Source organism: Myodes glareolus, chromosome X, assembly GCF_982192425.1.
Source record: "Myodes glareolus chromosome X, mMyoGla1.1, whole genome shotgun sequence".
Classification (NCBI taxonomy): Eukaryota; Metazoa; Chordata; class Mammalia; order Rodentia; family Cricetidae; genus Myodes; species Myodes glareolus.
Window position 1 is genome coordinate 125,949,563 of NC_142053.1, and position 114,279 is coordinate 126,063,841.

General features: G+C 42.9%; 3 protein-coding genes and 1 pseudogene across 6 annotated transcripts; 1 reads left to right on the forward strand and 3 right to left on the reverse strand.

The window, feature by feature from the left end:
- Positions 1 to 5,551: 5,551 nt before the first annotated feature.
- Positions 5,552 to 50,052, reverse strand: Smc1a (structural maintenance of chromosomes 1A). 2 transcript variants are annotated; one of them, XM_048441632.3, is made up of 25 exons: positions 49,864 to 50,052; positions 41,729 to 41,917; positions 41,509 to 41,621; positions 38,551 to 38,754; positions 38,224 to 38,462; positions 36,793 to 37,051; positions 36,562 to 36,702; positions 35,136 to 35,218; positions 34,781 to 34,988; positions 31,528 to 31,713; positions 31,212 to 31,391; positions 30,966 to 31,112; positions 30,737 to 30,874; positions 29,883 to 29,999; positions 29,671 to 29,777; positions 23,745 to 23,886; positions 18,969 to 19,114; positions 18,723 to 18,876; positions 17,736 to 17,846; positions 8,635 to 8,791; positions 8,073 to 8,227; positions 7,803 to 7,954; positions 6,497 to 6,566; positions 6,166 to 6,276; positions 5,552 to 5,821 (listed from the first exon to the last, which is right to left on the reverse strand). In XM_048441632.3, the coding sequence occupies exons 1-25, from the start codon at positions 49,970 to 49,972 to the stop codon at positions 5,738 to 5,740; spliced, it is 3,702 nt and encodes a 1,233-aa protein (XP_048297589.1). In that variant the 5' UTR covers positions 49,973 to 50,052; the 3' UTR covers positions 5,552 to 5,737. The 2 variants fall into 2 exon arrangements, with proteins under 2 accessions (XP_048297589.1, XP_048297590.1); XM_048441633.3 differs by lacking the exons at positions 41,509 to 41,621; positions 41,729 to 41,917 and having other exon boundaries at positions 49,864 to 50,021.
- A 101-nt stretch (positions 50,053 to 50,153) lies between these two features.
- On the forward strand, positions 50,154 to 62,880 carry Ribc1 (RIB43A domain with coiled-coils 1). Of its 3 annotated transcripts, none has more exons than XM_085684632.2 (8): positions 50,155 to 50,323; positions 50,623 to 50,712; positions 57,933 to 58,049; positions 59,687 to 59,768; positions 59,951 to 60,292; positions 61,612 to 61,730; positions 62,124 to 62,518; positions 62,631 to 62,880. In XM_085684632.2, the coding sequence occupies exons 3-8, from the start codon at positions 57,933 to 57,935 to the stop codon at positions 62,710 to 62,712; spliced, it is 1,137 nt and encodes a 378-aa protein (XP_085540758.1). In that variant the 5' UTR covers positions 50,155 to 50,323; positions 50,623 to 50,712; the 3' UTR covers positions 62,713 to 62,880. The 3 variants fall into 3 exon arrangements, with proteins under 3 accessions (XP_048297594.1, XP_085540758.1, XP_048297592.1); XM_048441635.3 differs by having other exon boundaries at positions 50,156 to 50,323; positions 50,626 to 50,712; XM_048441637.3 differs by lacking the exon at positions 50,623 to 50,712 and having other exon boundaries at positions 50,154 to 50,323.
- Positions 62,881 to 63,015: 135 nt separating this feature from the next.
- Positions 63,016 to 65,444, reverse strand: Hsd17b10 (hydroxysteroid 17-beta dehydrogenase 10). The gene is made up of 6 exons (XM_048441640.3): positions 65,338 to 65,444; positions 64,813 to 64,977; positions 63,920 to 64,084; positions 63,665 to 63,793; positions 63,478 to 63,586; positions 63,016 to 63,316 (listed from the first exon to the last, which is right to left on the reverse strand). Exons 1-6 carry the CDS (start codon positions 65,362 to 65,364, stop codon positions 63,126 to 63,128), a joined length of 786 nt encoding a protein of 261 aa, XP_048297597.1. The 5' UTR covers positions 65,365 to 65,444; the 3' UTR covers positions 63,016 to 63,125.
- Positions 65,445 to 89,638: 24,194 nt separating this feature from the next.
- LOC148117480 (proteasome subunit beta type-1 pseudogene) lies at positions 89,639 to 90,461 on the reverse strand (annotated as a pseudogene).
- Positions 90,462 to 114,279: the final 23,818 nt, after the last annotated feature.

Sequence of the window (114,279 nt, forward strand, 5' to 3'; positions counted from 1 at the left end):
CTTTCCGGCTGTATTTATTCTCCTCCTACTGCTACTGACTAACTTCTCTCTGCTCCCCTGTCTCTAGCCCATGGCTTTCACTGCCTCACCTCTCCTAGGACTTTCTGTTCATGCTGCTTTGTGGATTTTGGGCCTTTGACTTCTATGAATCCATGGGCTCTCTTCGTTCACTTGTTGGTGCCCCCCCCCCCACTGCTCCTCCTGTCCCATTGCTTTGTAGCACATGGTTCAAGTCACCAGGTCGCTCGCTCCTCCTGCAGTGTCATCACCTCTCTGCCTCATGGATCATGTATATGTACCCAAGCCTTCTGCTGCTTCATGAGTTTTACATAATCAATGTGTCTTGTGGCTTCTGCTATATCATGGCTACTATTGTTTTATGGCTACTGCATCCTTTAGGCCCTCGGTGCCTTGCTGCTTGATGGCCAGCCCTATGAACTCATGATACAAATATCTCACAACTTACAATTTTTGAAAAGATTTTTTTGTTATGTATGTGTTGAGTGCCTGCATGTATATATGTGCGCCATGTGTGTACCTGGTGTCCACAGAGGCCAGAAGAGGGCATCCCCGGAAACTAGAGTTACATGGGTACTGGGAACCAAACCGGGGTCCTTTTCAAGAGCAGCCAGTGCTCTTCACTGCTGAGTCAGCTCTCCAGCCCTAGATTTATGACTTTTATGACTTCTACAGTTTTGCTGTTGCCGTGTAGCTTCCAGCCTCGGTGAATTCTAATTGTCCCCTTATTTTGAATACCACAGATTCAACTTCCCTGAAATATCTATTTTATATCTATATACCATTAGATATGCCACCCACATAAGATGGGATCCCCACAAGATGGAATCCTTACTCCAGTCCACTTAGTAGGCTGCTAAGCAGTCTAGAGATTTGCTATCTTGGTTCTGATAATATCCTAATCTAGTCATCTGCATTCATTGCCTGTGAAGTCACATGGTACCGAGTGTGGCAACTTACATAGAGAAACCCCTTAGAAGGAGTAAGGCAAGTTTCTTTTTGATGGTAGTATAATTGGCAAGCATTGTTCGTCCTGCATATACATCATCTTTCAAAGCTCAACCTAAGTCCCACCTTCCTTACCATTTCTACCTCTCCTGACTAGAACCTGGGGTCCATTTGTGGCTCCAATACTTCCTAGTAGTAGGACCTTTGGGAAATTAATTTCTCTTCAAGGATCTTAGGAATTATCAGTCTCTTGTATAGGTTATGTATACTGGGCATCTATTTATATGCTATTGGATAGTGATACATCTTACCTGGGGGGAAAACCCTCAGAATATTTTATGGGATTAAAGAGGGAGTTGGAGTCCTGGCTTGGAGGTACACAGGAGGTGCTCAGCCACAATTGATTGTACTGGATGGGGAGATCAGTGACTGGGGGATGCAGGGAACTATACAGTCCACAGAACGCTTAGCTTGAGGGAGGAGTTCTAGGTGCTGAGGAAGCTAAAAGAGGATTCTGATTCAGAGATAGCTGAGGACCCCACAGCTGGGATAGAGTAGAAACATGGCTATTCATATAGCTCTGCAGTCACCAACCACACCAAAATTAATCAAAGTACATCCTTTGGAAACTAATGTGTCTGGATGTTCTGCCTGCATGTATGTCCACGCACCACATGCATCTCTGATGCTCACAGAGGCTGCAAGTGGGCATTGGTCCCTGAAACTGGAATTAGACAGTTTGCAGTATTATGTGGGTATTGCAAATCAAATCTTCATCCTCTGGAAGAGCAGCCAGTGCTCTTAGCTGCTAAGGCCCTCAATTCATCTTAGTTCGTACCTGGTCACATTCAATCCATCCCCACTGTACTTGTCCATAGTAAACAGACTGGCCTTTTCACAGTTCCTAATCTTCATTCTCTTCATAAATGCACTCATTCATGCATTCATCCACTTGAAATCTTATCAGGTGATTCTGTATCAGTCCCTGAGCTTTCTGCAGGGAATATGCCAGTAAACAAGCTATCTCCAGGCCCGCCCTGGTGGTTTGGCGCATTTGCTTGAGACAAAGTAAGAAACCATTCGTGAGATACTGGCTGAAAAGGACATTGCAACCACAGGTGCATAGAACATGAACACAAGTCATTGCCACCCAAGCTATCTTGTCTCTTTGGCTCTGGAGTATCTTCTACTTAGAGCTGGTTTCATAGCTCCCCCGCTCTCCCATGATCTTTAAGGTACGGTTCCTAAGTCTACAGGACCTTAGTCATCTGGTGAGTAAGCACTTAAGGCTGAGGGCTTACCCCACATGCTAAAATGGAAGGTTTGGAAGTTGAAACCCATGGATGGCCTGTTTCTTGGGTACAAGCAAATATGGGAACTGTAATGTCCCCTAAGCCCAAATTCTAACCAAATACATAAAACTCATTGTTTGGTGGCCTGGAGAGATGGCAAAGCAGTTAAGAGCACTGTCTGCTCTTTCAGAGGACCCAGGTTTGATTTCCAGCATCCACATGATGGCTCATAACTCTAGGGGGTCAGATGTCCTTTTTTGGTTTCTGTGGGCACGTACATGGTACATAGGCAAATAAAACACACACATAAGATAAAAATGAACGTTAAACATTCTTTTAAAAATCATTTTGCTCCTGTTTTGTTTCTGATTACCTTTAGCATCTCTTGCTGCTTTTCCCCACCCCTGTAATCCGTATGCTTCAGTGATCCTTAATTCCTGGGTTTGCCCTCCAGATCTTCATACATACCATTGTCACCGCCTGGAGTTTCCTTCTACTGGAACTAGTGAATTCCTATTCAAGTTTCCATTCAGGTATCACCTCCTGGGCTGGAAAATGTGGTCTTTGGATTTCTCCTAACATCCTTCCTATGCTTCTGACAGAGCTGATTACCCACGGTGCTTATGACTTGGCTTCCAAGTAGACAGTGACTTAACCACTCAAAGGCAGGATAAATATTTGACTCATCTTTATATTCTAGGTGTGCAATACTAAGATTTCCAGAATGAAATGTCTGACTAAAAGAAGATACTAGTGTGGAAAGCACTCAACTCCTTAGATGGAGTCAACCTAGTTCCTTCTCCTTGGGTTCAGCTTCCTTAGAAACACCCCATGCTGTCCATCAGAAAGCAGTGAGCAAGAAGAAAGGAGATCTAAGTGGAAGTCTAGGCTCTATCACTAATCCATTTGAATCTCACCTCCCTGATCCTGAGGACTTTGAAGCACTTGTGTTCCAGTGTGCCAGAGCCATGTCTAAGGCGTCTCACCTAACCCTCTCTATCCCACAACGGAAAGGGCTAGTTATCTGGATTATTATTCACACCTACTGAATCCTATTTCCAGAGGTGGAACCAGAGCAATTTACTTTTGAAAAGTTCCACATCCTTTGGAACATGGGGGTGTGGAAGGTAACTGCTGATTTTCATTACGAACCCTTCTGTACTATTTTAATTTTTACCTGTGTATATATTGCTTTTATCTTTTAAAAAAGGGGGGTGGAGTTCACAAGTGATTCTGATGTATAGCCAAGGTTGCTAACCACCTCTGCAATGGAAAAAGCACTGGAATGAATTAAAGGAAAACAAACTTGGGTTCAAGTTCAGTGTTATCCAGGGCATTTAACCCTTTGTATGTGGGCATCAGTTTCCTCTTTAAGGCACAGAGAATAGCAACTTTAAGAATTCTTTAAGAATCTGGGATGAGCAGGGTGGTGGTGGCGCACGCCTTTAATCCCAGCACTCAGGAGGCAGAGGCAGGCAGATCTCTGTTGAGTTCGAGGCCAGTCTGGACTATAGAGTGAGTTCCAGGACAGCCAAGGCTACACAATAAAACTGTCTCAAAAACAACAACAACAATAAAGGAAACTGAGGCTCATAAGTAACTTATCCAAGTTTCTATAGCTGGGACTAGAACTGAGTCTGGTCCTCAAACTGTGCCTGCATTTGCCAAATGATGGCACATGGGACAATGATGGTATACGTCTTTAATTAAACATAAGCTTGTTTAGTCATGCCTTCTAATATATATTAGAAAAATAAATAGCACATCAAACCTGCAATTTCATGTGTTTTTTGTGTATGCTTGTATGTATGTATGGCATACATGGAGGTCAGAGAACTTGTAGGGAGCTAGGTCTTCTCTTTCACCATGTGGGTCCCAGGGATCCAACTCAGGACATCAGACTTGGAAGCAGGTACCTTTACCCACCAAATCATCTCATTAACCCACAGTATAATTTCTGAAAATGAGAATGGATCCATCCACTCCCTGCAAAATTAGAAATTCTGGGTGACACTATGGTGGAGCCAGTGTCCCACACAGTGAGTACAATTGAGCAACCAGTCCCAATGAAACCTTCCCTCCTTGAGACAGGGTAATAGATTACCTTTGAACTTTCACTCCCCTTGCCTCAGATTCCCAAGTGCTGGTTTAAAGGCTGGAGTCACTGGGGCTGGAGAGATAGGTCAGTGGTTAAGAGCCCTTACTGCTCTTCCATAGGACCTAAGTTCAGTTCCCAGTAGCCATGTTGGGCAGCTGATTAACTGCCTGTAACTCCAGCTCCAGCGGATCTGATGCACATGTGTTATGCACACAGTATACACATAAATAAAAATAATCCAAATAAGCCTAAAAAAAAGGGCACGTGCAACAACGTCCAGTCTGACTCAATTTCCAAAAGTAAACAAAAAAAAGCAATACAGAGATTTAGGATAAATCAAATGGGATGACCTCTGTGACTGAGCAAATGTTAAAGTCATCACACCAGGCTTTATTTCCTCAGCAGTCCCAACAGCTAATGAGGTTAGTTCCTGCCCAGATCTTAAACACGCTAGGCTGACAAGTGGCGTACTAGGGCTTAGTTCCTGACAGCCCAGCTTGGGGCCCAAGCACAGTTATCATGTGTGATTGAAACTACTGGCTTCCTCAGGCTCTCTATTAATCAGATAAGCCCTATCTACGCCCTGGCCCTTTCCCGATAACCAAAGCATCCAACACCTCCCAGAGGTGGTGGTGCCTTCTATCCCTTTACATCGAGGGTCAGAAGCCCTTCCAGGCCCAGGAAGCGCCGACATCATTAAATTCTATGAGATAGGTAAATGTTAGCCCCATGTTACAAATGAGGGAACCAAGGCAAAGAAAGGTCAAATGATTTGCTCCAGCAACAATTAGTTAAGTGTTGTAAAAAAGTAGAACCATCATCTACTCTTAGTCCCTTACTAAACCTTACTAATCTGTCAAGGTCTGGCACAAACGTGAGCTTTCCCACAAAGCATGGAAGTGATAATTCTCCTGTCAAGGAACTTGTGGTATTTAACTAACCAGAGTAACTGGTTACCTTACCATTTCCTTACCATTAAGAGATGTTCACGGATTCAATTCAGTATTTTATACACAGACCCAGACAAATAAAGGGTGTTCATTCTGTGTCAGACGAATACACAAATGAATGAGCACACGAAACAGTGAATGAGGGCAGTTCAGTGACTACCCAGAACTCCTATGAGGTCCCAGGTACTTTTGTCCAGTTGGTGTGCTGTCACCCTGTGCTCCCTTGAAATAAAATTCAGTTATGCTTTTTTAAGTTTGGTATCCAATATTTATTTTGCAAACAAATCCACATGCACACAGGCAAGGACACATGTCCACATACATAAGGGAGCATAGTGAATCAGAGAATTCATGATAATGGGTGATGAGAGAGATTCAGGAAACGCACAGAAGGCCAGTTCTGAGATCCAGACAAGAGGGTAGAATTCCTGCTACTGTTCGTTGGGGTTGGGGTTGGCATCTGGGTACTTGGTAAGGTCGAAGGTCAGGACTTTGCTGATCACACAGTCCCCTTGCTGAAGGAGGAAAAAAAATATCAGGAGAGAATTAAGAAAGGTATACAGCCTGGAACCAGGGGCTGAAAAACTGCCTCCCTATGTATTTGCTTAAAGGCCAGGCAATGGTTCTTTCTGGGTATGGAGAAAGGATTCATTCCTATGTTCCTTCTTTCTTTGCCTACCTCTAAACTTTCCTCTTGTCTTTACTGCCTGGCTAAAGATTCAGGGCATGGCTCCAAAAAGCCTACATGGCTGCTCAGGACCTGATTACCTCCACTCCCTCACCCTCCCACTGCTGCTCTCTTCCTGCCTTGGAAAGTTGGGCAGGAAGAGGGCTGGCTCCTGAGTCCAGCCCACCCTACCTCAGGATAGACTCCAATGAGGCTCTCAGCCTTGGTGTAGAATTCCTCCTTGAGAGAGATGACAATGGCCTGGAAGTTGCAAGTTGACTGTTCCTTGATGTAATTTGCCACCTGTGGGAGGGGTATTCAGCAGAGCTTAAGACCTAACACTTCCATTTTCCAGTCAAAGTAAGGACACTAAGAAAAGGCTATTGCTTATCAAAACAAGGATGACCCAGTCTTCCAGGCACATAGAATAGATGAATAGCTAGAGCACAGTCAGGAATTGATCTCTGAAACCCAGTCCCAATATGGGAGCTTCCCGCCCAGACCTCACCTTTATTGCACTCACCTTGCCAATGTTGGTGTTATCCAAGGCAGCATCAATTTCATCCAGGACAAAGAAGGGGGCTGGCTTATAGCTGAAAGGGAATGAATAGGTGAGCTAATACTAAGTAAAGAGGGTAGCAACAAGAGCAGGCAATCCCATCGCCAGAATAGGGCAATTGCATTCAGAGACCAAATAACCCAACTCTTAAAATTACAGTGGCCTAAGCCCCTGAATTCCCTCCTCCATATCTGGTTCTGTGTGCCACTGTCCCCCTAGGACCATGAAAAACAGGGCCCTTTTCAGGAACTTCCAGGTTAGCTGGGAAGACAACTGTCTCCAATAAGCAAGCTATTTGTGGGTCTCCTATATCCCAATATATCACACTCTGACATTCCTCTTTACCTCCATACATACAACAGCAGGTTCAGCCTAGAATGTTTGTTGGGTTCCTTAGCAAACTTTTCTTTTAAAAAAATATTTTATGTGTATAAGTACTTTTCTTGAATGTATATGTGTGTACCATGTGCAAACCTAATGTCTACAAAAATCACAAGAGGGCACTGGATCCCCTGAAACTAAAGTTATGGATGGTTCTGAGTCAACATATGGGTGTTGGAAACCAAACCTAGCTCCTCTACAAGAGCACAAGTCCTCTTCCTAACCACAGAGCCACCTCTCCTGCCCTCAAAGACTACTCATTTTTTTCTTACCTACCTTTAAAACCTTCCTTGGCCCACCCACACACTATAAGTTAGGTGTCCCTCCTGTGTATACACGCCACCTACACTACTGTCTGTTTATGTGTCTGGCTTCCTCTAGTCTCTGAGCTCCTTAGGCCATAGATCACATCAGACTCACCTGTCCCCAAGCTCCCGATAGGGTCTGGTACAGAGTAGCACTCAAGAAATGCTCACAAAGTGATGCTGTATACTCAAACGCTAAGTTCTAGGGGGTCATATTTAAGTACTACTGGCCTGGGATGGGGAAGTATCAAGGTATGCCAGACATCAAAGATGGCATAGAGGAAGGGGAGGAGAATGAAGAGGTACGTCAAGCTAGATATGTACAGAAAGTGCTTATTAGCCAGAAACCATGTGAGGAAAAGCCTAGAAGTAGAACTAAATACATGCAGGAACCAGGAGGCTAGGTTGAGTGGGTAAGGATAGATGGGGAAGACAAGTCCAAAAAAACTAAGTGCTATAGTAGATAGACAGGGAATCCCAAAACACCTTCACCTATGTAGATCTCTGCATATCCTTTGACCCCAGAGTCTCTGGTTGCCTCAGCTCTGCCTCTTCACCAACTGCTCTATGGGGCAGAGCCTTACCTGTGGATGGCAAAAAGCAAGGCCAGAGCTGCAACTGTCTTCTCCCCGCCTGACAAATTGTCCATAGGCCGGAAGCGTTTGCCAGGAGCTACACAATTGTAGTTGATGCCATCCAAATAGGGCTCTTCAGGATTCTCGGGGCCCAGGAATGCCTAGGGAATGACAGAGGGGATGAGAACCTGGATATGTGCATGGGCATGGTGATGGGAAGAGGGAAGAACAACTGAGAAAGAATGGTAGGAGCTGGTTGCATAAGGGGCTTCAGTCTACCTGGGCACTGCTGTTTCGGGACAGAGCCTTATAGATCTCATCAATGTTGGTAGCCACAGATTCAAAGCAAGCATTGAATCGGTCAAAGCGCTCCTTCTTAATCTGTTCAAAAGCCTGCTTGGCCTTCTTTGCTCGCTTTCGTGCTGCCTCAAACTCTGTCAGAAAAAAGAAGAGCAAATGATGATCGCTCAGAGCCCTGGGTTCTGCCAGGGTTGGGAACCACACCGTGCCAAGAATCACCTGTAAATGAAATTTCTAGGGACAACCTACAACGAGAGAGAAATGCCTGAAGAAAGCCCCACAGGGATCAGAATCCAGTGAGCTGGCCATTGCAACAGTCTAATCCTAGAGCCACAAAAGCATGGATTCCTCCATGAGCTATATCAGCTATCTTAGCACCATCATTTGCTCCCCAGAAAGCGAGTAGATAATCCCCACTGTTTAGGGTCCCCAGCAATTTTGAATATAAAAGTATGTGGAAACAGAAGCTGGTGTGCTATCACAGCACGCCGTTATCACACCTTCCGTCCTCTGCTCCCATCGAAAGCCCAGCGGTTCTTACCATCTGAGGTCTCCTGGAACTTGTCTCGGACACTCTCCAGCTTTTCCATGGCCTTCATGTTGGGGGCAGCAATCCGCTGAAGCACACTCTGCTGCTCATTCAGCTTTTGCTGCAGTGTGTTCATCTCTTGCTTGATTTCCTCCTCCGCCTGTGCATCCTGTAACCCCACACCCAGCAACAGTAAGGAGCACCCGACCCAAGTCTAGACCACCTGAGAGATGACTAGAGCTTGGGGACCTGCTCCTATGTAGGAGGCAAGCTCTTCTCCAGCTTGGCGTCTTTCACAAAATCTAGCTTGAAGTAACTGTTCTGTCACTGGAAATTCTAAGTGAATGTGGCTTTCTCACCTTTAGTTCTTCCTCCAGATCTTGCCAACCTATCTGTCTCTGGAGGAACAGCTGCTAGTAGCCCTCTGTGGCTTAGCCTGAGCCATGAGTCAGCACCATCCCAGGGTGACCTGAAACTCCTCACAGACTGCTCTGGCCTCCACTTACAGTTCCATGATAACTAAGGCAACTCATGCTTTCCTCTTAAATCATTGTATCTGAGCAAATTCCACTCCATTTTGGTTGGGGACCCCTTACAGCTACTGTAAATGCATGTTTGAATTTGTGCCTCACTGCCACTTTTAGTTAATAACTACTTTAACTGAATAGCCACCAAGAGCTGTTCCTGTATTCACAGAATTCAAGGCACTAACAGAGAACACAGCTAAGTAAATAATCAGAATGGTGCAGGATTAATGTAAAGACAGTGACAAGCAGTGTTGAATCAGCACACAAGAAGAGAACCTGATTCAGACTCTGCGGTCAGGGAAAGCATCTGGGCGTGTGTGTAAGTTAAAGCCTACAGGATGAACAGGAGAAGATGAAAGAGCAGACATGGTTTTGTATACAGCTGAGAACATCACAGTCAAAAGCTAGAGAGGAGGTGCCTCATTGGTTATTCACTGAATTAAAAGCAATTCAGGAATAATCAACTTTAGAAGTTACCCCCCTTTAAAGAACCAATATGGCACTATTAACAATTTGTGTGCAGACATAATCATGCTTGTGCACTCACAGAAGCATGCTGGGGAGGCACAAAGAAAGAGAAGCTAGATAGACAAGCAAAGGACAGATTATAAAAGGCTGTACAAAACATACACTTTTATCTCAAAGGAGACCAATGTGATTTAGAGAGCAAGAAGGACATGAATTTATTTACATTTTTGGAAACTCTTTTGAAAACAGAAGAGTTCTGGTATACCTGGAGGCTAGAAGACAGCATTAACTCTCCTGGAACTAAAGTTACAGATAGCTGTGAGCCGTCACATGGGTGTGAGGAACTAAACTTGGATCTACTGTAGTATGGTAAATGCTCTTAATTTTTAAGCTATGTCTCTAGTTCCAAAACTTATATTCCAGTAAGCTATTAAACCTAAAAAACAAAAATCTAAATGAAGTTAATTTCTAATTATGTACAATGAGACTGACACAGTAATTAACCACAGAGACAAGCCCAGGACCAAGTGGACTCAACAATAAGTTTAATCAAACTTATTATTTTTAGGGGGAGGATAGGGTCTCACTAGATAGTCCTGGCTGTCCTGGAACTCACTGTGTAGACTACACTGTCCTCAAACTCACAGAGATACACTAGCCTCTGCCTCCCAAGAGCTGGGATTAAAGGCATGAGTCGCCATACCTGGCAAACTTTAAAGGAAAATCTAATGTCAATACTTGTTAAACTGTTCCATGAACTAGAAAGGGAAGAAACATTAGCAATTTCATCCTTTGAAGCCAACCAGCACTACCATAATGCCAAAATCAGGTAAAGATGATGACAAAAGAAAACTATAGCTCCAATGTCCCCGGCGAACACAGACACAGAAATTTTCAGGAAAATACTTACAAACTAAATTCAAGAACGTATCAGGATCACACATCATGACCGAGTAGGTTTCATCCCAAGGATGCAAGGCTAGTTCAACATATGCAATCATGAACTAACAATAACTATGGCTACCCGTACAGAGCCACACAAGACAGTCCTCGACAATAATCAGTGATAGAAGAGAAAGGTGTTTGGTTGCTCACGGGGCCATGACCCTTACTGCTTATTGAGCTTCTGAAAGAGGTAAAATCATTTTCTTCAGTTATGTACCCAGTGCTGAGACCACCAAGCTCCAGCCAGTTCCAGCAAGTAGCTCCAATCTGTTCATTTGGACAGCCCCAGTTACTCACCAAGTCACAAAACAAGTAGACATGAACACAAGAAAAAGACTTGTACTGAAGTGGGGTGGGTAGACAGTGGCAGTAAAGAGATGAGAGAGGGTGTGTGTGGTAAGTATGCATTATATACATGTGTGAAATTGTCAAATAACATTTAATTAATGAAATACTAATAACTAAAACACGCAAACCAATAAATGTAACAATGTAATCGTCTTAGATTTACTTTTAAGGTAATTTACTAATTCTTTGAGAATTTCATGTATGCATACAATGTATTTTGATCATAATTTGCCCCACTCTTCACCTTACTCCTTCTAGATCAATGGTTCTCAACCTAAGACTATCAGAAACACAGATATTTACACTATAGTTCATAACAGTAGCAAAATTACAGTTAGGAAATAGCAAAGAAAATAATTTTTATGGTTGGGCAACACCATATGACGAACTAACTGGGTCGAAGTATTAGGAAGGTTGAGAACCACTATCCTAGATCCATTCTCCTCCTTCATCCCTCAATTTCCTGTCATTTTTCATAAATTTATTCAAAATTTTTTCTTACAATATATTTTGTTCATATTCTTTACCCTCCCCCAACTTCTTTCTACCTAGCCAACTTCATGTTCTTTCTCTCTCAAAAATAAAAAAGCAAATCTTAAAAAAAGAAAAGAAAAGAAAAGAAAAAAAGAAAAGAAACAAAACATCACCAAATCCCACTGAGCCCAGTATGTTCTGTCCATATACTAATGAGTGTGAGACCATCCACTGGAACATGGTCCACCTTTCAAATTTATGTTTCCTTAAAGAAACTAACTTTCTCCCTCAGAATTTACCAACCACTAACAGCTCTTTAGCTAGATGTGGGGGCTCCTGTGCCTTTTATACTGGAATGTACTTTTTGCTTTTTAACTATGTGTATGAACTTGTGTATGGTTTATACACATGAATGCTGGGTACCCAGTGGAGGAGAGAGCTGTCAGATCCCCTGGAGCTGGCATTACAGGTGTTCCATTGAGCAGCCTGAAATGGGTGCTAGGACTCAAACTCAGGCCCTCCGCAAGAGTGATGCAGGCTCGTAACTGCTGTGTCATCTCTCTAGCTGACCATGCTAGAATGCTGATTACATTGTGGTCCAGAAGAACCACAGTTGCTGTGTATGCTTGTGCACACGTGAGTGCAGGAAATTATGGGCTTGTGAGCCACTCGACATAGGTGCTGGAAACCAAACTTTGGTCCTCTGCAAGAACAGTAAGAACTCTTAATTGCTGAGCCATTCTTCTAGTCATATAAATAATCTTAAGGACAAATACATGATTATTTCTACATAGATATAGAAAAGACATTTAACACAGTTCAATATGCCTTCAAGGTAAAAGTCTTGAAAAAATTAGAAAAAAATGGAACATACCTTAAAGCAATAAATGTTGTATGTGACAAACCTATGGCCAACATTATAAAATAGAGAAAAACTGAAAATATTTTCTCTAAATTTTGGAATGAGATAAAGAACTCAACTCTATACTCTTATCCAATACTGTGCTCAAAGTCTTGCTAGAACAATAAGGTGAGAGAAAGCCATAAAAAAGCATAAAAATAGGAAACAAAGAAGTGAAATTACTCATATTCACAGACATGATTCTGTTCTTGACCATATACAATCTACCAGAAAACTCTTACATTAAATAAACACTTTCAGTAAAGTTGTAAGATATAAAATCAATATACAAAAGTTAGTAGCTCTCATATATACCAACAACAAACTTCCCGAGAGAGAAATTAGGAAAAACAACCCATACATAATAGCTTCCCCAAAAATAAAGTACCTAGGGATAAAGATGCAATGAAAACTTTAAGGCACGTAAAAAACAGAAGAAGATACCAAATGACAGAGAGAGACCTTCCATCCTCCTGGACTAGCAGAATTTATGTTGTAAAAATGGCTTTTATTACCAAAAGTAATATACAGATTCGATGCAATTACCATTAAAATTCCAACAACATTCTTCACAGGACTAGAAAAAAATTTAAAAATTAATGCAAAAACACAAAAGACCACATACAGTCAAAGCAATCCCAAGTAGAAAGAACACTGTTGAAGGTATTATAATATCTGACTTAAAATTGTATCACACCCCTAGTTAGGAGCTTTTGGCAGTTGATAGCTGCTAGGAGAGAAAGAGCCAGTTTTCTCCAAGGGGATGACCCCTAGCAGCCTGATCACACTGTAGTAAAAGGCCACAGGTCCAAGAATACTGAGGTAGCACTGACTTTATTTGATGGGTTTATAAAAAAGGAAGAGGAAGAAGAAGATGACACCAAGTTGGCCGAGTAGGGAAGGATGGCTGGATCTGAGAAGACTGAGGAGAGAGGGTGAATATGATCAAAATACATGGCATGGAATTTTCAAACAAGGAAAAATATGATCACAGAGCGAAGAAAACAACTTAGTTATGGCACAAAAGAGTAAGACCAAAAGAGTAAGACAAGAGACCCAGAAACAAACTCACAGCTATGGCCACCTAAATTTTGACAAAAGCATCAAGAATATATCTTTTACCCTAAACAAAAAACCAAATCAAAATGGATGAAAGACTTACTTTCAAACCTTCAATTCTGAAAATGTTACAGGTAGATATAAAGAATACATTTGAAGTTACAGGTATAAACAAGAACTTTCTGAATAGGACTGAAACAGCACTGAAAATAGTCCCAAGAACCAATAAATGGGACATGAAATTAAAAAACAGATTCTGCTTAACAAGAGAAAGCATGAGCAGAACAAACAGCCTACACACTGGGAGAAAACCTTTGCCAGTTAAGCCTCAGACAGGGGACTGATATCTAGAATATATAAAGAATTACAAAGAGTAAAACACCCAAGTCACAAAACTGTCAATCATAAAAGGGTTAATGTAATAAGCAGACAGTTCTCAAAAGAAGAAACACAAATGACTAATAAATATTTCAAAAGGCCCAGCAAGATGGTTCAGTGGGTAGGGTACTTGTCACCAAGCCTGAGTTCAAACTCCAAAATCCACAAGGTGAAAGGCGAGAACTGACTTTAGGAGGTTGTCCTTTGACCTCCACATGTGTGTCATATACCATGTAAGTACATATATATTAAATGTTCACTACTGTTAGTCAGCAGGAATGCAAATTAAAACTACTTTGAAATTCCATCTCACCCTTAGTCAAAATGATTATGATCAAGAAAGCAATAAATGCTGGTGAGGCTATGAGAAAAGAACAGATTTTACTCAGTGCTACTAGGAGTGGAAATATTGCCATTAAAGAAATCAATATGGTCCCTCAAAAAATTAAAGATAGCTGGGCATGGAGGGGTATACTTTTAATTCCAGGACTTGGGCAGCAGAGGATCTCTGTGAGTTTGAGGCCAGCTTGGTCTACAAGAGCTAGTTCTAGGGCAAAGCCACAGAGAAACTCTGTCTTGAAAAACCAAAACAACAACAACAACAAAAAGGTATTGAGAAAGGAAGCATGGGGGAAGGTAACAACATGTGACATGAAAGTGGAAAGAAGTTTACTGAGGGTGGAGAGAGCAGAAATGGGGAGAAAGAGCGGAAAAACAACCAATTTTGTAGAAAACTGCCATAATAGTTAAAAAAAAACCTACACTGAAAAGTTACAGCCATGTTGAACAACAATTTATGGAAAGAAAGAAAATAGAATCCCATTTGAAGATCTCTACATACTGCTGAGGAACAGTCTGTAGAACAGGCTTTTAAGCGAAAATTAAAAGTATATAATAGTTTACGATTATCTAAAAGAAGGTGAGACTATGAATGCAATTGCATGCAAACGTATTTGCATTTTAAAACCACAACAAAGAGGCAATAAAAAACTAATTAAAAAGTGACCTACTGATGAAGAGAAGGGGACAAAAATAGAAGCCAGAATTTTCTTCATGTACCCAGTTTTATTCTTTTCATTTTAGAACCGTGTGATCCTGCATAGTTATGTTAGGTAAAAAAATTATTGGGGTACAAGATGTTCAGAAGATGATAAAGCACCACTCTAATGATTACTTGCTAATTAATGACAAAGACAAAAGTGTATGCTCAGCAATGAGTAACCTGGCAACGGACACTTTTAACTTTGGGACTAAACTCAGCATCACTAGTTAGTAATGGACAAATCCTGATAGGATGTACCTCATGGTGAAATACAATATAAAACACAATACCTCTGCATCCTGACTGCGAGAATTATAGGTGTGAGACCTCACATGTAGCCCTAGAGTTGAACTATCTTACCATCTGTATTTTCTTCACAAGGCTCAGGAAAAAAAGAAAAAAAGTATGTATGTAGAGTGAAAGTCAAGGAGAGAAGCAAAATGAGAGAAACCAAGTATGATAAATTGAGTCAGTGAGTTGGCTCAGACTGACAACCTAAGTTTGATCCCTGGGACTTACATGGGGGCAGGAGAGAATGGACTCCATAAAGCTGTGTTTTGACTTCACACTCATGATGTGGTACTCACACAGACATCACATACATACATAGGCTAGGAAACAAGATTTTTCAGTGAGAATAATTAGAGACATAGACTTAAGGACAGTGATGTTAAACTGAAAATTTCAATCTTAATTAGAAGTACCAATGTGACTCCTGCAATAATTTTATTTTTTCTTCAAATCTACTTAAGAGTTATAGAAGCACCAAGCAGTCAGCGGTCTTGAGCACTCCGGTGTCCAGACAGTAGTTACTAAGTAGTAGCATTTCCCACTGAATAAAAGAGTCAAGAACTTCTCAGGGAAATAGCTCATTCCTGGTCTGGGGTAAGAAGTATAGAGGTTGAGCCTACACATATCAGGAACTAAGAAAGATGAACAGACTACAAAGGGTTAATGCCAAGATGATGCAGAAGCCAACCTAAATGCATTCCCACTGGCTGCAGACAGAGCACCAAGCATAAGCACAACAGACTGAACAAACCATATGTACTTACACTCACACTCGCAATGATAGAAGACAGCTGGGGGGACAAGTGCCGAGACTGTCAAGAAGGCAGTTCCTAACTATGTGACCTGATAATGAAAGGAGAGTCAAGCTGCCTTTCCTACAGATTACCAAGTGGGGAGAGGAAAGCACTCTATGTATTTTCGCTAAGAAAAAAAGAAATTAAAGAATTAGATGGCCATTTTACAATGGGGTCCAACAAAGTGTGGACTTCATAAAAAGTCCCATAAATGAGACCCTATAGACTTCCTGCAGAAACAATACTGCCTCTGGGTAGCAAAATATCCTACCCTACCATTGAGAAGCAATGCTGCAAACAATAAGGATTTTTGGAAAACAAAAACATATACCATTACCACACCTAAAAATATTAACAGTAATTCTAACATCAAACGTTGGTATTGAAATTCTTGTTCTATAAATTATTTCTTAAAGGTTTAGATATTTCTCTGGAGGTTCATCCTCAAAGTGTCTTCTCCATCTTGTCTCTGCAATGGGCTCAAAGCTAGAGGCACACATTCTGATTGGTTGACTGGTTTCTCACTCTGCACCAGTGTCTATTTTGTTCTTTTCTTTGCTCTACTAGGGACTGAACTAAGGGCACTGTGTGACTGGTAAGTACTGTACCACTGAGTAATATCCCTTGCCCTCTCTGCCCTTTGAAATTTCCCATCCAGTTACTAATGAGACTGAGGTTTAAAAAAAAAAAACTGCTTAAGCGCAGGAGTTTGAGGCCAGCCTAAGCAAAAGAAGAGACTCTGTCTCAAACAAAACATAATGAATGAATGAAAGAATGAATGAATAAAAACCCTAACTAAGACAGACAGGGACTAGGACAAAACTGAACAAACCCTTCCTTCTCTTTCCAACTTGTTTTTGGCTACTATTTCATTACAGCAATAGAAAAAAGCAAATAAAAACTTGAATCCTGACTTGGACACAGAGAATGCAAAAACATTTACTGAATATTAGAAAAAAACAATGCTATTTTATTGTATATGATGGTATAGTATATTTTCTTATGAGCCCTCATATTCTGTAGATACACGATGAGGTATCAAATTTGCTTTAAAACAGTCCCATGGTGGAGGTTATAAAAAACAAGATTGGCCAGATGTCACTAACTGCTGAAGATGGGTGATTGGTGCCTGGTATTCATCATACCATTTTCCTTACTTCTAGGAATATTTGAAGTTATCCATAAATTAAAAAAAATCAGATTTCCCTGGACATAACAATGAAGAATAGGCTACAAAGCAAAAATATTTTGAAGACTAGTTCCTATAGGAACCTGTGTGAAGAGAAAGTGGCCTGCACTGGAGAGATGGTGCAGCAACAATAAGCAAGCAAATAACACAGAATACTCATCATCTTTAGAAGGCTAAATTGATAGAACTTGGTAAATTAGTCAATCATGCAGAGTAAGTGGTGGGAAGAGTCAAGAATGAAGCTCAGATTTTTGTTTCTGAGCATGTGAGAGGTACTGAAGGGGACGTCTGGGGAAGAAAGCTGGAGTTTGAGGTAAGCTGTGGGACTAAGTGCAGAGATGCCAGCAGAGGTGTAGACAGCAAAGGAGATAATCACAATGATAAGGGAGAGCAGTACCTGGAGCAGAGCCCCAAGGAGCACCTAAGGTCTACCTGTTTACTGCAGTTTTCTTTTAGTTCTGTGTGTACCTGGTCTTAGGCTAGTACATACATACACACATACACACACACACACATACACACACATACACATACATGCATACAAGTAGGGCAACTGAGGGTGCAAGAGGCTCCCAACTCAGTCATCCTTAACCAGATCTTTCTTTTTTAGCCACAGACTTCATATGCCCCAGATAGGTAAACGTTTCTTAGGACAGCTGAGAAAATGCCAATGCCTCCCAGCCACAAGAGTTCTTACCTTCAGATCCTCACACAGGTCACCGTAGTCAATTTCGATGAGGGCCTCTCGAGCATAGATGCTGGATGTTCTCTGGGAACCACTCACTGACTCCTCTCCCTGAGAGCTACCCTGCAATGTTGAGATGGAGGGAGAGGCAGATGAAGCAGACTGACCATCTGTATCCCTTTCGAGAATAGGGGTTCCTTTGAAGCTTTCAATATCTTTGAGAAAGCACCTTCCTAGATGACAGAGGCAGGGGCAGGGGCCAACAGGAAGGTTCAAATTGAAAACTGGGCTCTATAGCTCACCAAGTTTCTTCATTTCTAATGTGAGGACAATGGCCAGCTAACAGAGCTATAGTTATGATTAGGAATGATTATGTCATGGCCTATCAGTGTCTGGAATACCAGTGTTCAAAACTTCTACTGAATTAAACTGAAAGGCTAAAGGCTATCTGAGAAGAGCTCCTTGGTTAACAATTCTCCACTCCTCACTACTATCTTTCATTTCCAATAGATAAAATGCCACAGTTCCTCTGATTTTTTTTTCCCTACACCTAAACTTCCTTACCTCTGCATTGATGATGTCCCCTATCCAACCCTCTTCTGGCCAACCTCCCTCACTGCAGCTAAACTAAGTCTCCTCAGGTTCCCCAGTTTCCCGAATCTTCCTCTGCTCTTGACTTAAGTTCCTTAGTTCTCACTCCTACCAATGTTCAGTATTTGATAAAGCTATGAGCTTGAGATCTTAAGATTAATCAATCACTTTATTATCTTTCTGACCACTCACTAGCTTGAGGCTCTCCTCTCAAGTCAATGTTCCTCTCATAACAAAGCCTGACTTCACTACCTTCATCTTGAGACATCTCTTTTGCATCCATCTTTACATCCCTCCCAACTCTTTGCCTGTGCTTCTATCTGGTGCCTACCCTTCGCAGCCATTTTTCCTTTTCCGTCACTGGTAAGTCGCTCACAGATCACTCCCACCATCCACCATAATACTCACTTCTTCCTGACTAATATCATCCATGGTGCCCTTTGACAGCGGCAATTTGATGTCCTGCATCTTACAGGCCTGTAGCAGGTTGTGGCGGTCACTGCGTTTCTGTTCAAGCTTGGTCTCAATGGCTGTCACCTCCTTCTGTAAATGAGTCATTTCCCTAAAAAGGTCCAATTAGTGATATTAAGATCCAAATTTGGAAGGATGTCTGCTTTCCCTACTTCCACCCCGCCCAAGCTGGAATCCACTCACTTATTGGCACCCCCAAGCTTCTTGCGAATCTCTTCCATCTCATGGTTCTTGTCATTCACTTCTGACTTTTTGGCCAGGTGCTGATTCTTAAGGTCTTGTAGCTGAGCCATGGTCTCATCTATTATCTTCATGTGTCTTTGCTCCTCCTGGTCTCAGCAGGGGAATAAGGCAAGAAGTGAAGATTCACTTTGGAACTTTCTCCTTTTGTGTCACCCTTCCCAATAGACAGTTTCTTGGAGTTGTGTGTCAATGATCTCTGCTTTCACACAACCCCTCAGACTTCTTTTATCTTTTCCTAAATCATCTGGTGGCCTTGCCCAACTACAGTTATGTAAATTGTCTACTATAGAAGAGTTTAAAGTATGGAAAAATAAAGGGAAAGAATGGAGGACTCACCCCCAATCCCGCCAGCCAGAAAGAAACAGCTAACATTCCAGCATATTGCCTCCCTTTATAAACAACTTTAGGGTTGAAATTACATTTTATCTTTGTATCATAATCAATGATTTCTTCTTTTTTGTTTTGGTTTTGAGACAGGGTTTCTCTGTGTATCCCTGGCTGTCCTGGAACTCACTCTGTAGGTCAGGCTGGCCTTATATGCTACAAGTTTATATCAAGTGTCTTCCACAATCTATTTTTTTTTAAGATTTGTTTTATTTTTAATTATGTTTATGTGTGTTGAGCATGTTCATAGGAGTTCAGGTGTTCAAGGAGGCCAAAGTAACTGAATGTCTTATAGCTTAAGTTACAGACATTTGGGGGGTCATGTAACCTGAGTTACATGCTGAGAACCAAACTCAGGTCCTATAAAAATATGCACTTTTTTTTTTTGGTTTTTTCGAGAAAGGGTTTCTCTACATACCCTTTGCTGTCCTAGAACTCACTTTGTAAATCAGGCTGGTCTCAAACTCAAAGATCCACCTGCCTCTGCCTCCTGAGGGCTGGGATTAAAGGTGTGTGCTGCCACACCAGACCAGTATTCATTCTTAACTGCCAAACCATCTCTCAAGCCCTTCTACCTTATTTTTTAAGACAAAGTCTCTCACCAAACCTGGAACTCTATCTCATTGCTAGATAGATAGATTGGCTATCTAGCAAATCCAAGGATCCTCTTTGTCTCTGTCTCCCCAGCACTGGGATTACAGAAGTGGAGCACCATACTCAGGTTTTTATGTAAGTACTGGGGAGCTGAACTCATGTGTGCGGAGCCAGCTTTTTATCAAATAGATCACCTCCCCAGTCCTCAACATTTGTATATTTAAATTTATACAAGCAATATAGTGCATTTTTTGAATAGACACTAACCTGGGATTACCACTAGAAAGCACTAGGGTTAAGAGTAATCAATAAAGCAAGAATTACAGTCTTACTTAAAATGTTCTGGTTTAAAATGTTTAAAACATTTTTTCCTTATCTGCGTGATTGTATGTATCACATGTGTATAGGTACCCTCAGAGGTCAGAAGAGAGTATCAGACCTCCCTAGAGCTAAAGCTAGACAGTTGTAAGACACCTAATGTAGCTGCTAACACAGAACCTAGGTCAAGTGGGAGAGCAGTACACATTCGTAACTGCTGGGTCATCTCCTCAACCTACATTTTAATTTTTTTCAAAGAAAATTCTTTTTCTTTCTTTTCTTCTCCCCTTTAATCTTTAAAAAAACCATATAAAGGGAAACATGCTGGGCTGATGACATGGCTAGGTTGGTAGAGTGTTTGCCTCATAGGACCAAAGCCAAGGATTTGATCCCTAGCACTGCACAAAACTGAGTGATGCTACATGTCCATAATCCCAACATGTGGAGGATATGTATTGAGTTTGAGGTCAGCATAGGTACATGAGACCTTGTCACACAAAAAAGAAGAAAAAGAAAATACAACTGGAATTTAATCCTCAAATAACTTATAAAAATAATAAACACAGAGAACACTAAAGCAAATTATAGCAACACAATAACTGATCAATTTTGTGGATGTGAGTTCTTTGACATTCTTCTATATACAAATTTTTATATTCATGGAGTCAATGGGATATCAGCATTTGGCAAAAAGCTGTACTATGCTAGGTGTGGAGATGCGTACCTTTAGTATTAGCACTCAGGAAGCAGAGACAATTGGATCTCTGTGAGTTTGAGGCCAGCGTGGTCTACACAGAGTTCCAACCATCCAGGGATACATAGTGAGACTGTTTTTTTGTTTGTTTGTTGTTTAAAATGTACTGAATGTTTAGATATTTTTGTCATTCCTAAATCATAAAGTGTAGCAACTACTTAGACTGAATTAGATATAATACAGAGATGATTTAAAGCATTCAAGAGGATGTGCATGTTTTACAGACAAACAATGCAGCATTTTATACAAGGAACTGGCATTCTAGTGCTGGGGGTGGGGTAGAGGTTCCTAGAAACAATCTCCGGTGAGTATCAAGCGAAGGCTGTACTATTCTGACATCTTTCTGCTAACCAACAATTATTCAAAATGAAGTAAAAAGTCACATAACTACACTATCTTGGAGCATCCAAATGCAAATTTAGTCCTGTCCATTATTTTACTACCTAATCTGCAAGTATATGTAAGATTGCAGTAACACTATTCTAGATCACCAAGGGTTAATGAAGAAAATACACAAGCAACAAATACAGGCAGATACAGAAGTCAAGTGGTAGTTCAAACCAAGAGAACCAAATCACCTCAGGAAGAAATGCTATAAGGAACAAGGGTTTCACAGTAATTTAAAGAGAAAGAATATAAGGAAAGTCATCACAAAAACCACAGTGATACAGGCATGCCAAACAGCATGATTGCGACAGACACTAGCATAGTCATACCATGAGATGGCTGTGTGTCAGTAAAACATCATCTGTTGCACTCAGTTTATGTGGCTAATCTGAATTTAGGGTCAGGACACTTGGAGCTATGCCTCTAATGGTACTTGCCAGCCTGTTCTTTCACTGCTGTTTCCTGCTCGTCACCTTCTTTGTGGGCTCCCGGAAATCCTTAAACCCCCACCAGCATGTTCCAGGCTAAGTCTGAGAAAGCTGTTGAGGGTATTTATTATACATTTCAAGAGGAAGCGAGCAGATGATGAAATGCTGTTCACCTGCAGCCACTAGAAACAAGTGGCTGTGGGCAACAGAAATACAGAACAACTCAGGTCCATTAGACCTCAAAAGCAAGGCTAAGTGGAATTAGTAGAACTGCTAAGGAAAATGCATAAAAGCTTCTGTTGACAAAGAGTTAAAAAAATGAATATTAAGAGATTAGATTTGGTTGCTAGACAGGCATTTAACCTGTACTAATTCAATTTCTTGTTTTTATCAAATACAGGATGTCTGAAATAATGGAACTATCTTACAGCTCACTCAGCTGGTTGGTGAGACCATATACTGATCAAAAATACGAAAATAATCAGGTTTTTAGGACAGAATTCTAACAGATTAAAGACTGAAACGATTACTGACCTTCTCTAAGTCATTTTTCTCTAACACCTATTAGAAGTACAAGTTATCCTTTTCAAAATCCAAATTTTATTCATTTTGCTAGTATTTGATTTGTAAGTTTGTCTTGGCTTTTGGTTAGGCATCACAAACACATACTTTTTTTGCGATAGGGTCTCTCTACATAGCCCTGATTGTCCTAGAACTTACTAGTTAGACCAGGCTGGCCTTGAACTCAGAGAGTCCTCCCACTTCCGCCTGGGGTTAAAGGCATGTGCCACTACACAAACACTCATTTTTATATTTAAGTAATAACAGGATTTAAGCAGCTCTGGCTATCTTGAAAAACACTTTTGATTTAAATGAGATCGGTATGTTACTAAAGTTTAAAGACCACTAAATTATGTAAGTACATAATGCCACATAATTTTCTAAATTCCTACTTTCTAAGGGGCATTGGGTAGTCTCCAACTTGGAACTATGAATAATGTTTATAATAAACATCAATGTGTTTGCACAAAGCTTTCTCAGCACTCTGGATTACTACCTCGGGTATTACTGAGAGGTCATAAACACACTGTGAAACTTTTTGATAGATGGTGAAATGTTATATAAGACTACTGGTCTCCTGCGCCATATGAGGTACTGAGAAGTGTTTTGGTTTTGTTTTTAATTTTTGGACAGTGTGAGGCTAGAGAGATGACTCAGTGATTAAGGGAATGTACTGATCTTCAGTTCTCAGCACCGACATCAGGCAACTCAAAACACTATCTGTAATTCCAACTCCAAGGGGATCCAACATCTCTAACCTCTGGGGAACCAACACACACATGTGCACATAACCACATAAAGGCATATACATGCAATGTAAAATAAAAACTTTTAGATTATATGGAGTAGGAGAGAGATGGCTCAGCAGTTAAGAGGGCATACTGCTGTTAGAGAAGACCCAAGTTTAATTCCCAGCTCCCACATTAGGCAGCTCACAACTGCTTGTAATTCCAGTTCTAGGGTATCTGAGGCCTCTAGCCTCCATGAGCACCTCTTGTACATATACCCAACACAGACAAAAAAAAAAAAACCACAAACCTTTAAATGACAGAATATAAAGTATACCCAATGCTGCTTTAATTTGTATTTCTTTGATTCCCAGAAAAAAACTACATTATTTATGCTTGTGAACTACTACCTTTTGGAATGTTTGTTTTACATACTCATCTCTCCCCATTAAAGTCTTGGTGTTCTTCATTAAATGAAAAATGTATAAATTATAGGTATTTACTTGTGTGCATCATATCTACTCCAATTTTCCCCTTGTCTTTTTTCTTTCTCCTTCCTTACCTTCTTAAGTTTTTCTATCTCATTTTCATCCTTTTTCACGGTCTGCTCCCACATGTGTACTTTATCCTGGTCTTCCTTAAGCTGGTTCTTCTCAAAATCCAATTGGATGCCCAAGCGAGTCTTTTGATTCTCAAATTCCAAGCTATAGAAAGAAAAAGGAACTAGACTCAGCACTCAGGGCCTCTCAGTTACTACCCAGTCTCAGTTGCCATGGCTCCATCCACTCACAAGTACACCAAATTGTGTCCACAGAAGCTGGAACTCTATTATAAGACAGAGAAATCTAAGCCAAAGTCCATCTATCCCTCTTTAAACACTGGAGAATCCAGCACCTTCCCAATTTACTAGAAGACATGAAAAAGAAAAAAAAAACAAGCTTCATCTAAAACCATCAGTTATGAGTTTGATTTGTCAAGCTTCTATGTACTTTATGTAGATTATCTCTATTTCTCTACTCAACAACTCCCATAACTAGGAATTAATGCCCTTACTTTTACACAGCAAACAGGCTAAGGGGTTAAAAAAAAAAAAAAAACTTTGCCTAAGGCCGCAAAGCTAACAGCTAAGCAAATATCACAAATGGACTGAAATCCAAGTCTAACATCAGAACCTATGGTCTTTCCTCTACATCTACTATAGAGCTAGTATCCCAATTCTTCCACCTGGACGGAGTGCAATCTCAGTTATATTCTCTATATTTCTCATCTGTAGATTTTCTTATTGAGTTAATTATGTATAAAGGAACCACTCAGTATACTTTAGCTACCATCATCAATATGAAAAATACTGGCTATAATCAGCTCATTTTTACCCAACAGTTTCTATTCTTTCTAGCATCCTAAGCTCTGCTGCAAGATTTAAGAAGCTAAGGGGCAGAGCTTTGGTAGTATAAGACAAAGGAAACACTGAATTACTGCTATTTTGCTAATGTCCTTTCCCTTACCTTTTCAGAAACTCAAAGTATATTAACAGCATATAGACACTAGCAGTCAAGCAGGGCTAGCTTCCAACTGCCCCACCAACCTTCAATATAGTGTGATAGATGCTGCCAGATGTCATGCTAGCAACTAAACCTATTAGTCACTATAATCCAAATGGAATGTAATTAACTCTACAATTTCGAGGTATGTAATTTTTAGGCCAATCTCCTAAGTATAACTTATAAAGCCCTTGGTGATCTGGCCCCTACTGACCTTTTCACCTCCCCTGCCTTCCTCCTGATCCGGTTTTTATGTTCCAGGCATTCAAAGCTACTTAGTATTCAGAACAAGGCAAAGCATGCAGACATGCTCTGTCACACCTCTAGACATGTTGTTCTCACTGGCTGGAACTCCTTTTTGTCCCTGCTTGGCTGGCTAAATTCTACTCACTTCTCAGATCTCTAATTCATCACTCCTTGTTCTTTTAATGCCTTTCCTCATAGCTCAGAGCAGGTTCTAAGTTTTTGTAACATTCCTTTTTGGATTTCAGATGAGTTGCACTAGTCAAATGTCACAGCTGATAACAGCTTTGTCATTACTCTCTATGCAAGACCCTTTCCTTATCTCCTTTATTCAACCTTTGATTTCTACTCCCATTATCTCCCCTTACTGTGACTACATATCTCAAAGTGAGCTAGGGAGACAGACAGCTCAGTGGTTAAAAGCAATGTGCTCTTTCAGAAGACCTGAGTTTGGTTCTCAGAATCCAAAACAAGAGACCCACAACCACTGGTAATGCCAATTCCAGGGAATCTGACACCATCTTCTGGCTTTTGTGGGTGTTAGCACCCACATGGTATATTCTCATGACAATGGCATATTCTCATTCTCTTCTCTCTTTCTCTCTGGCACTAATATTCTCTCTCTCTCTCTCTCTCTCTCTCTCTCTCTCTCTCTCTCTCATACACACATGGAAAACTCTCTCACACACACAAATAAAAACAAGTCTTTAAAAAAATGCACATCTTTACAAAATGTCACTATTTTAAATGCACATTATCTATCTCATTCATTTTCCTAATCTAAGTTATCCATGTTACTGCTTATAGATCTATTCTTGTTTGAATTGCTCCACTGTACTTCATAGTCTATGTTTATCACATTTAATTTAAACTTTCACCCCAATGGTGGCCATCTATATTGCAATCAACAACTCAATAATACAGATTATGCCTAAATGAACAGCCCTTAAAGGTGTCTCTTTTGATCCTGTAACAAGATTCTCTGGGACATACACCCACAGAGCTAGTAAGTGTGTATGTGTACCTCCATATACTAAAGAAGACATCTTATTTTCAGCAAATACAACTACTATGTTATTTTAACTGGCATTTCTCTGATGTAGAAACCAAACAATTCCTACAGTTTGCAGAGATTCAAACTCTTCTTTCTTTGACCATTTTTTTTAAACTAGGTTTCTTGTTTGTCTTCTTAAAAATCTCCTCTTTATTTACCAACCATACTGTCCTGAAATTTATCATCTATTTTTTTTCCTTAAGAACTCACTCTGTTAGTTCCCTGAGGAAAATACAGCACTAGATTCATTTTTTTATCTTTTGACCCTAGCTTGCCATAGGAAAGCAAAGGATATTTACCATAGAAACAGTGGTACTAAGAGTTGAACCCCAGGGCCTCATACCTGCTATTCTAAAGGCAAGTGCTCCACCACTGAATAACACTTTCAGCACTCTTCTTTTTTTTACTATATCTGGAGGCAGGGTTTTTGTTAAATTCAAGGCTGGCCTTGAATTTGGAAGCTTGAGTAGCTGGGATTGCAGGCATATGCCTGTAGAATCTGCCTCTAGATGAACTCTTAAGTGAGACCCAGGGTCTAGGATGTGATCTCCTTCAATGGTGACTATATCATGCTCATCTGCCTCATCTCCATCTCCCTTACATCTTTCAATACCTAGCACAAGAAAGCCCAATACAAAGCAGATATTCAAAAAGACTTATTAAAGTGAGGTATAATGGTGCACGCCTATGATCCCAGCACTGGGGAGGTTGAGGCAGGAGGATTGCTGAGTTTTAAGCCAGCCTGGGCTATATAGTAAGTACCAGACAAATCAGGGTTCCAAGCAGGACTGAAAAAAAATAAAAGCAAAAAGATTTATTGAATGAATGAATGAGTGCACATATGTCATGAATGAACTAAAATGAGGAGGCCTGTGCTGCAAGGGGAAACCGAAACTTAAAAAAAAAAGTTAAATACAGTATAATATAATATAATATAATATAAAAAGAGAAGCTTGCTTCTTTTCTGGTTATTCTTCCAGACTAGAACTTCTTTTCATTCCTAACCTCCAACACACAAGGATAATGGCAAAACAAAAGGTAGTGTTTAGCCTGGTGATGGTGGTGGCGCACATCTTTAATATCATCAGCACTTGGGAGGCAGAGACAGGCGGATCTCTTGGAGTTCGAGGCCAGTGAGTTCCAGGATAGGCTCCAAAGCTACAGAGAAACCCCGTCTTGAAACCCCCCTCCCAAAAAAAGGTAGTGTTCATTGTTCTTTGTAGGTGCTATTTATGCTGAATAATTCACAAAGATTATTTCATCTAATCCTCCCCACAATGCCAAAAGATAGGCGTAACTGCCTCAATTTATAAAAACTATTGTTCAAGATAATGATCTGAATCCAGGTAAACCAGATTTAAAGCTGGAACTTTCACCTACTATCCTGTCATAATATCTATCTGATTTTTGCTATTCTTTCAGGCCTCCCTACAATAAGTTTGTATGGTCCTAAGAATTGGTCACTGTCCTAAGACACACTACTCTCAAGGATGTCAGGCTGTAGGCATGCATCCTAATATAACAATATTTTTCACTTACCATTTCTTGGCAATTTCATTCTGTCGCTAATTGTCTGTATTCTGTCAATCATGTTTTTAAAAAAAAAAAAAAAACGCTGATTGGCCAGGCAGGAGGTGTAGGCGGGAAAACCAGACAGGAAGTGGAAATGATGCAAGGAGAGCAGGAGAATTCTGGGGAGGAGGAAGTTGATTCCTCCCACTCCTGCCCAGATCACCGAAGCAACAGAATGTGAGCTGCCCCACTGAAAAAGGTACTGAGCCACATGGCTAACATAGATCAGAAAAATGGGTTAATCAAGACGTGAGAGTTGGCCAGTAAGAAGCCTTACCTAATGGGCCAATCAGCATTATAACTTATAGAGATCTCTTGTGTGATTTTTTTCTCTGGGACTAAACAGCTGGGGGGCTGGGCAGGACAGAAACACAAACAAACAGGCCCGGCCCTTTCATGTTACATAATGGCGCCCACGTGGATAACTGCATCCACAGAAAGCCTGAAAAAGCTTGGGAAAAACTGGAGTAAAGCATTTTAGTTTTCAGCCGTAGCAGGAAAAAAGCTGCGCTGTTTTAAAATGCTGGCTTCCTGGGCCGTCCTGTATGGGAAAACTCTGACTCTTTCAAGCAGGCAGTCCAGACTATGGAAACACTGTTGCAGCTTGCTTCCTGGCAAGGACCTTGAAATGCCTTAAGAGCTTTTGAGTGTTTTGAGTGTTGTCTTCTCCATATTCCTTAGCAAATTAAAGACCCATGTGGTCAGAAAAAGAGAGATATACAGTAAAGAGAGATTCAAAGAGTAAGAAAACCTCTAAATGGTTTACAGTGTGTTAAAAATATATGCAGGCTTGAAAAAAAAATGTTTAAAGCCTTAAAATAAAAAAGAAAGAGAATAGTTAGGTGTGGTGGTACACACCTTTAATCCCAGCACTGGGGAGGCAGAGACAGACAGATCTCTGGGAGTTCAAAGATAGCCTGGTCTACAGAGGGAGTTCTAGGACAAAGATATGCAGAGAACCTGTCTCAAAAAGCCAAAAGTTAAGAGTAAAAATAAAAGAAATAGAGGTTAAAATAAAGCCACACAAAGATGGAAAATATACGGAGAATCTTGATACTGTTTGTTATTATGCTCTCTTTAAATTGTTTAAATGCTGAGGAAGGAGAAATAGCTGCTAAAAGATACTTGCTTATAAATGCTGCAAAATTAATCCAAGATAGGTATTTTGAAAATACCTTGGCTTCAGAATTGAAGTCAAAAGGTATGTTACTTTGGAGAAGAGATTTTGCTTTTGTTTCCACAGAAAATGAGAGGCTCTGGATTTATTCAGAGTTAAGAAAAATCATCTTTGACCAAGGGAGACCACCTGAGCAATCTCCGGTAGGAACAGATGGCCAAGATGTCTGAGTTCTTCATCCAGAATAGGTTCAAGACCGCTGCCTGAGATGATCAAGACTCACAGGATACTTCAGTCAGGACTTGATCATAACTCTAAATTTTCTTTAGGTCCCCATAAGATTATCAGCACCCCCAACCAGCAGGAAGTAGCCTGGAATACTACGCCCACACTCCCAAAAACTGGGCTATGGATATTTACCTTTGTTTGTTTGTTTGTTTTTAAAAAAAAGAGGGGGAAATGGTGCGGGAGAATTGTCTGTATTCTGTCAATGATGTTTTAAATAAAACGCTAATTGGCCAGGCAGGAGGTGTAGGCGGGAAAACCAGACAGGAAGTGGAAATGATGAAAGGAGAGCAGGAGAATTCTGGGGAGGAGGAAGTTGATTCCTCCCACTCCTGCCCAGAACACTGAAGCAGCAGGATGTGAGCTGCCCCACTGAAAAAGGTACTGAGCCACATGGCTAAAATAGATCAGAAAAATGGGTTAGTCAAGATGTGAGAGTTAGCTAATAAGTAGCCAGACCTAATGGGCCAATCAGCTTTATAACTTACAGAAATCTCTGTGTGGTTGATTTTCTCTGGGGCCTGCCGGCTGGGGGGCAAAGCAGGACAGGACAGAAAACCCCAACAAACAAGCAGACCTCTTCATGTTACAATCACTGTCCTAAGACACACGACTCTCAAGGATGTCAGACTGTAGGCATGCATCCTAATATCTTATAACAATATTTTTCACTTACCGTTTCTTGGCAATTTCATTCTGTCGCTTCACCTTTTCTTCCTCAAATTCTCGGATGTTACGCACACCAATCTCCCGACAAAACTCTTCAAACACCTCATCTTCCACCTGAGGGAAAAGTCAGGGAGGGAAGTGGTATTATTGATTATAGTCCTACTTCCAAACTTAGTCTTGTCCTGATAAACATGCTGCCATGGCCCACCGTCTACCAACCTGGTTCATCTTTTCCTTCAAGTCTTTCATTTCCCTTTCTCGGCTCTGAATGATTCTCTTGATATCATTAATGCGAGGCCCGAAGTTGGCTAGCTCACTCTCCAGCTTGGACTTTTCCTACAGAGGTTGGAAGATAAGAGACTAGAACCTGTGTCTAAAGCTTCCTTACCAGTACCAGTTCCATGGTCAGCAACCACTGAGAAAGCTTGACTTAGCACGAATATCCCAGTTAAGTTCCAAAACCTTTATTTCATACGGCTGGGCGCACCATAAACATCATTAGTTTAAGGTCCACAATCCCTTATTGATAATCCCTGGGCCAAATATATTTTAGAAGTTAGACTGTTTTTCACAAGAAAGTGAATCTAAGTATTATGTAACACCTCTAATTTGCGTAAACTGGGAAAATGTAGAATTACCAAACACACTTATATATCTAGAACCCCAACCTACAGACACTGAAATTCTTGTAACTCACTCTCAATTGGTTTTTAGAGTTCTAATATTTATTGAATGAACTGTGTTAATAACAGCACCTAACATTTATTGAGTGCCTAATGTTCTAAGAATTTTACAGATATTAACTCGTTCCATCTTTGCAATAATCATACAAAATAGACAGTAATTTCCATTTGGTAGATGAAGATGGGAAAACTGACAAAGAGAAGTTAAGTTGCTTAATGAAATAAATACAGCTGACAGAAGATCTGGAGCCCCCACCCCCACCCCATCCCAGTGTCTGATTCTCTGCTATGCTATCCTGAACAGAACAGAAGGAAAGTGGATAGATAGTTCTTCACCCTCAGTGCAACCTAGGATGGCCTTGGAGAACAGGGCTGAAGGCCAGGCCCTACCTGGAGATTCAGGGCAAGATGTCTTGTTTTGGTCTGTTCTAGGTCACTCTGTGAGTACTTCAGCCTCATTTGTAGTCCATGGGCCTGAGACTGCACCTGACGCAGTTCTGCCTCTTTCCGTTTTGCCTTCATCTGCTCCTAAAGAGGACAAGAAAAAGGGCCACATGAGAAGTGGACAACCTGAGCTCAGGAACCCTACTCCTAAGGATCAGCGTTACTTGTCACTTACTTTCAGCTCCTCTGTCAAGCGTTCTTTTTTTTCTTTCAGCTTGTCTACTGCTTTCTCATCCCAGCGCCGTGCCTTTGCCTTGAGATCACTGGCTCCACCAGAGATAACTCCTGACTTCTGGAAAAGGGTTCCATCCAGTGCCACTGTCTATAAACAACAGGGAGAGAAGAGGCAGAGGAGATAGTGAAAACAGCAATTTCCAGTACTGTGGCTGTCCAACTCCAACTTGGGAAAAAGGGGCCATACCTTGTGGCGTTGGTGTCCTCCAAAGGCAATGCGTCGGGCATCCTCCACATTGTCACAAACAAGGGCATTGCCACAAGCATACTGCAAAGCTTTTTTGATATGAGGTGGTTCATAGCGAATCACATCAATCACTAGCTTGGCCCCCTTCAGCTCCCGGAGTTTCTCATCTGTTGGTTTCACCTGTGTGAAGAATCTTATGAAGCAATAGAATACATAAAACCAAGGTGAGGGGCCCCAACACTGCCTTGACACACTCTCTCTCCTCTCTCTCTCTCTCTCTCTCTCACACACACACACACACACACACAAGCCTTACTTCCAGGTAGTCAAGAGGCAAGAAGGTCTCAGGCTCTCCACGCTGTTCCTTGATATACTGAATACAATCCCGACCAGTCTTCTCTGAGTCTACAATAATAGCATCCATGTTCTTTCCTAAAACCTTGGTCACAGCAATCTGGTATTTCTTTTGTGTAGGCTGGCAGAGGTCAATGAGGCGACCATACTGAGTAAAAGAAGGAGGGGAAAATGAAGCATAAGGCTTGGGAAGCCCAATTACAGTTCACAAAGAATGGCAAGATAAAAATCTGTATAAGGAACAATGACTGCACTATACTGCTTATTTGTGAAGTCAGTCCTCTATTTTTACACCTGTATAGTACCATGAAAATGGGAATGAATTGAGGGGAGGCACTTGTTAGACTTGTATGGCTGTAAGCTATTTAGACCAGCATAGCAGTCCCTTTCAAAGACAGAAGTTTGATTAAAAGGAGGATTAAGGACTGAATAAACATGTTAAATGATGGAAGACCCAATTAACAACCCAAAAGCAGCTCAGAGAAAGAAATCACATTGTCTCTAGGATCAATTACATCAGAGGCTTAAAAGGTGAAGCTACAGATTTTCTGAGACTGCTTTTGGAATCAGACAAGATTGCCCGAAAGGCCACAAGCCTTTACAGTCTCATCCTAGAAGACATTTTTGAATATGATACTAGCTAATTTTTCTGTTGTTGAAACATGGTCTCGTTATTTATCTGGAACTAACCTAAATGTCCCTATGTAGCCCAGGTTGAAGCCAAACTCATGACCCTCCTATCTCTGCCTCCCAACTGCTGATATTAAAGATATGCAACATGGCACCTAGCTTTACACTGGTTACTTATTAACTGATAACTGCATGAGATTATAGTAACATAATCCAGTATATCTTTTAAAGTTTTTAATAATTCCTTTTCATTTTTAATGTGCATTGGTGTTTTGCCTATATGTATGCCTATGTGAGGGTGTCAGATCCCCTAGAACTGGAGTTACAAACAGTTGTGAGCTGCCATGTGGGCACTGAAAATTGAATCAGGGTCCTCTGGAAAAACAGTCAGTGATCTTAACTGCAGAGTCATCTCTTCAGCCAACTTTTGACTTATGGTTATTTTGATGTAAAAGATTTGTGTTCAAAGACCAAGGGAAGACTATAACATTATGAAATATACATTTAGCCATAAACTGAGGTTCCTGATACAGTTCCAAAAACTAAGATCGTAATGAGTTGACAGATCACTGATTACTCCTAGGTAACTTTCCTGTGAGAGCTAATCATTACAGAAACCAAGGCAGGATTAGATGACTGGGCCTTCTAGTCCCCTGTCCCACACCTAACAGGAAACTATGACTAAAAGCTGGGTTGATCGTCAACAGCCAATAATTTCATCTATTGTGTTTATGAACCAAACTCCCCATAAAAACTCAAAAGCACTGGAAAGTGGTAACGCACAAATTTAAGCCCAGCACTCGGGAGGCAGAGGCAGGCAGATCTCTTTGAGTTCGAGGCCAGTCTGGTCTATAAGCTCTAGTTCCAGGACAAGCTCCAAAGCTACAGAGAAACCCTGTCTCGAAAAACAAAACAAAACAAACAAACAAAAAAGAAACTCAAAAGCTCGGGACTGGAGAAATGCATCAGCTATTAGAGTGCTTGCTGCTCTTGCAGAGAACCTGAGCTCAGTTCCTAGGATTCATGTCAGATGGCTTACAACTACCTGTAACTCCAGCTCCAAAGGATCTTATGGCCTCCTTGGGCACGCTCACTCACAAGTATATACCCACAAATGCAAACAAACACACAGCACCTCCACACACCAATAGACTAGTTGTGTGTACTATAATCCAGTTCTGACGCATATCTGGAGGTAGCATCAGATAGATATCACATGTTAAGGACTCAGTCCATTAGATGGCCTTTCACTTCAGATTACAATTATAAGCCTGTGGTTTTGACCATCCAACTGAAAATTAAGTTTCTATGTACTACTCCATTGGCTAATTTGCTAGAGTTTCTCATGGTTTTCAAGGAAACACATTTACTCTTTGTCTGTGCGTGTGGTGTACATACATACACAAAGACAAAACAATCATACACAGAAATCCTTTTTTTAAAAAAAGGTAAAACCCAACACAAGACCCTGTCTCAAACAAGTTGGATCCATTCCTGCTGTGGCACATATACTCACAAACACACATACACATTAACTTTATTTTTATTATTTGCAATTATGTGTGTGTGTGTTTGTATGTATGTGCATATGCCCTCAAAGGCCAGAAGCACCAGATCCCCTGGAACTGCAGTTATAAGCAGTTGTAAGTCATCTGATATGTTAGGTCCTCTGAAAGGGCAGCAACTGCTCTTAATCATTAATCATCAAAATTTTTAAAATTGAAAAGTCAGGATAAATTGAGCATGAACAGCAGTTCTCTCACAAACTTTGCTTCTTTTCTTTTTTTTAATTTATTTTTTATTTTATATGTATGTGTTTTGTCTACACATATGTGTGTATGTGTGACTAGTGGCCACATAGTCCAGAAGAAGGTGTTGAATTCTCTGGGACTGAAGTCACAGAGATTGTGAATTACCACATGGGTGCTGGAAACCAAGTTCAGGTCCTATGGAAAAGTAGACAATGGTCTTAACTCTGAACCACCTCTCCAGCCCAAGCTATGCTTGTTTGAATAGTATATTTTAGCTGAGTTTCCGTTTTCCCAGATATAAAAGTAGGACTAGCTATCCTGTCTTCATAGTGTTCAACAGCAATCTTCTTCCCACCGGCACTGCCCCCCAGAAGGAAGGCCTTTCTCAGCTTTATAGAAGTAAACACCTGAAGAAGTCTCAGAAAAACAGCTGCAGAAATAAGAGATTCTTAACCGTTGAGCTGTCCGAAAACTGTGCCAAAAGCTCCAAGACTGTCACTTTTTTGAGTTGTCACCTGCCACTGGAGTGGGCTTTTGGGTGACACGGGTGCTGGCTTTTTTTTTTTTTTGAGTCATTCCTGCTCTTTTAAGTTACCCCTCACTCATACTCCTGTTAGTAACCCCAGTAAAACCCCAGTAAAAAGTCATTAATTAGCTCACTATGTTAGACTTTAGAGAAACCATTACTTAGTTCTGTCATGGGTTTCCTGAGGTGAGTAGGTATGTGTGTATCATGTCTCCCCAGAGAAAGTCTATCATATAACACAGGGTGACTGACAGAAGGTTGACAGGAAATCTGAATACATGCTCAGAAAGAGGACCCTCCAGTCTTACCACGGAACCAGGGTAGAGACGCTTGATGCTTTCCATTATTTCTGCTTTTCGCTGCTGGCGACTGCTCTCCTGACGGTCAATGCGCGCATCCCCCAATTGCTCCATCACCTGGTTCAGCTCCTTATTGATCTCATCAATACGACGCTTGGCCATCTCCACTTCCTCTGTCAATTCTCCTTCTAGCTTCTTCTGTTCCTCTAGGGACTGCCTGCAAAGAAAGAAAATCAAGAGTTAGCCTGTCTGGTGAGATACTATTTGTGACTGAAGGACTCTGGTAGACCTGCTTGAAGAGGAGCAAGATAAGCATAAAAGAGATGTGGAAGGAGAAGAGGAGAAGTATTGCAGAGTCACATACTTGCTAGTGGTAATGTATTCTTCTAGCTTCTCGATCCGTTTCTGATTCTCTTCAATTTCGCGGAGTTTTTGCTTGATCTTGGCCTGGGCAATAAATACATTCCATTACTAGATGGTGAGTCAGTTAACCCAAGCCCATGTTAAGGCTTATACCCTTATTGACCTCACTCATCCAAAATTCCAATAGTCCAACACAATCTGTCACTAATGCAGGAGGCTTCCCCCCAAAAAGCAGAGGGGCTAAGGACATTAAAAGAAAATCCACAGAATCAATTAACCTAGATTCATAGGAGCTGACAGAATCTGAACCAACAACCAGGAAGCCTGCATGGGACTGACCTAGACCCTCTGCATATATGTTATGGTTGTATAGCTTGGTGTTCTTGTGGGACTAGTAGTGGGAGCAGGGGCTGTCTCTGACTCTGACCGACTTTGGGGACCCTATTCCCCATCCTGGGTTGCCTTGCCCAGCCTTAATACATGGGGATGTACATAGTGTTACTGCAACTTGATATGCCTTGCTTTGTTGATATCAATGGGAGACTGTCCCTTTCTGAACAGAAATGGAGGAGGAGTGTATTGAAAGGGAGGGCAGAGGGAAGGTAAGGGAGGAATGGGAGGAGAGGAGGGAAGAACAATAGTCAGGATATAAAATAAATAAACTTATAACTTTAAAAAAAGCAGAAACATATATAAAGTCCAGTCCACTGATGGATAGGGCTTCCAAGGGTTCTAAAACCTCTCAAAGGTGTTATACACAGTCCAGGTTTCCTCATCAATCTAACACTCAAAGTAAAGCTTCACAGACCTCTCTAACCCTGCAGTCTCATCTGTAAGATATAGGTAATTTCCACTTCACAGAGTACACAGTAAGTACTTAATACACGGTATGCATTAATATTAATGCCTACAATGTTCTCTTAAATATCTAAAGTAAGTGTTAGCTGAATGCCTACATCATTATAGGCTCTTGGGATAACATAAGAACTTTCTATCGTTATTACTAATATTAGAGAGGCAGTAAGCGAAGTATATTTGGTAATAGTGTGAGCTTTAGAGCCAGCCTGCCCAGATTCATATCCTAAGCCTGTACCTAAGTAATTATGGGATTACTATTATTATTAAGCAGATTACTTCACCACTGTGATGCAGTTTCCTCGTTTGGAAGGTGAGGATAATAGCAACTATCCCCTAAAGGCAATCATAAATGAAGAATATACATAAAGCATAGTGTTTAACACACAGTAGCTGCCTGACAGATAAAAACTTCTGTTGTTACTGAAACTATTATTATTTCTTTATCTAGGGATTATCACCACTAATCTTTTTGCTTGTTGTTGATTCTGGGAATTGAATTCAGGGTAAATATGCTAAGCACACTGCTGCTGAGCTACACCCCCATGCCTCATCCTTTAATTTTTGCCTACCTCTGTCTCTACTTTCTTCCGCTCTTCCAGATCTAGACGGTCCTGGTCAGCTTTCTGATCTCTATTAAACTTCTCCAGCTCCTGGGCCAAAGTGGCTGCTCTCTTGCTAGCTTCTTCTTTCAGTCGGTGATATTTCTTTACCTGTGTTATGAACAGGAAAATAGGACAGCTTACTCAGTCAACATATGTTAAGTTACTGAGCTTTTTACCTGCAACCCTTTCAAGACTTACCTGATTCTCCTCTAGGGTCAAGTCTCTGCCCTGACTCTGACTCTCTTCCTCCATCCGTTCTTCAAACTCCTGCCGGGCCTTCTCCACGGACAACATCTCTTTCTCTAGTTCATCCATGTCACCCTTACGTTTCTTGTAATGCTTCTGAGCATTTTGCAGAGACTTCTTGGCTGCCTCAAGCTTCTTGATTTTGTGGGAGGTATTCTCTTTGGCTTTGATGTACTGAGGACGTTTCTGATTCAACTCTGAGTCCTTTTCCCTTTTGCCAGAGGGGAAAAAAAAGACAATCAGCCCTGCAGAAGGTAGGCTCCCAGGCTTTTCATACCAAAAGAGGGGCCTCGGTATTCCCAGCTAACCTCATGGAGACACTGTAAAGAAAAAGGGCCTAATGCCTTAGAGATCCTCAAAAACCAACAGCTGGAAGGTGGTGGCGCACGCCTTTAAACCCAGCACTCAAGAGGCAGAGGTTGGCAAATTTCTGAGTTTGAGGACAGCATGGTCTAGAGAAAAAGTTTCAGGAAAACCAGACCTCTTACACAGAGAAACCCTGTCTCGAATAAACCAACCAACCAACCAACCAACCAAACAACAACAAAAGAAAAACCCAGGAGGATGCAGTTTGAGTATTTCTTGGAACCTACCATCATCCTGCCATTCTAGTCATGTCAAAAGACGAAATTACCATCCCTGTTTCAACCCTTGCAACTTTGGGGTTCTTCATGACAACAGATTTCACTGAATCCTGATAAATGTCAAACACTGTCCCATAAGGTCGAAGCAAACCCTAAGACAGGTCTCTCATTAAAAACTTCACAAAAAGTCTGTTTACTGAATTGCCTTCATCTGATCGAATCACTTCTCATCCGATTCCTTTAAGCTCCTAGATATAGTGCTTGTCTCAAAGGTTGGCTCTCTTGGTCATCTAATAGATACAGTGCTTGTCTTAAAGGATGGCCCTCTTGCTCATCTAACAGCTGCACTTCCCACTGCTTCCTCTTACATGCTAACTTGTCGACCCAGAAGCCACTTCTTTTATTCTTTTTTAATTACTTGTATCACAAACACAAGCCAGCACACACAGCACACACATTAGTATATGTAAGTATATATGTACCCACATGCAGAGATCAGAAGACAACTTGTAGAACTCAGTCCTCTCCTCCACCATATGGATCCCAGTGCTTTAACTCAGGTCACTAGGCTTGGCCTCAAGAACCTTTACCCAATGAGCTATGTCAAACCTGAGCTACCTTACTGTCCCAAGCCTGAATTCTTAATATTCTATTGTATTAACTGAAAGCCAAGAAATGGGCCTGGGTCAAGGGGGAAAAAACAAATTAGTACAAATACTAGACTCTGAGCTCAAAGGATCCAAAGAGATAGCACAATTGCTAGTTTCCCACAGGTTCCAGGCCTGGGCATGCCTCTTACTTGATCTCCTTCTCAATCTGCTGCTGCTCCCGCATCATTTTGCCCAGTTCTTTCTTCTTCTCCTTCAGCTCATCCTCTACCTTGTCCATCCGCTTCTTGTCCTTCTCAATCTCCTTGTTCTTAGAGGCCAGTTCCTTGTTGAGCTTCTCGATCTCTACTTCATTATGGTACAGCTTAAAGAGCTGCAACTGCACCTGGGCTCGTACCACCTCATCCTTCAGGCGCTGGTAGCGGTCCGCCTATGCAAACAGGAATAGGGATGGGGGATCAGTAAGGCACTGCCTTTATCTTGGTCCCTTAGATCTAAGAGGCAGCCAGGCCACCAACCTCTTCCTTCTCTTGTTTGGCTTCCTTGCGTTCAGCTGCAATATTTTTCTTGCGATGATAATTAAACTGTGTGTCCTCTTCAGCCTTCACCATTTCTTTCTTCCGCTTGTCATACTCCTGTGCTAGTTCCCCAGAGCGACTTATTTCTTCAAATAAAGCTGTCCTCTCCTTAGGGTTCTTCATGGCAATAGACTCCACTGCACCCTAACAAAGGACAAAACACTGCCCCATTTAGACCTCTGCTGGCTCAATTCACCCTGCCCACTTCAGAAGTTTATCAACCCTCTTCTTCTCAACTAGTGCCATATTTTAAGAGCTTTTCTGAGGATAGGGGACAGAATAAATACTGAGGATTAAAGGTCAGTATCTACTTCATCGGTGAGCTATATTCCCTGTCCTTTGTTTACTTTTTTTATTGTGAGACAGGGTCTCACTAAGCTGTCTAGGCTGGGTTTGAACTTCCTCTGTAGTCCAGGCAAACCTTGAACTTAAAATCCTCTTGCTTTATGTGGCGGTATGGGCCTGTGCCACCAGGTTAGCCATATCGGGATTTAATGCCATATTCTCTGCCTCTGAACACAAAGAGACAAACACAAAGGTAACACAGTGGTATATTATGTGCAATGACTAAAGCAGCCCAGAACATTCAAGCTTGAGAGGCAAAAACCTTAAGTAGGGAACTCTATTTGGGAAGACCTTACACAGGTGACATCTATACTGACTTTGGAATATATGGAAAAACTAACCAAGAAAAGAGGAAAGCAGGCTGGGGAACATAACATATTCCCAAGTGGTGCTGATACCACTGGTCTAGGAACTATAACTTAAGAACAACCATTCTAAGACAAGAAGGAAGGAATCACTGAACTGCTTTACAGAAAGACAGAGAAGACAGACTTCTTTCCTTATCCAGCTAAGGGGGAAACTGAAAGAGGCCAGAATGGAATTAGGAAGCCCACTAAAGAATGTGCTATGACACATGAACTTGGAGATAAAGCAGGCCTAGGTGGGACAGGAAAGGTCAAAAAAACAGCAAATAACCAATAATGACTTAAAAACACCCAAAGGGGGTTGAATAGGTTGCTCAACAGTTAAGAGCACTAGTGGTTCTTCCTTCCAGAGGATCCAGGTTTGATTTCTAGCACCCACATGTAGGCTCACAACTATCTGTAACTCTAGTTCCAGGGAATCCAACACACTCTTCCACGCACAGTGCATACACTGTGCACGTACACACGCACAAGCAAAACACTCATACACATAAAACAAAAATATTTTTTAAATGCCCACAGTCTGGGCATGGTGGCACATGCCTTTAATCCCTGGACTCAGGAGGCCAGCCAGGGCTACACAGTAAGACCCTATCTTTAAAAAGAAAAAAGAAAAAGAAAGCCCACAGAGGAGAACCAACTACGGTCACATTGCTAAAGTAATACATTTCCAGTTGCCTTCTAAATACTCTTCTATATGCCCAGAGATTAAGTTCAAGTTTTACATCTCATCAAAGAAGCTTCTTGTTTTCTAACCAAGACAATCAGAGAGATCCATAATTGGTCAAAATGCAGAAAATAAATGACCAGAGTGCCCAGCCCCAAATGTATCATCTATAAGACAGCCCCTACATCTATGGTTCAGGGAACATCTCAGGAGAGGGGGCAGAAAGATTACAGGAGTCTGAGGGCCAGGATGACTGCTGCATAACAGTTTCTTCCTGACAGGACAAAGATGGTGTTCCCAAGAACTCTCAACAATATGGTTGTCGGCACAAGACCTGTGAAGACTACTACATCAATGGACACACCAATATGGATGGGGGAAACTTTCTTATTTTCTTTCTTTCTTTCTTTCTTTCTTTCTTTCTTTCTTTCTTCCTTCCTTCCTTCCTTTCTTTATTAAAATTTTCCACCTCCTCCCCTCCTCCCATTTCCCTCCCACTCCCCCTCCCTCTCCAGTCCTAAGAGCAGTCAGGGTTCCCTGCCCCATGAGAAGTCCAAGGTCCTCCCCACTCCATCCAGGTCTAGAAAGGTGAGCATCCAAACAAACCAGGCTCCCACAAAGCCAGTCCGTGCAGTAAAATCAAAACCCAGTGCCATTGTCCTTGGCTTCTCAGTCAGCTGGGGGAAACTTTCAAACACTGAAATATGTTAAGAGAAGGTGAACCAATTTCTACACTGCCTACCTCATCCCCACAGGAACAAGACCTCAGCCCTAAAAACATCACAAATAAGAGCAAATAACTAATAAAACAAATATAGGGGCTAGAAAAATGGAGTACTTGTTCTTGCAGGGGACTCTTATTTAGTTCCCACCACCACCCACAAGGTGGCACACAAACATCTGTAACTCCAGTTACAGGGGGTCTGATGCTGCCTTCTGGCCTGTGGGTACCAGGCACACCACACATGTGCGCATACATACATACATAAAGCAAAACATTCATCCATATAAAATAAAAATCTTTTTTAAAAAATCTATAGATGCCAGGCGGTGGTGGCGCACACCTTTAATCCCAGCACTCCAGAGGCAGAGGCAGGTGGATCTCTGTGAGGTCAAGGACAGCCTGGTCTACAAAAGCTAGTACCATGACAGGCTCCAAAGCCACAGAGAAACCCTATCTCGGAGAAAAAAAAAAAAACTATAGACAGATAGACAGAGAGACAGACAGACAGACAGAAGAGGTCATAAATTCCAGAGGAGGTGGTTAGAGAGATACAGGAGTTGGAGAGAGGAAATATGGAAACTATGCAAATACAGCATATAAAATCTCCAAATAAAAATTTAAGGATAAAAAATAAAAGTAATTTGCTGAGCACAGTGGTGCACACCTTTAATCCTATTATTCAGAAAGCAGAAGCAGGCAGCTCTTTTTGAGTTCAAGGCCTGCTTGGTCTACATAGTGAGTTCCAGGACAGCCAGGATTATACAATGAGACACTGTCTTAAAAAAAAAATAGCCCACCTGGAAGACAAGAAAGTTACGAGCTTTGATCAGAATACCCAACTTCTCTAACTCTTCACTGTATTCATGCAGCTGGACAACTTTGTTGTTGATCTTGTATTCAGAAGAGCCCCCTACAAGACAATGAATGAGTTAGTAAGGGACAGGTAGTCCTCCCCTCCTAGCAATGAGTCTATCTGCTTCCTTGAACTCAAAGAGTCTTCTGATCAGCCTTACTCACCTACAATGACACGGGCAAAAGTGCGGTCCTCAGCACCCTCCTCAGAGTAGACCATGCTCACAAAGGCTCGGTTAGCAGCTGGCTTGCCCACAGGAGCTCCATGTATCAGGTCCCGCAGAGTCTTTACCCGCAAGTTGCTGGTTTTCTCACCAAGCACAAAGCTGATAGCATCCATGAGATTTGACTTACCTAAGAGAGAAGGGGATGAAGCAGAAGAGGGACCATTAGGAAGATGGGAAGGGGAAAAGAAATAAAGGGCATTGAGAATAGAAATGTGTTCTTTTCTATTCTATTTTCTAATATCAGACTAATGGAAAGCAGAAAATAAACTGTTGTCAGAAAACTGGGTCAATGATTTAGGAAAAATAGTTCTTTTGCAGTTAAGTAAATTACTTATAGGAGCCAGACACTAAAACCCCATATAAAGAAACCAGTATTCATAGAATGGATTGTTCTACAACCTTTACTATGATAACGTAGACACATACTATTTTTACCTTGTAAACCCAGTAGCTTGACCTCAACCATTCAAAAATAAAAGCAGGCTGGACTGAGGGGGCAAGACAGAAGAGTTCTAGAGATCTGTTGCACAAAAAAGTGTGACTGTTAAAATGTAACACTGTTAAACTGTACATTAAAAGTGGTTAAATTAGCTGGGTGGTAGTGTTACATGCCTTTAAATCCCAGCACTTGGAGGCAGAGGCAGGCACTATGAGTTCAAGGCCAGCCTGGTCTACAAAGTGAGTTCCAGGACAGCCAGGGCTGTCACAGAGAGAATAAAAACTGTCTCAAAACAAACAAACAAACAAACAAAGGCTAATTTGGTAAATTTTTAAAAGGGCATGTTCCAGTTATAATACATTATGAAGCACACAACATTAGTTATTTAATATCTTGCCAAAAGATATTCAACCTAATAAGTTAAGTTATTATAATCACACTCAAACTTCTAGGAAATATAGCAAATAAAGGAATCTGGTAAACAATACAAGAAAACCTTAAGATAAAAATAAATTGTGGGGGGCTGGAGAGATGGCTCAGAGGTTAAGAGCATTGCCTGCTCCTTCCAAAGACCCTGAGTTCAATTCCCAGCAACCACATGGTGGCTCACAACCATCTGTAATGAGGTCTGGTGCCCTCTTCTGGCTTTCAGGAATACATGCAGACAGAATATTGTATACATAATAAATATTTAAAAAAAATAAAAAAATAAATTGTGGGGCTAGGTGCAATGATACATTCTTTAAACTCCAGAACTTGGGAAGAAGAGGCAGGCAGATCTCTCTTGAGTTCCAGGCCAGCCTTGTCTACATAGCAAATTCTAGGCCAGTCAGAGCTACATAGGAAGACCTTGTCTCAAGCAATAACATCAACAAATCAAAACAACCCCCCAAAGACTAGAAAGACTAAAAGCAAAACAGGTGTAGTAGCATGCTTCTAACCCTAACCCACCTTCAGGGGACTAAAGCAGGAAAATTAAAGATTAAGAGTTCAAAGTTGGCTCAATGCTCTTCCAGAATGCCCAGGTTTGGCTCTCAGCACCCACAAGACAGCTCACAATCATCTGAAACTCTAGGTTTCAGGGGATAAAACACCCTCTTCTGGTCTCTACTAGCGCCAAGCACATAAGGTGTACAGACTTACAAGCAAGAAAAACACACATAAGAGTTCAAGGTCAAGGCCAGCACTCAAGAGGCAGAAGAAGGCAGATCCCTGAGTTGAAGGCCAGTCTGGTCTACAAAGCAAGTTCTAGGACAGCTAGAGAAACCTTGTCTTGAAAAAAACAAGAATTCAAGATCACCCTTAGCTTTATGAGTTAAAATAAAACAAGACTATGGGATGTTCCACAACACAAAGGGCCTGCTCTTTTAAAAAAAAACTCGCTATCTGTATCAGGAGTGGAGGTAGGGCTTTACTAGCACACACAAGACCCTGGGTTCCATCCCCATTACTAACTAAAGGCAATGTCTAAAATGAAAGGAGCTGAGAGAACCATTCTAGAATATAGGACATTACCGAGATATATTCAAATAAAACAAGGATGTTACTATAGGTTAATCTTTTATTTCATTTTAGGAAAAAATTTCTACACAGTCCAAGTTGGCTTTACAGTCACAAGCTTCTTGCCTCAGCCTCCCACATACTAGGATTACAAGTGTGTGACATCCCACCCAACTTGAGAGCATGAACTATGATTGGACTCATTCAAAAAAAGAAACATGAACATTTTGGGAAGCAATCAGGGAAGCTTGAATATATATATTAGATAAACTGAGCAACTATAGAAGCTTGAAGCTTAAAGAAAAAACTGGATAAATGATGACACACAAAAAATTTCCTTTGTTGTAATAATGAAATAATGATAAGACAGGATAATGATTTTATATGGTGCTAAAGCAATTAAAGAAGAAATGCTAAGTCTTTATTTTCAAATGTTTAAGTGGGCACATGAGAGAGAGAGAGACAGACAGACAGACAGAGACAGAAAGAGACAGAGACTGACTCTGTATATTGACCAGACTGGCCTGGAACTCATAGAGATTCACCTGCCTCAGCCTCCAGAGTGCTGGGATTAAAGGTGTGCACCACCACACCCTGCTACCACATATATGTTTGTCAATGTTCATATTACAAAACTTAGAAAGAAGCAAAGGAATAAGAAAAGCTATGAACAAGCCGTTGAGACGGCTCCACAGATTAAGGCACTAGCCACCAAGCCTGATAACTGAAGTTGATCCCCAGGACGCACATGGAGGGAAGAGAACTGACTCCTGCAAAGCTGTCCTGAGCCCTACACAAGTACCAAGCTTGCCACACAAGCATAAGGACCTGAGTTGGGATTCTTAGCATCCACTTAAAAAGCTGGGTGTGTTGGTGTATGCTCATCACCTAGCATTGAAAGTGGAGACAAAATACTGAGCCTGATGAGGTCCAGGCCAATAAAAGATCCTATCTCAAAAAATAAGCTGGAGTTGCCAGGTGGTGGTGGCGCACACCATTAATCCCAGCACTCAGGAGATAGAGGCAGGTGGATTTCTGAGTTCAAGGCCAGCCTGGTCTACAGAGCAAGGCCCAAAACAGCCAGGACTGTTACGCAGAGAAACCCTGTCTTGAAATAGATAGATAGATAGATAGATAGATAGATAGATAGATAGATAGATAGATAGATAGATAGATAGGTACTGGGGTGGGAGGAGGTGGGGGGAAGAGGAGAGGGGGAGAGAGAAGGGAGAAGGGGAGGGTTGGGGAAAGCTTGGGGGAATGGGATGGTTGAGATGGAGGAAGGACAGATATGAGAGCAGGGAAGAAGATATCTTAATTAAGGGAGGCATTTGGGGGTTGGCAAACTCTAGAGGGGTTCCCAGGTGTCCACGGGGATATCCCCAGCTAGGACCCTGGGCAGTGGAGGAGAGGGTTCCTGAACTGGCCTTGTCCTGTAGTCAGACTGATGACTATCTTGAATATCACCATAGAACCTTTGCCCAGTGAAGGATGGAGATAGAGACAGAGACCCACAATGGAGCACTGGACTGAGCTCCCAAGGTCCAGTTGAAGAGCAGAAGGAGGAAGAATATGAGCAAGGAAGTCAGGACCATGAGGGATTGGTCCACCCACTGAGACAGTGTGCCTGATCTAATGGGAGCTCACCAAATCCAGCTGGAATGGGACTGAACAAGCATATGATCAAACCGGACTCTGTGAATGTGGCTGACAATGGGGGCAGACTGAGAAGCCAATGATAATGGCACTGGGATTTATTTGTTTCTACTGCATGTACTGGCTTTTTTGGGATCGTAGTCTATTTGGATGCACACCTTCCTAAGCCTGGATGGAGGGAGGAGGGCCTTGGACTTCCCACAGGGCAGGATATCCTGCCCTTAGGACTGGAGGGGGAGGGGAGAAGGTTGAATGGGGGAGCGGGAGGGAAGTGGGAGGAGGGGAGGAAGTAGAAATTTTGAAAAAAAAATGAGTTATTGGGGGAAAAAAGGCACTAACATCAATCATACAAACACACACACAATAAATGTCATTTTAAAAAATAATTAAACTAAAACATTAAAGAGGAGCCGGGCGATGGTGGCACATGCCTTTAATCCCAGCACTCGGGAGGCAGAGGCAGGTGGAGTTTGAGGCCAGCCTGGTCTATAGAGCTGGTTCTAGGACTGGCTCCTTAGCCACTGAGAAACCCTGTCGAGAGAAAGAGAGAGAGAGAGAGAGAGAGAGAGAGAGAGAGAGAGAGAGAGAGAAAAGAAAGAAAGAAAGAAAGAAAGAAAGAAAGAAAAAGAAAAGAAAGAAGTAAAGAAAGAAAACAAAGAAAGCATTAAAGAGTGAAACTTGATATAATTCTGAGTCTGCTCGGATATGTACCACTGAATCATACATTTGGAAAATCTTTTTGTACTTTTTGAAATCACTCAGACCAGTCTCTTGATTAAACGAGGCAAAAAGAGAGAAACTTACCAAAACAAACAAACCTGAGTAGCAGAACCAGTACTAAGTTTTTGATTTTTTGGTACAGGGTTGTACTATGCAGCCCTGGTCCTCACTATGCAGCCCAGGTTGACCTGGAACTCATAGCAATCTTTTTGCCTTAACTGCACAAATACTGAGATTATAGGTGTGTGCCATCACACCTAGCAAGTACCAGGTTCTCAAACTTTTAAAATTTATGTTACCAAAATTATATCATTAGTATACCATTTTTTAACATACTTGGCTTCTTTTAAACATTCAACTTGTGTGTATGTGCAAGCATGTGGAGGTCAGAGGTTGATGGTGGGTGTCTCTTTTTTAAATAACTATTCATCTTATTTTTTGAAACGGGATCTCTCTTGGCCTGGAAGCTCACCAACTGAGCTATATTAGCTGGCCAGCAAGTCCCAGGTATCCTCCAGTCTCCACCTTTCCAGTGCTGGGTTATGGGTATAGAACACCACACCCAGCTTGCTTTCTAAGTGGGTGCTGAGAGTCCAAACTCATGCTCATGTGGCAAGCACTTGACAGACTGAGCCATCTCCGCAGCTTTCTCTTTTGTCTGACAGCATCCCGGACTCTTTTTAATACTTACTAAAATACCAACGCATAATCAGCTATTTTCTTAAAAATACTACATCACATGATTCATACAACTTAGTGATTCATGTTCACATTAATTACCCAATTTAGCTTATCCAAAAGTCTTAGGAAATAGGCATTTCCTCTACTTTAAAAAGGAAGAAACCTCGTCATTCCTCAAGTTAAACGTGCCAGTTCTTTACTTCAGCTGACAGGGTGACAAAGCAGTCTACCTACATCCAGCTTCAAGATCCTTGCTTGTTGTCTTTCATTCTGTTACTTGTTTGCTAAAGACCTTCAAAAATCAGCCTTGTGAGGCCGGGGTTGTGACCCAGCTGAAGTGTGTGCTTATCCAGCAGTTCAAATCCAAATGCTGTATTAAAGCACGTGGACGTGCACGCCTCTCATTCCAGCACTCTGGATGAACTAGAGTTTGACACAAGTATGGAATATGAGATCCTATTTCAACAAATGAACAACAAACATCAAGAACAAGTAAGCGTTCAATAAAGGACAGATCTGCCAAGTGGTGGTGGTGCACGCCTTTAATCCCAGCACTCTGGAGACAGAAGCAGGTGGATCTCACTAAGTTTGAGGTCAGCCTGGTCTACAGATCCAGGGCAGCCAGTGCTATAAAGAGAAATCCTGCCTTGGCCGAATGAATAAATAATAAATAGACGAATGAATGAATGACAGATGTATTGCTCTACAATCTAGACTGTCTCGCCATTGGAGCAGAAGTAGCACATAACATAAACTGGAATTCAGTCTTTCAAGCACCAATTTTCAACCTTTCAGCTTCTTTCATGAGTTTCAAAGATAACACCTCACAACTACTCACAATTCTTCAATGCTGCAAACATTTTTCTAATGTGCAGTGTGAACACTAACAAAACATCTCAAGAAATAGCTTCTTGAGGACATTCATACACTAATGATGAAGATACAAAAACAGGTACTATAAATTTGTGACAGAAAATAAAGTCTGTGCCAGGAGGTGGTGGCGCACACCTTTAATCCCAGGACTTGGGAGGCAGAGGCAGGTGGATCTCCGTGAGTTCACAGCCAGCCTGGACTACAGAGTTCCAGGACAGGTTCCAAAGCTATACGGACAGATGGATGGACAGACGGATGGACGGACAGGTGAGAGGAAGGAAGGAAGGAAGGAAGGAAGGAAGGAAGGAAGGAAGGAAGGAAGGAAGGAAGGAAGGGCGGGCTCTGTGCCAGAGAGAGAGAGAGAGCAATTTACAAAGTGGGAACCAAGATCAAGGAGTGCTTTATAGAGCCAAGCTTTGAAAGATATGGAGAGACAGAAGGCAGGTGTGGTATAACACATTCAGCACTTGGGAGGTGGAGGCAAGACTAAGAGTTTGAAGCCTAAGATACTGTCTCAAAAAAACAGAACAGAGAGGGTAAGAACTCAGGTCAAGGGCTTTTTCAAAATAGCTGGATTATAATTCTAATAATGCTGAGAGGACTGGAATTTAACAAGTGGCACAATATCAAAACTCTAAGAAACTTAGTGGCATTAACTCTCTAGGCCAGTGGTTCTTTTTTCTTCCCAGAGACAGGATTTTTCTGTGTAACAACTCTAACTGTCCTGGAACTAGTTCTGTTGACCAGGCTGGCTTCAAACTCAAAAAGATCCACCTACCTCTGCCTCCCGAGTGCTGGGGTTAAAGGCCTGCAACCACCATCTGGTGCCAGTGGCTCTTAAATCATGTTGGGGAAGGAAGTAACCTGTCATCATCACCCCCATCCCAGGACCCTGGCATTGTCTGGAGATATTTTTGATGGTCACTTCTGAGGAGTGGACGTGCTGTCATTTAGAGGGCAGAAGCCAGGAATCCAGTTAAACACAGGACCAACCCCACTGCAAAGTGTGCTGCTCAAATGCCAGTGTTGGCAAATGTTGCTCTAAGCAAGGAACAAAACATAGGCAAGAGTCCAGGGAAAATATGTGCTATAAGCTACTTTAAGGCAAGACTGGCCTGCCAGGCTAGAAAAAGAGTAAACTCTAGCATCTCTGGAGTGGAGGAACACAGCCAAGATTCCCAATTGACATTTCTAGGGATAGGTAAGAGAAGTTCACGCACTATAAAACATTAAGACATGATATATTGAGATATCAATTAATATATTTTATAAATTATATATGATTAATAATATTACTAAGATATTAAGATGATTCTAAAGATATTAAGATAGTAGGCTTAAGTATGAAAAAATAGGCTTACCTACTACTAAAATCAATATATCGGCTACCAAAGTTAATTTAGCTATCAGCTTAACCCCTTTTCTACAGAGTATGTAGAACAACCTAAATACATCTTGTACTTTATCTTCTATAGTAAGTTTGCTGCGATCACGGACTTGGCTTATTTTCCGCATAAACTTAATCGATAAACCCCGAAACATTCAACAAATGTGGCAAGCAAACAAGTTCAGGTTCATTACGGCTTCCTGACACGAAAGGAACAAATCGAGGCAACAATGTCTTAGGTGCGTAGGGGACGAGGGTCGGAATTGTACTCTGTTGAGCAGAGCACCGGGTCTAAAACTCCAAAGTGCCACAGCAGAAAAGAAAGGAAAAGGAACTGGAGCGTTCCAGTGAGGCGCGCGGGTGCGGAGGGGGGCTGGCTAAAACAGAAAGTATACTACTTGGGATCCGACGCACGGCAGAGATAACGGTCCCAAAGTTTCCCAGAGGTGTCAAATTTAAGACCAGGAAGGTGGAACAATACAGACCGGAAAGGAGCCACCGGCCAAACACTGGAAGCAAGTTCCAGGAACGCCTCTTTTGGCGGGAGGGGTTGTGGGCGGGGCAACGCACAGCTCGGCCCATACCATTCGGGACCGAGGGGTCTGCACAAAACTCGGCCAACTGACATCTGGGAAGGGACTCGAGTTAAGTGCATGGCAGAAGCGGGAGCGAGTTCGAGCTGAATAATGCCAAAAGGAGCAAGGGACATTTGAGGGTTCACACGTCTCAGGTTGCATAGGATAGGTTGTACTACTATGGAGACAGACAGGGGGACCTGACCGGGACACCCACAGGGCCGCAGCCGGATTTATCTCACCAGAGCCATTGGGTCCAATGATGGCGGTGAACCTCTGAAATGGTCCGATAATCTGTCGACCCTTGTACGATTTAAAGTTCTCGATCTCAATCAGTTTCAGAAAACCCATGGCAGCGGCGCTAGCGTAGGAGAGGCCGCGCCTCGCTCCCGGGAACCGAGGTTAGCCCGCGCGGGAAACACCGCGGTGCAAGCCGGGTGTACGGTAAACCTCGCGATAATAGGTACAAGCCAATCAGATTTCCGGCTTCCGGTGCCAGAGAGCAGTCACTTCCTCCTGAAAAAGCGTTTTTTTGTTGATTGGCTCGTGCGCGTGCCGGCAGTTCGGACCCCGCCCCCCCTTTGTAGTTGCTTCGCAACCGTCGAAGCCATAGCGGACTAGGGAAGCTTTAGTTCCCCAGAGGGATCGCTTTGGGGGAGAATCGAAGACAGGCGGGGCCTGAGCCCACGCTTGCTGAGACAGGTCGGAAGTTACAGCTAGGTTATGCCCTCCCGGCTCCCCAGGGCGAGTGGGAGGCGGGCACTCTGCTGTTTTGGAGTCAAGCCGGTCTGGGGGCTCCAGCAAAGGGCTCAGTCGGGAATTAGAAGGCACCCTCGGAGGGGCGGGCGGTTTGGACAAAGAGGACGGATCTTAGGGAGGGCTTAGGTGAGGTTAGAGTGTGAAGGAGGATGAGGGGACTCCTAGACAACGGAAATACGAGTTGGGGAAAGTAGTGTCTGAGATCCTGCCTCTATCGCCCGCCCCTCTCTTAATTCTTCAAGCAGATTCAAAGACTGCCGTCGTAAATCCTAGAGCCAACTTGGACCCAACCCACTTAGGAGCTTCAAAGTTGGAATTGTGTACTGAGAAAGGTATCTTGTGTGAACCCCAGGGGTCCGAATCCTTAAGCCAGTGCCAGCTTTGTCTCCCCCCCCCCCATCCGTTTCTCCCCAGTCCCATTCCCACTGCATCTTATGTCTATGACACCGTCCCTTTATCCCCATCTTTCTCTTCGCTCTTTGTCCTTTGTCTGCCTCCCTCATTGGCGTCTCTGTTTCCCTCCTCTCTCTTCTTTATACCCATTTCTCATTTTCAATCTCTTTTCTTCATCCTTTGATCCACCTTCTATTACCTTATATCTGCTCGTTACTAAATCATGCTCTTAGCAGTCCAGGGTGTCTACTGAGTCATCCCTTTAGCAATCTTATAGTGTGGCAACAGTTTGAATTTATAGACTGGGGTTAGCGCCATTTTCAGAAGGTCGTTTCCACAGCTATTACAGTAAATTTTTTTGTTTTTTGTTTGTTTGTTTGTTTTTCGAGATAGGGTTTCTCTGTAGCTTTGGAGCCTGTCCTGGAAACTAACTCTTGACCAGGATGGCCTCAAACTCAGAGATCCGCCTGCCTCTGCCTCCCAAGTACTGGGATTAAAGGCAACTTTTTTTCTATTCTTTTTTTTTTTTTTGCCAGACAGGGTTTCTCTGTGTAGCTCTGGATGCCCTGGAACTCACTCTGTAGACCAGGCTAGCCTCGAACTCAGAGATCCATCTGCCTCTGCCTCCTGAGTGCAGGAATCAAACAAAGGCATGTGCCACCACCACCCAGCTCTGTAACTATTTTAAGACTTATTTTTTATTTGTGTGTGTGTGTGTTTATGTATGTATGTATGCCACAGACACAGGGCATCAGATTCCTTGGAGCCAGAGTTACAGGTGGTTGTGAACCATCTGATGGGTACTGAGAGATCTCTGATACTCTGGAAGACTGGGAAGTGTTCTTAACCAGCAAGCCATCTCTCCAGTCCTATTCCTGTAGCTGTTTTTAAATAATGTCTAACAGCTAGGAAGAATCCTAAAGAGTCTAGGAAAGTGAGAAAACTCGGTTGATAGAATCTGATATGAAAGCTCTGTTGGAAAAACAGTCACAGTCAACAAGAGGGAATAAAATAACCAAAGGCCGTAATTGCATATAACTTAAAAAATTTTACTATTTAATTTTCAAAGATGAGATGGAGCTTGGGAGAAAATTAAACTGTATCCCTATTTCTAAATATTTACAAAGTGCAGTTTTAAATGGATTAAAAATATGATAAAGAAAAAACTTTAGAATTGTAGAAGAATGTATAGGAGAATATGAATTTAGACTAGGGAAATATTTTGTTTTAGGTGGGGTTTGATTGGTTGGTTTTAATAAATTTTAGTTCTTTTTGTCGAGGAAGTAGGGTCTCTCCACATTGCCCTGGCTGTCCTGAAACTCACTATGAAGACTAGACTGGCCTCAAACACATAAAGATTCACCTGCCTCTGCCTCCCAAATGCTGGGATTAAAGGCGTGCGCCACCACACCTGATCTTTTAAAAATCTTTTTCTACTTTCATATTTGGTACCAATAAATATGGTCCATATCCATCCCCACTCCAACCTCTCTGCCCTCTAAACCCTCATCAGATCCCCCTCTTTTGTAACTCAGAGTCCAATTAGTCCTGCCCATGTGCACATGGTACGTCCTGCAAGAAAACTGACCTTCAGCGAGCATCAACTTCTAATAGGCCTTCAACTAGGGTTGGAGTCTCATGAGTTCCTCACCCACCCAAGCTGGAAGGTTCACTGGGTTGCTCTTATACAGATCTCATCCAGGTAACTGCAGCTGCTGTGAATTCATGAGTGCATGACCCTGTCGTGTCTGAAAGACAGCATCTCATGGTACCCTCCCCATCCTCCAACTCTTTACATCCTTCCCACTTCTTCTAACACAATGTTTCCTGAACTTTGGGCTAGTGGTGATACACATCTCATTTAAAGGTAGGCATTCAACAGTCACTTATTTTCAATAGTATGAACAGTTATAAGTCTCTGCATAAACTTGCCTACAGCAAAAAGAAGCTTCTCTGACCACAGTTGAGAGCAGCACTAATCTATGAATATAAATATATTTGTATTTATATATCTAAAAGGCAGTTAGCAAAATAGTAGTAGTAGTATGGTCTAGAGCCTATGACCTCCCCAGACATGGACTTCTGACCAGCTTTACAGAACTAGGCATGAATTCCCTCTTGTCGATCAGGTCTCAAATCTAATCAGAGTGGTTGGTTACCCTATAATACCCATGCCATTAGTACACCAGTGGATACATCTTACTTGGAAGGTTGGCATTTCATGCTAGGTTCACTGCTGGGTAAGATGTCTTTTTTTGCCCTAGTGGCCTGGGTAGCACCTTCTGGAACTATGAAAACTAGCCAGCATGGAAGACGTTTCCTTGGTCCTGATTGATTTCTCTATGCCCAGCAGCTAAAGTGTATGATGTCTTTAACAGTAGGCTCTTACCATCTAGTTATGGTGAACAACCAAGAGAAATAACAGTAGCCTATGTTTTAGGTGCCTCTGGGACCTCCCTAACAAATAACCTGGCACTGAGATTTATATTTAATAACTCATTTCTTGTGGGAACAGCATTAGCATCCATGATGGTTATTTTTGAAACAGGCCTATGTTGTCCGGGATGACCTCCAATTTTTAACAGTCCTCTTCCCTCAGCCTCCAGCTGCTGGGATTATGAGTTTGAGCTATCACACCTTGCAGCAGACTTCTTAAATAGCTAGAAACACTTCATCCAAAGAAAAAGATGGGTACATGTTATGAAATTTAAGTTTACCAAAATTCACTCTTAGGATGTGAAATGAGGGCTAGAGGAAGGCTCAGTGGTTAGGAGCATTTGCTAGGTGGTGGTGCACTTATTTAATTCCAGCACTGGGGAGGCAGAGGTAAGCGGATCTCTAGTTGAAGGCCATCTTGGTTTACACAATGAGTTCCAGGACAGCCAGGACTACTGAGAAACCCTGTTTTGGGAAAAAAGGAATGATAAATGTTTAAGGAGGTAGATTTACTCTAGTTTAAATGTTACATAGCATATGTATGTATTGAAACATAATAACCAATAAATATGTATAGTTTGATTTTTTTTCGAGACAGGGTTTCTCTTTAGCTTTGGAGCCTGTCCTGGAATTTGCTCTGTAGACCAGGCTGGCCTCAAACGCACAGAGATCCGCCTGCCTCTGTCTCCCGAGTGCTGGAATTAAAGGCGTGTGCCACCACCACCCAGTGTATAATTTTGTTTTATATACCTATAGAAAATAAAATTTTAAATGCAAAAAATCCCTAAAATGAACATAAGATGAATGGACACTTCACAAATCAATAAGCAAGTGGTCAAACACATGTGAAACCTCATTAATAATAAAGATAATTGCTATTAAAGTCAATAATTATGAACTGATGAGATGGCTTATGAGGGTAAAGCATTTCCAGCCAGGCTTGACCTGAGTTTGATCTCTGGGTCCCACATGATGGGAGGGGAAAGTCAGTTCCTGCAAGTTGTCCTCAGACGTCCACAAGTGCACTGTGGTATAACTGCACAAACACATCAACATACAAACACCATTACTGTTTTGTAACCATAACTGTTTCATGGGCTTTTGTTCTGTGAGTGTGTGTGGAAGTCAGAGGACAACATAGAGGAGTGAGTTCTCTTCCACCATGTGAATCCAAGAGGTAGAATCCATAAGGTCTGATTACAAGCACCTTTACCCACTGTTCCATCTCATTGGCCCCTTTGTGATTTTAATATTGTATTTTATTTAACCCAATGTATCTCACTTGACTACTCAACAGTTACACAGGGCTGGTGGCTTTAGATAAAGTCTATCTTCCACTAAATATTGGTTAAGACACTACATTAGTTTCATATTACTGCTACAACAAATCATCCCAAACTTAATAAACTAATAAAAACTTATTTTCATACAGTTCTGGAAAGCAGAAGTCCAGATTAGGTCTCAGTGGACTAAAATCAAGATGGTAATTGGGTTTAATTTATTCCAGAGAAACTGAACTGACTTCTCTGTGGGTCCTAGGGATCTGAACGCAGGTCCTCATGCTTGCATAGCAAGTACTTTACCCATTGAGTCCTCTCCCCAGCCCTGGATGCATTCTTTAACCCAGACTTTACTACTTTTCCCTTGTCTTTCTAGGTGTGAGACCACCCTTTAATGATGAGACATTTATCCAGCCCACCCTCTTCTTAAAATATCCCTGCTCAAATCAATAGCCATGTCTTTTTGGTTAACCTCAGTGGTCTCCACATTGGCCTTCTAGCTTCTTCAGTATTGTTTTCTGTTGCCCACTCATCACACAGACATGCAGCTTTTCTGAAATAAAATTTCCCCTTTATTACTTATCTAGTCAGATAATTGGTCCATGTTTCTTCATATGACACATAAGTGGTGGAGATGGGGAGTTGCAAACAACAATAATATTTCTCCTCATACCAGGGTCTCTTTTGGAGACAATTTAAAGACAAGCTTTATTACATTTATTTTATTTAGTGAGGGGAGGGGAGTGTGGGCATGCACATGTGGAGAGCAGAGGGCAGCCTGTAGGAGTTGGTTCTCTTTCTACCATGTAGGTTTCAGGCATCAAACTCAGGTCAGCAGGCTTGTTGACAAGTAGTACCCCCTGAACCATCTCACCGGCCCTTAAGACATTTTCTTGAGACTAGTTCTTACTCTGTATTTGAAGAGAACCTTGAACTTTGAACTTCCGATCCTCCTGTCTCCATCTCCCCAAAGTGCTGAGATAATAGGCATGCACTACTCAATCCGGGTTTATGTGGTACTGTGGATTGTACCCAGGGCTTCACGTATGCTAGACAAGCACATTACCAAGTGACCCACTCTCCCAGGCCCATTACTACAGGCTTTTAAGAGCCAGTCCCAACACACCTTTTCAATTTGTCTCATGCCACCGTCTCCCATGGTTACAGTGCTCCAGGCAATCTGGCCTCTCTTCAAGTACTCCAACTCTTCCTATTTCTATAACTTCCAATAGCCATTTTGTAACTGTGAAATAGTTGACACAACAAGAAAAATATATATAGCCCATATGTAAGTTTGGAAGTCTGACAAAATAGCAATCAATGAACCAACTCCTTAACTTAAAGTAGGTGTAATTGTAATCTTAGTACTTGAAAGACTGGTGAAGTATTACGACTTCAAGCCAGCCTGGGTGACAGTGAAATCCTGGTATAAAACAATCCCCTCAACATACAGAAATTACTGGTCCCATTGAAATGTCTTGTCTCTTTTCAAACTACTCCCTATACTGCAAAATCTACTATTGTTCTATATGTAATATTTTGTGTGTGTGTGTGAATTCATGAATAACATATTGGGGTTTTTTGTTTGTTTGTTTTTCGAGACAGGGTTTCTCTGTAGCTTTGGAGCCTGTCCTGGAACTCGCTCTGTAGACCAGGCTGGCCTCGAACTCAGAGATCTACCTGTCTCTGCTTTCCGAGTGCTGGGATTAAAGGTCTGTGCCACCACTGCCCGGTCAATGAATAACATTTTTTTTAAGTTTTCCTGTTTATATTTTGAGACAGTCTTGCTATGTAACCCAGGCTGACGACAAACTCATGATCTTCCTGCCCTGGCCTTTTGAGAGCTAACAAAGGGAGTTGAACCTTATCCTTTTTTTATCAATTAAATTCATTCACTTATTTTACATTATCTTTTAGATACCTGTTTTCGAGCTGCTTACAAAGATTTTATTAGTTCCTTGGGGATTTTGTACAATGTGTTTTGATCATTCTTACCCCTCCCCCAACTCTTCCCAGATCTAGCTCCCTTTCCCTGCCCACCCAACTTTATGTGCTCTTTATTTTCACCCATCATGCCCGGTTTGTGCTGACAATATATTATTGGATGTGTGACCTTCTACTGGAGCATTGTCAACTTAGGAGTGGGGTGCAGATTGTGGTGGCACACACTTCTTTTGGCTTTTAGAGACAAGGTTTCTTAGTGTAACCACCCTGGCTGTCCCAGACCTCAATATGTAAACTAGGCTAGCCTCAAACTCACTAAGATCAGTCTGGGTGGCACACACCTGTATTCCCAGAAATCATGAGGCAGAGGCAGGCAGATCTGAATTCAAGGCCAGCCTGGTCTACTAAGAACAGGACAGCCAGGGCTACACAGAGAAACCCTGTCTTGAAAAACAAAAATAAAGCCAAGTGGTGGTGGCACATACCTTTAATCCCAGCACTTGGTAGGCAGAGACAGGTGGATCTCTGTGAGTTTGAGGCCAACCTGGCCTACAAAGCAAGTTCCAGGACAGCCAGGGTTGTTACACAGAAAAACCCTGTCTCAAAAATAAATAAGTAAAATACAATAAAAAGAGTGGGCTCCAAACAGATGCCCACCTTCCTGGACCTGGGGGGAATGGGGAGGACCTTGGACTTCCCATAGGGTAGGGAACCCTGACTGCTCTTTGGCCTGGAGAAGGAGGGGGAGTGGGAGTGGGGGAAGAGGAGGGAAGTGGGAAGAGGGGAGGAGGTGGAAATTTTTAATAATAATAATAATAATAATAAAAAGAGTGGGCTCTGCACTCTTAAAGAAAACTGACTCTCCTTCCCCAGCAGCTATCAGTTGCCAACAGCTCCTTCACCAGGGTGCCCATTTCCTTTCTACATGCTGGGATTTGGTCTAGCTTGAGCTTGCACAGGGTTTGTGCATGCTGTCCAAATCTCTGTGGGTTCACACCTACAGCTGCCCCTGCTATGTTCAGAGGACACTTTCCCTGGTACTTTCCCTGTATCCATCTACCACCTCTGACTCTTAGTCTTTCCACCCCCTTTTCTGCAATGGTTACTGAGCCTTGGGATGAGGGGATACGATACAGATGTCCCCTCTAGGGGACATTCTGCAGTCTCGTATTCTCTGCATTTGGGCCTGCTTACAAAGGCTTTAAGCTAAGGACTGCAATGAGCTGACTTGCTTTCAGAAAGATCCACTTGGTGGCCATGGCAGAGAGGAGAACTTTAGAGTAACAGGCCATCAAGGTTTCTGGGAATATTGCCTGACTTTAGAGCAAAGCTTGACTTAATGTGGTGATAGCAGAGACTGAGGGCACAGATAGGAAACATCAGAAGGTAAACTCAGGGTCATAACTGGGGAGATGTGGTAAGGGAGGAAGAACTAGAGGTACAGTATGGTGAAGGACAGTGCCAGCAGTGATGCGTCATTCCACCTCTCGTTACTCCAGATGTATAAGTTAGACCTCGCACCAGATCCCAAGGAGATAGCAGCCATTGAGGCTAGAAGAAATCGAGAAAAGGAGCGACAATGTCGATTCTTCAATGTGCAGAACCGAATCATGGGGGTGAGTGGGTAATGGAAACCACTTTACAAGACTGGGGTTACTTCCCTCTTACACCTAGAAAAGAATGTAGCAGTGCATTATAGCCCCCTCTGGATTCAAGAAGGCCCTAGGAGTGGAAAGGAAGGAGCTGGGGAGCCAACTTCATATGCCTGGACAGTCTTAGGAAGAGTCAGAATTGTGCAGGGACAAACGATAGGGTGACAGCTGGCTCCTCATTGGTCAACTCTTGGACTGTAACTGGTTCTTGAGAAACAACACGGAGCCACAACAGTGTGTAAAGAATATTTAAGGGATTTCTGCAAGGCTAAATATGACAGTGTTATATTCGTTATTTTTCCTGTTATGACAAAATGCCTGACAATACAAGGAAGGAGGGTTTTGGCTCGATTTGAGTATATAATCCATTATGGGGGGAAGGAGCAGGAAGTGGTTGGCCACTTTGCACCCACAGTTATGAAGCAGAATTCAGTTCACTTTCTCCTTTCTATTCAATACAGGACCCTAATTCATGGTAAGGCAGGTTTCCCCACTTAAAATGATCCAATCTAGAAACTTCCTTATAGACATGTCCAAAGGTTTCTCTCCTAAGTGATTCTAGATGCTAGTATTATTTATTTGGGAGGGGCATGTGGTATATACATGCTACAGTGTGAATGTGCATGTCCAAAGATAACTTGTAAGAGTTGGCCCTCTCCTTTCACCATGTGCTACTCTGGTATCAGACTCTCTCAGGCCTGAACTTTATCCACTGAAGCATCTTACCAGACCATGTTGACAATATTAACCTTCACAGCTGTTTATTCTTCACTAAACTGTATGGTCTTTTGTACTATTTTGAAATGTTTTAAGTGACTTATAATGAAAGAGAAAGTATTGATTGCTTTAATAAAAAAGGACTGCTGAGTAGGTAGACAGAGAACGGATGCAGCCTAATGAGTTAGAAAAGACACCACACTTGTGTTCAAAACCAGGTCTGCTATTATGTATGTGGCTTATGATATGTAATCTATCCTGTCTTCCTCTGTAAAATGAGACCAAAGAAAGCATTGAGATGTCAACTTAAAAAAATCAGAGCATACTACCTGACCATAAGCAAACTGAAATTTGAGTGGTCTGATCTCCTGGTTGCAAGAATTTCCCTGGGATCCACCCTATACCAAGTACTATGTTGGACAGTGGAGGAATATAATGATAGCTAAGGTCTAGCTTCTACCCTGAAACAGCTCACAGCCTAGTGGAGGAGATAATAGAGCATCTGATGTCAATACAATTTGGACAATGGGTCCTAGAATATGGGATAGAACCTTCCTGAGCAAGTCTTGAATGGTACACTGAGGTTGGGGTAAAGGAAGAAAAGGCTTTCCAAATGGAAGAAACAGCAAAGGCTGTGGGTTCAAACTACTAGACTTAATACTAACAGTTCCTGAGACTAATGTGAGGGGGCAGGGAAAGGGGCACAAAGAGATAAAGGCAAAAGCACCAACTAGACCACGATGGTGTTTACAAGATTTGTTCTGGGGTTAGAACGATAAAGTAGGTCCTAAAGAGAAGGGAGTAATTTCTACACAGCATGTTAGAGCATTCAATATACCATGCAGAGACCCTACTCTAATTTAGCCCCTTTCTTTGAGATCCAGGTGGATGTGGAAGCCCTGAACTCCCAGGTGGAGGAACGAAAGCTTCGCGAAGCAATAGAGCGAAGCAATGATATGGCTTATGGTAAACTAAGGCTGGGGCAAAACAAAGGTATAAATGAGAGAGAGTGGGCTGGAGTTGGGCGATTCTGCCTCTGAATAGAGTCTGGGGCTCTGGGAGTGTTAAGATAAGCCAGATGAGGAACAGAGACCAGGTTGACTGGGCTCTGTTCTGGGTGTCTTCATGTCCCTGTCAATCACTCCTAGATACCAAGCATGCACACTACGATCTGGTAGCACAGATGCTCGAGAAGGAAGAGGCAGAACGGGCATGTCGGTTATCCAAGAGAGTGCAGGATTTTCGGGAGCAAAAACAGCAATTAAAGAATGGACATGAATTTGACTTCTGGGATCCAAACCAACTCTATGAGTTTCCAGCCTCTTACTATGACAATGAGCCATACTTTGGCCCATCCAGCATGCAGTACTTCCTTGGAGAGGACCTGGAGAGGGAGTCACGCCTGAGAATGCAGCAGGAGCAGTTCAGATACAGCCTGGAGAAACAGCTGCAGGAGCAACAGGCAGCCAGAGAAGAGGAGGCGCGTGCAGGTCAGTAGGCTAGCAGGGAGCTCACCTGATCTGGGGATAGCACTATGTAAGGAGGTAGTTACCCATCCAGCCAAGGCAGAAAGGTTAGCCTGTACAAACCCTAACCTCCTGACTTCCTTCAGCAACTGACACTGTAGCCATTATTCATGACTTCTTGGCACTGACCTGGGGGAAGCATTTTATGGTTCTACTTACTTTCAGCTTTGGGCAAATGAATGTTCCTCTCTATAACTGAGTTTGTCTTTCTTTTATTTCATGAGACAGGCTCTTGCTATGTATATACAGCCTAGGGTGGGCTTGAACTCACCAATCCTCATTCCTCAGCCTCCTGAATACTGGGGTTCCAGTCATGTGCCACCTTGACAGCTCAGTTTCTGCCTTTAAAATAGGGATTATAATTTCCATCATATAGAATAGCAACTACTACTATGATACAATCTGTGACCATACCCTTCTTTTACACTAGAGAAAAACTTACCTCCCCTGGTAAGGCCATGTCTTTCTACTCACATTTCAACTTTCAATCACCATGGTCTGATGGGGCCTAAGAACAGCGAGACTGGTGTGTGGCTGGAGTTGGGAAAAATTTAGTAGCTTTGTTGATGCTGTGGCCATGGCTGACATGCCATTTTCCTCCTGATCTCTGAACTTCAACAATTTGTTATTGTTTTGGTTCTGGGGATAGAATCCAGGACATCATATATGCTAAGTACATACTCCTACCACTGAGCTATTTTCTCAGCACCCAAAACCTTTAATATACTTATATGCATCTCTGCCATTCACCTTACCAGGTTGTTATAGTCTGATTATCTATTTGATCTCTCTCTCTCTCACCAGAGAGGGAGGATTTTTTTCTTGGTATGGGGGGTGTTGAGACAGGGTCTCATGAAACACACTGGCTTTGAACTTGCTATATAGCCAAGGATGACCTTGAAGTTCTGATCTTCCTGCCTCTGTCTTCCAAGTGCTGGAATTATAGGCATACATCACCACACCGGACTAGGCAGGGAGTTCTCTGAGACAGGAGCAATTCTGTGGTATCCTTAAAACCCAACAAATAACCTGTAGACCGAGGCTTAGAGAGGTGAAATTACTTAAGGCCACACAGCTCAAACATGACAGAACTACATTGTTCCCCAAGTTGCTGTGCTTTGGCTACCCATGACCCCAAAGAGTAACTCCTTCCATATCACTAACTTTGACACTCACATCTGTATACACAAATATAAAGTATGTCAAACAAATAGGCAATGAGTGAACCTGGACTGGAGACTAGAGGAGGCAAGTACAATGCCCTGGCCTATTTCCCTGTGTAGCTTTGCTTAGTGACCAGCTGCGCCTAGCCGTGGACACAAGAGCTGCTGAACTGGCCAGGCTGGAGGAGTCCTGCAAAGCAGCCATGAGGACTGCTATGGCCAATGCCAACAAAGCCCAGGTATGTCCTGAACTATCCGGTGCACTAAGCCCACCCAATTCCTGAACAAAGTCCTGGGGAACCTTACCCACAACTTTCTCCCCACACCCAGTTTCAAACCAGCGCAAGTGTTCTCATCTACCCAAGAACTCCCCACTTCCACCTAAGAGCCTATTAAAGCATAAATCGCCCCTACCTCCAGATACAGGGTGACTTAAGATCCCTGATGTCAGACTAAATGCAGAGAAATTCCCTGGCCATTCTCTCCCCCTCCATCATACCCTTAGGGTCATTAAAAATCCACGCTATGTCTCTCCCTTCTCTGAGATTAGTACAGCTCTTTTTTCCCCACCCCTTCAAGTAAGTTTCTTAAGGCTGGGCCCTTACACTACTTATATTTGGGGGACCCACCAGGCAGCTAAGCAGGCCCTGCAGCAGCGCCGTGAACAGCAGCAGCAACAGGAGGCCAACCTCCTGGATATCAAGAAACAAATCACCAGTGATCTGCTGACTGAGAATCCTCAGGCTGCCCAGCGCCCCCAGGCTCCTCACAGGGTCCTGCCCTATTGCTGGAAGGGCATGACTCCAGAGCAGCGAGCAGCCATCAGGAAAACCCAAGAAATACAACGACAAGAGAAAAAGGAACAGCGCCAAGCAGAAAAGTCCCTGGAAGCTGAGTGGGGACGCCAAACCATCAACTTGGCTCAAGCAGCACTGGAGCTAGAGGAACAGGAGAAGGAACTGTGTGCAGAATTCCGAAGGGGGCTGGGCTCCTTCAACCAGGAGTTAGCTAGGGAGCAACAAACCCAGTGAGTTCTAGGGTGTATCAATGGGGAGGAAGGCTGAGGTAGGTGGGAAGGAATGATAAGGAAGGACCAGGGACAGGGAAAGCACATCACCTGTCTCCTTGAATTTTCACAGGCAAAATTATCTGAATACAATCATCTATACCAATCGACCTACTGCCCAGTATTACCTACAGTTCAACACCAGCAGCCGCTGAACACAGGATGGTGACCTCCTTTCTCACCTATCAATCTCACAGGTGGCTAGGAGTCAAAAAGAAAATGCTACATACCCCTATCTCTAATCTCTCCTCAGAAGGAGGGAACTGAGCCCAAACCTCCATTTTCTACCTACCCTAAGTAATAAAGTTACTCCATACAGTGAAGCATGTGTTGTGACAGAATAAAAGTGTAAAATACCACCTTTCCCACTCCACGCTGGGGCTCTTAGCTATCCAGCCTCAGAGCCTGCACTCTTTCCCCGTGTTAGTTTCCCAGTACACAAGAAAGCTCACACCCTGTAAATCTGAGAATTTATTAGGCACAGAGGGTGACTGGAGCAGAGTTACAAAATGGCTGTTAGGTTTCCTTCACGCTGAAAAGAAGCTGGTGTTTTTCCTGTCTTCACCCTTTAAGGCTGCATTCGAATGGCCCCATCCAATCGGATGACCTCTCCATTCAAGAATGGGTTCTCGATTATGGTTTGTACCATCTGAGCGTATTCATCAGGGTCACCTAGTCGATTGGGAAAGGGCACCTGACTGGCCAAGAAGTTGCGCACTTTCTCTGGAAGGGTGGTGAGCAGTGGGGTTGCAAACAAACCTAGACAAGAGACCAGAATCCAAAGTTCATTCTTGTTTTCATAGTTACTTGGTTCTTCTGCACGTTAGTGTTAAGCTGCTGATATTTAGGTAGTAGGTACCTTCCCTCATCCGCTTATAGATCCCACCCAATTCTAGGTATGGCAAAAAAGAAAGGTCTACCTGGAGCAATAGTCATCACACGGATGCCTATGGGAGCCAGATCCCGAGCAATGGGCAGTGTCATGCCTACTATGCCCCCTTTGGATGCAGAGTATGCAGCTTGTCCAACCTGGACAAAGAGTGGAGATCATAAGTGGGAGAGCCCCCACCAGTCATTCAGATAAGAACTTTGCCCCTGCCCACATACCTGGCCTTCAAAGGCAGCCACACTGGCAGTATTAATGATAACTCCACGTTGGCCTCCCTGGTCTGGTTCATTCTGGCCCATCTCCCCAGCAACCAGGCGGATCACATTGAAAGTGCCTAAGAGATTCACCTGGAGGGTGGAGAGTACCATGATGTAGGATCTAAGGCAGAGGCTGCCTTCTGTTTGCTTAAAAAGCTGAGTGCCCACAACCAGACATTTCTTATTCCTACCCCTGGAGATCTGCCAAGGCCTTACATTGAGAACCCTCTGGAAGTCCTCCAAGGTATGGACCTGGTTCTTCTTTTGGTTGTATGTCTTAATGGCCACTGCAATACCTGCACAGTTGACAGCCACATCTATGCGACCAAACTTTTCTTTCGCTAGAGTCAAAGCTGCTTGTACGTCCTTCTCAGAGGTCACCTTGAAAGGGTGAAGTGAAGGAAAGGAATTTATTTCTTGACACACACACACACACACACACACACACACACATCACTAAACCTAGAGCGGAGGGCAAGCCCCGTCCATGGATTAATATGCCCCCGGTAATTCTCAGCTACTATGGATTAGGGCACTATACAACCTCGTTTTTGCTTTTTCTCTTTTGCAGTATTGACAAACTGAGGAATCTCCCACATGCTAGGCAAGAACTCAACCACTGAGGTATATTCCAATACAACCCTATTGAGAATTACAGGAACATGAACCAGCGTTTTAAAAATCCATTTCTGCTGAGTTCAAGTTTTTCAACTCTGTACATATAAACTCACTGTGCAAGACAGGCGTTACCAACTATTCACATCTCCAGGAAACTCTGGTGTGTCCAGTCCTCATCCCCATCATGCTGAGCCCTGGGTTCTTATTGCAGATGCTCTCATGTGCTCAAGGACTCGGGTCAAAAGATAAAGGGAGCTGAATGAATTCACCACCTTATATTTATTTGTGTTTGTGCCAGGGCACAAGTGTGGAGGTCAGAGTCTGTTCTTTCCTTATACCATGTGGGTCCTGGGGATCAAACTCAGGTTGTTAGGGATAGCAGCAAGTGCATTTACTGGCTAAGCCATTTGGTGGACTCTAGACACCACTCTTATGGGAGAAACCCCCCCCTCCAAGTTTCCTTTGCACACTCTGGGAGAGTCGTAACTCACGTTGGCTGGGGCAAACACGCAGCTCTCTCCCAACTTCTCGGCTTGGGCCTCACCCCCCGAGTTAGGTAGGTCCAGAAGCACAGCTGTGGCCCCTTGTCCCACCAGTCTTTTGGCCGTAGCCAGGCCAAGGCCCGAGGCTCCTCCAGTTATTACAGAGACCAGGCCCTATGAAGAGAGGTATACGGTGAACAGCTACTGTCCAAAGTACCTCCCACCCTTTCACTTGCCAGTTTCACAAATCCGCCAAGACGCGGCGACAGTCAGTGACCCCAATGTGCTTCCTCTCCTCCCCGCTGGGACCAAGGGGAGGGGGAGGTGGGGGGCGTGTCTCATCCCAGGCGTGTGTCTCTGTGACCCCTCACACACATGCAGTTGAACGCTGATGTTCACCTACTGAGCCCAACCGCCACAAAACCAGGCCCGGATAAGCAGGACCCTTTACTCCCGATCTCTCCTCTATAGCTCCTGCCAGCGCAGTCCTAACCTGCGTGAAAAACAAAACATTAGAGGCACAGGGCAGTCTACCTTCACGCTCCGACATGCCGCAGCCATCTTGCACCGGTCTCGCCACCAGAGGAGGGCTTTTAGGCTCTTTTGCACATGCGCTCGCTGATTGGCCCGCACAGAGCCGCCTACTGGGGCGGGGAGCTGCAGCCTCGCACGGTGGGGGGTAGGGAGGTGAGGGCTGGGGGAGGGGGGGGAAGGGGGGGGAAGGAGGGGGAGCGTGGCCTGCTGCGCCCGGATCTCGGAAAGGGAAAAGTCGTGGCCCGGTTTCGTTTGTAGAAAGAATCTGGTGGCGCCTGCATAGTATCACAGCACTGCTTTACCCCGCTCTCTAGCTAACCATTTGACAAGCAACCAGCTATACCAAAGGAAGACAGGAGGAAGACAAACTGAGTCCCTTTCTCAGTAAAGTTTTCAAGTGTAAGCCAAACCGATTCCTATTTGCCAGGTGCTACCAGGTCCTGCAGACACAGACACAGAGGAGTAATATAACAGGTCCATACTTCTCAGGAGGACACAGTTTGTTTGGAGAAAGACAAAGTTACAGGACAGACAACGAAAGGGACAGAGAACCGGCCTTTTTTTTTTTTTTTTTTAATTTTCAGTGACAGAACCAAACCCCAAGTCCGTGTACCTGGACCCGTAGGACAAGTACTCTGCCGCGGAGCTACAAGCAGCCCAACTACAGATTCCAGAATACTCAGCCGAGGAGAGTAAAAAAAGGAAGAGGACAATTCTGAGATACAGAGAAGCAACAGCAGAGAAATATGTTGAGGTCAGGATAGAGGGAGGCCAAATAGGATCACCCTTTGTGCCAGTGTATGGAGGGGTCATTAGGAGCCAGGGATAGGAGCCAGGCATTACCAAACAGGTGCTGCTGAGAGCAAAGTCACAGAGGAAACCTTTGTTCCTGGGTTTGATGCCCAGAGAGCACACTGTAGGTTGGTCCTCTTCAGAGACTGTGGTTAAAAACTCAAGGCTCTGGTCATTCTAGAAGAGTTTTCATTAACATCTCAATTAGAATCTTTTGTTTTGTTTTGTTTTTCAAGACAGGGTTTCTTTGTAGTTTTTTTGGAGCCTGTCCTGGAACTCGCTCTGTAGAACAGACTGGCCTCGAACTCACAGAGATCCGCCCGTCAATTAGAATCTTTAGGATGGACATCTAATCTGTCTTCCATCCATATTTTTCCTCAACCCAAAATTTTCAGGCTCACAAATCTCAGCCTACACTTTCTGCCTGTAACTGCATTCTGTTTATTCAAAGTTAAGTATAGACTTCCCTCAAAGACGCCCGGTTGTTGACAGCCAGTATACCTATATTGATTTTCACTATTTTTATCAAAGGATTTAGCATCTGACTCACAATCTTTATTTTTAATTCTTGTGTGTGTGGCGGGGGAGTCAAAGAACAACCGCAGGAGTTGGTTCTCTCCTTCCATCACGTGGATTCTGGGAGTCAAACACAGATCATCAAGCCTGGTGACAGTATCTTTACCTACTGAACCGGTTCACCATTCCCAGACTCACTGTCTAAATGTTTTTGGGAAGTGCTCCCATCAACTGTGACCCTAGCATTCTGGAGGCAGAAGCAGGATGGATGTAACAAATTTGAGGCTGTGTTGGTCTACATAACCAATCCCAAGCAGGTGCTGATTTGTTTTTGAGACAGGGTCTCTCACTCTGTAGCTCAGACTATCCTGCAACTCACTACATAGACCAGGCTGAACTAAAATTTGCAGTAATCTTCCTCAGTCCTCCCACTTCAGACTGCTGAGTACTAAGACTAGAGGTGTGAGTCACCATACCCAGCTTTAAAAGTGAATCAATTAGTCAATTAGTACATGTACATGTGGTTGTTTGCATGAGTTTATATGCACCACATTCACGTGGGGCACTCAAAGTCAGAAGGCATCAGATCCCTTGCAACTGAAGGCACAATGCTCTGAGCCACCTAGGTTTGCTAGGATCCAAACCTGGATACTCTGTAAGAGCTGTAAGTACTCTTAGCCTGAGCCATCTCTCCAACACTGACCTCTTCACACACACACACACAAAATCTCTTTCTCTCTCTCTCTCTCTCTCTCTCTCTCTCTCTCTCTCTCTCTCTCTCTCTCTCTCTCTCTCCCTCTCTCCCTCTCTCTTTAAATTTGCAACTGTGTAGCCTAAGCTAGTGCCAAAATCACTAAGTAGCTAAGAGCTGAGAATGGCACTGAACTACTGACCTCACACCTCTACTTCCCAAGTGGTAGGATTTCAGAAGGGCATTACTAAACCCTGAGAGAAAGCAAATTCTATATGATCCCTCTTTTTTGTTGGTTTTTTTTTGAGACAGGGTTTCTTTTTGTAGCTTTGGCTGTTCTCACTCATTCTGTAGAACAGGCTGGTTTCAAACTCACAGAGATTGGCCTACTTCTGGGATTAAAGGCATGCGCCACCACCCACCCATGATCTAACTCTTTGTACTGCATAGCTTCTAAGAAAGGCCTAGGACATGGTAGTTAAACATTAAAACTTAAAAAAAAAAAGGCTGAGTGGTGGTGCACACCTTTAATACCAGCACTCAGGAGGAAGAGGCAGGCAGATCTCTGTGAGTTCAAGGCCAGCCTGGTCTACTGAACCAGTTCCAGGACAGACAAAGCTATAGAGAAACCTGTCTTGAAAAACAAAAACAAAAGGAACAAACAAAAATTTTAAAACCCTCCAATATTAAAAGTTTGAAATGCTATGCTGTATGAAAGAAGAAATAGTCTGATAATATTTTTGGTCAGTTTTATTTCACCTAATAAGTTTGGGCTCCAAATATGGAAACCAACTAATATTCAGAACTTTGGGCATGGCAAAACTGTTCCCAAAGGCTTGCGGTAAATTGTACTCTGATCCAACTGGTCCTTGTTTGTAGAATTTGTATAATCTCCTTCTGGAGGGTAAGTCTCAGGATCTGCTCATTTACCCATTGATAAGCCAGTGCCAAGAACATAGCCTGCCATGTGTGAAGCCAATGAGTTAGTTATTAAAATAAAATAGATCAATTTTGTCAACCCTAACCAATATATAAATAAATAAACATGGGAGGTTTGTTGCCTATTAATAAATATCATAGAAGGTTTTTGTTGAAATATTCCATAACTGAAAACAAGAAAGTACTTATAGCTAAAAGCAATGCTACACAACTGTAAGCATTCCTAGCCACTCAGGAATCTAAGGGTGGAGGATCAGGAGTTAAAGGCCACCCTTGGCTACATGATGGGCTTAAGTCCATCCTGGGTGCAAGAGCCATGTCCAAAATAAACAAAAAGCAAAAACAAAACAATCTGTGTAAGAAAAAAAGACTTCAAGCAGCTCTGGGCCTGTAGCAAGAGTTATGTAGAGTTTATTATTGTTATTCTTCAGAGAAGTGTTTCATAGTTCTTTATATGCTGTGGCATCTTGGTTGGTTTAGTGTCTCCCAGTCTCAATTTGTTTCACTCTGAAATGTCTTTATCTGAAGCCTTCTTTGTCTCAGTAGCAATACCATCTTCACAGGCAATCAAGTCAGTCCTAGGATTCTGGCATGCTTTACTGTTGTAGAAATTACTTTAACTATGTAAAGATGTGTTACATTTGTTTCTGCTGTGGAATATTACTTCAACTGTGTAAAGATGTGTTACATTTGGTTATGTGTTTGTTCAAAGTGTAAGGATGTGTGCTTAATTATGTGAAGATGTGTTGCCTCTGTTTCACCTTGCCTGCCCAAGGCACCTGATTGGTCTATTAAAAAGCTGAATGACTGCCAGGCAGTGGTGGCGCATGCCTTTCATACCAGCACTCCAGAGGCAGAGGCAAGCAGATCTCTGTGAGTTTGATGCCAGCCTGGTCTACAAGAGCTAGTTTCAGAACAAGCTCCAAAGCTACAGAGAAACCCTGTTTCAAAAAAAAAAAAAAGCCGAATGACCAATAGCTAGGCAAGGGACAAACAGGCGGGGCTGGCAGGCAAAGAGAATACATAGGAGAGAAGAAAGCGGGAAGAAGAATGAAGAGAACAACAGAGAAAGAGGGAAGCCAGAAACCAGGAAGCTGCCAGACAGGCATACACTGGAGGAAGCAAGAAAGTATACCATAAGAAAAGTAAAAAGCCTGAGGCAAAAAGTAGATAAAGAGAAACAGGTTAATTTAACTTTAAAAAAAAAAAAAGTAGCCAGAAATGAGTCTAAGCTAGGTCAAATATTCATAACTAATAAGAAGTCTCTTGTGTCATGATTTGGGAGCCTGCTACACTTTACTTCATTTAATCAATTGCCAATTCCCCTCAGCATGCCTTTGGTTTTTCATTTTGTTTTGATGGTGCTGGGGATTAAGCCCAGGGCCTCTTGTGTGCTAGCTAAGTGCTCTGCCCTTGTGATACTTCCCAATCCCCAAATGCAGCTTGGACTTGGCACTTCCTTTCTCCTGTTCTCTTATAACCATCACCCAAAAACTCTTGCCCATCCTATTTCAACTGGTCAGACTCCACTGTTGTCCCTCTTAAAAAGATGCTTAAGGAAACAAGCCAACGAAAGCCTCTTCCTAAAATCCAATTTTGAAATACCTTTGGCGACTCCCTCTAGTTTCCTTTTTGAGAGAGGTTCACACCATGTATCCCTGGCTAACCTGGAGTCTCCCTCTCACTTTTAAGGTTCTCCATCATCTGATGGACGTGGACTGTCTAGCTTCAGCTAGTAAGACACTATACTTTTTGGTAATAATGCACAACTCCATAACTTCCTGCAGTGGTATGACTGTTACAGACGATCACCAAACTGCACGTGAAAAGAGCGAGAACTCAAGCTATTGGGCATTAGAATTTGAACTAGTGCTTCAAATAATAGGACTCCAGTCCTTTGTCTCATTCAATTTTGTTGTTATTGGTTGTGTTTTTGCTTTTGTTTTTGTTTTTGTTGTTTCTTTTTGGTTTTTTGAGACAGGATTTCTCTGTGCAACAGCCCTGGCTGGCTGTCCTGGAATTCATTTTGTAGACCAGGCTAGCCTCAGACTCACAGAGATCCACCTACCTCTGCCTCCTGAAAACTGGGATTAAAGGCATGTGCTACCACCACCTAGCTGTTTTTTGCTTTGTTTTTGTTTGTTTGGTTGGTTTTGGTTTTTGGTTTTGTTGTTTTTAATTTTGTTTTCTCAAGACAAGATTTCTCTGTGTAACAACTCTGGCTGTCCTGGAACTCACTTTGGACCAGGCTAGCCTCAAACTCAGAGAGATCCTCCTGCATCTGTCTCTCAAGAAATGGGATTAAAGGCATGCACCACCACCACCTGGCCTCATATACTCTTTATTGGCAATACAGCATTACTTTTTGGCATCTTTTCCTGATTAGTGCGCTTCAACTCTTAGTCTGTGTTGTTACAGATCTCTAACAGAAATTTTATTTTTCCCAGTTTTCCTTTTTTTTTCAAATTAAACTTAATTTTTTATTTTATATGTAAGGTCTTCTGTCTGCATGCATGCCTATATACCACATGCATGCAGTGCCCACAAAGGTCAGAAGAGGGTGTTGTATCTCTTAAGACTGGAGTTACTGATGGTTGTCAGCCACCATAAGTGCTAGGAATCAAACCTGGATCCTCTGGGAGAGCAACCAGTGCTCTTAGTCGTTGGGTCATCTGTCCAGCCCCTTTATTTGATTTTTTAAAAAAGCAAACATGTTTATGGAAGCAGAAACAGAGAAGTCAAGGCAGTTACTTGGGTATTGTCTACGTCTCTATTTCTCCAGGCAACTTGGATATGGTGCTTGGCATAGAGCGCAAGGACAGTTCTGAGAGACGATGTAATACATTTAATCCTCGGTCAAGGCGGCACTCCTGCCTAGCTCTTTCCTACCATTTAGCTTTCCTTTCCCTTTTCCAGGCTATGCTAGAACTTAACCCACTTCTCCTTCTGTAGCATTACCAGATAAACATATGGTGCAAATCTGTGTGTACCTTGCATTTTTTTATTGTCAAATCTAACAGTTCTACCCCACAAGTGACTGCCGGGATAATGAGATATTCCTCAGGCACCTACAGCTCCATATGCCTGCCAGTGAGCCAGCACCTACCTACCCTCACAAAGGGCTGGAGATCTAGTTTGACCTGTGTATCCATATTAAATGATACCACATGGCTCAGTGCATAAGAGAATGGCATTGTTTTCTCGGTGAATAGATGCATATGAAGGATACTGCGATGAGCCTGCATCTTCTGGTGGACTCAGTAAACAGCCCAATCACTGTACAGTAGAAATTCCTCCTATAATCCGCCTTCCCTTCCCGACAGTGGAAGAGCCCGTTCATGCTTCCATATCCATCCAGGTATGCAGTCTGGAAGGCTGAGAGTCATCTGCGTGCGCACTTAGTGAGGCTGTTATAGGACCAGCTGGGTTTTTATTCTATTTTATTTCATTTTTTCTCTGTTTTGGTTTTTTTAGAGCAACAAGGAGTGGGAGGGTGACAACCGCATCCTGGACATAAGGAGGTGAGGAAAACAGCAAGGGAGAGAGGAGGGGAGAAGAAAGAGATATGAAGAGCCCAGAGAAAAGCAGGGGAAACAGGTAGGAAGGAAGTCAAGACAGGAGAAAGCACCTGGCACCAGTGTAAGGAGTGACAGATGCCTCAAACAGGAGGCGGAAGCTGGGGGTGGGGGGAGGCTATGGCACTCAGTGTAAAGCTATTCTTCCCGTCGAACTCCTCCTCAGACCTCCTGCTAACAGAGTTGAGACAAAGTGGAATACTCTACCTGCTCGTGGTCAGAGGTAGACACCGGGCCTTGGCCTTCTGGGACTTCTAGGATACTAGGGGATGTAGTATTTCACACAGCCCCAAATAGGAAGGATCTTCCACTTGGTTCCAGCCTAGGGTAGAATTAGGAAAGCCTCAGAACAGAATAAATGTCTGTGGGGGAAGATGAGTCCGCCTGGGAGGGGTCGCAGCTGACCCTGAAATCCCTGTTCTTGTGATTTGGACAACACTCAAAAGTGGGAATTCTGAAAGTAGGGGTGCAAAGCTTCAAAGGCACCCTTTATCTCTGTAAATAGCTATTTGCTATCATGTATGTACACAACGGGGGCATGCATACTGTAGCACACATGCAAAGTTCAGAGGACACTTTTTATAGCGCTGCTCCTCTCTTCACTTTGGGGCTCTGGGCACCAAACTCAAGGTGCCAGGCTTGTGTGGTAAATGTCTTTTCCCGCTGCTCCTCAGCCTTGTAGACACACGCAGGTAGAATTTATTACAAGGTAAGGCGTGGCAGTCTCAAGGAGAGTGGATAATGGTCAAACAGACCATTGCAGAGGAAGACACATTCTCAAGGGGCGGGAGGGGACAACTTCCAGAGATACATGGTACTGACTTACATTTTTAGGCAGACTTTATATTGCTTATAATGTCTTTAGAACAGACAGCTTTCCTGAAGAGGGTTCTCCTGCCCAAGAGATTGACAGGCACCTTTGGGTGAATTTAGGGAGGGAACAATGGTATCCCTCTGGCTTTTTTTTTTCTTCACTAGGAAGCCACAGCTAAACACTGATTTTATGACTTTGTAGACAGTTTAGAATGTCAGGTCAGCACAGAATGTAAAATATGACTCAGATCCTATTCTTTATAAAAATGCATTTATTTATATTTGTGTGCATATCCTGCACATGTGCGTGAGGGTAGGCGTGTAGATGGAAGGCAGATAACAACTTTAAGGAGTTGATGTCTCCTTTGACCATGGGGGCAAGTAGAAAAGTGCTGAGACATTTCACCTGCCAGATTCCATCATTAAAATAACAGATGATAGATAGATAGATAGATAGATAGATAGATAGATAGATAGATAGATAGATGATAGATAGATAGATAGATAGATAGATAGATAGATAGATAGATAGATAGAAAGGTTTTTTGAAACAAGGTTTCTCTGCGTAACATCGTAACAGCCCTAGCTGTCCTGGAACTTGCTTTGTAGACCAGGCTGGCCTTGAACTCACAGAGATCCAACTGCCTCTGCCTCTGGAGTGCTGGGATTAAAGGTGTGTGCCAACACACCCAGCAAAATATATGTTTTTATTGTTAGTTTCTAACTCTGTGTGTGTGTGTGTGTGTGTGTGTGTGTATACGTGTGTGTATGTATGTGAATACTGGTGCCTGCAGAAATCAGAGGTGTCAAATTCCCCTGAAGTTGGAGTTCCAGGCAGTTGAGAGCCAACAGATGTGGGTACTGGGAACTGAGCTCATACCCTCTGCAAGAACGATATGCTCTGTTTAAGCGCTGAACCATCTCTGCAACGCCTAGGATCCACTTTACTTTTGACCAGTAATCAGTCTTGCACTTTTAATCCCTGGTTTTACAAGATGCTGATAAGGAGAGAAAGGTTCATTCTAGGTGACCTTCACCAGCAATCCCACTTCAAGAACTAAGGTCCTCAAATCTTTCAGGAGATGGGCATCTAGTTGACCTGGCCACTTCTAGCTGGAATGAGGCAAAGAAGACTTTAGAGCAGCGGTTCTCAATCTGTGGGTCATGACCACTTCAGAGGCCAAATGACCCTTTCAAGACCCTTTCTAAGACCATCAGAAAACACAGATATTTACATTATAATTCTTAACAGTAGTAAAATTACAGTTATGAAGTAGCAATAAAAATAATTCTGCGGTTAGGGGTCGCCACAGCACGAGGAACTATATTAAAGGACTGAAGCATTAGGAAGGTTGAGAACAGTAGTTTAGAGTCTCTACTCTTGCTGACTTTCAGGTGGGCAGATGATCAAGGGGAACCAAATAGACGGAGTTAGACTGCTGCAGGGGGAAATGACAGTGGAAAATACTTTAGGTCCAGCAACGTCATAACAGATAAATTAGAATGCTGATCTAGAGGGGTTGTTTTTTTCTTCAAGCAGAATCTTATTTAGTTCTTGCTGGCCTGAACCTCACTATGTAGACGGGGCTAGTCTCACACACAGAGTTCTGCCTGCCTCTGCCTCCCAAGTGCACGGATGGAGGGTGAGCATCGCCAAGGCCGGCCTGAGCTAGAGTTTTATTCACAAGTGTAAGGAAACAGGGGCAGCAAGATACTTATTGCCAAGCCTGGTGGCCTGAGTTAGAGCCCTGCGACCTACCTGGTGGAGGAAGAGAACCAGCTCCCACACAAATCCCTCTGCTCTCCACAGGCATGCTGTTGCATGTCCCACCCCCACACACCCAGCCACACAAAAAACAAACAAAAGAAAAGGGGAACTCAGAAACAGTCATACTATTTGACTCACATGCTGCATGTGAGGTTCTGTTGTGAATGCATTAACTCTGACCATAACCCTATAAGATAGGTAGCACAAATTAATAAAGTCACTATTGGAAAGTCTAGCTAGGACAAGAGAGAAAATCAGGCAATTGGAGGCTAGAGAGATGGTTCAATATTTAAGAGCACTTTCTGCTACTCTGCCAAAGGACCTGGGTTTGGATCCAAGCACCCACATCAGGCAGTTTATAACCACCTATAACTCCAGATTACGGAGGTCTGAAGCCTTTTTCTGGTTTCCTTTGGCACCCACACACGTGGCACAAACACTCATACATAGACATAAGGTAAAAATAAATATTTAAAAGAATGAAAAATTATGGGGACATACGAGAGAAAGGAGCCCACCATTCCAGAATCTGATTAAAGCCTCTTGCCAGTGGAGAAGCAAGAATTCCAGCACAGTCAATAACATTGACTATGAAAGGCTGTCAACATAGAGTTGATATTCCTTTCATAAATAGTTTATTTTAAAATAGCAATGGTCCAGGCTTAAGGACTGAATGTATGTGACCTTGGGTAGACCATCATTCCTTTCCCCAAACATTGCCTGAGATTTTCAACCAAAACTATTTATAGTAAATATATCCTACAAGGCTTTACTTTATATCTGTGTGTTGCAGAATATTATTTTAAGGTGTGCCACATTTGTTTATGCTCTGAACATTTGTTTAACCATATAAAGATGGGTTACTTCTGTTTATGCTGCATTTGTTTAACTTTGTGAACCTGTGATTCGTTGTCTGTCTAAAACTCCTGATGGTCGAATAAACAGCTGAATGGCCCCGGACAGGAGAAAGGACAGGCGGAGTTGACAGGCAAAGGGTATAAATAAGGAGGAGACCTTTGGGACAAGAGAAGCAAGAGAGAACAAGGAGAGAGGAATGTCAGGGACCAGCCACTCGGCCACCCAGCCAGATGCAGAATAAGCTATAGAGAAGTGAGAGAAAGCCCAGAGGCAAAAGGTGCATGGGATAATTTAAGTCAAGAAAAGCTGGCTAGAAACAAGCCAAGCTTAGGCCAGGCATTTATAAGAATAAGCCTCCATGTCTGATTCACCTGGTAGCTGGGTTGTGGCCCCCCTCAAAAGCAAAAGAACCAAAGAACCCTAAAGAGTAAAAACAACAGCATCTGTTTGAGACATGCCATCTCAAACACATTCAGCCGCTGTTCTGAGGAGCATTTCATTGTCCAGGTTTCAGAGTTGTAAAGAAGGCAGCTCAAGACAAGTGTCTCATGTACTTGTAATTTTGTTGTTGTCGTTATGTCTCTTACCTTATCAAACCTTTCCTAGTGCCTGGAATGCAGCCCTCACTATCCCTATCTGCCTCTTGACATCTGAAATAGATTCCTCCTTTGAACTGAGGTTTCCTTCCAGGTAGACAAAGTTGACTTGTCAACAACCACAAGAGAGCAAAATAAGATCAAACTCTCTGACCTTCAGACAAGGTGAAATAGGCACATATTTTTGGGCTTCCACACTCAACTGAGAAAATGTCTCCATAAGATCTGAGCTGTATGGCATTTTCTTAATCAGGGACTGATAGGGTGGGCCCTGCCCATTGTAGGTGATACCACCCCTGGGCTGGTGGTCCTCCGTTCTATAAGAAAGCATGCTGAGCAAGCCAGGGGAAACAAGCCAGTAAGCAGAACTCCTCCGTGGCCTCTGCATCAGCTCCTGCCTCCAGGTTACTACCCTCTTTGAGTTCCTGTCCTGACTTTCTTTGGTGATGAACTATGATTGAAAGGGTAAGCAAAGTAGACCCTTGCTTCCCCAGTTTGGTTTTGGTTCATGGTGTTTTGTTGCAGCAACAGAAACCCTAAGACATTTTCTAAAAAGAGAGAGAAAGAAGGCACAGGGTTGGATGCACGGGGAGGTGGGGAGGATCTGGGAAGAGATGAGGGAGGGGAAACCTTGATCAGAATATATCACATGAAAAACCAAAACAAAAAGCTAAATGACCCATTTAAAAAAATGGGCTTGGAATCTGAGCAGAGAATTCTCAAAAGATGAAATTAAAATGCCTGAGAAATATCTCAAAAAAAATGTTCATGTTCCCTAGCAATTAGAGAAATGCAAATCAAAACAACTTTCTTCTTAACCCAATCAGAACTGCAAAGATCAATGGAACAAAATAGTGACGAGAACGTAGGGAAAAGGGAACTTTCAGTCACTGTGGGTGGCATTAAAAACTGGTGCAGCCACTATGGAAATTAATGTGGCGATTCCTCAAAAAAAAAAAAAAAAACTAGAAATAGATCTACCTTATGATCCAGCTATACTATCTACATATGTCCAAAGGACTCAACATCCTACTCCACAGACACTTGCTCAGGCTTGGTCATTGTTCCTCTATTCACAATAGCCAGGAAGTGGAAACAACCTAAATGTCTTCCAACAGATGAATGGATAATGAAGATGTGCTGCATATACATTATGGAATGCTATTGAGCTGTGAAGAAAAATAAAATCACGAATTTTGCAAGCAATTGGATAGAACTAGAAAAGATCATATTGAGAGAGGTAATTCGGGCCCAGAAAGACAAACATCACGTGCTCTCTCTCATCGGAGATTTCTAGTTCCAAGTCTTCGATGTGAGCACATAGCCTGGAGTAACTGCAGAAACCAGGAAAGTAAAAGAGACCCCAGAAGGAGGACAAGAGAGAGGAGGCTGATAGGGTCTAAGTGATTTGAAGGGGGAAGTAGGAAAATTGGGGAGGGATTTAATTAGGGAGGTGAAAGGAAGATAAATTAGAAGAAGGAGGAAGCAAAGTAAAATAACAAGAATGTCTGAAAAAGTTGTAGCCATCATATTATTGTCTATCCACCTATAATTACACATGATATATAGAAGTCTGTATATGCATATACTTAACAGAGTTGAATTATAATTTTCCCATCTGAGCTAGCAATGCTCCCCGCAAGAGCCATAGACGATCTAACAAAACCCCCAACACCAGTAATGAGAAGCCCTCTTTCAGGTTGTTGGTCAGTATTCTCCAAGAGACTCCCCAAAACACTATAATTGCTATAGCATGGCACAATAACCCAAGGGTACAATAATGGCTCACACCTTGGCAGTAACCAACAGCTAAGTGGACCTAAGGTCCACTCAACAAGAGGGTACTGGAATCTTAGCCAGCTACCCAGGGCTAGTAAAATCATGCATGTTGGAAGTATACCAATAACTACAATTTTATTAAAAGCAGCATAATTCCTAACTACATTCTAAATATTTATCCTTATACCTACAAATAAGTGCAGTTATCACCCCTCATCAAAGAAGCTTCTCTTTGCAACAGATGGAAAACTTTCTAGAAAACCACAACTCACCAAAATGCAGAAAACAAGAACAAAACATTGTGTGCTTCCTAGTCCCAACTGATATGTCTGTCTATAACACAACTCCTGTACTTAAGGCTCAGGGATCATTGTGGAAGAGGGGCCAGAAAGACTGTAAGCGCCAGGGAAATGGGAAGTTTGCTGTGAGGTTGTGTTTCCTAGAAATATCTAAGAGGTTAAACTCATGAAGTCTGGTCTTCATGAGCCTAAACATGATCTTGAAGAACAATGTTACAAATGGACAGATGGGCTGACATAGAATGGGGAAAGCTTGTGGGGTACCAACCCTAGACAAAGAACTGTGGGTATCTGGTGAATGATAAAAATGAAAGAAATGATCTTTCCTAGGGTTGAGCCCCCCAATAGGATATACAATACCAAGTGGTCAGCCCTAAGATCATATCCATACAGGGAACCTTACACAGACTAAACAGGTTGAATTTATGTATTTGTGTATATGTAACAACAACGAAAGAAAGAGTCTAGGATTTGAGGGAGAGCAAGGAGGTGCATGTAAAGGATTGGAGGGAGGAAACGTAAGAGGGGCTTATGTAATTATACTTTTATTTTCATTTTTTTTTCAAGACAGGGTTTCTCTGTGTAACAGCTCTGGCTGTCCTGGAACTCACTCTGTAGATCAGGCTGGCCTTGAACTTACAGAGATCAACCTGTCTCTGCCTCTGCTGGGATTAAAGGTGTACACCACCGCCACCTGGCAATTATACTAATTTTAAAAATTAAAAATTTACTACGAAAAACACTAAATATGGTCTAGAGAGATGGCTAAGTGATTAAGAGCATTTGTGGCTCCTACAGGGGACCTGGGTTCAGTTTCGAGCACCCACACTGGGTGGCTCAAGCTGTGTGTAACTCTAGTTCCAGGGGATCTGGTGCCATTTTCTAGCCTATGTAGACAATATACACATGTGGTACACATACAGACAAGTAGAGATGCACACACACAAATAAAATAAATTAATAATTCAAAACATAAATATATAACATGCCATGTATGATCATGCACACATTTAATCCCAGTACTCAGTAGGGAGAGGCAGGCAGACATCCGTGAGTCTAAGGCCAGTCTGGGCTACAATAGTGAGTTCCAGGACAGCCAAGGCTTTGAAGTAAAACCCTGTCTCAAAAGAAAAAAAAGAAAAGAAAAACCTACAGGAGGTGGCAGTGGTGCATGCCTTTAATCCCTGCCTTTGGGAGACAGAGACAGGTTGACCTCTGAGTTTGAGGACAGCCTGATTCACAGAGTGAGTTCTGGGACAACCAGGACTGCTACACAGAAAAACCCTGTCTCAAAACAAAAAAAAACAACACACACACCAAAAACAAAGAACAAATCCTACAGGAATATATAAGCTTTATGCAGCTGGGGGTCAGTATAACATGCTTGTTGGGGTTTCTGTCCTGCCCAGTTCCCACAGCCGGTAGTGCTCTAATTCTGCACTCCGCCTCTCAGACCTGCAGCACTAACACTGTGAAAGGAAACCAACAGGCATTCTTGTCATTGTGCCCTGGTTCATCTCTGTTGGCTACAGAGTATAATGCCAGGAACAGATAAATCTTGGAACTGATAGCTGCTTCAAATCATTTTTGTAATAAGATATATTAACTCAATTGAACTGTTTTTAAAAATAATTGTTTCTTGTTCCTTTGCTTGCTTGCTCTTGTTTTTATGAGACAGGGCCTCACATTACATTCTTGGACGGGCTGGAATTCACTCTGTGGAATGGCCCCAAACTTTCGATGGCCTTCTCTTCTTTGTCTTCCACATGCTATAGAGTTAGAGGCATGTGCAACCATGTTTGGAAGCATTTTTTAAGGTTCATTTTTTTATTTATGTGTATTTTTAATTAAATTTTTTTCATTATTTTACATATCAACCAGTTTCCCCTCCCTCCTCTCTTCCCATTCCCTCTCCCCTCCTTCCCCACCCACCTTCCCCATCCCTACCCTCCCAACCCCCACATCCTCTCCTCCTCAGAAAGGGGCAGCCCCCCCATGAGAGTCAACAAAGCATGGCATATTAAATTGAGGCAGGACCTAGCTCCTCCTCCTGCATCGCAGCTGGGCAAGGCATCCCAGCATGGGGAATAAGTTTCAAAAATCTAGCTCATGTATGTACTAGCCCGTGTATGGGTTCCCATGGTGGGCAGGAAAGAGCATCTGGTCCCCTAGAATTGAAGGTACAGGTATTTGTGAACCTTCTGATGTGGGTCCTGGAAGGAAACTGATCTTGGTCCTCTGTAAGAGCAATACACACTTAACTGCAGAGCCATTTCTCGAGCCTCTTGGAAGCATTTTGTGGACAGTTTTGCATTCACTATACATAATAGTGAGTTGTATTGGCTGTTGTAAGCATCAATCTGATGATGTTTTGCTATATATTGTTGCTTTTCTCTATATGTTACCAGCACTCATTCAAAGCCCAAGGCATAGCAGTTTACTGCTTTAGTTGGCAGTGTGAACCTGGGAGAAAGGAGCCTAAAAATGAGGCGAACTAAGGTCTCATGTAATAGCCAACATTATTCAGAACATCAGTCAATTTATACTCTGAGGGATAAGAATCAAATGAGTAGCCGGGCGGTGGTGGTGCACGCCTTTAATCCCAGCACTCAGGAGGCAGAAGCAGGCAGATCTCTGTGAGTTCGAGGCCAGCCTGGTCTACAAGAGCTAGTTCCAGGACAGGCTCCAAAGCTGTCTTTGAGAAACCCTGTCTCAGAAAAAGACAAAGGGAAAAAAAAAAGAATCACATGAGCAAAGAGTCCATTCTCAAGGATCAACCACATGTGCTAGACAAGATGCACATGGCAAAACCACGTTTTTCCATAGAGCATATAAACAAATAGCAACAGCCAGTTATAATGAATGATCTAAAGTAAACACTCCTGTCTGCTATACCGGGGAGGGGCACAAAAACACAATCCAAGAGCAATTCTGTGTTTTTGAAGAAAGTGAGGCCACAGGACTCTTGTCTTGGTTTCTTGGAGCTTTCTCCCAAGCACTCCATTATTGGACCATGTTCTGACAATAGTTATGGCAGACCTCTCTCTGGACTGTACAAAGCACAGGAAGAGATTTTTTTTTTTTACCATCTCGTGTTTTCTGTAAGATTTACTTGGAAATTTATAGAGCTCCATCATTTAGCAGTATAAATACAGGTATTAGTACTTTATTACATTTTCCTATATGTAGCTTGTACTCAGCTTTCTTTTATTAAGGTGGTGGTGCATATACTATCCTTCAAACAATTTCTATCTTTTTCTAAGACCAGCTCTGTCTGTGTATATAGCATCACAGCTGGGCTTGTTAATTGTTGATTAAGACTAAGGGGCTGGATGTTTTTCCAAAATGAAGGATTGAAGGCTCCAAAGCTACAGAGAAACAGAGAAACCCAGTCTCAAAAAACCAAAAAAAAAGAAAAAAAAGAAGATTAAAAAGCAAGTTACAAAGGTCTGAGCAAGTCACATAAAGGTACATAACAGACAAGGCTGTATATATATGGTACTGTAATTTCCAAAGTCATAGTTAAATAGATTGATGTTAAACTTCTTAAATGCATCTCTAATCAGTTTACTTAAAAGTGTTGGGGAATGACGGGTTGGAGATATGGCTTGACTGTTAAGAGCACTGGCCGCTCTTCCAGAGGACCCAGGTTTGATTTCCAGGACCCATATAGCTACTCACAAATGTCTGTAACTCCAGTTCCATGGAATACAATATATTCTTCTGACCTTCACAGGCACTAGGCATGGACATGGTGCATACACATAAATAAAGGCAAGACATGCCGGGCGGTGGTGGTGCATGCCTTTAATCCTAGCACTTGGGAGGCAGAGACAGGTGGATCTCTGTGAGTTCGAGACCAGCCTGGCCTACAAAGTGTATTCCAGGACAGGCTTCAAAGCTACAGAGAAACCCTGTCTCGAAAATAAATTTAAAAAAAAGTAAAAAGTGTTTAGGTTTGGCTCCAACTCTACTAACTATTACACAGTAGTTAATGAAAGTAGCACATATGGCCAGGCAGTAGTGGTGCCCGCCTTTAGTCTCAGCACTCAGGACACAGAGGACACGAGGATCTCTGAGTTTGAGGTCATCCTGGTCTACAGAGCTAGTTCAGCAAACACTAAGTTCCAGGACAGCTAGAGCTGTTACACAGAGAAACTCTGTCTCGATAAACAAAACAAAAGCACCAGATGGGTCTGGCTGATTTTCTAGGTGAATATCATACTTTAAAGGCCTATACTGATATGCTCCGAGGGACTGAGAAAAGGAGGCAATGTTTTCCCCCCTGTCTTCAAAGGTCAATTAAGTCCCAGGGGATAGAGGAACAGCTCTCCAACTCTCTGGTAACTATGGAGAGCTACTTGTTCTCTTGTTCAGGTCATGGCGACCGCTTGTACTCAGAAAAAGGACTCCAGGGGGCCAGGCTGCCTGAGTGTGAAGTCTCACTTACTTCTGACTAGTGGTGTGACATTGGAATACTCTGTCAGTGCTTTGGGGTACAGGGGAAGGAGGCACTGTCACCCTCATCAACTTGAGGAGTTCTAGAATCTCCTAGAAACAGGCCAAGTCAGGACCTGTGGCTTCAATTCTGAAACTATTTCAGAACTAGCTGGTTTATGAAGCAGAGTTGGAGATTTTACTAATGATACTTTAATATAGGCTTATTTATGAGGGTTAGGAGAAAAGGAGATGCTTAGTAGAAAGTAAAACATATCCAAATGTGGGTACAGGCTCCTCAAGGAAGAGATGCAGCCCATTGCTTTACTATTGTAAAGTGTATTTTATATATGTGTGTATGTGTGTGTCCTGATCTAGTTGTCCTTTGTATCATGTTAAAGCAGTCCTTTGCCTTTTCCCCCTTTTGTATTGTGGTATAAAAGTGTATGGAAATTAAACATGGGCAAACTCAGGACTCAGCATTCAGTATTCACTGAGTTGCCCTCCTGAGACTTTCCTATGTCTCTGTGATTCTTTCTTATCTCTGTTCCTCCTACCCTAACATTTCTAATCCTCAGGCCCCTACCCTGGAATGTACGAACCCACCGTGGCTAGGATCACAACAGAAGTCACCCCAGAAAGGTGGCTCCCAACAATTGAGGTTCCCTCCTTTCAGATAAGTCTAACTTACGTCAAGTTGACATAAAACTAGTCACCACAGAAAACAAGAAAAAAGAACCCTCCCAAAAAAAGCACAAGAAATATAGAGACATACACAGAGAGATACGCACAAACAAAACTAATCTTTTTGAAATAAAGCATTAAAAATATATTTGCTTCACTTCCTAGTACATCACGTACCCCACCCCCCACAGTTACTCTCATCCTGAGTGTGGACTTTATTATCCCTGTAGATATTTTGTTCTTTCATTTTACATGACTATACCCAGAAATGTTTTCCTAGGAGCTTTTAGTCACAATTCAGTTTCATTTGCCTGGATTGAAACTTTAGACCCGTGTTAACTCTATGTGGCACCTTCTACAAGTGGCGTTTTATCCCTAAACATTGGTACTCAGGGCTCTCGATAGCTCTTACATTTGCATGTTGTTCCTCAGCAGCCAAGGGCTTCAGAGTCCCTTATTACTGTGAGCACAGGTGTTATTACTAAATTGGAGAAGAAACCATGAACCTGAGGGTGTATGGTTTGCCGCATGATCGCAAGATGACAGAGCCCCAGGCTAACCAACTCTGTATTATCAGACAATGGGTGAGTAGCCAGAAGGCAGGCAAGTGAGGAGAGGAAGGGCCTTGGAGATGCTGGTGGACCAGGGGAGGGGGAAGGAAGCAGTCAGAGCCCCCGAGAGTGCCTTATCTATCAGCGAGTCTCATTCTTGACTCTGGACCTCATTGGAATCACCCGGGGAGTTTCAAACCTACTGAGGCCTGACACCCACCCCGGAGGCTCTAATATGACTTCTCTGTGTGGAGGCCCGAGTAAGAGGTTGATTGAAAGCTCTCCAGCTGAGTTGAATGTATAGTCAGAGTTGCAACCATTGACTGAGCAGAGCAATTTGTTAGGTAGTGAATTAGCTGAGGGGGCAGGACTTAAAGGCTGGCTTGTTAACTTTAATAAGATCTTAATCCTTCATGACTACCTTGATAATGTGATATAAATAAGGTATTGAGATCTTAGGCCCACAGTCTATTGATAGAAATGAGCTAAGATGAAGGTGATAATCCCCTTTCCTTAGAGTTGTTCACACCAGTCTTAGACGGTAGTGTTCAGTTGTTGTACCCACGCGAGACACAGGGAAGAATGCCACTCAATGAAGGTCACATTAAGAGTCCTTTATTTCCCAGAGGTGGAAAGCAGGCTCACACCAGAAAAGACTATTGACTCTGAGTGAGGCAGGGTAGGATTTATAAACTAAAAACCTCAATTACATCACACCAAAGGCAGGCTACCGTGGGGGGTGAAGGGTGGGGGATGTGCTTTCAAAAGTTTTAGTTCAGTTGATTCAAACAATTTGTTTTATATTGTAGAATAATGGACCTGTAGACCAACGCTGCAGAATGAGAATGTTCTGCTTAGCAGGATGTGGTTAGTTGAAGGGATGGGGGCATGGGGAGGATGGGGGTATGGGCTTGAGGGGCCATTGGGTGAGTTAGTTAAAACTAGGACAAAATGGATTTACTTTGGGTAGCTCACAGTCATCAGTGCTTTAAAGGAGAAAACAACCATTTTTCATGATGAATGTCTATTAACCCACAGAGTAACAAAATTCAGCAAACATTCTAAGTACTTCCTTTATGAAGGGTCTATGCTGCTGGGAAAGAAGACAGATGGAAACGAATTATAATCCTTATCTGGAAGAAGTCCATACAAATGGACAATTCAGACAAATATACAGGCAATTACCTCAGTGACCTAGGTGCAGCACCACATGGTTGCTTGAGACTACGTGGGAAAGGCTTAATTCCGTGCTCCAAGATTAGAGAAGCAAGAGCCCTGCTCACAGTAAACGTCTCAAGTGCAGCAAGTCGGGAGTTTACAAATCCAGTACTAATGAAGGAGATGGGCTAATAAAAGGGACACACCTGACTTTTCTTCACACCGCCACTTGGCATTTCTTTTACGCTCTGGTACTTCTCACGGTTGCTGGTAGATAGGTGTCATTAGCCTTGGAAGGGGAGGAGAAAGACTAAGTTAAGTCTAGAGCTAGTGAACCCTATATCATAATTCTGAGCGAATTCTTTCTTAAATGGTTGGCATGTGTGTGTGCAGACCTGAATAGAACCCAATGCAAAGGTTAAGGCAAGAAAGGAGCCAGATGCAATAGTAAGGGCAGAAATGCCAAGCCTTCTCCTCAGCCATTTGCAGGACCAAGCGAAGAGTAAATGTTCTCAGGCAAAGTGTCTTTCAATCCAGAAAAGTAGCCCAGACAACTGATTCTCATCAGAACTTGCATGTCAGATGTTATCAGTGGCAAAACCAGTGGGAGACTAGGCTAGCTGTGAGACCTACCTTCCAAGGGTGTGTGTGTGTGTGTGTGTGTGTGTGTGTGTGTGTGCTGCACCTGACTTTTTATGTGGTGCTGAGGATTGAACTCAGGTCCTCCTGCACTCATGGTAAGCATTGTATCAACTGAGCTCTCTCCCATGCCCTCAGATTAATGTTTTTATTTATTTGAGACAGGATCTCACTTATGTAGCCCTGGCTGGCCTAGAACTCACTACATAGACCAGGTTGGCCTTGAACTCAGAGAGGTCAGCCTGTTTCTGTCTCCTGAATTCAGAGATTAAAGGTGTGAATGGCTTCAGCAGTGGTCCTCAACCTTCCTATTGCTATTATCCTTTAATACAGTTCCTCATGTTGTGGTAATCCCCAACTATAAAATTATTTTCATTGCTACTGTAGGGTAATATGTTACAGTTGTAGTGTTGCAGAGATATCCTGACTTATCAGGAAGCCAGGCTATACTTAGAGTTGCATTAGGACAACTCTGGAGGGGCGGAGCAGCAATAGAACAGCTCAGCCCTGGAGGATAGAGCTGCAATAAGACAGCTCTGGAGGCTGGAGCTGCAATGGGACAGCTCTGGAGGGGTGGAGCCACAATAGAACAGCTTAGCCCTGGAGGATAGAGCTGCAATAGGACAGCTCTGGAAGCTGGAGCCACAATAGGACAGCTCAGCCTTGGAGGATAGAGCCGCAATAGGACAGCTCAACCCTGGAGAAAATGTGTCCTGACGGAAGCCAGGCTACCTAAACTGGGGGGTGGTCTTCCCGCAGTATATCGCAATCTTGCTCTTCTCCTGGAGAGCTGCTACAGCTGAGTTCTGATCTGTTCTCTTAAGGGAACATCCTAGCAGAGCTATTTGCTTCTCGGGCTCAAGGTGTTTCTTCTTTTGCTAACACTCTGCTAAAGAAGAAGTCCCTGCAGAAATGTAACAATCTCCTCTGGCTCTGGTGAAAAGTTGTTACTTTTTATCTGTCCGGCCTTGCTCAGTCCCCCTTAAGGAGCATCCTAGCAAGATTCTTCTGTTCTGTTCTGCCTTGCTGAGGCCCCCTAGGGAGCGTCTCAGCAAGGTTTTTCAGCGCAGTCCCTAAGGAAGGTCCCAGCCAGGTTCTTCTAGTCTGCAACAGTGAATGAAGGTCATCATCCAAGACTCTTGAGAAAGATATTGATTTGGAAAAGAGCAGTCCAGGAGAGTGGCTGCCTCTGACAGGGAGGGATTAATGGCAGCCTTAGACTGAGAGGCTTATATAGGGTTTCTTAGGGGCGGAGTTTTCCCAGGGAGAAGAGGGATTGGTTAGTTTTTCCCTGCTCAGGGATTGGTCAGTTTAGTTGGTCAGTGGCAGAGGTGACTCTGATTTTATGGATAAACTGTGTTTCTTTCACTGGTCCATTTTAGCTTTTTGTCTCTAATCTTAGGACCAGGACATACCTCTTTCACTGGCTCGGATTCTGGGGACAAAGTATGTTTCTTTGACACTAGTTTCAGAGTCAGGGCGTGTTTCTTTGGTCCTGGGTTCAGGGGTAAAGATGTTTCTTTCCCTGGCTCAGGTCTCAAATACAGGCTGTGTTCCTTCTCATTGACTCTGGGTTCAGAGCCAGGGTGCTCAGTGATTGGTTGGTTTCCTGCTCCAGTTGTCCCTTTTACCCTACTTCATAATTTTGCTACTGTCTTGAATTGTAATGTAAATATCTGGTGTGCAGGCTATCTGATATGTGACCCAGTGAAAGGGATAGTAGACCCACAAAGGGGTTGAGACCTGCAGGTTGAGAACCACTGGATTAAAGGCAATGTGGTGATTTAAATGTGGAAGTTTCTCATAGGCTCTGATGTTTGGAAACTTGATCCCCAGTTGGTGGCATTGTTTCAGTAGACTTAGAAGGTGTCTCCTTGTTTGAGGAGGTATGACACCAGGGGTAGGCTTTGAGGTTTCAAAGCCAAGTGCCATTTCAAATTCTGTGTCTTTGCTTTCTGCTTGTGATTTAAGATGTGAGCCCTCAGGATCCTGCTCCAGACTGCTGCTTGCTACCGTGCTTCCCACCACGACAGACTCTTAACCCTTTGGAACTGTAAGCCCATATAAATACTGCCTTTTATAAGTTGCCTTGGTTATGGAGTTTTATCACAGCAATAGAAAAATAACACAAAATGCTAGGCAGTCTGTATTCAAAACATTATTCTAGAAGGACTTATAAGCCAGCTCACAGAATATGGGTTTTGTCTTCAACTCCCTCATTAGTTTAATAGTGTATCTAACCAGGATTTCTTTTTAAAAAATATTTATTTATTTTTTTATGTGCATTGCTGTTTTGCCTGCATGAATGTCTGTGTAAGAGTGCCAAACACCCTGGAATTGGAATTCTAGACAGTTATGAGCTGCCATGTGGATGCTGGGAACTGAACCCGGGTCCTCTGGAAGAACAGCCGGTGCTTTTAACCATTAAGCCATCTCTCCAGTTCTAATCAGAGCTTCTTTTATGCATTTACAAGCAAGTATGGCTAGCTAATCCCCATTTACTTCACAAAAGTTATCATGTTCTTTATTTTCACGAGATTTTTATTCTCAGCAAATGAGATGGGAATCCTACAGAGTTTGAGAAGTTTCGTGGTTTATATTTAGAGCTATTTTTCTCACCCTCTACTGAGACTTGGCAGTGAGGGCAGAAAGAGTGGAAGCGCACATCCTCATTGGTGTCTAGTGGAATAACCCAGTGGAGAGATTCCTGTTGGAACAGAGCAGGTGGTGAGAGTTGGGGGTTCCTGATGCTATTTTAAAGCCATCTTATATACAGCAGATGAGATATTGGCCTTCACAACAAAGCAGGACAGTGCCTTCGAAGGTCTAGCTAAGTGGAATGTTAGAAAAACACAATTCAGTCTGGCATTGGTGGCATCACATGCCATTAATCCCAGCACTCGGGAGGCAGAGGCAGGCGGATCTCTGTGAATTCGAGGTCTACAAAGCTAGGACAGCTAGGACTGTTACAGAGAAACCCTGTCTTGAAAAACCAAAAGGAAAAAAAAAAGAAAAACACAATTCTTAGTCCTTTTCCTTCAAAGAAGTACTTAATTGGACATCATTCTCATTTTAATTCATTGTTTCTTCCTGGAAAGCTATGGCAACTCTTCTAAGAGTAAAATAGTTTATTTGTTTTTGAAAAATTCATATATGCCTACAATGTATCTTCATCATCTCCACCTCCGCTTCTCCCCTTAACTTCTCCTGGATCAATCCCCTACTCCGCATTCCCACCCAACTTCATCTCTTCCCCTTAAAAGATAACTCATTCAATCCAAGTTGGGCTGCTCATCTACTCCTGCCGGGGAGGCCATCCACTGGAGTAGCTGACCTGCCATGCTCTACACCCTTAAATAAAGCTGACTCTTCGTCTCCTAGAAGCCATCAACTGTAAACAGCCCCTTGGTTAGGGATGGGGGCGCATGAGCTCCTCCTCCTACACGCGGGGATGTTCAGTGATTTGATCTTGTAAGGGTCTTATGCCGACAGCCACGGCTGCTGTGCACGCCCGAGTGGTCCTATCGTGTCCAGAGGACACTGTTTTGCTTCAGTCCTCCCTGATCTCTTTCTGGCTCTTATGATCTTTCTCCCTCCCGTCTGTGATGGCCTCTGAACCTGGGAGGGAAGTGGAGTGATGTCCAATTTGTGGCTGAAATCTACACTGACACTTACTCTTGGCACTTTGGCCAGTTGTGAATTTCTGTGTTAGGTGCCTTCACTAGCAGAATAAAAATCCTTCTCTGGTGTGGTCTGAGAGCCGCAGTAATCTATGAATATAGAGAGATGAATTTAGAGTGTCGTCCGATGCTATGTGCATTTTAGCAACAGAACAGTAGTAATTCATCCGTTGGGCCTATGACCTCCCCGATCATGGGTTTGGGCCCAGAGTTATACAACCAGACATGCATTTCCTTCTACGGAGTGAGCCTCAAATCCGATCAGGAAGTCGCTGGCTACTCATAAGATTTGTGCCACTATTTTACTCATGGGTATACCTTGACACGCTGGTCATTGTTGTCACAGAGTTCACAGATGGATATGACTATTGATGATACCCAGCCCCCAGCAGCCTACATAGCGCCTTTCAGTACTGTGAAAACTAGGCATTAGGTAGGTCACATCTTAGGCAGGTACCAACTGATTAATTCACATCCTATGTCCAAAGTCAACAGTGTCTTCAACAACAGAGTTTTTTTTTTTTTTTTTTTTTTTTTTTTACGTTTCATGCTTCTTTTTAATAAAAACAAGCTTGTGCCCCAATCCAATCCACGGCTCACAATCAGTCTTTTCTCTGGGGAACAGTCTCCTCCCTGATGCCCTCCTTGGTCACAATGCAGATCTTGAGGGCATCGCCAGTGTACACGTCCCTCTCAGCTGCAGAAATAAAGACATCCTTCACCAGCCGCATAGCTCTGTCCAGAGACAGGGGCACGTGGTCCACATTCTGCATATTTTTGAAACCAAACTGGTTGTCAAGCAGAGGCTGCAGCATGGCACTTGCTGAGCCCCCAGCCTTGAAGGAGTCTCTGTGGTAGGAGCCCACCGGGTCAAAGCTATACACAGCTCCCTTTCCTTCTTCATCGAGCCCACCAATGATGTTGTAAACATAGTACGGGAAGAAGCGCCGTGAGTACAGGATGGTAGAAAGCATTGCAGCAATTGCCCCAGTTGTCATGGCCTTGTTATTGGAGTGCTTGTACATCTTTAATCTTGCTTCAATAATCTTCGTCAGAGTAAGACAATCTCCATGAAAACCACTGCAGCCAATGACTGTTTTGTCTGTTAGTTTATAACATTTGGGGCTATCTCGGGTATGAATTCAAAACCTTTCACTCAACCGAGTGTCTGAAGCAACAATGGAAAAATCTTCTCCAGCAATTGCCAATACAGTACCTCCATTGAAGGCGTAAGGCGAGAACCGCAGCTTCGTGGGGCCGGCGGAGCCCTGAGGCTCCAATGCCAGCTCTCGGTCGAATCGTCGGTAAGCAGTCATGGCGAGCATCGCGCCTGACTCCTGCTGTCTCACTGCCAGCAACAGAGTTTTACCATCAAGTTCTGGTAAGCAACTATGCTGGTTAGTTTTTTGTAAACTTCACACAAACTATATTCATATTGAAAGAAGAGATTTGGTCAGATATGCCTGTAGGCAAGTCTATGAGGGAATTTTCTTCACTCATGATTTACTGGGAATGCCCAGTTTACTGTGGGCAGTGCCACCCCTGGGCACCTGGGTTGTATAAAATAAACAAGCTGGGTGATCCATAAATAGCAAGTATCTGGATTATACAGGTACCCAGAATTAATCTTACAAATATAAAATTCAATGTGATATTTTGTATCTGTGGGTCAAAATGGGTATTTATCTTTCTGGGTCTGAGTTACCTTACTCAGTATAACAGTCTCCAGTTCCATTTACCTGCAAATCCATAATTTACTTTTTCTTTATACTGCACAAAATTCTCTGTTGTAGAGACACCTCATTTTCCTTATCCATTCTTCAGGTGGTTTCCATGTCTTGGCTATTGTGATTAGAGCAGCAATGAACAGGGATGTGCACTTGAGTTTCTGTAGTAGAAAATCAAACCCTTTGCATATACGCCCAGGATGCTCCAGCTGGGTCTAGTTCTAGACACTTTAGGACCCTCCACACCGATGTCCGTTTGCACTCTCAGCAACAGTGCATAAGGGTTCCATTACCCACACTCTTGTGAGCATTTGCTGTCTTTTACTAGTTTTGATTGGGTAAAATCTTTTACCCTTTTGATTGGGTAATATGAAACCTCAAAGTAGTTTTAATTTGCATCTCTCTGATAGCAGAGGATGGTGACCAAAAAGCATTGTTTTTCTACTATTCTGTGTTGTGGAATATTAGATGAAGATGCGTTACATTTGTTTATGCTATGGAATATTTGTTTAATGATGCAAAGATGTGTTGCATTCTTTTGTGTTGCGTTTGTTTAACTCTGTGAAGCTGTGTTATGTTGCCTGTCTAAAACACCTGATTGGTCTAATAAAGAACTGAACGGCCAATAGCTAGGGAGGAGAAAGGAGAGGCAGGGCTGGCAGGAAGAGAAACTAAATAGGAGGAGAAATCTGGGAAGAGAAGATTGAGGAGCAAGTGGAGGAGAGGAGGGCTTTAGGGGCATCCACCCAGCCACACAGCAAGTCACAGAGTAAGAAGTAAAAGAAGGTATATAGAACAGAGAAAGATAAAAGCCCAAAGGCAAAAGGTAGATAGGATAATTTAAGAAAAGCTGACTAGAAACAAGCCAAGCTAAGGTCAGGCCTTCGTAAGGAAGAATAAGATTCTGATAATTTATTTGGGAACTGGATGGTGGGCCCCCAAAGAGTAAAGAAAAAAGAGTAAGAAAAAAATCAACAGTTCTGTACCTTTTATGAACAATGCATCCCAGAGATTTTTACAAACCAGTTCATAGGAACTTACTTTTTCTTTCTTTCCTTCCTTTCTGAGGCTGGGAATTAAACCCAGGGCCTTCTGCATACTAGGTAAATGCTCCAACAGTTATGGAGATACTCATCCAGGTTCTCTCAATATTTTTTTTTCTTTTATAGGTGCAAGTGTTTTGCCTGCACATGTGTCTGCACTACATGCATGTTTGGTGTTTTGCCTGCATATGTGTCTGAACTACATGCCTGTTTGTTTCCTGGGAAGGCCAAAAGAGATAGCCAGATCCCCTGGAACTGAAGTTACGGATGGTTGTGAGACACCTTGTGGATACTAGAAACTAAACCCGGATCCTATGCAAGAGCAGCAAGTGCTCTTAACTGCTGAACCATCGCTCTGGTCCTTCTTTTTTTGCAGCTCTTTAGTGTTCCTTTATGTGCATATACACTAATTTTTTAAGGTTGGGTTATTTCCAACTTCTAGTTATCAAGATGAATAATTAATCTTGTATATGTAACATTTTGCACATTTCCAGGAGTAGAATTACTAATTAGTTACTAATTTATGTCATAAGTAGAAGGGACTTGGGGAAGGTAAAGAGATAGTAGGGCAAGATGGGATAAAAGGAAGGCGACTATGATCAAAACATGATACATTCATGTGTGCAACTGTCGCTGCCAAAAATTTTTTACAATTAAAATATTAATTATAACAAAATTACTATTTTTAAAAATCTGTTTCAGTAGCCAGGTGTGGCCATAGGCATGTCATATCACACTTGGGAGGCTTAGGCAAGATCACAAGTTCAAGGTCAGCCTTAGCTACATAGAAAGGTTCTGTCTCAAAGAAAATAAGCAAAAAGTATGAAGAATACATTGGAAGAGGAAGCTGCTGAATCAGGAAATTGAAAGTTCCATAGTCGGGTAGTAGTGTTACATGCCTTTAATCCCAGCACTTGGGAGGTGGGAGGCAAAGGCAGGCAGATCTCTGTGAGTTCAAGGCTGGCCTGGTCTATAAGAGTTAGTTCCAGGACAGGCTCCAAAGCTACAGAGAACCCTGTCTCGAAAAACGAAAGAAAGAAAGAAAGAAAGAAAGAAAGAAAGAAAGAAAGAAAGAAAGAAAGAAAGAAAGAAAGTTCCAGAAGAGCCATGGCTACACAGCAAGTTAAAGTCCAATCTGATGGGGTAGCTAGCACAGCATGAATCCTATGTGCCGTCAAACAGGCATAGCAGAGAAACTGGGAATAGAATCAAATGTGGGTATAGTTCGGTAGCAGATCACATGCTTAGCTTTCTCAAGGCCTTGGGTTCCATCTGTGGCAGGAAAAATTAAAATGTGAGTAGGACAAGCAGAGATAAAGGGAAAAGAAGGTCCAGGTAAAAGTGAGGGTAGACAGAGCCTAGTTACCACCAAAAGCTGGCTTCCTGCTTTTGAGATCTTCATAAAATAGAAGAGTGAATATAAAACTATATCACGAGCAGTGATTGTTTCTCTAGTTCTTCCTTCCTTCTTTCCTTCCTCCCTCCCTCCCTCCTTCCCTCCCTCCCTCTCTTCCTATCTCTCTCTCCCTTCCCTCCTTTCTTCCTCCCTTTCTTCCCTCCTTCCTCTCTGGTTTCTCTCTCTCTCTCTCCCCCCCCCCCCCCCCTCTCTCTCTCTCTCTCTCTCTCTCTCTCTCTCTCTCTTTTGTATTGTTTTTTTTTGAAACAGTGTTTCTCTGTGTAGCCCTGGCTGTTCTGGAATACACTCTGTAGACAAGGCTGGCCTCCAACTCACAGATCCACGTACCTTTGCCTTCTGAGTGCTAGGATTAAAGGTATGCACCACCACTTCCCAGGAAGAAAAATAATTTAATATAAAAGAACAGTGATCAAATCCCATAAATGACATCTGTAACATGAGGGCCAGGCTAAATGGGGCTTCTGTCCCACCCAGTTGTTTAGTCCCAGAGAAAATCACACAGAAGTCTCCATAAGATTATAAACCGATTGGACCATTTGTTCAGGCTACTTATTAGCTCTTGTAGATTATATTAACCCATTATCTATGTTAGCCACATGGCTTGGTACCTTTCTTAGTGGGGTAGCTCACATCTTGCTTCTTTGGTGATCTGGGCAGAACTGTGGAGAGAGCTTTCTGCTTCCCAGAATACTCCTGTTCTCATCGCCCTGCCTTTACTTCCTGTCTGGTTGACCCACCTATACTTCCTGCCTGGCCAATCAGCATTTATTTAAAACATGATTGACAGAATACAGACAATTCTCCCGCACCAGACATCAGAAGCAAAAAGATAAGACATAGTCACATCCTTACATATTAGAAATGGATCTGGGGTTCCAAGAAATGACCACATAATTCAAAGGATTTCAGCAAAGTCCAAAGTTTTCCTTCTGCAGAACTGTGTCTAGCCATGTCAAACCGAGCAAGACAACACACCCAGTGGAGGTTTCACAGGGTTTTCATTCCTAACATAAACAAGCCAGGTGCTTCACTCTGAGTGGTCAAAGCTTGGCTTCACATTTTTTTTTTTTGTTTGCTTTTTTGTTTTTTGGTTTTCGAGACCGGGTTTCTCTGTGTAACAACCCTGGCTGCCCTGGAACTAACTCTGTAGACCAGGCTGGCCTCGAACTCACAGAGATCTGCCTGCCTCTGTCTCCCGAGTGCTGGGATTAAAGGCATGCACCACTGCCGCCAAGTTTGGCTTCACATTCTTAGGTAGCTGAGTAACTCACAATTGTACAGCTGAGGGCAAAAACAGCTTTATGATAGCAGGCTGAAACTTTGAACACAAACTTTTGCCTTAGGAAAATGATGGCTTGGAGTGAGATTTTTGCTGGATGGTGTCTTTACAAATTTCTTTACAGGTGGAACTTTCTCATTTAAGTTTTGGCAGGAAAGACAGTACACTGCACTTACATTTCCCACATTACAGATAAGAAAAGGCTATCTACAAAACACATGAAAACTCGCCAGTTGGTGGTGGTGGCGGCGGCAGCAGCAGCAGCGGGCAGAAGCGGCTGCAGCGGCGGCGGTGGCGGCACAAGCCTCTAATCCCAGCACTTGGGAGGCAGAGGTAGGCAAATCTCAGTGAGTTTGAAAACTTGAGGCCAACCTGATTTATAAAGCAAGTTCGAGGACAGCCAGGACTGTTACACAAAGAAGAAACCCTGTCTTGAAAAACCAAAGAAAACCAAACCAAACCAAACCAAAACTTATAGTATTTCTAACTGAGCTCAGAGAGATTAGAAAATGCTACCAGATGGGAGAGGACAGTGTAAGTCAGAATGAGAAACACTCAGAAACTAGGTAGTTGATCTCAATGAACACACTAGAAACCAAACAAAAAGCCATTTAGAAATGCAGACTTAACTACAAGGAATGTAAGAACCAATAAACCCAACAGATAGTGGTTTGGAGAAACAGATACAGAGGACAGTCATGGAGATTCGGAAGACATGAAAGAGTTTCTGGTTACCTCGTGGTCTTGTGAGAAAACAAACTTTCATCTTCACCACAAGGAAGAAAAAAAACACCAAGCAAACAAATTTATGAATAAACTCATGTTAGAACAAACATCACAGGACAGAGCGTATTCCTGAAATTTGGAGACTCTGGAGACACACGGGACCAGAACGTTTGCTTAAATGAGGCTAAAGCCACTGGGCTCTGGAGGCTGAGTACAGGCTAGGAAGAAAGTGGAGGGCCCACAGGGGCTGCTGTTAAAGGGCAGTGAGCTACTTGTCTGTTGTGATAAATTACCTTGGTTAAGTAAGGGCCTAGAGGTGAAAAGTACATGTAGAGAACCTGAGTTTAGTTCCCAGTGCCTGCATATAGTGGTTTACAGCTGTCTGTAACTCCGGTTTCGGGGATCCTATGACCTCTCTGACCTCTGTAGGCGTGAAGCACATATGCCATGTATATACAAACATGCAGGTAAAACACTCATACACATAAATAAATTAATATAAAAAATACAAAGCACCATGTCTAAGGCAATTTGTAGAAGGAAGGGTTTATTTGGGCTTATGGTTCCAGAGGGATAAGAGTCCATCATGGGGTGGGGTGTGACAGCAGGTGTTAGTCATGGTGATAAGAAAAGGAAGCTAAGGGCTCAACTTCCAACTTCAAGAATGAAGCAAAGAAAGCAAACTGGAGAGCTGGAGGCTTTGACTTGCAAAGTCTGCCTCTGGTGATGACTTCCTCCAACAAGGCCTCACCTCCTAAACCTCTCCAAACAGTGCCAATGACTGGGGACCAAGTGTTCAAACATCTGAACACATGGGAACATAACCATTCAAACGGCTACAGGGACTTCCTACCGCTTCCCAGGATTATATTCCAAGAATACCACTAGACATTCACAGGCTTGGGAAAGTCTGGAGAAAGCTTTCTCCCTGACTGGAGGTGGAAAACAGCAACCATATCACAGGATCTTGAACATTTTGTGTTTATGTTTTCAAGGAGTAAGCTGAGATATTTGGGGGTTGCTGGTCCATGAGACAAGATGAGGTCCTAAAGTGTTTGGAAGCCTGTGTCAGAGGATGTGAGCTCCCTGAGATGTTTGTTTTTGCTGTCTTAGGCTATAAATTCCTTGGAACGTTGGAGTTCTCTGAGTTTCAGGGTATGAGGTTTCTAGGATGTATTCTAGATCTATATCATGGGGTATGACTTTGGACATTTTGGGAGCTCTCCTTTCCAAATGTAAAGCATCACATACTTCAAGAGAGAAGTCTCTGCGCTGGTTTGTTTGCAGTTGTGCTATGGTCTCCCTGAACTCTGTGGCTCCTTTGCATTTTTGAAGTTTTCATTTTTATTTTAGGTGTTTCATATGTTTGAGTACCATATTCCTTAATTGTAGATATTCATGTTTTTAAGATTCTCCTTGAATTTGAGGTCACATTGCTGTTCTAAAATGTATTGACCAAGTTTTTGTGCCGATTTAATGACTATGACCAAAAAAATGTGAGGCCAATGACTTTTGTAAATAAAATATTTCTTCTATTTTTATTTTATAGTATATGCCCCATGTGTGTGGGTGCCTGAGGAAGCCAGAAGAGGGCATCTGAATTCATCAGGGTTTTCTAGAGGGACAGAAGTCACAGCATGGAGAGATTTGTATAAATATAGTACATATAATTATATTAGCTTACTTCTAAATTGAACAGCTGAATCACACCTGGTTATTGTTTAGTCCACTTGCTGGGGGTCTTAGCAGTCCCAATCTAGTATCAAAAACATGGAGGCTTCCTAGAGAGTTGCTGGCAAATGATGGAAGCCTGGAAATATTGTTTCTGATGTCAGCAAAAGAAGCAGTAGTAACAGCAATAGGTTAAATCAATGTGGTAGCAAGAGGGAAGGCCCAGTAAGAAAAAGGCAAATAACCTTGCTTCTTGTCATGCTCCCTTTAAAAAAAAATTCTGGGCTGATTCCAGAAGTTGCTACCCACATTTAGAGTAGGTCTTCCTACATCAATGAAGACAATTTCTTAATTGAGCCCCCCCATCAAATTGATTCTAATTTGTGACAAGTTGACATTAAGACCAACCATCACAGCCTCAGGTGCCATGAAGCTGGGGTCACAGGCAGTTCTGAACTGCCTGATGCAGATGCTGAGAACTAACTCAGATCCCTTAGAACAGTGGTTCTCAACATGTGGGTCGCGACCCCTTTGGGGTCAAATGACGCTTTCACAAGGGTCACCTAAGACCATCAGAGAACACAGGTGTTTACATTATGATTCCTAATAGTAGCAAAATTATAGTTATGGAGTAGCAACAAAAATAATTTTATGGTTGGGGTCACCACGACATGAGGAACTGTGTTAAAGGATCACAGCGTTAAGAAGGTTGAGAACCACTGCTCTAGATGAACAGAAATTGCTTTTAACTGCTGAACCATCTCTTCAGCTCCCCACCCCAAATTAATTTTTAATGAACAGAAATTGCTTTTAACTGCTGAACCATATCTTCAGCTCCCACCCCCAAATTAATTTTTAACTGTCTCTTTGTGAAATCTCAAAGACAAACAAGACAGCATTTCATAAAATGGCTTGCTCCATTTTCTAATACCGTAACAAGCTTTCGGGGACTGGGTAATTTACAAAGAATAGCTTATTTGGCTCATGATTTTAGAAGGTAGAGAGTCCAAGAGCATAAGACCACCATCTGTTTACTATCTTGTGAGGGTCTCCCTGCTCTATCATGACATGACTAGGAATTTCGCATGGCAAGAAAGGCAGATCTCTGTGAGTTCGAGGCCAGCCTGGTCTACAAGAGCTAGTTCCAGGACAGGTTCCAAAGCTACAGAGAAACCCTGTCTCGAAAAACCTAAACCAAAACAAACAAAAACAAAAAAGAACTCACATGGCAAGAAAGAACAAATATGCTAGCTTGAGCCTCTCTTCCTCTCTTGAGGCTCAGGTCCCCCTCTGGTAAAGCCACTAAAGCCATCCTGGGGCCCACTCTCATGACTTCATCCAATCAGAATTACTTCCTAAAGGCCTGATCTCAAAACACATGCACATATGAATTGGGGATTAAGTCTCCAACCATAGTCTTTTGAGGAACACATTCAAGCCATAGCAGAGATAGATGTCTGTGGTTTCTGTTCACGAGGGCGCAATGACTCTGAGCTGTTTTAGGTCACTTACAGAGGTGGCTGTAGTTTAACATATTTGAGAGTCTTTAGACTGTGCTATGTGTGATATCTTAGTTTCTTGCATCTTTGTTCCATAGAGTGATATCCTTAGCATTATAATATTATTCTAACCTCAAAACTTTATTGGTTTGAGAGTCAAACCCTGTGGCTCAGTATCTGGAGATTCAGGCATTATACTTATTGAGTTGGATATGGTGGTGCATAATTTAATCCCAGCACTTGGGAGGCAGAGGGAGGTGAGCTCTGTGAGTTCAAGGCCAGCCTGATCTACATAGTGAGTTCCAGGCCAATCAGGACAATATAGTGAAACTTTGTCTCAAAAAAATATGCTTCTTGTTTTATTATTTATTTGTTTATTCATTGATTGTTGATTGATTGATTGTAGGGGCTGGAGAGATGACTCAGCAGTCAAGAGGGCATGTTATTCTTCTAGAGGATCTGCTTTTCATTACTAGCGATCATATTGAGTGGCTCACAATCAACTGTGACTCCAGCTCCAGGAGATCCATTGCCCTCTTCTGGTCTCTGCAGGCACTGGACTTACCCCACACAGACACACATATGCACATAATTTTAAAACTATTTATTGTGTTTGCATGTGGCACAGTGCACATGTGTAAGTCATAGAACCAGCAAGAATTGGTTCTCTCTTTCCACTCTGCGGATTTGGCTTGATGCAAGCACCTTTAGAGACTGAAACAACCCTTTGTAGTCCATGTCCTGTGGCTCTTGTTTTGAACATTTTTTGGTTGTGAGCCTAGCCTTTAACAGTTGAGCCATCTCTCCAGCCCATTTTTGAACATATTTTGAGATCAAGGTCTTGATCATTAGTCCTGGCTGACCTTGAACTTGCTATACTCCTTCCCCAGTGTCCTGAGTGTTGGGATTACAAATTTGTACTGCCGCACCTGGCTAGTCTCTGAGCTTTTAGAGGATATGTGCCTAATGGCACTCAATAAAGAGGACTACTGAAGAAATAAAACATAAAGATGCGGTGGGTCTACAGAAAGTTTGGTGGGAAGTTGCACCCATAGAAAGGTTCAAGTAGAAGGGGACAAAGTAGAGGAACTGGGTCACTCAGTCAAAGAAAGCGCTTTTTTAAAAGAAGTAATTCTGTGAAGGCTTACTTTAATTTATGTCTCCCCGTCTCTTTGAGTCTTTGTGAATGTCATGTGTGTGCAGGTGCCTGTGGAAGCCAGAGGAGAACATCAGAGGTCTTGGAGCTGGAGTCAGAGGTAGCTGTGAGTTACCTGATGTAGGTGAGCTTGGGCCTTCTGAAAAATCACTAAGTGCTTTTAACCACTGAGCTATCTCTCCGGCCCCACCCCCACCCCCACCCCAATAATAAAACCATAAAAACCAGTGAACAGATCACTCAGCCTTTTTAACGCACTATGAAAAGACAAAGCCTATGAAACAAGGGCCTCAAAAAGGGGAAAGAAGCCCAGATCAAAGGCACAGGAAATAGTTTCAATAAAATAATAGAAAAAAAATTATTTTATTCTATGCATATAAATGTTTTGTCTACATGTATGCGCCACATGTGTAGGTCTGGTACCTAGAGATGTTAGAAGAGCGAGCTGGATCTCCTGGAATTGGAGTTGCAGATGGTTGTGGGTTGCCATGTGGGTCCTAGGAATCAAACACAGTCCTCCATAAGAGCAAGCCAGTGCTCTTAAATGCTGAGTCATCTCTCCAGCCACCTTTCTACCCCCTTAAAAATATGGAGTCCAGTTTGTGTTGGATGAGCTACTGAACATGAGTCCTGCCCTGGGGTGTGTTCAATATACCCAGTGTCACCTCATTAAAGAAAATGGATTTTCCCTCTCCCAGCAGGTATCAACTCTGAATAACTCCTTGGCTAGGAGTGAGACAGTCAGACTTGGTCATGTGCGAGAGTTCTCCCAGGGCTACTGGCTTTGAAGACATGAAGGGGTCATGGAGGGCAGCTGAGACTTGGTACTTCCATGTCAGGGCTGGAGTCCCTGAAGAGAAGCCAGGAGAGCACTGATGAAGGTGCAGCCTTAGTTGTAGGACAAGTCCTAGGAGTGACGGTCCCATGAAAAGAAGTTGAGGCTTGGCACCATCTAGCAGGGACAGCGTCCCTTAAGAGAGCCCAGGAAAGGCTGTTAGTAAAAGTGAAGCCCCGTTGCAGCTGGAGGCCCCAGGATTTTTGAGCCACCAGTAACATGGAACCACTCCCAAGGACAGCAGCAGCCCTACCGTGGAAGGTCTGAACCTAGGAGACGAGCTGTGTGTGCTGCAGAGGACGGAGCCAGAGAAGTGACCCAAGAACTGTGGAGGAGCCCAGAAGATTGTGAGGGAATCCCAGACATTGGACCCTGAGTTATTTATATTGTTGACATTTGGTTTTGCTTTGATTTAATTGTGACTGTGTCCTGATTCTCTCTCTAGGAATAAGAAAGATTTAATTTTTGGTTTCACAGGGGTCCACAGTTGAGAGACTTAAGACTTTTATTTATTTATTTTTTTAAATATTTATTTATTATGTATACAATATTCTGTCTATGTGTATGCCTGCGTGCCAGAAGAGGGCACCAGACCCCATTACCGATGGTTGTGAGCCACCATGTGGTTGCTGGGAATTGAACTCAGGACCTTTGGAAGAGCAGGCAATGCTCTTAACCTCTGAACCATCTCTCCAGCCCGAGACTTAAGACTTTTAAAGAGACTTTGGAATTTTAGGGAGATTTTGAATATTTTAAAGAGACTGAACTTTTAGCCAGGTGGTAGTGGTGCATGCCTTTAATGACAGCACTTGGAAAGCATAGGCAGGCAAATATCTTTGAGTTCAAGGCCAGCCTGGTCTACAGAGCAAGTTCCAGCATAGCTAGGGCTACACAGAGAAACCCTGTTTTGGAAAAACAAAGCAAAAAACATTTTAAAAAAATAAAAAAATGCTCTACAGTGTTGTGGGATATTTTGATCACACTCTGACAATAAAGTTTGTTTTGAATTAAATGGCAGAGCTGGCTACTAGCTGACCAAAACTAGCCAGAGAGGTTTTGGAGCACTGAGGACATAGAGCGAGACACAGGAAGCAGTAAAAGGTTTGGAAAGATTCTTGGCCCTTTGGGACTGAGGCAGGAGAGAGAGAGGAGGTCACTGGTCGCTTTTCTGTCACTTTCCTGATCGTTCGGGTTCTCACCCCAATATCTGACTCCCAAGTTCTTACTGATAAAGAATAATTAGATAAAACACTCACTACAGGCTTGGTTACAGGACAGTTTTATGGAGACATTTTCTCAATTGAGAGTCCCTTTTCCCAAATGGCTCTAGGTTAGGTCAAGCTGACATAAAATTAACCAGAACACTGTTCCTTCTTCAATGTTCCCTGAGTCTTAGAGAGGATGATATCCCATTTATAAGCTGGGTATCCGACAGCCTTTTTTTCTTGGTACTTTGACTAGTTAGGAGTCTCTGCAGCCGCTACTGACCACTGCAAAAAGAAGCCTCTCTGATAAAGCCGACAGCATCACTACTATAGGCATAAACGTGGTTATTTAGAAGCTGACTGATAGGGGCATCATGTCCATTTAGCAAAGTAACAGCAGTAGCTTCCCCACTAGGGCCTGTCACCCTCCAAGCTATGGGCTTTGACTGGATTTACAGCATTAGACGTGAATTCTCTCCCGTGGAGCCGATATCAAGCCCAGTAAGAAAGCTCACCACACACTTGCCACTTCTGCACCAGTGGCCTCGCCTCGCCTACTTGGTTAGTATTGTTGCACACAGGGCTCAAAGGCGAGTAAGACTGTTGGTGAGAATTCTCACTCAGCAGTCTGCATAACGTCTTCTGGCACTGCAAGTTAACCAACAGGGAAGACGCTTCCAGCTACGTCCTGTGGCTAAAACATGTGTTGTCTCCAGTAATAGGGTCTTACCATCGAGTTCTGGTGGGCAATCAACAACGATGGCAATTACTTATGTTGTTTTGGGGGCCTCAGAAACCTCCATAACAACTCCTAAGAAGTAGCGCACCTTCGACACTGGGATTTTTGTTAAAGAACCTATATAGCTCTTGGGAGTAGTCTTGTCCACCCGAACAGGATACGGAACTTCTGTTCAAACTCTTTTAAAACATTTTTTGTTTCTTGATTATTTCTATAAAGTAGGAGATTTCCTGATGGCTGTTTCATACAGCATTAGCTTTGGCTACCCTTCGCCATCTTTCTACCTACTCCCCGTGCTTGAACCTTCCCACTCCCGGTGTCCTCCTTTCCACTTGTACATGGGTTTCGCTGATCCCTCCTAAAGAATATTTTCCCGGGCTGGAGAGATGGCTCAGTGGTTAAGAGCATTGCCTGTTCCTCCAAAGGTCCTGAGTTCAATTCCCAGCAACCACATGGTGGCTCACAACCATCTGTAATGAGGTCTGGTGCCCTCTTCTGGCCTGCAGGCATACACACAGACAGAATATTGTATACATCATAAATAAATAAATAAATAAATAAAAGAATATTTTCCCCCTCTCACGGGCTCCTTTATAGTTTTCTGTGCTCTATACACACCCACTCCTTCATAAATGCTCTACACAGAGAAGCCAGAAGCTAGGATCTACATATAAGAAGAACATGTGGTGTTTGTCTTTCTGAGCCTGAATTACCTCACTTAATATAATCTTTCCCATCTGTTTTCTTCCAAATTTCATTTTTCTTTATGGCTCAATAAAATTCTGCTGTGGGTTGGGAATGTGGCTCAGTTGGTAACGTTCTTTCCCATCATGCATGATGCTCTGGGTTTGAGCCCCATCACCACATAAACCCGGGGAGATGACACATGCCTGAAACTTCAGAGCTTGAGAGACAGAGGCAGATGAATCAAAAGTTCATGGTTATCCTTAGCTACATATTGACATGGTGAGTTTCAGGCCAACCTGGGTTATGAGAGACCCTGCCGCACAAAAAGTTCCTTGTGTATATGTACCATTCCATTGTCCTGCTAGTATGAACGGAGTAATGGTCAACATGGCACAAGCATTTCTGTAGACTATAAAGGCCTTTGGGTACATGCCCAGAAGTAGTATAGCGGGGTGATATAGAATATCTATTTTTGGCTTTTTGAGAAACTTCCATGCTGGTCTCCATGATAGCTGTACCAGGTTGCCAGTCAAGAGTGTATTTGTGGGTTCCTCTATCCCTATATCCTCACTGGCGTTTGTTTTCTTAATGGTGGCCATTCTGACAGGGGTTAGACAGGATCTCAAAGTAGTTTTAATTTGCATTTTCCTGATGCCTAAAGATACTGAACACTCCAAAAACTATGTATGTGTCTTTTGTGCTTCTTCTGAGAACTCTCTGTTCAGTTCTTTCGCCTTAACTGTTTCTCTTACAGTGTTTAGATCTTTGGTGAAGAGGGCGGGTGTAACTCCAGCACTTGGGAGGTGGAGACGAGAGGGTCGGGAGTTTAAGGTCAGCCTCAGCTACACAGAAAGTTTGAGGCCAACATGATCTGCATGAAATCCCCTCTCGAAAGTACAACAGCAAGCAAACATCTAGAAGCTTTCTCACTGCCAGCTAGCTTTCATAGTGCCAGAAGGCGCTGTTCAGTTTGCTGGAGAGACAAGGTATCAAGAGTCTTGCCCAGCTACGAACCCTACATACCAATATCAACCTGCCAAGTAACATGCTCCGACACACACAATTGGCACTACTGTTATGAATTGGATTTGAAACCCTATCCATAGGCAGAAAGCACGCCTGGCTCAATGGTTACGAGTGTGTACCACTTGCCGGGAGGTCGTAGTGCACGCCTTTAATCCCAGCACTCGGGAGGCAGAGGCAGGCAGATCTCTGTGAGTTTGAGGCCAGCCTGGTTTACAAAGAGAGTTTCAGGACAGTCAGGGCTGTTACACAGAGATATCCTGTATTATAACAGTGAAAAGAAAAAGAGTGTGTGCTTCTCTTGTAGAGGACTTCAGTTCCCAGCGCTTTCATTAGGCTGCTCACAACTATGTGTAACTTTATCTCCAGGAGGATTCCATGGCTCTGGACTCCATGAGCCCCCGAACTCATGTGCACATGCCCACACACAAACATACAGACACACAGGCAGGTGAACAGACAGACAAACAGACACACACATGCACAGACAGGTCAGGAAAGAGGGAGGGGAGAGGGAGGAAAAGTGACATCCGTGGATGCACATACACACGTAATTAAGCATAAAATAAATCTTACATAGGGAAGAGAGAACAGGCCACAAGAGGGATCTTAAAACTGTTGTTTAGCTAAATTGACATGGAGTCAAACTGTCTTCTAAATATTTACGTTTATTTTTTTTCTTTTCTTTTTTTTAAGTAATTTTATTAAATTATAAAAGTTTCCATTTCCGCCCCTCCTCCCAACACCCTCCCACTCCCCCCACTCCCTCTCCTCCTCCCTCTCTATCCCTAAGAGCAGTCAGGGTTTCCTGCCCAGTGGGAAGTTCAAGTTCCTCCCGCCTCCCTCCAGGTCCAGGAAGGTGAGTGTCCAGACGGACTAGATCCGCAAAATCCAGTATATGCAGAGGAAACAAGTCCCAGTGCCATTGTCAATGGCTTTTCAGAAAGACTCCGGGCCAGCCACATTCAGAGAATCTGGTTGGATTGCGTCCTCGTTCAGTCCCAGTCCAACTGGCCTTGGTAAACTCTCATTAGATCCGTCCCCTTGTATCAGTGGGTGATAGCATCCCTCGCAGTCCTTATTTCCTTTTTCATTTTCTTCCTCCTTCTGCTCCTCATTTAGACCTTGGGGGGCTCAGTCCGGTGCTCCAATGTGGGTCTCCGTCTGTATCGCCATCCATCGTCGGATGAAGGTTCTCTCTGATCTTGCCTTCTTTGCTCACGTTCTCTTTCCTTCTGCTTCTCGTTTGGACCTAGGGAGTTAAGTCCAGTGTTCCGATGTGGGTCTCTGTCTCTATCTCCATCCATCTCCAGATGAAGGATCTATGGTGATAAGCAAAATATTCATCAGTATGGTTATGGGCCTAGGCCGTTTCAGGCACCCTCTCTTCTGTCCTTAATGTATTTCACAATATAGAAACAGAAGAATCATTGCCAAACTCTTTTTATGAAGCTACAGTTACCCTGATACCAAAACCACACAAAGACACAACCAAGAAAGAGAATTACAGACCAATCTCACTCATGAACATTGACGCTAAAATACTCAATAAAATACTGGCAAACCGAATCCAAGAATACATTAGAAAAATTATCCATTATGATCAAGTGGGCTTCATCCCAGAGATGCAGGGCTGGTTCAACATACACAAATCTATCAATGTAATCCATCATATAAATAAACTGAAAGAAAAAAACCATATGATCATTTCATTGGATGCTGAAAAAGCATTACAAAATGGCATCTTCTAGGCAGGATCGAGCTATTGTAATTCCAAACTAGCAGCAATTGCCCGTGAGTGCAGGCAAGGATGGAGGAGGGGCTGGGGGAATCTTGCTTCCCTCTGCTGATCTATTTGCTGATAGATTCAGGGGAAGGGGTAGTCATCGCATTCAGTTCTGTATCTATCGGTGACCCCATCTGGCTCCAATAGTTGATTTCAATCCAATGGCCACATGAATGACCTTGGTTAAACTAAAGGAGTGAGTCATTAAACAAAACCCGAAGTTATGAATCTGGGAAAGGGACTGGTAAGATGGAGCGGAGGCTAGTAGGGATGGGAGGAAGATAAGAGGGGACGAAAAGAGCATAATCAGAATGCATTATATATACATACACAAATATCAAAGGCTAAGTGAGCAGGCAAAACCACTCAGTTCTAATATAAATTGCAGGGTATAAATGGTTAATTCCACGTGCCAGCTTGCCTGGGTCATAAGATGCTTCCTATTCCTGCTATCTAGAGGTCTTACTTGTAGAAGAATAAATTCTAGAGACAGAACAGTAATTCCATTGCCCTAGTAGTGAAGAATGGCACCCACCCACTTTGGGTTCCTTGTGCCTGAGTCAATAGGCAAAGATTGTGTGTGGGCTGGAGTGGTTGATCCTGACCACTAAAGGGAGGTAAGGAAGAGTGTTCTGGAACACAGGGATCCCTTAGACCCTAAGGCTTAGAGCATTTCTAAGTGTTTCCACAACTTGTGACTAAGGACAATGTAAAACTACGACAGCTTAATCCAGACAGGACTACCAATGGTTCACATGCTTCAGAAACAGAGGTTTGGATCGCTCTGGGTAAAGAACTGTGAGCAACTTAAAGAATGAGTAGAAGAAAGAAGGTAGTTATGAGTACTACATTGTAGTTAGTTGGTTTTTACTCTTTGGGGGCCTGCCATCCAGCTCCCAAATGAATACATGGAGGCTTATTCTTACTTTTAAATGCCCAGTCTTAGCTTGGCTTGTTTCTAGGTAACTTTTCTAACAACTTAAATTATCCTGTTTCTCTTTACATTTTGCCTCTGGGCTTTTTACCTTTCTTTATTCTATTTATCTTTCTTTCCTCCTTGCTGTGTGGCCGGTGTGTGGCTGGGTGGCTGGCCCCTGGCATCTTCCTCTCCTCCTTTTCTCGCTCCTCATTCCTCTCTTCTTGAGCCTAGATTTCTCCTCCTATCATTTCTCTTGCCTCACTACTGGCTCTTCAGCTCTTTATTAGATCATCAGATGTTTTAGACAGGCAAAGAAACACAACTTCACTGAGTTAAACAAATGTAACATAAAAGAATGCAAAACATCTTTGCTTCATTAAATATTCTGCAGCATAAATGAATGTAACACATCCTAAACTAATATTCCACAACAGTGCATATAACCGGGAGTTTAGTTACAGAAACAAGGCTTTTAATCCTATTTGCTCCTTGTTGTGATTAGAGTATATCTATGGATCAGGTATCTTTCTTTTCTTTCCTCTCTTATCCTTATTATTGCCACTGACTGTGTTCATTCGTATCAGTATTTGTTATAGGATATTTAGAAGAGGAAACAGGGACTGGAGAGATGGCTCAGTGGTTAAGAACACTGGCTGCTCTTCCAGAGGACCCTGGTTCAATTCCCAGCACCTACACAACAACTCACACCAGATCTGACCCTCTCCTCTGACCTCACCAGGCACATGCTGCACAGACATGCATGCATGCAAATCATTTGTGCACAGAAAATGGAATAAAAACTGTTTGTTTTGTTTTTGTTTTTTGTTTTTTTTTTTGCTAAAAAGAAAAGGAAACATTTGAGAACATTTTTTTCTTCTTCTAGGGAGGGGGGCAAGCATTTGGAAGAGAACAGCTATAACGTGATAAAACACTGACCAAAAGCAGCTTAGGGAAGAAAAGGAAGGCAGAGCAAGAGTTTTCGAGTGGAAGCCTGGAGGAAAGAATTGAAGCAGAAGCCCTGGAGGAGCCCTGCTTACTGGCTTGCTCCTTGGCTCTCATTCAGCTACCTTTCTTATACAGCCCCGGTCTACCTGCCTAGGGATGGCGCTGACCACTGACCAGAGCACCTAGGGCCTTCTACATCAATTAACAATCAAGAGAATGCTCACAGACATGCCCACAGGCCAATTTGATAGACGTTTCCTTTGCCCAGGTGTGTCAATATTAGCCATCACAGGCGGTTAGGTTGTCAGTGTCCTTGTCCTTGCTGTTTTGTCTCTCTTTATTTTGGAGAGTAAAGGTTATGGCCTTATTGTCTAGCACAGACTGGTCTCAAATTATCCATCCTTCTCTGGTCTCCGAAGTGCTAGTATTACAGGTGTGTGCAACCACATTCAATTTTTTATTCCATTTTTATTGATTATTTGGGAGTGTTCTATCATGAACCCCAAGCACACTCACTTCCCAGTCCTCCCAGGTCTCCCTCCCCCACTTTAAAACCTCCCCTCCAGAAAAAAAGAAGGGTGAAAAAAGTCCAATTTGTGTTGCCTATATACTCCCTGGAGCATGGGCAAAGTCCTGTGGCCAGCCCCTTAAAGAAAACTGAGACCTTCCCACCCGCACCCTCGCCAGACGTCATCAGTTGTGGGGAGCTACACTTCAGCATCCTTATCACAATTTTTAAGAGTTCTCTTGATGGCTTTCTGTCTAGGCTGTTACTTTTTCGGGGGGTGAGGAGAACCGCACCCAATTCTTGTTATCTTCCTTTGAAAAGTCCGTATGGTTTTAAGGTGATTGTGTCTGGGTGTCAAGTTGCTAATGGACAGATGTGCGATGGTGAGTTTTGTGTATTAACTTTATTGGGCCTCAGGGTCCCCAAACATTTGGTCAAACATTGTTTGTAGTGTTATGGTGATAGAGTATTGGGATGAGACTAACAGTTAAATCAGCAGTTTAAGTGAAGCAGATCGATATCCCTGACAGGTGGCCCTCATTTGATCAGCCAGCTGAAGGCCCTACTAGAATAAAAAGACCAATCCTTCCAAAGTACAGGGCACTTATATGTCTGCTCTTGAATTGGGATATTGGTTTTCCCCCCTTATCTTTGGACTCATACTGAAACATTAGCTCTTCCTAGAACTCGGGTCTGTCATTCTGTGTCTGGGACTGACATCAGTGATTCTCTTGGGCCTTCAAATGTAATTTTTCAGCTTGCTGAATCAATCTGTAGATCATGGAGCTTCCCCCCCCCCTCGTAAATTATGGTAGCCAATTCCTTATACTCTTTCTCCCATTCTCCTCTTTCTTCTCTCTCTCTCTCTCTCTCTCTCTCTCTCTCTCTCTCTCTCTCTGTGTGTGTGTGTGTGTGTGTGTGTGTGTGTGTGTCAAATTTTTGATGATCCAATGTGCTATTTTTTCCACATTACTATGGTGTGAAAATGAAATACACTTAGCAAAACTTTACTTGGAATTTTTAATTTTTCTGGGTTAGCAATATGAGGTATGCTCTTTCTCATGCTAGGTATTATCAGTGAGCTAGCTGCAGCTTTCAGTCAGCCATGTGGTCGTGAGGGGAAAGAAAGAGCCAATGCTCTAAGCACACTGTAATACTAAGCTGTGGCATTGTGTACATTAAATGCCTCTTGACCTATGATATTTTCAACTGATTATGGGTTTACTAGGATGTAATCTCACTGTAAGTTAAGAGGCGTCTGTTGTATTTATATGCCTATATTTCCTCTGTTTGTCTGGAGAACTATCATTAATAAAAAAAGGTGAGCTGAGCTAGGAGTGGAGGTGTAACCTTCAATGAGTGAAATTGAGGGGCTGACAATATTGTTAACCACAAGGCCTACAATATAAAAGTGGCAGTTGGTGGTGGATGCAGGGGTAATACAATATCAGTAGAGAGGCCAGATGATGAGAAGGTGGATTTTGAGTCCATAATCAGTGAAATCATCAAGTATCCTGAGCAATGGGATTGTAGCGATGGCCTCTCAGTAAAGTGCCTACCACAGAAACATAAGGGTCTAAGTTTGAATGCCTAGCACTCCCATAAAAACTGTGCGGGGCCTCCATGAACCCCGTGCTGGGGGTTGAGAGATATGGATAGCAGGATCTGGAGGGCTGATGGGCCAGTCAGCCTAGTCAACCAGTAAGTTCCAATTCCACTGAGAGATCCTATCTCAAAACCTAAGATGGGCCGGGTGTTGGTGGCGCACACCTTTAATCCCAGCATTTAGGAGGCAGAGGCAGGTGGATCTCTGTGAGTTCGAGGCCATCCTGGTCTTCAGAGCGAGTTCCAGGACAGGTTCCAAAGCTACAGAGAAACCCTGTCTCGAAAAATCAAACTGAACAAAACTAAAGCCAACAAACAAACTAAGATGGAGCAGGGCATGGTGGCACTATGGTGGCACTTGCCTTTAATCCCAGGGGAGGAAGAGGCAGGCGAATCTCGGATAAAGAGTTCCAGGACAGCCAGGGTTACACAGAGAAACCCTGTCTGGGGAGGGGCATGGAAAGCAATCAAGGAAAACACCTGATGTCAATCCCTGTTTTTGTTCCATGTGTGCACATGCACCACACACACATGTGCGTATATCCACAAAAACATGTGCACACTCGAGCACGTGCATAGAAAAATAATAAAAGCCGGGATAAGTGGGGTACAGTATGGTGTGGCAGTGACTCGAGGATAAAGTCCTCAAAAACTGAAGGGCGTGAGGAGGAGCCTGGAGTAATAGAGTGAGAGCTGCAGGGGGGGGGTCGTCCCCTAAGAGGGAGGGAGCATGGTCTTGGTGGGGAGGTGTCATCCAAGTGCCAGAAGGACACCTATCTTTAGAATTACATGGTCTGAGGGAGCTGCAGTATTGTCAAATAAGAGCCAGCCATGTTCCCATTGGAACAGCAAGGCGACCCCTACCTTCAGAGATGTTGTGAGTCTGGAGCTTTATGAACAAGAGAAGGTGGTGGTCCAGAAGGCAAGCTCTCAGAGTGCGGATGACAGGAGGAAATTTTGTTTCCATACATGATGGAGTAACAGAGACCGGTTTATTATCTGGTCTTAACCAAGAAAACAAAAAAAAAGAAAGAAAGAAAGAAAGAAAGAAAGAAAGAAAGAAAGAAAGAAAGAAAGAAAGAAAGAAAGAAAGAAAGAAAATAGGTAATATTTGTGAAACCAAAGCTTCAGATGTGAGGCCACAGGGAGTGGCTCTCATGCTCCCTGAGAAAAGAAGCACAAATGATGGGCTGGAGACTTCCCACAGGTGCTGCAGGGAGGGTGTGATGACTAATCCTAGCTGTCCAGAGAGAGGCACCTTGAAAGTTGGCAAAGTATCCGTCTGGGTGTCTCCTGAGTAATTGGCCTGTGGGTCAGTGAGACGCAGTCAGGAAGACCTGTCCTGCATGTGGGTGGTACCGTCCAAGTGGAAAGGAGGCTGGCATAGTGACACACACCTGTAGTCCTAGCCTCGGAAGGTGAAGCAGTAGGATGGCTCTAAGTTTGAGGTCGGCTTGTCTGTCTAGAAAGACCTGAGGTCACAGCTGACAGATTCTCGCAGGGGGCTGTCATTGTCTTCAGTTGAGTACCCACTGGTGAGCCCACCAGGCTCCAGTGGATCTAGTTCCACACCCATGATCCCACAGATGGCCTTGGTTATACTAAACAGGACACGGACTTTTTTTTAAAGAGAGACATGGATTCCATTGAGGAGGAGCATTGGCAAGGGTAGAAAAGATGAGAGAGTGGCGGGGGAGAGGGATCAGAATGCTCTGTATGCGTTTCGGATATTGTTTTTGAAAAAGTACAAGGGGAAAGCATGCGCACGCATGCCCCGACCTTGCTTGAGTAGGAACATTTTATTGTTGTTGCAGCCGCCACCTCCATAGATAGCAGGCCTAGACAGCTCAGCCATGCAATGAAGACTTGTCAGCCGCAAACCCACCAGTGGGCCTGCAAGCCTCCAGCAAGCTGTATCACTGGTCCCACTTCTTCTAGGGCTCCCAGTTTCCTGAACTGAGTAGCTACTGACTTTTTTCCACTCTGAGATTGACAGTAAGGGACTATCCATTAGATCATGCCAGCCAGTCAATCTAATAAAGTCTCTTTTAGTATTATATAGATAATGGATAATACACACTCTATGTTCTAGTTCTGTTCCTTAGGAGATTTCCAACATACGCAAAAGAAGTTGGAGGTCTCTCGGAGTTTAGAAGACACAGTTTTGGATTTCGAGATAACGGCAGGTAGGACTAACATGGCAGTGCAGAGTAATAACACAGGCTAAGTCTTGCACAGACAAAGAAAGCCTCCAAGACCTCCAGTGGGTGGCTTTCAAGTCTCCAATGCACACTCATATGTGAGAAAATTTCACAAGGACGAGGTGCCAAGATCAAGAAGAATAATCTTCTTTAGCCTGGATGAAAACAAGCTCCCAATATGTGGATTGGTGTCCCAGAAAAATAAAATAAAATTTTAAATATGAAAAATTCAGCACCGAAAAGGTAAATTCATGTCTGACATGCAATAAAAGTGACAGGCATGTGGCTAGGGGTGTGGCTCAGCAGCAGAGGCTTTGTCTAGCAAACTCAAGGTCCTATGTTCAGGCTTGTGACATGGCTCAGAAGGTAAACTGCCTGCTCCCAAGCCTGATGACTTGAGTTTGATTTCTGGTACCTACACCGTGGGGAGAGAGAACTGACTCTTGGCAGGCACACATGCATTTGCACATGCGTGCACATACACAATGCACACACACACATATACAGACAGACAGGCAAATAACTATTTTTAATAGAAAAATTCAAAAATGCCATAGGTTCACTTTTCAGCATAACTAATAATGATAATTATTATTAATAATAAAATATAAATTACAATGCAAAGGAAAATTCTCAGGCATGCAAAGAAGCAGAAAATATAAGCACTAATGGGGGAAAACCACAGGAAAATGATCCAGATGATAGAACAGGAAGAAAAAGGACATTATACTATTATTGATATATGTCATAGTCGGGAATGGTGGCAGATACCTTTAGTCCCAGCACTCACAAGGCAGAGACAGGCAGATCTGAGTTCAAGGTCAACCTGGGCTATCTTTAAATATATGCCATATATTAAAGAGAGCACTGAAAAGTCCAAACAGTCGAAATAGCTCTCAAGGGAAACTCTTCTGCGCAGGCCTTTGCCACCCTCTGCTCACGGCTGAGATCCAGTCATTACTAGAGACAACATGGCTATGGTTCATCAAATGGTAGAACTTGCTGGAAATCTGCTTTTTGGAACTTGCCAGAAAGACACCATCTGGGATGCTAAAGAAAGCGATTCATGGGAGGTTTATTAGTCAGTTGATTTGTTACTCGAATGAGCTACCTGGAGTAGGCTGATGTTATATTTAAAAGAAAACGTAGGGGTCAGAGAGAGGGCTCAGCAGTCATGAGTGCCTTTGGCTTGTGCAGAGGAACTTGGTTCTGTTTCTAGCAACCACACAAACTCAGAACTGCTTGTGCCTGACACCTTTTGGCTCCAAAGGCACCTGTTCACATGTGGTTCACATACACGCAGGCAAGTGCACACAGGTGCACGCACACACACAAATGAAGAATAAATAAACCTTTTATTTTTTTGGTTTTTCGAGACAAGGTTTCTCTGTAGCATTGGAGCCTGTCCTGGAACTAGTTCTAGCAGACCAGACTGGCCTCGAACTCACAGAGATCCGCCTGCCTCTGCCTCCCGATTGCTGGGATTAAAGGAGTGCACCACCACCACCCGGCAATAAACCTTTGCTAAAGGTTTATTTAGCTCACATTTTTGAAGGCGAAAGTCTAAACAGCACAGGGCAGACTCTAGTGAGGGCTCCCTTTAGCTGTGCCACCTCACAGTGATTCCGAGGGCAAGAGAATATGTGGTAGCAAGCCATCACATTGCCAGATAAGAAGGAAGAAAGAGAGCAGGGTTCCCCAAACCCTTCCGATGGTGCAATTCCACTTGTTTTTGTTTTGTTTTTGAGACAGGTTCTCACAATGGAGCTCTATCAGGCCTGGTTCTCATTATGTAGGCCATGCTCACCCTGAGTTCACAAAGCTCCAGAGTCCTAGGCTTCTGAGTGTTGCGATAGTAGGCATATTCCACTATATCCAGTGACACCCCCCCCCCCCGTGGAATATCCCACTACCTCATCATACTGCCATCATCATCGGTGGGGACCAAGCCCCAAGCACCTGAATCTTTGGAGGATATTCAAAGCGTAGAAGAAGGAGTCTAACTGGAGACTTTCTGCCTTAACATTGCTGTGCCATGAAAAGTTGCTGGCAGCTGGTGCTGCCAGCCATGCAGTGCAAGAGCTGGGAAAAGGAGATGCTGCGCATGCTTTTGGATCCAGAGGCAAATGGCAGTTGGCTACTGGGTGCTGCTAGTAACCATGCATCAGAAAGGGGTGCCCAGGAATTATGGGACCC

What these genes read in the sequence shown, in the direction of transcription:
- Smc1a (XM_048441632.3), bottom strand. Translation starts at nt 49,972, where the DNA reads ATGGGTTTTCTGAAACTGATTGAGATCGAGAACTTTAAATCGTACAAG. An exon ending in ATGATATTAGTCAGGAAGAA is followed by an intron (nt 17,847 to 18,722) that starts GTGAGTATTATG and finishes TCAACATTGCAG; the next exon opens with GGTAGCTCTCAGGGAGAGGA. An exon ending in ACCTGTGTGAGGATCTGAAG is followed by an intron (nt 8,792 to 17,735) that starts GTAAGAACTCTT and finishes GTGGGGTTACAG; the next exon opens with GATGCACAGGCGGAGGAGGA.
- Ribc1 (XM_048441637.3), top strand. Translation starts at nt 57,933, where the DNA reads ATGTATAAGTTAGACCTCGCACCAGATCCCAAGGAGATAGCAGCCATT. An exon ending in AAGCAATGATATGGCTTATG is followed by an intron (nt 59,769 to 59,950) that starts GTAAACTAAGGC and finishes AATCACTCCTAG; the next exon opens with ATACCAAGCATGCACACTAC. An exon ending in AGAAGAGGAGGCGCGTGCAG is followed by an intron (nt 60,293 to 61,611) that starts GTCAGTAGGCTA and finishes TTCCCTGTGTAG; the next exon opens with CTTTGCTTAGTGACCAGCTG.
- Hsd17b10 (XM_048441640.3), bottom strand. Translation starts at nt 65,364, where the DNA reads ATGGCTGCGGCATGTCGGAGCGTGAAG. An exon ending in CGGCATGTCGGAGCGTGAAG is followed by an intron (nt 64,978 to 65,337) that starts GTAGACTGCCCT and finishes CTCTCTTCATAG; the next exon opens with GGCCTGGTCTCTGTAATAAC. An exon ending in TGGCTGCCTTTGAAGGCCAG is followed by an intron (nt 63,587 to 63,664) that starts GTATGTGGGCAG and finishes CTCTTTGTCCAG; the next exon opens with GTTGGACAAGCTGCATACTC.